Source organism: Triticum urartu, chromosome 7A, assembly GCF_056163025.1.
Source record: "Triticum urartu cultivar PI428250 chromosome 7A, HENAU_Tu73, whole genome shotgun sequence".
Lineage (NCBI taxonomy): Eukaryota > Viridiplantae > Streptophyta > Magnoliopsida > Poales > Poaceae > Triticum > Triticum urartu.
Window position 1 is genome coordinate 400603268 of NC_141879.1, and position 144179 is coordinate 400747446.

The 144179-nt window shown below is 46.0% G+C and overlaps 2 protein-coding genes and 1 pseudogene across 2 annotated transcripts; 2 read left to right on the forward strand and 1 right to left on the reverse strand.

Annotated features, from left to right (window-relative positions):
• Window positions 1–53773: 53773 nt before the first annotated feature.
• Window positions 53774–72722, reverse strand: LOC125523310 (RNA-binding NOB1-like protein). The gene is given in 8 exon segments (XM_087536334.1): window positions 53774–54005; window positions 54313–54472; window positions 54591–54800; window positions 67054–67103; window positions 67609–67698; window positions 71798–71896; window positions 72037–72330; window positions 72333–72722. Coding segments are annotated over 3 exon segments (366 nt in total). The 5' UTR covers window positions 72391–72722; the 3' UTR covers window positions 53774–54005; window positions 54313–54472; window positions 54591–54800; window positions 67054–67103; window positions 67609–67698; window positions 71798–71882.
• On the forward strand, window positions 67705–71258 carry LOC147959746 (uncharacterized; annotated as a pseudogene).
• A 388-nt stretch (window positions 72723–73110) lies between the features above and the next one.
• On the forward strand, window positions 73111–75926 carry LOC125523372 (U-box domain-containing protein 15-like). The gene is made up of 4 exons (XM_048688418.2): window positions 73111–73589; window positions 73685–73801; window positions 73882–74316; window positions 74450–75926. The coding sequence occupies exons 1-4, from the start codon at window positions 73251–73253 to the stop codon at window positions 75491–75493; spliced, it is 1935 nt and encodes a 644-aa protein (XP_048544375.2). The 5' UTR covers window positions 73111–73250; the 3' UTR covers window positions 75494–75926.
• The last annotated feature ends 68253 nt before the right edge of the window (window positions 75927–144179 follow it).

Genomic DNA, 144179 nt, shown 5'->3' on the forward strand with positions numbered 1-144179 from the left:
TTGTACTTGGGTTGACTCTTGGCAATCCCAATCTTCACCTTTTTCACCATAGCATCAAGAAGCTGGGCTTGGCGAATCTGGTCTTCCAAGGTAGGAGAGACTTGAAGGTTGGCGAGGAAACCTTGAGGAACAACTTGCAGATTAAGTTTGCGGAAAGCTTCACAAAGCTCGGGTTGATAAGGCTTGAGAATCAGACTGTTGCAATAAGCTTTCCTGCTTAATGCGTCAGCAATCACATTGGCCTTGCCTGGAGTATACTCGATACTCGGATTATACTCTTGAATCATTTTGACCCATCGAGTTTGCCTGAGGTTGAGATTAGGCTGAGTGAAGATGTACTTGAGACTCTTGTGATTAGTGAAAATGTCCACTTTTCTTCCCAATAAGAGATGTCTCCAAGTCAAAAGAGCATGCACAACTGCCGCCAACTCGAGATCATGAGTGGGGTAGTTCTTCTCATTAGGCTTTAATTGGCGAGAGGTATAAGCAACAACTTTCTTCTCTTGTATCAACACTGCGCCAAGACCTTGGAGAGAGGCATCACAAAAGACCTCGTACGGCTTGGATTCATCAGGCGGAGTCAGAACTGGAGCAGTGATCAATTTCTCTTTCAAAGTGTTGAAAGCAATGTCACACTCCGAAGACCAAACGTACTTGACGTGCTTCCGGAGAAGATTAGAGAGAGGCTTCGCGATCTTAGAAAAGTTTTCAACGAATCTTCGGTAGTAGCTTGCGAGACCGAGGAAGCTACGGAGTTGCTTCACGTTCTGAGGAGGTTCCCAATTCACAATTGCAGACACCTTCTCAGGATTCACGGCAATGCCCTTGGCAGAGATGATATGACCAAGATAAAGAACCTCATCGAGCTCTCAGCTTATCGAGTACCAAACGCAAGTGCTTGGCATGATCTTCCTTGTTCTTCAAGAAAACCAGAATGTCGTCGAGATAGACCAAAACAAAGTCATTGGTGTAGGCGTTGAAGATGAAGTTCATCATGCGAGAGAACGTCAGAGGAGCGTTGACGAGACCAAAAGACATGACAGTGTATTCATATGAACCAAAGCTTGTCCTGAAAGCCGTCTTGGGAATATCTTGCTCACGGATTCGAATCTGATGATAACCCATACGGAGATCAAGCTTGGAGAATACTTGGGCACCTTTGAGTTGTTCGAACAGCTCATTGATGTTGGGAAGTGGGTATTTGTTCTTGATGGTCTTCTTGTTCACTGGATGGTAATCAACACAAAGTCGGTCCGTTCCATCCTTCTTCTTCACAAAAAGAACACCACAACCCCACGGAAAAGAACTAGGCCGGATGAGACCCATTTTCTCTTGAATATCGAGTTGCTTCTTCAACTCCTTCAACTCTTCAGGTCCGAGCTTGTAAGGACGCTTGCACACAGGTTCTGTGCCAGGCTCAAGGTCAATAACGAATTCAACTGGCCGGTGCGGAGGCATTCCTGGAAGCTCTTCTGGAAAGATGTCTTGATATTCGCAAACGACTGGAATCTGAGAGATGGCATCCAATTCACCCTTCTCATTGAGAGAGAACAGACGGATAGTATCATCACGAGCGGCAAAGACAATTACATCCTCAGACGAATGAGTCAATTGAATCTGCTTGGCTGCACAATCAAGATGCGCCTTGTGCTTAGAAAGCCAATCCATCCCGAGAATAAGATCAATACCCGAGTTACCAAGAACCACCGGAGAAGAGAGAAACTTGTAGTCACCCAACGTGATAGAGATATCGGGAGCAACCAAACTAGAAGTCAAAAGCTTGCCGGGAGAAACAACTTGCATGACTTTGGGCATGATCTCAGTATCAACATTGTGCTTCGATGCAAAAGGGCATGACAAAAAGGAATGCGATGCACCAGTGTCAAAAAGAACTTTTGCAGGAACATCATTAACAGGAAGGTTACCCATAATCACATCTGGTGAGTCCTCTGCCTGAGCTGCATTCAGCAAATTGACCTTGGCGTGCTTGGGGTTATGCTTGACCACAGCTGTACTTGCCGATCTGACAGGAGGAGGAGGAGGAAGACGCCTCTGGTTGAAACACTTGTTGGCATAGTGACCCTTCTGTTGGCACCTGTTGCACGTGACCTCTGAAAGCGGACGGTGATACGGAGCACTCAATCTTGGAGCTTGAGACGAAGTCTTGTTCTGAAAGCCAGGGTTGGGTGAGTGGGAAGAACCACTGCCACCTTTGCTCTTCTGCTGATACGGCTGACGGAACGGAGGAGGAGGAAGCCAAAACCTCTGCTGCTTGGCCACTTGAGTAGAGGAAGAAGGAGTAACATCTCTGACTCGCTTCTTGGAAGCATCACACCTCAACTGAGCAGCCTCTTGCTTCAATGCCATGTTGTAAAACTCATCGTACCTCAAGGGCTCGAAGAGAACAAGAGCTAGCTGGATTTCTTCTCTGAGACCACCCCTGAACTGGTATATCATGCTCTTCTCATCAGGTACGTCCTGCTTAGCAAAGCGGGCGAGCTTCTGAAACAACTTTTTGTAGTCATAAACAGATAAAGAGCCTTGCTTCAGGTTGCGGAATTCCTCACGCTTGCTTTCAACCACGCTCTGGGGAATATGATGAGCTCGGAAATCTCAACAGAAATCATCCCAAGTGATAACACGTCCACCTCTGGAATCCTTGTACTGCTGGAACCATTCTGCAGCTTGATCTTTGAGTTGGAAGGAAGCGAACTTGACAAAGTCCTCAGGCCTGACGTTACTGCATTCGAAATGCTTGCAAAGATCCACAAGCCAATCGTCAGCATCGGTTGCCTCAACACAATTGCTGAAAGTCTTTGGCCCGTTAGCAAGGAACTGGTTGAGTGTAGCAAAGTGATTCTGATTGTTTCCTTGATTCCCTTGGTTGTCTTGATTGCGCTCTTGAAGAATTTGCATGATCAACTGTGTGTTTGCATTGGTTGCGGCCATCATAGCTTGCCATGCCTCCGGAGGAGGGGGAGGTGGTGGCGGATCAGGATTCAGAGTCGTGCGCGTTGGAGGAGCCATCCTGAAGAGGTTGACATCCATTAGCATGTTGATAGACACATATTGAAGTTGAATCCAATGGGATGAAAATTGCAACATATAGTCTTCACATCCGAACAGAATGAACGAATGCATTCCTCTTGAAATGGTCACATATCCATAAGTTGAGAAGCCACTTAGAATTAAGGTAGAGAAATAAATCAACAAGGTACGGATCAAGAACGAATAATCGGTAAGAAATCCCAATCTCAAACCAATATCCGTGGAAGAAGAATTAGAGCTACTAGAATTCCCACCTATGAAACTCCCGAACCTTTCTGGTTATGCAATCAGGTGTTGGGGATACAGGGGAAGCATAATATCTCACCCAAACTAGCAAATCCTACATCCAGCTGTATCCATCCTTCAACACATAACCAAGAAACCTTCGGAAACCATCTACCTCAACCTTCGAAAAGCATCTGTTATACAAGTTATGGCGATACTCCCGAACTCCCGCCCCAGTACTGGGTGGCATCGAGGTTATCTCACCAACGAACTGCATAAAAGAGATTTTCGATGTCGGCGTACTAAACTCAGGTATTCCAGAACTACAACGATAAAATTATGATGACAACACCTCAGAGCTCAACTCCCCGGGACACTTCCACTAAACCCCTGACAGGAGGCACCAAGACAATGTTCTCATCATAAAACCATCGGAACGATTCCAAGATACTCGCGTGATCCTAAAAAAAATTAGTGAAATTTGAGAAGAGAAGAGTCAAAACTCTACGTCAGGATGCCTTACCAGAGCGATGAGGAGACTGGGAAGTAAAAAGAATTCCTAAACTCTCCGATATATAATTCCTAAATGACTCAAAACATTTTTCTAGACACAACTCGGCTGCTAAAAATGATCAAGCAATGGGGATCCTAAGGTCGGGGAAGGCTCTGATTACCAACTTGTAACACCCTCATTGCGACTATATCTCCCACGTGTCGAGGCACGACTTAGAGGCATAATCGCATTGAAGGCATATGTCGCAAGTTAGGCAATCTTCACAACATCCCATGTAATATGAATAATAAAGGGGAGATAACATAGTTGGCTTACACTCGCCACGTCAATCAAGTACATAAATAACATTACATCATCCAAACACTCATGGCCCGACTACGGCGCCAAAATAAAAGAGAACCCAACATGCGACACGGTCCCGATCACCCCCAACTGGGCACCACTACTGATCATCAGGAAAAGAAACATAGTATCGTTGAGAGTCTTCGTCGAACTCCCACTTGAGCTCAAGCGCGTCTCCTGGAGCGGAATCATCAGGCCCTGCATCTGGTGTAATAGTAATCTGTGAGCCACAGGGACTCAGCAATCTCGCACCCTCGCGATCAAGACTATTTAAGCTTAAAGGTAAGGCAAGGTAAATATGTGGAGCTGGAGCAAGCGACTAGCAAATATGGTGGCTAACTTATTCGCAAACGAGAGCGAGAAGAGGAGGCAAAGCGCGAGCGAAAAACTAGAGAACAACCTGCGCAAACATTACTCCAACACCGTGTCCACTTCCCGGACTCCGCCGAGAAGAGGCCATCACGGTAACACACTCAGTTGATTCATTTTAATTAAGTTAAGGTTCAAGTTATCTACAACCGGACATTAACAAATTCCCATCTGCCCATAACCGTGGGCACGGCTTTCGAAAGTTCAAATCCCTGCAGGGGAGTCCCAACTTAGCCCATGACAAGCTCTCACGGTAAACGAAGGAATAGACCTCCTCCCAAGACGTTCCAATCAGACTCGGTATCTCGGTTCTTCAATACACTTCGACAGGTTAAAACAAGACCAGCAAACCGCCTGAATGTGCCGACAAATCCCGATAGGAGCTGCACATATCTCGTTCTCAGGGCACACTCAGATGAGACATCCTACAAGTAAAACCAACCCTCAAGTTGCCCCGAGGTGGCCCCGCAGTCTACTCGGTCGGACCAACACTCAGAGGAGCACTGGCCCGGGGGGTTAAAATAAGATTACCATTGGGCTCCGGAAACCCAAGGGAAAAGAGGCTAGGTGACAAATGGTAAAACCAAGGTTGGGCATTGCTGGAAAAGCTTTAATCAAGGCGAACTATCAAGGGGTTCCATTATAACCCAACCGCGTAAGGAACGCAAAAACCGGGAACATAACACCGATATGACGGAAACTAGGGCGGCAAGAGTGGAACAAAACACTAGGAGAGAGGCCGAGCCTTCCACCCTTTACCAAGTATATAGATGCATTAAGATAACATAGCAATATAATGATATCCCAACAAGTAAATAATGTTCCAACAAGGAACGGCCTTCAATCTTCACCTGCAACTAGCAACACTATAAGAGGGGCTGAGCAAAGCGGTAACATAGCCAATCAACGGTTTGCTAGGACATGGTGGGTTAGAGGTTTGACATGGCAATTTGGGAGGCTTGAAAGCAAGTGGTAGGCATCGTAGCATTGGCAAAGCAAAAGAGCGAGCAAACTAGCATAGCAAAGATAGTAGTGATTTCGAGGGTATGATCATCTTGCCTGCACAGTTGTCAGAGTTGACTGGATCCTCGAAAGCAAACTCAACGGGCTCTTCTTTAGCGAAATCATCTCCCGGCTCTACCCAAACAAGACAAACAAGCAACAAGGACACAATCAACCACGTGCAAGGATCAAACAATATGATGCAATGATGACATGCTATGCGGGATGCGATGCGGGATGCATATGCAAGATATGACAGGCAATGCAAGAACCTGGCCTCAACTAGGGAATCCATGTGTGCCACTGGAAAGATGAGATGAAATCGCTTGAAAACGATATAAAGAACGTCGGAATCGGAGCTACGGTTTGGAAATGGCAAGCGATTCAAATATGACACCGGTCTGCGATTTACAGCAAGTAGCCATCTAAATGCAATGAGAAGAACAAGCTACAGCACCCAAACATGACAACAAAAATACATGGCAGGGATGCATTCAAGATGCTTAACAAAAGTCTAGCACTGAGCTAGGGCCAATTCATCCATTAACAGGTTCAAACAAGCATGGCAAAAATGCATATGGCAAACAGATCTCAGACTTAGTGAAAACTGGCACATGCTGAAACATAACTCAAGTAGGCATGTTTACGAGCTTGATGCACTCACCACAGGGCGAGTCATGACAAACTAAGCATACACCCATCAAGAAGGCACAAAATGCAAGCTATACATGGCAAGAACAATAGCATAGCATGCACGGATCAACTACAACAACATCGGCAAAATTGCAAACAAGTTGACAATCTTCCCAGATTCGCAAAGTAGCAAAAGTAGAGCTCGATTGGCTCAAGCTAGGGTGCTCCATAATTGCAAACAAAGACATGGATGGATAGAGCACTACAATATTAACAAAACATCCTTACTGATCATCCTCAAAAGAGGCACGGATCACTAGGAAACAACATGAACATATGGCCATATGAGATAAACAGCTCAAGGACTTAGTGGAAATGATAAGTCCCTGAAAACAGAATTAACAAGTGCCCTACTTTGCAAGCTTGTGCTAGTCACCACACACATCACAAAAATACATGGGATGCACCTCTGGAAAGATGACAAAACCCTTAACAAAACATATGTAGAGCATCAGGGCATATCATGCACACATTAATCATGGCAAAAATGACAAAAACCTAAATGGAGCAGCAGATCTGACAATTATCTCAAGTAGCCTCCTTCTAACAGCATTTCGGGCATCAAGATGAACTCAAATGAAAATTATGCAATGGAAGGAAATGATGTACTCTCTGAGATGAACATTTTGATATGCTATATGCATGAATCGGAGCTACAGACGCAAAGTTACGGTAGGTCAAAGATGGCAAAATAATTAGGGTTTTTGAGGGAAAAGTCAACCCGAGGAGATATTTTCAGATCTGGATCGCATGCGGATCGAGGATCGCCGGAGATGCACTGTTCGCCGGAGTGGGAGGGGGTCGCCGGACTTGGAGATCCCGCCGGATCCGGGAGGAGGACGGTGCGGCCCCGGGCGTCGCCGGCGAGAGGCGGCGCGGTGGTGGAGGCGCGGTGGCGCGGCGAGGAGCTTCGGCCGGGGAGCAGCTCCGGCTAGCGAGCTGCGTGGCGCGGCGATGGCTTGGGGCGGCGCGGCGACCGGCGCGAGGGAGAGGCGGCGCGAGGAGGCGGGCGATGCGGCCGGGTCGGGCGGCGATGCGGGCCGGGGGGGCCCGGCCTGGGCTGCGCGGGCCTCGGGCGGTGGCGGCGGCTTGCCACATGGCAGGCGGCTAGAGGCCGCGGGCGGCGGCGGACATTTCCGGTGCACGCGAGGTGGATTTTTTAGGGTTTCGGGGGAGAAGGAGATCCGAATTTCGGGGGAGGGGGTCTATTTATAGGCATAGAGGGAGCTAGGAGAGTCCAAATGAGGTGCAGTTTTCGGCCACGCGATCGTGATCGAACGCTCTAGATGATGGAGAAGGCTTAGGTGGGTTTTGGGCCAAATTGGAGGGGTGTTGGGCTGCAACGCACACGAGGCCTTTTCGGTCCCTCGGTTAACCGTTGGAGTATCAAACGAAGTCCAAATGATACGAAACTTGGCAGGCGGTCTATCGGTAGTAAACCAAGGCCGCTTGGCAAGTCTCGGTCCAATCCGGAAATGTTTAATCCCCACACACAAAAGGAAGGTAGAAATGACCACCGGAGGAGAAGAAGTGCCGGAATTCAAAACGGACAACGGGGAAAAGCTCGAATGCGTGAGATGAACACGTATGCAAATGTAATGCACATGATGACATGATATGAAATGCATGACAACGACAACAACACACGAAGGCAAAAACCCGAACCCAAGAAAATAAAATAACTTAACGCCGGAAACGGCAAGAGTTGGAGTACCAATTGGGAAAGTTACATCTGGGGTGTTACAGCCGGCCTCCCTTGCCCTAAACCAATTCGGTTTGGGCCTTGGGGCGGCACGCCCCACACTCTCCTTGCTTCCCTCTATTTCCACTAAGGCCCATGTAGGCCAATTAAGCCCCCCGGGGGTTCCGGTAACCCCCCGGTACTCCGGTATATGTCTGAAACCTTCCGGAACATTTCCGGTGTCCAAACATAGTCGTACAATATATCGATCTTTACGTCTCGACCAGTTCGAGACTCCTCGTCAAGTCCGTGATCATATCCAGGACTTGAACTACCTTCGGTACATCAAAACACAAAAACTCATAATACCGATCGTCACCGAACTTTAAGCGTGCAGACCCTACGGGTTCGAGAACTATGTAGACATCACCGAGACACGTCTCCGGTCAATAACCAATAGCGGAACCTGGATGCTCATATTGGCTCCCACATATTCTACGAAGACCTTTATTAGTCAAACCGCATAACAACATACGTTGTTCCCTTTGTCATCGGTATGTTACTTGCCCGAGATTCGATCGTCGGTATCTCAATACCTAGTTCAATCTCGTTACCGGCAAGTCTCTTTACTCGTTCCGTAATACATCATCCCGCAACTAACTCATTAGTTACAATGCTTGCAAGGCTTATAGTGATGTGCATTACCGAGTGGGCCCAGAGATACCTCTCCGACAATCGGAGTGACAAATCCTAATCTCGAAATATGCCAACTCAACAAGTACCTTTGGAGACACCTGTAGAGCACCTTTATAATGACCTAGTTACGTTGTGACGTTTGGTAGCACACAAAGTGTTCCTCCGGTAATCGGGAGTTGCATAATCTCATAGTCATAGGAACATGTATAGGTCAGGAAGAAAGCAATAGCAGTAAACTAAAATGATCAAGTGCTAAGCTAACGGAATGGGTCAAGTCAATCACATCATTCTCCTAATGATGTGATCCCATTTATCAAATGACAACTCATGTCTATAGTTAAGAAACACAACCATCTTTGATTAACGAGCTAGTCAAGTAGAGGCATACTAGTGACACTCTCTTTGTCTATGTATTCACACATGTATTATGTTTCCGGTTAATACAATTCTAGCATGAATAATAAACATTTATCATGATATAAGGAAATAAATAATAACTTTATTATTGCCTCTAGGGCATATTTCCTTCAGTCTCCCACTTGCACTAGAGTCAATAATCTAGTTCACATCTTTATGTGATTAGTTCACATCTCCATGTGACTAATACCCAAAGGGTTTACTAGAGTCAATAATCTAGTTCACATCGCTATGTGATTTACACCCAAAGAGTGATCATGTTTTGCTTTTGAGAGAACTTTAGTCTATGAGTTTGCAACATTCAGATCCATATGTATTTCGCAAATTTCTATGTCTACAATGCTCTGCACGGAGCTACTCTAGCTAATTGCTCCCACTTTCAATATGTATCCAGATCGAGACTTAGAGTCCTCTAGATTGATGTAAAAGCTTTCATCGACGTAACTCTTTACGACGAACTCTTTTATCACCTCCATAACCGAGAAATATTTCCTTAGTCCTCTAAGGATAATTTTGACCGCTGTCAAGTGATCTACTCTTAGATCACTATTGTACCCCCTTGCCAAAATGATGCTAAGGTATACAATAGGACTGGTAAACAGCATAGCATACTTTATAGAACCTATGTCTGAGGCATAGGGAATGACTTTTCATCCTCTTTCTATTTTCTGTTGTGGTCGGGTTTTGAGTCTTTACTCAACTTCACACCTTGCAACACAGGCAAGAACTCCTTCTTTCACTGTTCCATTTTGAACTACTTCAAAATCTTGTCAAGGTATGTACTCATTGAAAAAACTTATCAAGCGTCTTGATCTATCTCTATAGATCTTGATGCTCAATGTGTAAGCAGCTTCATCGAGGTCTTTCTTTGGAAAACTCTTTTCAAACACTCCTTTATGCTTTCCAAAAAATTCTATATTATTTCTGATCAAGAATATGTCATTCACATATACTTATCAGAAATGTTGTAGTGCTCCCACTCACTTTCTTGTAAATACAGGCTTCACCGCAAGTCTGTATAAAACCATATGCTTTGATCACTTTATCAAAGCATATATTCCAACTCCAAGATCCTTGCACCAGTCCATAGATGGATCACTGGAGCTTGCTCACTTTGTTAGCACCTTTTAGGATCGACAAAACCTTCTGGTTGCATCATATACAATTCTTCTTTAAGAAATCCATGAAGGAATACAGTTTTGACATCCATTTTCCAGATTTCATAAAATGCGACAACTGCTAACATGATTTGGACAGACTTTTAAGCATCGATACGAGTGAGAAGATCTCATCGTAGTCAACACTTTGAACTTGTCGAAAACATTTTGCAACAATTCGAGCTTTGTAGATAGTAACACTACTATCAGCGTCCGTCTTCCTCTTGAAGTTCCATTTATTCTTGATGACTCACCGATCATCGGGCAAGTCAATCAAAGTCCATACTTTGTTCTCATATATGGATCCCATCTCAGATTTCATGGATTCAAGCCATTTCGCGGAATCTGGACTCATCATCGCTTTCTCATAGTTCGTAGGTTCGTCAGGGTCATGTAACATGACATTCAGAACAGGATTACCGTACCACTCTGGTGCGGATCTCATTCTGGTTTACCTATGAGGTTCGGTAGTAACTTGATCATCATCATTAGCTTCCTCACTAATTGGTGTAGGAGTCACAGGAACAAATTTCTGTGATGAACTACTTTCCAATAAGGGAGCAGGTACAGTTACCTCATCAAGTTCTACTTTCCTCCCACTCACTTCTTTTGAGAGAAACTCCTTCCCTAGAAAGGATCCATTCTTAGCAACGAATGTCTTGCCTTCGGATCTGTGATAGAAGGTGTACCCAACTGTCTCCTTTGGGTATCCTATGAAGGCACATTTCTTCGATCTGGGTTCGAGCTTATCAGGATGAAACCTTTTCACATAAGCATCGCAACCCCAAACTTTAAGAAACGACAACTTTGGTTTCTTGCCAAACCATAGTTCATATGGCGTCGTCTCAACGGATTTAGATGGTGCCCTATTTAACGTGAATGCAGCTGTCTCTAATGCATAACCCCAAAATGATAGTGGTAAATCGGTAAGAGACATCATAGATTGCACCATATCTAATATAGTACGGTTATGATGTTCGGACACACCATTACGCTGTGGTGTTCCAGGTGGCGTGAGTTGCGAAAGTATTCCGCATTGTTTCAAATGAAGACCAAACTCATAACTCAAATATTCTCCTCCACGATCAGATCGTAGAAACTTTATTTTCTTGTTACGATGATTTTCCACTTCACTCTGAAATTATTTGAACTTTTCAAATGTTTCAGATTTATGTTTCATCAAGAAGATATACCCATATCTTACTCAAATCGTCTGTGAAGGTCAGAAAATAATGATACCTACCGCGAGCCTCAACACTCATCGGACTGCATACATTAGTATGTATTATTTCCAACAAGTCTATTGCTCACTCGATTGTTCCGGAGAACGGAGTCTTAGTCATCTTGCCCATGAGGCATGGTTCGCAAGCATCAACCGATTCATAATCAAGTGATTCCAAAGCCCATCAGCATGGATTTTCTTCATGCGCTTTACACCAATATGACCTAAACGGAAGTGCCACAAATAAGTTGCACTATCATTATTAAGTTTGCATATTTTGGCTTCAATATTATGAATATGTGTATCACTACAATCGGGATTCAATAAACCATTCACCTTGGGTGTATGACCATTGAAGGTTTTATTCATGCAGACAGAACAACAATTATTCTCTGACTTAAATGAATAACCATATTGCAATAAACATGATCAAATCATATTCATGCTTAACACAAACACCAAATAACATTTATTTAAGTTCAACACTAATCCCGAAAGTATAGGGAGTGTGCGATGATGAACATATCAATCTTGGAACCACTTCCAACACACATCGTCACTTCACCCTTAACTAGTCTCTGTTCATTCTGCAACTCCCGTTTCGAGTTACTGATCTCAGCAATTGAACTAGTATCAAATACTGAGGGGTTGCTATAAACACTAGTAAAGTACACATCAATAACATGTATATCAAATATACCTTTATTCACTTTGCCATCCTTCTTATCCACCAAATATTTGTTGCAGTTCCGCTTCCAGTGACCAGTCCCTTTGCAATAGAAGCACTTAGTCTCAGGCTTAGCTCTAGACTTGGGCTTCTTCACTTGAGCAGCAACTTGCTTGCCGTTCTTCTTGAAGTTTCCCTTCTTCCCTTTGCCCTTTTATTGAAACAAGTGGTCTTATCAACCATCAACACTTGATGCTTTTCTTGATTTCTACCTTCATCGATTTCTGCATCACGAAGAGCTTGGGAATCATTTTCGTTATCCCTTGCATATTATAGTTCATCACGAAGTTCTAGTAACTTGGTGATAGTGACTAGAGAACTCTGTCAATCACTATCTTATCTAGAAGATTAACTCCCACTTGATTCAAATGATTGTAGTACCTAGACAATCTCAGCACATGCTCACTGGTTGAGCTATTCTCCTCCATCTTGTAGGCAAAGTACTGTCAAAGGTCTCCTACCTCTCGACATGGGCATGAGTATGAAATACTAATTTCAACTCTTGGAACATCTTATATGCTCCATGGCGTTCAAAACATTTTTGAAGTCCCGGTTCTAAGCCGTAAAGCATGGTGCACTAAACTATCAAGTAGTCATCATACCAAGCTTTGCCAAACGTTCATAACGCCTGCATATGCTCGTGCAATAGGTCTGTCACCTAGCGGTGCATCAAGGACATAATTCTTCTATGCAGCAATGAGGATAATCCTCAGATCACGGATCCAATCCGCATCATTGCTACTAACGTCTTTCAATTTCTCTAGGAATATATCAAAAATAAACGGGGAAGCTATGTGCGAGCTATTGATCTACAACATAGATATGCAAATACTATCAGGACTAAGTTCATGATAAATTTAAGTTCAATTAATCATATTACTTAAGAACTCCCACTTAGATAGACATCTGTAACGCCCCGGATACAACATTCCATATTTGTAACTCTGACTCTTGCTTTTTCCGGAGATGCGATATGTTATTCCCTTCGTGGTTGGGGTTTTATCTTTCGTATTGCATTTTTGTTCATGTCATGCATTTCATATCATGGCATCATGTGCATCTCATTTGCATTCGTGTTTGTCTCATGCCTCCAAGCATTTTCCCTGTTGTTCGTTTTGCAATCCGGCACTCCCTCATGCACCCGGCGCACCCCTCTTATCTCTTTTCATGAGCGGGTGTTAACCATTCTCAGAATGGACCAAGATTTGCCAAGTGGCCTTGGTACACCACCGGTAGACCGCCTATCAAATTTCGTCCCATTTGGAGGCCGTTTGATGCTCCAACAGTTAACCGGGTAACCGCGAAAGCCTCTTTTGTGTTGCAGCCCAACACCCCTCCAAAACAGCCCAATAACCCATCTAAACCACCTCCATGTCATCCGTCGTTGGATCACGATCGTGTGCGCGAAAACCGCACCTCATTTGGGCATTCCTAACTCCCTCTACCTATATAAACACCTCCCCCTCCAAAATTTCAGGTCCAAACCCTAGCATCTTCCTCCTTCGCGCGCCGGACATGTCCATCCCGTCACCGGACATGTCCAGCCGCCGCCTCGAGCCAATAGCGTCGCGCCATGTCACCTCGCCGCCGTCTCCATCGCGCCTCCACCGCGCCGGCCCTCTGGCCCAGATCGGGGCCGGACGAGCCCGCGAGCAGTCGTCCGCCCGATGCCGCGAGTCCCGTGCCCGAGCTCCTCCCGCCGCCTCGCCTTTGTTGCTCCTCACCCCGGCAGTTGCGCCATCGAGCGCCACCACATCCGGCGAGTCACCGGACCTCCAGGTCGCCCTGCTCCTCCCTACTCCCTCTCCTTCCTCTCCCCCAGTGCTCATCTCCCTCTCTCTCTCTCTCGTGATGCAGAAGGCCGCCATGGATGGCCACCCCAAGCTCCAAGACCAGCCAGCGCCGCCCCGAGCTCCGTCCACCGCTGCCCTTGCCCGGATCCGTCCGCCCACGACCGGATCTACCCATTCCCGGCCTCCCCGACGCCTACCGGAGTCCCAGGCCGCCCCACCATCGTCGTTGACCTCCGTCGGAGCCGTCCAGTAGGAGGAATGGAGCTGGCCTGATCCAGATCCCGTTTTCGTGCTGGTAGTTTTCCACTAAGTCCCAGAAATATCATCTCATGTGTGAATTTTCATCGTGCCGTAACTTCTTGCTTGTAGCTCCGTTTTGCATGTATAATATATGGAAATGTTCATTGTGAGATGATCTTCATTTCATTCCATTGTTGCATGCTTGTTTGAGTTCATATTGATGCCATTTTCATTGATGCAAGAGTACGATAAAATGTTAGGAGCTGGTACTTATCAGATCATGGTGATTTGTCTTTTTTGTTGCATTTGATGTGTGCATCACATGAGCATGAGCTCTACATGTGTTTTGAACTAAATCATGCCATCTTTACAGTGGTGCTTGTCTTGTATTTTTGTGATCTATGTGGTGACTAGCACAAGCATGCAAACTAGGCTCCGTGATGTTGCTGTTTTCTGGGACAAGATTTTGCTAAGTCCTTTTCCTGCTGTTATTTTAATGCCATGTAAACTTGATGGTACAGTGATATCCATGCTTATTTTGGTATACTTCAATAAGGATGTTTTTAACATGTGGTTATTCTCTATCAATCCATGCCCCTGTTTGGAATTATGGAGTGCTCTAGCATGTATTCATCTTGATCTACTTTTGCTATAAAATGTTCCTGGCAGAATGTTAACATGTTAATCAATATTGCCATGGTTGTTGCTATTGATCCATGCATCCTATGAACTTGCTGTTGTGATGTTTAGCTTCGTGAACATGTCATCTTGCTATTGGTATGCTTATATTGTCATGCAATGCCCTGTGGTGAATGGCATGAGCTCGCAAAGTTGCCTTCATAAATCTGTTTATGCCATGCTCTGTTTTCTGCCAAGTCTGAAACTGTTTATAAAACTTGATATGTTTACATGGGTGCCATCATTTCTTCTATGCCGTTTTGGCTCATGTTCAGTAAGGGACTTTTGTTCTATGCATTTATTAGATTCATGCGATGCCTTGTATTGCTATGATATGTTCCTTTAGCATGTTGTTTGCTAGCTCTAAACATTGCTTCCTGATGTTGTTTATGCCATGTTAGTATTTTCACTAACTCTGGGAAGCTGATATCTTTTACACTTTTGCCGTGCTTGATTGAACCTGCTCTTGTGCAATAGCCGTATCTCAGTGTTCATGTTTTGTCAAGCATCTTGTGTACATCACTGCCATATGCTTTGATGTTATGTTGCGGTGCAGTAGCTTAGCTTATTGTTGCATTCTATATGGCATCGTGTTGTTAATCACAGAATTGTGTCATTCTTATTTTGCTTGCCATTTGCAAACCGTACATCCGTTTCCAGTGATCTTTATATCGATTTCAACCGAAATCATCTCATCTACACAGAGGCATACTTGGTTTGCCAAGTTGATGTCTTGTTCATGCTTTCCCTTCCGGAGCACGCATATGCATTGCATATCACATCTCGCATATCATGCCATGTTTTGCATCATGTTGCTTGTGCATTGCACCATGATTGATTGTTGGTCCTTTGCTTGTGTTCTTGCTTTGGGTAGAGCCGGGAGACGAGTTCGTGACCGAGGAACCTGTTGAGTACACTTAGGAGGATCAAGCTTTTGGCAACTCTGAGAACTTTGCAGGCAAGATGATCATACCCTCGAAATTACTTCTATCTTTGCTTGCTAGTTGTTCACTCTATTGCTATGTTGTGCTACCTACCACTTTCTATATCATGCCTCCCATATTGCCATGTCAAGCCTCTGACCCACCTTTCCTAGCAAACCATTGTTTGGCTATGTTACCACTTTGCTCAGTCCCTCTTATAGCGTTGCTAGTTGCAGGTGAAGATGAAGTTTGTTCCTTGTTGGAACATGGATATTGTTGGGATATCATTTTTATCTCTTATTTACTTTAATGCACCTATATACTTGGTAAAGGGTGGAAGGCTCGGCCTTATGCCTAGTGTTTTGTTCCACTCTTGCCGCCCTAGTTTCCGTCATACCGGTGCTATGTTCCTTGATTTTGCGTTCCTTACGCGATTGGGTGTTATGGGAACCCCTTGACAGTTCGCTTTGAATAAAACTCCTCCAGCAAGGCCCAACCTTGGTTTTAACATTTGCCACCTAAGCCTTTTTCCCTTGGGTTCTGCAGACTCAAGGGTCATCTTTATTTTAAACCCCCGGGCCAGTGCTCCTCTAAGTGTTGGTCCAACCTGTCAGCCGCCGGTGGCCACCAGGGGCAACTCTAGGCTGGCCTACCGGAAGTTTGAACAATCTGGTGTGCCGAGAGAACGATATATGTGCAGCTCCTATCGGGATTTGTCGGCACATTCGGGCGGCTTTGCTGGTCTTGTTTTACCATTGTCGAAATGTCTTGTAACCGGGATTCCGAGTCTGATCGGGTCTTCCTGGGAGAAGGAATATCCTTCGTTGACCGTGAGATCTTGTGATGGGCTAAGTTGGGACACCCCTATAGGGTATAAACTTCCGAAAGCCGTGCCCGCGGTTATGTGGTAGCTGGGAATTTGTTAATATCCGATTGTAGAGAACTTGACACTTGACTTAACTAAAATGAATCAACCACGTGTGTAGCCGTGATGGTCTCTTTTCGGTGTAGTCCGGGAAGAGAAGACGGCCTTGTGTTATGCTTGAACGTAAGTAGCTTTAGGATCACTTCTTGATCGCTTCTAGCTTCTCGACCGTTGCGTTGCTTCTCTTCTCGCTCTCATTTGTGTATGTTAGCCACCATATATGCTAGTTCTTGCTGCAGCTCCACCTCACTATCCTTTTCCTACCCATAAGCTTAAATAGTCTTGATATCGCGGGTGTGAGATTGTTGAGTCCCCGAGACTCATGGATACTTCCAAATAGTTGCAGGTGCCGACGATTCCAGTGCAGGCGATGCTACCGAACTCAAGTGGGAATTCGATGAAGACTTGGGTCGCTATTATGTTTCTTTTCCTGATGATTAGTAGTGGAGCCCAGTTGGGACGATCGGGGATCTAGCATTTGGGTTATCTTCTTTTATTTTGGTTCTGTAGTCGGACCTTTGTTTGTACTTTGGATGATGTATGAATATTTTATGTATTGTGTGAAGTGGCGATTGTAAGCCGACTCTTTATCCCTTTCTTATTCAGTACATGGGATGTGTGAAGATTACCCCTCTTGCGACAAGCCTACCATGCGACTATGCCTCTAAGTCATGCCCCGACACATGGGAGATATAGCCGCATTGTGGGTGTTACAACATCCCTCTAGTCATCTAAATGATCACGTGATCCAAATCAACTAAACCATGTCCGATCATCACGTGAGATGGAGTAGTTTTCAATGGTGAACATCATCATGTTGATCTTATCTACTATATGATTCACGCTCGACCTTTCGGTCTCCAGTGTTCCGAGGCCATATCTGCATATGCTAGGCTCGTCAAGTTTAACCCGAGTATTTGTGCGTGTGCAAAACTATCTTACACCCGTTGTAGATGAACGTTGAGCTTATCACACCCGATCATCACGTGGTGTCTCGACACGACGAACTTTGGCAATGGTGCATACTCAGGGAGAACACTTTTACCTTGAAATTTAGTGAGAGATCATCTTATTATGCTACCATCAAACAAAGCAGAATAAGATGCATAAAGGATAAACATCACATGCAACCAATATAAGTGACATGATATGGCCATCATCATCTTGTTCCTTTGATCTCCATATCCAAAGCACCGTCATGATCACCATCGTCACCGGCGCGACACCTTGATCTCTATCGTAGCATCGTTGTCATCTCGCCAACTATTGCTTATACGACTATCGCTACCATGTAGTGATAAAGTAAAGCAATTACAGGGTGATTGCATTGCATACAATAAAGCGACAACCATATGGCTCCTGCCAGTTGCCGATAACTCTGTTACAAAACATGATCATCTCATACAATAAATATAGCATCATGTCTTGACCATATCACATCACAACATGCCCTGCAAAAACAAGTTAGACGTCCTATACTTTGTTGTTGCAAGTTTTACGTGGCTGCTACAGGCTGAGCAAGAACCATTCTTACCTACGCATCAAAACAACAACGATAGTTTGTCAAGTTAGTGTTGTTTTAACCTTCGCAAGGACCGGGTGTAGCCACACTTGGTTCAACTAAAGTTGGAGAAACTGACACCCACAAGCCACCTGTGTGCAAAGCATGTCGGTAGAACCAGTCTCGCGTAAGCGTACGCGTACGGTCCGGGCCGTTTCATCCAACAATACCCGCCGAACCAAAGTATGACATGCTCGTAAGCAGTATGACTTGTATCGCCCACAAATCACTTGTGTTATACTCGTGCATATAACGTATACGCATAAACCTGGCTCGGATGCCACTGTTGGGGAACATAGTAATTTCAAAATTTTCCTACGCACACGCAAGATCATGGTGATGCATAGCAACGAGAGGGAAGAGTGTGTTCACGTACCCTCATAGACCGAATGCGGAAGCGTTAGCACAACGCGGTTGATGTAGTCGTACGTCTTCACGATCCGACCAATCCAATTACCGAACGCACGGCACCTCCGAGTTCTGCACACGTTCAACTCGATGACGTCCCGCAAGCTCCAATCTAGCAAAGCTTCACAGGAGAGTTTCGTCAGCACGACGGCGTGGTGACGGTGATAATGATGCTACTGACGCAGGGCTTCGCCTAAGCACCGCTACGATATGATCGAGGTGGATTATGGTGGAGGGGGGCACCGCACACGGCTAAGAGATCAATGATCAATTGTTGTGTCTATGGGGTGCCCCCTGCCCCCGTATATAAAGGAGCAAGGGGAGGAGGCGGCCGATCAGGCAGAGGCGCGCCAAGAGGGGGAGTCCTACTCCCACTAGAAGTAGGACTCCTCCCTTTCCTAGTAGGAGTAGGAGAGGGGGAAGGGAAGGGAGAGGAGGAGAAGGAAAGAGGGGGTCGGCCTCCCTTGCCCTAAACTAATTCGGTTTGGGCCTTGGGGGGGCGTGCCCCACACTCTCCTTGCTTCCATCTATTTCCACTAAGGCCCATGTAGGCCCATTAAGCCCCCGGGGGGTTCCGGTAACTCCCCGGTACTCCGGTATATGTCCATAACCTTCCGGAACCTTTTCGTTGTCCGAACATAGTCGTCCAATATATCGATCTTTACGTCTTGACCATGTCGAGACTCCTCGTCATGTACGTGATCATATCCGAGACTCTGAAGTACCTTCAGTACATCAAAACACAAAAACTCATAATACCGATCATCACCAAACTTTAAGTGTGCGGACCCTACGGCTTCGAGAACTATGTAGACATGACCGAGACACGTCTCCGGTCAGTAACCAATAGCGGAACCTGGATGCTCATATTGGCTCCCACATATTCTACGAATATCTTTATCGGTCAAACCGCATAACAACATACGTTGTTCCCTTTGTCATCGGTATGTTACTTTCCCGAGATTCGATCATCGGTATCTCAATACCTAGTTCAATCTCGTTACCGGCGAGTCTCTTTACTCGTTCCGTAATACATCATCCCGCAACTAACTCATTAGTTACAATGCTTGCAAGGCTTATAGTGATGTGCATTACTGAGTGGGCCCAGAGATACCTCTCCAACAATCGGAGTGACAAAACCTAATCTCAAAATACGCCAACTCAACAAGTACCTTCGGAGACACCTGTAGAGCACCTTTATAATGACCTAGTTACGTTGTGACGTTTGGTAGCACACAAAGTGTTCCTCCGGTAATCGGGAGTTGCATAATCTCATAGTCATAGGAACATGTATAAGTCATGAAGAAAGCAAAACTAAAATGATCAAGTGCTAAGCTAACAGAATGGGTCAAGTCAATCACATCATTCTCCTAATGATGTGATCCCATTTATCAAATGACAACTCATGTCTATGGTTAAGAAACACAACCATCTTTGATTAACGAGCTAGTCAAGTAGAGGCATACTAGTGACACTCTCTTTGTCTATGTATTCACACATGTATTATGTTTCCGGTTAATACAATTCTAGCATGAATAATAAACATTTATCATGGTATAAGGAAATAAATAATAACTTTATTATTGCCTCTAGGGCATATTTCCTTCAATTCTTTCACATTAAGATTTTGTGCATCCAACCATAAAAGCACATGGCAACCTCTGCTTCCCTCTGCGAAGGGCCTATCTTTTATTCTTGTCTTATACTTCATGAAAAGATTCACGGTGATCTTCACCTTTCTTTTCTACATTTTATCCTTTTGCAAGCACAATGTGTTGGAAAGATCCTGATATATATAGCTAATTGGATGTGAGTTTTCATGAACTATTATTGTTGACATTACCCTTGAGGTAAAAGGTTGGGATGCAAAACTATAAGCCCCTATATTTCTCTGTGTTCGATTAAAACTTCATAACCATAAATATCGCGTGAGTGTTAGCAATTGTGAAAGACTAAATGATGGTTGAGTATATGGACTTGCTGAGAAGCACCTATATTGACTCTTTCCTATGTTATGATAAATTGCAATTGCTTCAATGACTGAGACTTTAGTTTGTTGGTTTTCAATGAAGTTTCTGATTCATACTTGAGTATGTGATTGAATTGTTACTTTAGCATAAGAGATCATATGACAATATATATTTATGTTGTTGTTCTAAGAATGATCATGATGCCCTCATGTCCGTATTTTATTTTTATCGACACCTCTATCTCTAAACATGTGGACATATTTTTCGATTTTGGCTTTCGCTTGAGGACAAGCGAGGTCTAAGCTTGGGGGAGTTGATGCGTCCATTTTGCATCATGCTTTTATATCAAAATTTATTGCATTATGGGCTGTTATTACACATTGTGTCACAGTACTTATGCCTATTCTCTCTTATTTTACAAGGTTTACATGAAGAGGGGGAATGCCGACAGCTGGAATTCTGGGCTGGAAAAGGATCAAATATTAGAGACCTATTCTGCACATCTCCAAAAGTCCTGAAACTCCACGGGAATTATTTTCAAAATATATATAAAATATTGAGCAAAAGAAGTACCAGAGGGGGGCCACCCACCGTCCACGAGGGTGGGGGCGCGCCCCCTGCCTCATGGCCCCCTGGTGGCCCTCTGATGCCCATCTTTGGCTATATGGAGTCTTTCGTCCAGGAAAAAATCATAAGCAAGCTCACGGGACGAAACTCTGCCGCCACGAGGCGAAACCTTGGCGGAACCAATCTAGGGCTCCGGCGGAGCTGTTCTGCCGAGTAGACCTCCCTCCGGGAGGGGGAAATCATCACCATCGTCATCACCAACGATCCTCTCATTGGGAGGGGGTCAATCTCCATCAACATCTTCACCAGCACCATCTCATCTCAAACCCTAGTTCATCTCAAACCTCAGATTGGTACAGGTGGGTTGCTAGTAGTGTTGATTACTCCTTGTAGTTGATGCTAGTTGGTTTACTTGGTGGAAGATCATATGTTCAGATCCATTGTGCATATTAATACCCCTCTGATTATGAACATGAATATGCTTTGTGAGTAGTTACGTTTGTTCCTGGGGACATGGGAGAAGTCTTGCTATAAGTAGTCATGTGAATTTGGTATTCGTTCGATATTTTGATGAGATGTATGTTGTCATCCCTCTAGTGGTGTCATGTGAACGTCGACTACATGACACTTCACCATTGTTTGGGCCTAGAGGGAGGCATTGGGAAGTAATAAGTAGATGATGGGTTGCTAGAGTGACAGAAGCTTAAACCCTAGTTTACGTGTTGTGTCGTAATGGGCTGATTTGGATCCATATGTTTCATGCTATGGTTAGGTTTACCTTAATACTTTTATTGGAGTTGCGGATGCTTGCAATAGGGGTTAATCATAAGTGGGATGCTTGTCCAAGCAAGGACAGTACCCAAGCACCGGTCCACCCACATATCAAATTATCAAAGTACCGAACGTGAATCATATGAACGTGATGAAAACTAGCTTGACGATAATTCCCATGTGTCCTCGGGAGCGCTTTCCTTTATAAAAGAGTTCGCCCGGGCTTGTCCCTTGATACTAAAAGGATTGGGCCATCTTGCTGCACCTTATTTACTTGCATTACTTGTTACCCGTTACAAATTACCTTATCACAAAACTATCTGTTACCGATAATTTCAGTGCTTGCAAAAAATACCTTGCTGAAAACCGCTTATCATTTCCTTCTACTCCTCGTTGGGTTCGACACTCTTACTTATCGAAAAGGCTATGATAGATCCCCTACACTTGTGGGTCATCACTCACACCGGCGATGGATAGGCCGGCGCGGCGGCGGATTTGTTAAAATTATGCGTACTTAGGCTTTCTTTTTAATGCTGGTCTTTTGTTAGAGCAATGTTTAGGTCAACTAGCTATGTTTAATTACTAAAATTGCTCGATTCAGTAAGTGTGATTTGTTTGCTGTATGCTCTTTTATGTGCCCAAATTAGCAAGTGATGTTAAATTATGCAATGACGTACCTGGGGAAATTTCCACCAAAATTTGAATTATCAAACTCATCCCATGCGCGTAAAGCAGAAGAATTATTTGTGATGCACACAGTCGTTAAAAGTGAACGGTCACTACACCACAACACCGAATTGGGGGCAATTAACTGTCGTGAGAAATACAAGAATGAGGGCAAACCATCTGCCGGGGATCTTGTTATTGCAGGTAGAAGTGCATAACGGCGGAGAAACTGCCTGTAGAAATTAATTAGCAAGGGCATGCGCGCTGCCAATAATAATGTCCACATGTCAGGTCATAAAAACTGCCGGGAGAACTGAACTACGACCCACTATCTATCGGGCCTGCCTGTGCCGCGAGCCCGAAATAATATTTGGCCCAAACGCGCGCTGGCGTGGGAGAGCGTGCGACATTTCCACTCAAAAGAATGACAGCCACCGCTCATAAAAAAGAAGAAGAATTACAACCAGCACACAACCTGTTCTCCCCCAAATCGAACCCTCCCTAGACCTCCTGCTCGACCGCCGCTGCCGCCCCCTCTGTCGTTGACCACGCCCTCCACCACCACCCCCTTTGGTTGACTTGTGCGACCCCATCGGGATCTATGGTGGCAGTGCTTGGATCTCGGTGTCGCCTCCCTCGATACGCCTCTGATGTGCGACATCGTCGTCGCCTCGCTCCCTTTGAGACCACCACCAGAACTGGTCGACGATGTCGGTCGCCTCCATCTCTTCTTTACGGTCCATCACACCGACAAGCATAGGTGGACTCCCCACCACGGCTCCCCCCCCCCCCGCCAACGGCGAGCGTGGTGTCCCATATCTACTATGCTGGTACAATACTTTCCTTAGATCCATCTTGGTGGAAACCCGATGCAGGTGAGATCTTCCTCACCAAGGTTCTTAATCTTTTCTTCTCTGCTCTATGAGAACTCATGGTGTGAGTTGTCCAGTTGTCCGTATGAAGGCAGATTTCCCCTTCCACCGAGTTACTACTGAGCGTGTTCCTTGTTGTTTTTTTTCCTTTTCCTACCAAATTGATGCAGGAGCTATTAGTGAAAGGATTGGAGACTGGTTCTAGCGGTGGTTGGTTTGTGAGGAATTCCTGGTGCTCGTGCTTTGTAAAGGGTTTCAACCATGTTAGTGTATATTTCATTTTGTTATCTTAATATGAAAGTATATGTGCCTATTTCATTTGCTTGTATCCGTCCTTTTTAGTACATGGATCGGTCATTATTTATTCAGGTTCAGACATTGCACACCTCTAGACTATGTATACTAGTCGAAGGCACGAGCTATGCACGTGTTCTTCACTCACTCATCCGTTTATTTGAGCAACATTTATTTCTAGATGGGAGTAGTATGTATGTCGTTGAGTGTTAAATCCCGTCCAAAGGATTGGCAAGTTGCTGCTTCAAAACTTGGTAGATACAAACAATTGGTGCTCTATACAAGCTAGTTGTTTAAGGAGTAGAAGGAAGGTTACTCTAGTCATCGTTGTTTCCCGATCATAGCACAAAAGATCTTGAATAGCATAGTTTCACCAGTGGGCCCATTTGGAGGCGCCGGGATTCCAGAAAGGTCCTGGCACTACAAAAAAAGACACATCCGTGACATTTTGGGCTTAACGAAAAAAAATTCTGTCATACTTATGACACTTCAATAACGATAATTGTGACAAAACCCGGTATCATCATAGATGTGGTGGGGTCCTACTTCTATGACAAAAAATCATGACAGAAAAATGGGCTTTTCGTCCTGGGCGGGCTAGAGACGCAGCTACATGACATTCTTTGGGCCGTCCATGACAGAAAAAACCATGGTAGAAGCTAGGGCGCAGAAAATATCGGGGAGTCCCCGGTTACAGTGGGTGGTCGGGGGCCGAGCGATGCGCGTTTCTCTCGTACGTACGTACGTGCGTGTGTGCGAGGCGTTGGGCTCTAACTGAACCCAAGCGAGGCGTTGGGCTCTAACTGAACCTGAGCGGTTGCACTGCACGCTACGCGTTACTAAACCCGAGCGATCGATCGATGGCTGTTAACTGAACCCGATCGAACGATTCCTTCGCTACTGCTGCTAACTGAAGCCGATCGATGCTGCCTCTTGATGAATAGTGAGTGTTGCGGGGGGTGGATGAACAGTTCCCGATGGGGGTGGATGAACAGTACCCCGATCGATCGAGCCGGTTGGGGCTGGATGAATAGGACCCCATGGAGGGCAGGATGAACAGGACCACCCCGTGGAGGGCAGGATGAACAGTAGACGGTGGAGGGCAGGATGAACAGTAGCCCGTGGAGGGGTGGTTGAAGAGGAGCTCGTGGAGAGGGCTGGTTGAACAGTAGCCAGTGGAGTAGCGCGCAGTGGAGGCTGGATGAACAGGAGCCCGTGGATGAACAGTCGCAGGTGGAGGCTGGAGGAGGTCGACGATGGATGAACAGTAGCCCGTGGAGGCTGGAGGGGTTCGACGGTGGAGATGAACAGTATCCCGTGGAGTCTCGTTTTGCGCTACGCCACACCCCTCCCGATGAACATGACCCCCGTTTCGACCGTAGCGCTCCAACACAAGTCCGTTTCCTCCGTTTTGTGGTACGCCACACCCCTCCCGATCAACATGACCCCTGTTTCGACCTTAGGAGGTCTGTTTCCTCCGTTTTGTGGTACGCCACACCCCTCCCGATCAACTTGACCCCTGTTTCGACCTTAGGAGGTCTGTTTCCTCCGTTTTGCGGTACGTCGGACCCCTCCCGATGAACAGGATCCCGTTTCGAACATGGCCGGTCGAACACACGGTCGTTTCCTCCATTCTGCGGTATGCAAGGCCTCGTTTCCATCGGTTGTTCCGTCCCAGCCCTTCCGATGAACACGACGATGCATTTTGTTCCGACCCAGCCGGTTGGCTCCCCATGAACATGATGACGACGTTGTTTCTCCGTTCCGACCCAGCCATGTACACGAGCCCTGGCCGTACGTATGCGCGAGTAGGCGTTCGAGACCCCGCCCGTATGTACGTACGTGGTCGTATTTACTTTCTTGCACCCTAGTCGTTGTACATACGTGTACATGCTACGTGTGCGCCTCTACATCGACCAGTATGTACGTACTCGTTCACGACCAGAATGACAATGCTACGTACGCTTCGACCAGGTGGGTCCCGACTGTCGGGCACTTCCTTGCGTGCGAAGATGTAGCTGGTGGGTCCCAGCAGTCAGGGGGGCGAATCATTTTTTTGCCCGGACGCACTTCCTTGCGTGCGAAGTTGTAGCTGGTGGGTCCCAGCAGTCAGGGGGGCGAATCGTGTTTTTTGCCCGGACGCACTTCCTTGCGTGCGAAGATGCAGCCGGTGGGTCCCAGCAGTCAGGGGAAACGTTTTTTTTTTTGTGAAATACGGTGGCCCGTCCGGTGGGTCCCCGCTGTCAGGTGGAGGAATAATTATTTTGCGCGTAATAAGGAGGCACTTCCTTGCTGCGGCCGTGGACCCAGCTGTCGGCCTCTCCATGTACAGTACTCTTCCGATGGAAGTCGTTCCTTGACCACGTTGACCATGCCGCGCCGAGAGCACCAGTGTGGTGGACGACAGCGAGGCCTAGGAAGGGGACAACACGGAGCCGGGGAAGACGCGGCAGTGGAATCCCGCGCGGAGAGGAGTACGAGGGTTCACTGGTTCGGCTGCGGTGTGAGGCTGCCGTCGCCGCAGGGCTTGGCCAGCGGTGGGAATAGTAGGGGGCGGTGAGGTCTCCGCGGCAGCACAGCCGGCCATGGGAGGCAGGAGCATGCGGCACGACCGGCGCTGCTTTGGGCAGCTGGAGCAAGAAGACTAGAGGTTGAAGAAGCACTACAGCCGTTGGATGGACATCGTACGGTCACTAGAGCTAGAATCGTTCATATTGACTAAGTTGACAAAGCACTCCGTGTAACGCCCCGTGACTGATGTGCCAGGTGTCGTCCAGTTATTCGTTGTTGTTGCGTTGTCATTGCTTGCGTGTCATGCATTGCATATCATGTCATCATGTGCATTTCATTTGCATACGTATTCGTCTCATGCATTCGAGCATTTTCCCCGTTGTCCGTTTTGCATTCCGGCGCTTCATTCTCCTCCGGTGGTCATTTCTACCTTTCTTTCATGTGTGGGGATTAAACATTTCCGGATTGGACCGAGACTTGCCAAGCGGCCTTGGTTTACTACCGGTAGACCGCCTGTCAAGTTTCGTACCATTTGGACTTCGTTTGATACTCCAACGGTTAACCGAGGGACCGAAAAGGCCTCGTGTGTGCTGCAGCCCAACACCCTTCCAAAGTGGCCCAAAACCCACCTAAACCTGCCCCATCATCTCGGCCGTTCGATCACGATCGCGTGGCCGAAAACCGCACCTCATTTGGACTCTCCTAGCTCCTCCTATGCCTATATATAGACCCCTCCCCCGAATCCCGGATCAAACCCTAAAAATCGTCCTCTCGCCGCCGCCGGACACGTCCGTCCCGGGCGGACGAATTCCCGCTGCCGCCCGCACCAGTGGCAGGCTGCCACGTGGCGCCCCGTCACCTGTCCCGCCGCCGGCCCGGGCGAGCCCGAGCCGGGCCCCCGCGCGGCCCGCGCGCCCCACGCGCCCCCGCCGCCGCGCCTCCCGCACCGACGCCGCCGCCCCGCCGGCCCTCCTCGCCGACCGGCCACGGCCCCGCCGCCGACGACCTCGCCTCTCCTCGCCTCGCCTCGCCTCCGCCGCCCTTGCCACGGATCCGGTCGGGCCGGACCGGATCCGGCCGTCCCCGACCTCCCCGGCCCTCCTCCGGTGCCGCCCCGCCGCCACATCGCCGGCGAAGCCACCGGCGTCGCCGTTGACCCTGGCAAACCCTAGATCTGGGAGGTGGATTTTCTTCTAAGTCCTAAAAACCTCAGATCCATATGCCCTTACTCATCGTGTCGTATCTCCACATCCGTAACTCCGTTTTTGGCATATAACATATCAAAATGTTCATCTCAGAGAGTACATCATTTCATTTCATTGCATCATTTTCATTTGAGTTCATCTTGATGCCCGAAATGCTGTTAGAAGAGGGCTACTTGAGATTATTGCCAGATCTGCTACTCCATTTAGATATTTGTCATTTTTGCCATGATTAATGTGTGCATGATATGCCCATGAGCTCTACATGTGTTTTGTTAAGGGTTTTGCCATCTTTCCAGAGGTGCAACCCATGTATTTTTGTGATGAGTTTGGTGACTAGCACAAGGTTGCCAAGTGGTGCACTTGGTAATTCTGATTTTAGGGACTTAGCTTTTCCACTAAGTCCTTGATCTGTTTATCTCATATGGCCATATGTTCATGTTGTTTCCTAGCGATCCGTGCCTCTTTTGAGGATGTTCAGTAAGGATGTTTTGTTAATATTTTAGTGCTCTATCCATCCATGTCTTTGTTTGCAATTATGGAGCACCCTAGCTTGAGTCAATCGAGCTCTACTTTTGCTACTTTGTGAATCTGGGCAGATTGTCTACCTGTTAGCGATTTTGCCGATGATGTTGTAGTTGATCCATGCATGCTATGTTATTGTTCTTGCCATGTCTAGCTTGTATTTTGTGTATTCTTGATGGGTGTATACTTAGTTGGTCATGACTTGCTCTGTACTGAGTGCATCGAGCTCGTAAACATGCCTACTTGATATCTGTTTCAGCATGCTCCAGTTTTCACTAAGTCTGTGATCTGATTATGTTTTTGCCTTGTTCACATGCTTTCAATTGTATTTTCTGATCCCTTTTGGCTCAAGGTCACTAAGGGACTTTTGTTAAGCTCTTTGAATATCTCCATGCCATGCTTTACTTTGCCATGTTCAGGTCCTGTAACATATAGTTTTCATGCTCCGAAGAGTGCTATCTGATCTGAAATTCCAGACAAGTGTTAATCTCACTAAGTCTGAAATCTGGTTATCATATGCATTTTTGCCATGCTTGTTTGAACCTGTTAAGGGATGATTTGGCCGTAGCTCAGTGCTAGACTTTTGTTAAGCATCATGAATGGATTCCTGCCATGTATTTTGATGCCATGTTTGGGTGCTGTAGCATGTTCTTCTCATTGCATTTAGATGGCTACTTGCGGTAAATCGCAGATCGGTGTCATATTTGAATTGCTTGCCATTTCCAAACCGTAACTCCGATTCTGGTGATATTTATATTGTTTTCAAGCAATTTCATCTCATCTTTCCAGTGGCACACTTGGATTTCCATGTTGAGGCCAGGTTCATGCATTCCTTGTCCAATCATGCATATGCATCGCATACCGCATCCCGCATATCATACCATGTTCATGTGTTGGTTGTTTACTATGTTGTGTGCTTCCTTTCCGGTGTTTGCTCCTTCGGGTTGGTTCCGATAACGTCGCGTTTGTGAGGACCCGTTCGTCTATGTTCCGTTTGTCTTCTTCATGGACTCGTTCTTCTTCCTTGCAGGATTTCAGGCAAGATGATCATACCCTCGAAATCACTTCTATCTTTGCTTGCTTAGTTGCTCGCTCTTTTTCTATGCCTATGCTGCGATACCTACCACTTGCTTATCATGCCTCCTATATTGTTAAACCAAGCCTCTAACCCACCTTGTCCTAGCAAACCGTTGTTTGGCTATGTTACCGCTTTGCTCAGCCCCTCTTATAGCGTTGTTAGTTGCAGGTGAAGATTGAAGTCTGTTCCTTGTTGGAACATGGAGATGTTGTTCCTTGTTGGAACATGTTTACTTGTTGAGATATCACAATATATCTTATTTAATTAATGCATCTATATACTTGGTAAAGGGTGGAAGGCTCGGCCTCTCACCTAGTGTTTTGTTCCACTTTTGCCGCCCTAGTTTCCGTCATATCGGTGTTATGTTCCCGGATTTTGCGTTCCTTACGCGGTTGGGTTATAATGGGAACCCATTGATAGTTCGCCTTGATTAAAGCTTTTCCAGCAATGCCCAACCTTGGTATTACCATTTGCCACCTAGCCCCTTTTCCCTTAGGTTTCCGGAGCCCGAGGGTCATCTTATTTTAGCCCCCCCGGGCCAGTGCTCCTCTGAGTGTTGGTCCCACCGAGCGATGTCCGGGGCTACCAGGGGCAACTCTGGGCTGGCCTACCCGACGTCTGGCTCATCTGAGTGTGCCCTAAGAACGAGATATGTGCAGCTCCTATCGGGATTTTTCGGCACATTCGGGCGGTGTTGCTGGTCTTGTTTTAACCTGTCGAAGTGTCTTGAAGAACCGAGATACCGAGTCTGATCGGAACGTCTTGGGAGGAGGTCTATTCCTTCGTTGACCGTGAGAGCTTGTCATGGGCTAAGTTGGGACTCCCCTACAGGGATTTGAACTTTCGAAAGCCGTGCCCGCGGTTATGGGCAGATGGGAATTTGTTAACGTCCGGTTGTAGAAAACCTGAAGTTAACCTTAATTAAAATGAATCAACAGCGTGTGTTACCGTGATGGTCTCTTTCCGGCGGAGTCCGGGAAGTGAACACGGTGTTGGAGTTATGCTTGGCGTAGGTTGTTTAGGATCACTTCTTGATCTTACTTTCTCGATCGTGCTTTGCCTTCTCTTCTTGCTCTCATTTGCGTATGCTAGCCACCATATATGCTAGTCGCTTGCTGCAACTCCACCTCATACCTTTTACCTTACCCATAAGCTTAAATAGACTTGATCGCGAGGGTGCGAGATTGCTGAGTCCCCGTGACTCACAGATACTTCCAAAACCAGCTTGCAGGTGCCGATGAGTCCGTGCAGATGACGCAACCAAGCTCAAGGAGGAGCTCGTTGAAGGTCTTGTCCTTTGTGTTGTTTTGTTCTGGTTGATCAGTAGTGGAGCCCAGTTGGGGTCGATCGGGGACCGTGTCGCATTTGGGGTTCTTCTTTTATTTTGGTTCCATAGTCGGACCTTGTTTGTATTTGGATGATGTAATGCTTTATTCATGTATTGTGTGAAGTGGTGATTGTAAGCCAACTATGTATCTTTTTCCCTTATGTATTAAATGGGTTGTGTGAAGATTACCTCTCTTGCGACATTGCTTTCAATGCGGTTATGCCTCTAAGTCGTGCTTCGACACGTGGGAGATATAGCCGCATCGAGGGCGTTACAAGTTGGTATCAGAGCCTTCCCCGACCTTAGGAGCCCCATTGCTTGATCGTTTTTAGCAGCCGAGTTATGTCTAGAAAAAAATGTTTTGAGTCATTTAGGAATTATATATCGGAGAGTTTAGGAATTCTTTTTACTTCCCAGTCTCCTCATCGCTCTAGTAAGCCATCCTGACGTAGAGTTTTGACTCTTCTCTTCTCTAATTTCACTAAAAAAAATTAGGATCACGCGGGTATCTTGGAATCGTTTCGATGGTTTTATGATGAGAACATTGTCTTGGTGCCTCCTGTCAGGGGTTTTGTGGAAGTGTCCCGGGGAGTTGAGCTCCGAGGTGTTGTCGTCATAATTTTATCGTTGCAGTTCTAGAATACCTGAGTTTAGTACGCCGACATCGAAAATCTCTTTTATGCAGTTCGTTGGTGAGATAACCTCGACGCCACCCAGTACTGGGGCGGGAGTTCGGGAGTATCGCCATAACTTGTATAACGGATGTTTTTTGAAGGTTGAGGTAGATGATTTCCGAAGGTTTCTTGGTTATGTGTTGAAGGATGGATACAGCTGGATGTAGGATTTGCTAGATTTGGGTGAGATATTATGCTTCCCCTGTATCCCCAACACCTGATTGCATAACCCGAAAGGTTCGGGAGTTTCATAGGTGGGATTCAAGTAGCTCTTAGGATATCTTTCCGACAGATGTATGATATGAAATTGGGGTTCGACGTCTAGTGGTCTGCCTATTCACGGTCGGTTTTACAGTGGTCTCGTTGTCTCTTAAAGAGTCCTTGGCTATGCCGACTCGGGGACGCTTCGTATGTCATGTGCACTGCCTTGTACATGATGGTGCTGTACGATCGAGCCCCAGTAGGCCCCACCACGAAAACTTCGGACAAAATCTCTATCATATGTTTGTTCTGGCTTATTCTGCAAGCCAATCCTTGTTTTGTTTTTGAGTTGTGGTATTCGAGTTGCTTCAAAGTCAAGTGTTGATTCCATACCTTTCCTAAACGGTGCTCTCATACTCCGATATGAATACAAATCCTTCATGATAATCGAGAGTGTCATGTCAATCCCTTCCAACCGGCGTGTTTCTCTTCAAGTGGATCCGATCATTTCAATTTCCGCAAGATCAATTATCACTTCTTCTCAATGGTGTTTGTTTCATCCGTCTCCAAGTTGCCTTTGTTTTTCCCGCCCACCCACCCTTTTTCCTCAAGGACTCAGATGTCTTAATCAAGTATCCTTTTATTCTTGTGAAGTCTCTTCTTTCTTTCCTTTCAATGTTCTTACCCGGTGTTTCTCATGAAGATTCTAACGGAGCTTCAAGTTCGTCATTCCTCTTTTTTTTTCTCCGGTGGTTTCAAGTCAAGCTTTGTTGATCATATCCTTTCCTCATTTCAATGCCTTCTCATGCTGGTGCACCTTATATTCAGTCATTTCATGCTCGTTATTCTATTGTTCCGGAGTGCTCAAGATATCTCAGAAGGATCGTCTTGTCATTCAAGATCCGTTAGTCCTATTTTGAGGATGTTTATCTCATTCAAGCTATTTAACTCAACCGGTGCAATCTCTCCTTCTAATCATTTCAACGGTGTTTTCTTTTGAGTGGGCCCTAACCCACAGGTCTTTTCCCAGGATCTTACCTGACTCTTCTAATTTTCCCAGAGCTATCCTCAAATTTCATTTTGAAGTTTTGACGTAAGAATGATTTATCATCAGTCATATGTATTTCTCCAAGATCTTTCAAATTCTTTTCATCGTTGGTTCAACCTTTCCATTTTTTTTCATCCCGGAGTATCTCAACAATTTAGTGGTGTTTCTCATCATGTGAAGAACGAAGAAGATTTTCTCTCTCAATCTTGTTCCGTTCTTGTGATGATTCGTGGTTCTAGTTAGAGGCCATCCTCTCATAATTGTTTTTCGATTGTCAAAATTCTTTTATCCATCCGGAGCAATTCAAGAGGCTTCTCAGTTTGTTATCCGGAGTCCATCATTTCAGGTTTATTCATTCTCAGCTGTCAGTTATCATTCTCCTATTTTACCGGTGCTTCGTTCAAGTGATCTCTATTCAGTTCGTGATCCCCTCGTTCTCATGTATCAAGATTCTCTCAAGCATCTTCGTTCATTTTATATTTCTTCCCGGTGTTTCTTTATGTTTTATTCATTCTTATTCAATTCTTACGGTGGTTTGTTCAAGATTTTTCTTCCTTCGTGTATCATATCCCTTCATGTATCATATCTATGCATTCGTGCTTTTCAAATTCTACCGGTGGTTCCTTGAAGACCTTCTCAAGTTTGCGCTATATCTCTCTTAATCTTTTTACGAGGATAAGTAGTATGCCAAATCCGTTGCTTGTCAGCAATTAAATTGTTGAAGGATACGCATAACATAATTCTTATTCCTGTTCCATCCAAGTGATTAATTCCTTTTTTTTCCGGAGTGGTTCATCATATCATATTCTCAGTTCGAGATGCCTTGTCTTTTCTTTCCCGGAGTTCCAAGCTCTAATTATCACGGATATCCATCTAAATCATTGCAAGGATTCACCTTGTGTTTTCAATTTCTCTTTCTTTTTATCCTTTTGTTTACCGGAGTTCTTCATGAAGACTCTACATGATGGTTCATCAAGGTTTTATACTCCTTCTCGAAGTGTTCATCGAGATTCTTTTCTAAGGAACTGAAGCATTCTTCATCTTGCTATCCGGAGTGCAATTCTTTCTACCGTATCATTGGAGGTGGTTTTACATCATTCTTGATAATTTGAGTTCATGTTTTCATGATTCACATGTTATTAAGAATGAGGTATTTTAAATCCATCAATATCGTCATTGGAATTATCTTGGGTATATTTCACCTAAAGCCTTCCCTATGGTTTGTTGCTATCTATGGTGTTTATAAAGGACCCGAGTTCTTCTTTTATCCTCCCGGTGAAATAAGTTTCTCGTCTCCTCGTTCATATCAATCCAATTCCTTTTCCCGTGAGTGGCAGGTTGTCACCTCATAAGGTTGAGATGTGTTCCATAAGACCATATCAAGATTATTCTTTTCGTTGTTGGGTTTCCAACAATTCCGTTCTAGCATGTGTTGTAAGCATGCTCTCGTTTTTTTCCCTTCGTTCATTCCATTCTTACTTTTGTTCCGGAGGCATTGTGTTGCTGCTCTCTTCAAACCCATCTTCTTGTTTTGTCGGGATCGTGTTCTTTTCTTGACTTATCCATTTAACCGGAGTGTTGTGTTCCTTTTGCTCAAGTTCTTTTCATCTTATCAAGTCTTGCATCTAGTCCCAACCGGAGCGCTATACGAATTTGTTCTTCTTTGTTCCTCCTTTCTATCGGTGTGTTTTCAATTTTGTTCAGCTCCATTGTATTCTTTTCTCGTATTTGCCTAACCTCTTCAAGGTTCGTGGTTTCACTCGTTTGTCAAAGAAGAAATTTGTTTTACCTCTTCTTTTATCTCTTCCGTTGTCCCTCCGGTGCCATTCTAGATCTCGGGACGAGATCCTTTCGTAGTGGTGGAGTGTTGTAACACCCCGTGACCGATGTGCCAGGTGTCGTCTAGTTATTCGCTGTTGTTGTGTTGTCATTGCTTGCGTGTCATGCATTGAATATCATGTCATCATGTGCATTTCATTTGCATACGTGTTCGTCTCATGCATTCGAGCATTTTCCCCGTTGTCCGTTTTGCATTTCGGCGCTTCGTTCTCCTCCGGTGGTCATTTCTACCTTTCTTTCATGTGTGGGGATTAAACATTTCCGGATTGGACCGAGACTTGCCAAGCGGCCTTGGTTTACTACCGGTAGACCGCCTCTCAAGTTTCGTACCATTTGGACTTCGTTTGATACTCCAACGGTTAACCGACGGACCGAAAAGGCCTCGTGTGTGTTGCAGCCCAACACCCTTCCAAAGTGGCCCAAAACCCACCTAAACCCGCCCCATCATCTCGGTCGTTCGATCACGATCGCGTGGCCGAAAACCGCACCTCATTTGGACTCTCCTAGCTCCTGCTATGCCTATATATAGACCCCTCCCCCGAATCCCGGATCAAACCCTAAAAATCCTCCTCTCGCCGCCGCCGGACACGTCCGTCTCGGGCGGACGAATTCCCGCTGCCGCCCACACCAGTGGCAGGCTGCCACGTGGCGCCCCGTCACCTGTCCCGCCGCCGGCCCGGGCGAGCCCGAACCGGGCCCCCGCGCGGCCCGCGCGCCCCGCGCGCCGACGCCGCCGCCCCGTCGGCCCTCCTCGCCGACCGGCCACAGCCTCGCCGACGACGACCTCGCCTCGCCTCGCCGCCGCCGCCCTTGCCGCGGATCCGGCCGTCCCCGACCTCCCCGGCCCTCCTCCGGTGCCGCCCCGCCGCCACATCGCCGGCGAAGCCACCGGCGTCGCCGTTGACCCTGGCAAACCCTAGATCTGGGAGGTGGATTTTCTTCTAAGTCCTAAAAACCTCAGATCCATATGCCCTTACTCATCGTGTCGTATCTCCACATCCGTAACTCCGTTTTTGGCATATAACATATCAAAATGTTCATCTCAGAGAGTACATCATTTCATTTCATTGCATCATTTTCATTTGAGTTCATCTTGATGCCCGAAATGCTGTTAGAAGAGGGCTACTTGAGATTATTGCCAGATCTGCTACTCCATTTAGATATTTGTCATTTTTGCCATGATTAATGTGTGCATGATATGCCCATGAGCTCTACATGTGTTTTGTTAAGGGTTTTGCCATCTTTCCAGAGGTGCAACCCATGTATTTTTGTGATGAGTTTGGTGACTAGCACAAGGTTGCCAAGTGGTGCACTTGGTAATTCTGATTTTAGGGACTTAGCTTTTCCACTAAGTCCTTGATCTGTTTATCTCATATGGCCATATGTTCATGTTGTTTCCTAGCGATCCGTGCCTCTTTTGAGGATGTTCAGTAAGGATGTTTTGTTAATATTTTAGTGCTCTATCCATCCATGTCTTTGTTTGCAATTATGGAGCACCCTAGCTTGAGTCAATCGAGCTCTACTTTTGCTACTTTGTGAATCTGGGCAGATTGTCTACCTGTTAGCGATTTTGCCGATGATGTTGTAGTTGATCCATGCATGCTATGTTATTGTTCTTGCCATGTCTAGCTTGTATTTTGTGTATTCTTGATGGGTGTATACTTAGTTGGTCATGACTTGCTCTGTACTGAGTGCATCGAGCTCGTAAACATGCCTACTTGATATCTGTTTCAGCATGCTCCAGTTTTCACTAAGTCTGTGATCTGATTATGTTTTTGCCTTGTTCACATGCTTTCAATTGTATTTTCTGATCCCTTTTGGCTCAAGGTCACTAAGGGACTTTTGTTAAGCTCTTTGAATATCTCCATGCCATGCTTTACTTTGCCATGTTCAGGTCCTGTAACATATAGTTTTCATGCTCCGAAGAGTGCTATCTGATCTGAAATTCCAGACAAGTGTTAATCTCACTAAGTCTGAAATCTGGTTATCATATGCATTTTTGCCATGCTTGTTTGAACCTGTTAAGGGATGATTTGGCCGTAGCTCAGTGCTAGACTTTTGTTAAGCATCATGAATGGATTCCTGCCATGTATTTTGATGCCATGTTTGGGTGCTGTAGCATGTTCTTCTCATTGCATTTAGATGGCTACTTGCGGTAAATCGCAGATCGGTGTCATATTTGAATTGCTTGCCATTTCCAAACCGTAACTCCGATTCTGGTGATATTTATATTGTTTTCAAGCAATTTCATCTCATCTTTCCAGTGGCACACTTGGATTTCCATGTTGAGGCCAGGTTCATGCATTCCTTGTCCAATCATGCATATGCATCGCATACCGCATCCCGCATATCATACCATGTTCATGTGTTGGTTGTTTACTATGTTGTGTGCTTCCTTTCCGGTGTTTGCTCCTTCGGGTTGGTTCCGATAACGTCGCGTTTGTGAGGACCCGTTCGTCTATGTTCCGTTTGTCTTCTTCATGGACTCGTTCTTCTTCCTTGCAGGATTTCAGGCAAGATGATCATACCCTCGAAATCACTTCTATCTTTGCTTGCTTAGTTGCTCGCTCTTTTTCTATGCCTATGCTGCGATACCTACCACTTGCTTATCATGCCTCCTATATTGTTAAACCAAGCCTCTAACCCACCTTGTCCTAGCAAACCGTTGTTTGGCTATGTTACCGCTTTGCTCAGCCCCTCTTATAGCGTTGTTAGTTGCAGGTGAAGATTGAAGTCTGTTCCTTGTTGGAACATGGAGATGTTGTTCCTTGTTGGAACATGTTTACTTGTTGAGATATCACAATATATCTTATTTAATTAATGCATCTATATACTTGGTAAAGGGTGGAAGGCTCGGCCTCTCACCTAGTGTTTTGTTCCACTTTTGCCGCCCTAGTTTCCGTCATATCGGTGTTATGTTCCCGGATTTTGCGTTCCTTACGCGGTTGGGTTATAATGGGAACCCATTGATAGTTCGCCTTGATTAAAGCTTTTCCAGCAATGCCCAACCTTGGTATTACCATTTGCCACCTAGCCCCTTTTCCCTTGGGTTTCCGGAGCCCAAGGGTCATCTTATTTTAGCCCCCCGGGCCAGTGCTCCTCTGAGTGTTGGTCCCACCGAGCGATGTCCGGGGCTACCAGGGGCAACTCTGGGCTGGCCTGCCTGACGTCTGGCTCATCTGAGTGTGCCCTGAGAACGAGATATGTGCAGCTCCTATCGGGATTTGACGGCACATTCGGGCGGTGTTGCCAGTCTTGTTTTAACCTGTCGAAGTGTCTTGAAGAACCGAGATACCGAGTCTGATCGGAACGTCTTGGGAGAAGGTCTATTCCTTCGTTGACCGTGAGAGCTTGTCATGGGCTAAGTTGGGACTCCCCTGCAGGGATTTGAACTTTCGAAAGCCGTGCCCGCGGTTATGGGCAGATGGGAATTTGTTAACGTCCGGTTGTAGAAAACCTAAAGTTAACCTTAATTAAAATGAATCAACAGCGTGTGTTACCGTGATGGTCTCTTTCCGGCGGAGTCCGGGAAGTGAACACGGTGTTGGAGTTATGCTTGGCGTAGGTTGTTTAGGATCACTTCTTGATCTTACTTTCTCGATCGTGCTTTGCCTTCTCTTCTCGCTCTCATTTGCGTATGCTAGCCACCATATATGCTAGTCGCTTGCTGCAACTCCACCTCATACCTTTTACCTTACCCATAAGCTTAAATAGACTTGATCGCGAGGGTGCGAGATTGCTGAGTCCCCGTGACTCACAGATACTTCCAAAACCAGCTTGCAGATGCCGATGAGTCCATGCAGATGATGCAACCAAGCTCAAGGAGGATCTCGTTGAAGGTCTTGTCCTTTGTGTTGCTTCGTTCTGGTTTATCAGTAGTGGAGCCCAGTTGGGGTCGATCGGGGACCGTGTCGCATTTGGGGTTCTTCTTTTATTTTGGTTCCATAGTCGGACCTTGTTTGTACTTGGATGATGTAATGCTTTATTCATGTATTGTGTGAAGTGGCGACTGTAAGCCAACTATGTATCTTTTTCCCTTATGTATTAAATGGGTTGTGTGAAGATTACCTCTCTTGCGACATTGCTTTCAATGCGGTTATGCCTCTAAGTCGTGCTTCGACACGTGGGAGATATAGCCGCATCGAGGGCGTTACACTCCGTCCCCGTCAACTTAGTAGGCCCACAAGTCAGCCACCCACCAAGGTGGGTCCCAACTAGCAGGGGGAGTATTCATTTTTTTGTGCGTAATATGGAGGCACTTCCTGTGGGTCCGAGCTGACAGCGGGGGGAACTTTTTTTTGCGAAATACGGTGACCCGTCCAGTGGGTCCCAGCAGTCAGGGGGATACATTTTTTTCGCAAAATACGGTGGCCCGTCCGGTGGGTCCCTGCTGTTAGGTGGAGGAATCATTATTTTCCGCGTAACAAGGAGGCACTTCCTTGCTGCAGCTGTGGACCCAGCTGTCAACCTCTACACGTACAGTACACTTCCGATGGAAGTCGTTCCTTGACCACGCCGCGTTCCGTTGCATGCATGCGTCCATGGGCATGGTGCGTCCCCACTGTCAACCTCTCACGTATAGTCATGTTCCGATGACTCTCGGTTGTTGACCACGTTGACCACACCATGCCGAGCGCACCAAAGGCCAGCGGACGACGGCGAGGCCCCAGACTGGAACGACCCGGAGATGGGGAAGACGGGGCAGTGGAGCCGCAGATGGAAAGGAGTGGGAAACTTGCCTGGTTCGGGTGCGCGGCAGCATAGCCGCGGTGCCGCCCATGGGACACAGGAGCAAGAACAGAGGTTGAAGAAGGAGCACGACTGTTGGATTAACATCCAACGGTCCAGTTGCTAGAATCATTTGTTGATTAAGTTGACAAAGCCCTGCGTACACATCCGCTTAGTAGGCCCACAAGTCAGCCACCAAATCTGACGGGTCCCAGCTGTCAACAGGAGGAATAATTTTTTCGCATAACAAGGAGGCACTTCCTTCCGTGCGAAGATACAGCCGGTGGGTCCCAGTTGTCAGGTGGAGGAAACATTTTTTCAGCTTAATAAGGAAAAACTTTCCTTGCGTGCGACCATGGACCTCGTGGGTCCCAGCCGTCAGGCTCTCCATGTACAGTCCTCTTTCAATGACTCTCGTTTGTTGACCACACCGCACCGAGCGCAGCGAGGTGGTGGACGACGGCGAGGCCCCGGACAGGAACGACTAGGAGATGGGAAGACGCGGCAGTGGAGTCGCAGATTAAGTGGAGGAGAAGGGTTATAACTGGTTCTAGTGCGGCGTGGGGCTGCAGTCGGTGGAGAATAACAGGAGGTGTGGAGGGGTGGAGGGATGGCCTGGCCGGCGGTGGGGTAGCGCTTCGCATCGATGCGTGCTAAGTGGAGCCGCTAGCCGCCGGAGGCCGGACCAGGTAGTCCCGGCGATGCTGGAGGAAGAAGACGAGAGATTGAAGGTGCATGCCGACTGTCGGTGTCAAAACCGGCGGATCTCGGGTAGGGGGTCCCGAACTATGCGTCTAAGGCGGATGGTAACAGGAGGCGGGGGACACAATGTTTACCCAGGTTCGGGCCCTCTCGATGGAGGTAATACCCTACGTCCTGCTTGATTGATCTTGATGATATGAGTATTACAAGGGTTGATCTACCACGAGATCGTAGAGGCTAAACCCTAGAAGCTAGCCTATGATTATGATTGTTGTTGTCCTACGGACTAAACCCTCCGGTTTATATAGACACCGGAGGGGGCTAGGGTTACACAGAGTTGGTTACAAGAGAGGAGATCTACATATCCGAATTGCCAAGCTTGCCTTCCACGCAAAGGAGAGTCCAACCCGGACACGGGATGAAGTCTTCAATATTGTATCTTCATTGTCCAACAGTCCGGCCAAAGTATATAGTCCGGCTGTCCGAGGACCCCCTAATCCAGGACTCCCTCAGTAGCCCCCGAATCAGGCTTCAATGACGATGAGTCCGGCGCCCAGATTGTCTTCGGCATTGCAAGGCGGGTTCTTCTCCAAATTCCGAATACCTGTCGAGTAGTGTTCGGCTTCCCATAAATGTTGCACTCCTCGGCTTCTGCGCCTCAATAATGGCTATCTTCCACGTGTCGAGCGAATGTGAGAAGTCGGAGCATTTTTACATTCGCCACCCTAACCCTGTGAGTAAATCACCTATTTAAAGAGACGGGGATCCTCAGATCCAGATCACACCATCCTCCCACAACAAGTATCCATAGGAGCGCGCTCGGAAAAAGCCCATCCCATCATGGCCGGCCATCGCAGCTCCTCCTCTCGCTCCCGTAGCGCTAAGCCAGGCAATTGGGAGAAGTGTTCCGTCCCTCACAGCAAATTAGTAGAGTTACAGACCCAGGGGTTTCTCCCTCCTGTGTATATGGTCCCCGTCCGAGCCGGACTAGCTACTTATAACGGCGGGGAGAAAGCGAAGAGCTTCCCCAACCCGTCCATGGGAGAACGGGTATGCCTTGTCCCTTACTTATTAAGGGGACTCAGATTTCCAATCCATCCGTTCCTCCGCGGGCTCCTGGAGTTCTACGGCCTCCACCTGCATAACTTTACTCCTGCCTCTTACACATCGCCGGCTACGTCGCATTTTGCGAGCTGTTTCTGGGCTGCGAAGCTCATTTCGAGCTATGGAAAAGGCTATTCTGCCTCGTACCCCGTACACAGAAGGAGTCAATATATCAAGTGGGCGGAGCCAAAATATGGCGCATCGCCGGGACCGGATACCTGTCCGGTACCCTGAAGAAGACATCCGAAGACTGGCCCTCGGGGTGGTTTTATATAGAGGACGTCCCCCTTCCGGACCCTATTCGGATGGGCCTTCCTGAGTTCAATAATGCCCCTTTGAAGAAATGCCGCAGCTGGCGTCCTCGGAACCCCCAGTAGGAAGATAGCAGAGAGGTCCTTTACCTGATGGGCATGATAGAAACACTGGCCAAATCAGGAGTGACAATAATCAAGGTTATGTCAATATGTATAATGCGGGGGGTGCAGCCACTTTAGTATCGGGGGAAACCCATGTGGCACTTCAATGGAGAAGACGATGCCACCTGCTGCGGCCGTAAAGGTCCGGACTCCGTCGCCGCTCTAGCGAAAGTACTGTCTGATTTATACAAAGGAGAGGAAGAGGAGTTCATCCGTATTAAGCCATAGGATGGATTCTCCATGTACAACCCCCCAAACTAGGTGAGCTCCTACCTTTTACTCCAGATCTTCCCGCATTCTTCATTATAAGTATTTACCTGGCTATTTCATAGCAGGAACTGCGAAAAGCTGTGAGTGAAGTCCATAGCCCGTCTCCACAGCCCGAGGACCCTGACCGGGCCCTTGACCCCGGACTCGAAGAAGATCTAGACATATTCATGGAACTCATTGACAGGACGTTCTATCAGTTGAGCTGTGATGGTGCCTTGGTGGCTATCATAGCCGATTATCCGGGCCTGCTCCCTGCATCGCATATAAGTAAAACCTGAGTCCCAACTTCCGAGAAGGATCCTTTTTTTGCACTTCACCCATCACACACATATGGTGTCCTACAGGGAAGGCCCTCGGGACGCCACGCCGAACCCGCTGTGACTCACCAGCAAGGGGCACCGAAATCGGATAGGCTTAAAAGGAAGGCGGTCAGGACTGAGACGCCGTCGCAGAGGTATGAAAAAAACCCCTCTCGTTGTTTGTCGTCTTTAAAATATAATAACTTCAATGGTTTCTGGCAGGAAAAACGCTCGCCGGACTGTGCTTGGAGAGCCTGCCGGCCATGCCTGCACCAGCCGGACTCCAGAGCCGGACTTAGGGGCAGATGCTAATGTGGGGACAACACCGGACGTTCCTCCTACAGAGGATGTGGATATGTTGTCCACTACAAATTCTGAAGTGGAGAGTGCCATGAATCACAGGCGCCGCCGGGCTGTACTCCGCGACCCTTGTTTCTCCGAAGAGGCATTCGATGCCTTCAAGTCAGGAGACACGTAGATCCGAGCTGCGCAAAATGGTCTTGCCAGAGCCACAGACCAGTATGTAAAGGATATACGGGTAAGAAAATCTGATAATTATATATACCAGTAGCCCCTGAGACTTGAAACAGTTGACACAACTGATTTAAGGATCATTATTTGTGTAGGCTCTTATGGAGAAGAATACCAAGTTGTCTCAAGAGCTAGAGGAGTGCAAAGCCCAGCTGCGGGCCGCAGTTGCCTCAATGAAGGAGTCCGCGAAAGCCCCATCTGGTAACACTTGCTTCAATCGAAAAGAAGGATATGTACCGGTTAGTATTTGGCATGTATGCAAATCTAACAATAGATTCCGCAGATGACACCAGAGTGAATCCGGAGGTCGTGAGAGGGGATGAGCAACATGCTCAACGACAGCTAGAGGCTGGCGAGCGTGTGCTGACGCGGGTTAGGCAGGAGAAAAATGATCTCCAAGATGCCAATACCCAGCTAGGCGTTGAACTAAAAGACATTCGGGCCCAGCTAGCTAACTCTGTAAAGGAGAATAAGAGGCTTCGACGCGGCATTTTTAGTAAGTGCTTGAACGAACTTTTTGTAGAGTTCGGTGAAGAAATCGACTAACAGAGTTATGTCTGTAGGTATGCTGACGGGTCGTCCTGATGAGGAGATGCCCGGATCTGCGGCCGATCTTCTGCCAGAGCTCTCACAGTTGCACGAACAAGTTTGGCAGGTGATGCAGGGCATTGCCCAAGCCTTGTAGCCATCCGCCTCCCTGCCAGGAGGCATGGGGGTGCTTGTAGAGATGCTCAAGGGAGCGCGGCGGCGCTTCCGATTATGGAAGATATCAGCCTGCCGACAAGGTGCAAGGGAAGCCTGGGCCATGGTGAAGACGCGATATACCAAGGCTGATCCGAACCACATGGCCGAGGTCAGACCCGTGGGGTCTGATGGGAAAGAGATCCCCATCAGTTTAGTGTATTACCAGGTGAAACTAGCCGCAAAGTATTCCCAACAGGATTGTAGGCTAGACAGCCTGTTGGGTGGTATAGAAGAAGAATTTAGTTAGTCTAAGTGACTGTGTACTTCAAGTGACATATATTGCCCCTAGCCGGATTGTAAATCATTTGTCATGGCGGACCTTTTCGCTTCAACCTTCGGACCTGACAGTCCGGAGTGTATCCGAATACCTGCTCAGTTATAAAAATCGGGGTACGCGTGGAAACCAGGCGTAGGGGTCATTAGTGCTTGAACAGACAAGTACCCAACTAGCTATGTTATATTACATGGATAGTAAGAAACATCTTCCAGGGAGAATAGTTCCATTAAGGGTTCCTTTCCCTGGGTGCGCGTGCATTAATGTGCATGTTCGAACTGCGAGAAGAGACGCAGGATATAAACAACTGGGGGCATGTATTTCAATAATTTAAAGTCATCTTTTGTTCAGCGACCGAATATTCCCTTAAGAATGCTAGCTTTCGACTTCACCCAGTCTGAGGTACATATCCGGCTGACCCGGCAGTAACAATCGCAGAGGTGCTCCCCTTATGCCCTAGCCGAATTAATGGGATCGTAGGGCATAAACACAAGAGCCAGGCAACCCAGCTTGGCCAAAATTTAAGTCATATCGATGCATATAATGGTGAAGAAAAAGTAAATGTGGAAAATTAACACGTGTGCGGGGGGCATAGAGCCCGAAACATAGTTATATTAAGCTTCTGTATAAGAAGCCCCCAGGTATAATGAGCACGCCTAGCGTGTCAAGATTGTGTAGTCAAGACACAGTTTAACCTTTTAAGGCCATGGATAAAAAGGGAAGAAAGAAAGAAAAGACAGATAACGGATATATAAAAAATTGACGGAGTTAAGGAGACGAACACAGAGTCCGGCACTAGGCGTACAACCTTCGGAGTCTGGCTGCGTTCCATGGGTTTGGCTCGAGTCGATTGTCCGATGCATCCCGCAGACGGTACGCTCCACTGGTCAGAACTTTGTCAATAACGAAGGGACCTTCCCATTTGGGCTTGAGCTTGTCCTTTTTCTTCTCCGGTAGGCCCAGAACGAGTTCGCCAACGTTATAAGTTTTGGTCCGTACTTCTCTGCTTTGATACCGCCGAGCATGTTGCTGATAGAATGTGGAGCAGGCTTTTGCCACGTCATGCTCCTCCTCCAGGGCATCCAAACTATCCTGCCGATCAAGCTCGACTTCTTTCTCTTCGTACATGCGCACTCGAGGTGAGTCATGAATGATGTCGCAGGGCAGTACCGCCTCTGCACCGTACACCATAAAGAACGGTGTGTATGCGGTAGTGCGATTCGGCGTGGTCCGCAGCCCCCATGGTACGGAGTCAAGCTCCTCCACCGAGTGCGTATCTGATTCCTTCAAGGATCGCACTAATCTGGGTTTAATGCCGCTCATGATAAGACCATTTGCTTGCTTGACTTGACCGTTAGTTTGCGGGTTATAGATAGAGGCATAATCGAGCTTAATGCCCATTTTGCTGAACCAAGTTTTTACATTGTCGGCTATAAAGTTCGAGCCGTTATCCGTGATGATGCTGTGGGGGACGCCATAACGGTGTACAACCCCGGATATGAAGTCTATCACTGGTCCGGACTCGGCCGTTTTAACTGGTTTGGCTTCTATCCATTTGGTGAAGTTATCCACCATGACCAATAGGTATTTTTTCTTGTGGCTTCCCCTTTAAGGGGTCCGACCATGTCAGACCCCCAGACCGCGAAGGGCCAAGTAATGGGGATTGTTTGGAGATCGGTGGGTGGCATATGGCTTTGGTTTGCAAAAAGATGGCAACCGACGCAACGTTGAACGAGGTCTTGTGCGTATGCTCGGGCCGTCGGCCAGTAAAAACCTGTATGGAAGGCCTTGCTTACAAGGGCCCGAGCTGCGGCGTGGTGGCCGCCAAGTCCAGCATGAATTTCTGCCAAAAGTTGTCGTCCTTCCTCTTCGGAGATGCACCTTTGAAGTACTCCGATAACGCTTTTCTTATAAAGCTCTCCCTCGTGGACCTTGTAGGCTTTAGACCGGCGCACAATGAAACGTGCCTCGTTTGGGTCATCGGGGAGTTCTTGCCTAATTAGGTAAGCCAAGAAGGGTTCTGTCCACGGGGCGATGACAGCCATAATCACGTGGGCCGAAGGCGTTATTTCGGTGGCAGAGCCTTCGATTACGTCAGGGTGTTCGGTATCTGGCGTTGTGGTCGGGTACGGACTGTTGTTGCCGGTCTCTCCTTCCCATAGCATGGATGTCTTAAACAGCCTTTCTAAGAAGATGTTAGGTGGGACAGGGTCGCGCTTAGCGCTGATGCGGGCGAGGATATCCGCCGCTTGATTGTTTTCCCGGACCACATGGTGGAATTCAAGCCCCTCTAACCGAGCTGACATTTTGAGGACGGCGTTGCGGTAAGCCGCCATTTTTGGGCCTTGGCATCAAAGTCTCCATTTATTTCAGATATTGCGAGGTTCGAATCCCCACGCACATCTAGGTGTTGAATGCCCATCGAGACTGCCATCCGGAGACCATGCAACAGGGCCTCATATTCTGCTGCATTGTTGGAGTTTGTGTATAATATTTAGAGTACCTATTGGACTGTGTCTCCGATGGGGGATGTCAAGACGACGCCTGCCCCCAGACCAGCCAGCATCTTAGAGCCGTCGAAGTGCATGATCCAATTGGAGTACGCGTCGTACTCTTTAGGGAGTTCGGCTTCCGTCCATTCGGCGACGAAATCAGCCATTACTTGCGACTTAATGGCTCGCCGTGGTTTGTATGTTATGTCGAACGGGAGGAGCTCGATAGCCCATTTAGCAATCCGGCCCGTGGCATCGCAGTTATTTATTATGTCATTGAGTGGTACTTCGGAGGCCACCGTAATTGAACACTCTTGAAAGTAGTGTCGTAGTTTCCGGGATGCCATGAAGACTGCGTATGCTATCTTTTGATAATGTGGGTACCGTGATTTGCATGGAGTGAGGATAGTGGATACGTAGTATACCGGCTTTTGAAGCGGGAACTTATGTCCGTCCGTCTCTCGTTCAACTACGAGCACTGCGCTTACAACTTGGTGTGTTGCCTCTATATATAACAGCATTGGTTCGCCGACATTTGGTGCGGCCGGGATTGGGTTGGTGGCCAATATGGCTTTTATTTCTTCCAATCCGGCCGTGGCCGCATCCGTCCACTCGAAGTGTTCGGTGCATCGAAGAAGGCAATAAAGAGGTAGTGCCCTTTCTCCTAATCGGGAGATAAAGCGGCTTAAGGCAGCCACGCATCCAGTTAACTTCTGGATTTGCTTGAGGTCTGTTGGGATAGACAAATGTGACAAAGCTCGGATTTTAGCCGGATTTGCTTCAATTCCTCTATTGGAAAGGATGAAGCCCAAGAGCATTCCAGCGGGCACGCCGAAAACACATTTTTTCGGATTGAGCTTGATGTCATATGTTCCGAGGTTGTCGAACGTGAGCCTCAAGTCATCTATTAAGGATTCGACGTGTCTTGTTTTAATGACCACATCGTCTACGTATGCCTCCACTTTTTGCCGACTTGTGTTTCCAGGCATGTCTGAATCATGCGTTGATAGGTTGCACCGGCGTTTTTGAGCCCGAAAGGCATGGTGTTAAAACAGAAGGGCCGTATGGAGTGATGAATGCCGTTGCGGCTTGATCGGGCTCCGCCATCTTAATTTGATGGTATCCGGAGTATGCGTCGAGGAAGCACAATGAGTCGTGTCCTGCGGTAGTGTCGATAATTTGATCGATGCGGGGGAGTGGGAAGGGGTCCTTGGGGAAAGCCTTGTTAAGGTCCTTGAAATCGACACATAGGCGCCAGGATTTGTCCTTCTTTGGTACCATAACCAGGTTTGCTAGCTAGTCCGGATGTTTTATTTCTCTAATGAATCCGGCCTCGAGTAATTTGGCAAGCTCTTCTCCCATGGCTTGCCACTTGGGCTTAGAGAAATGCCGAAGAGTCTGCTTGACCGGCTTGAACCATTTTAGAATGTTAAGGCTATGCTCGGCCAGCCTGTGTGGGATTCCTGGCATGTCTGAAGGATGCCAGGCGAAGATGTCCCAATTCTCGCGCAAGAACTCCCGAAGTGGGCGTCTGTTGTGGGGTTCAGCTCTGCCCCGATGGATGTTGTTTTTGTAGGGTCCGTTGGGTGGACCTGGAATTTAACTATTTCGTCCGCTAGTTTAAAAGAGGTGGACTTGGGTCTTTTGTCGAGTATCACGTCATCCCTGTCCACTGTGGAGCGCAGCGCAGTTAGTTCTTCGGCCGCCAGGGCTTCGGATAACGCCTCGAGGGCTAGTGCGGCGATTTTATTTTCGGCGCGGAGTGTTATGTCCGGATCACTAGCCAGAGTGATTATTCCATTGGGCCCAGGCATTTTGAGCTTCATGTACCCGTAATGGGGTATAGCTTGGAAGATCGCGAATGCCTCCCGCCCTAAAAGTGTGTGGTATCCGCTACTAAACGGAGCCACTTGGAATGTGATTTCTTCGGATCTATAGTTCTCAGGCGTGCCGAATACCACATCTAGTGTGATTTTTCCCGCACATCGTGCCTCCCGACTAGGGATGATTCCTCTGAAGGTCGTGCTGCTTTGCTCAATGCGGCTCTTGTCTATTTCCATCTTGCTAAGAGTTTCCTCGTAGATGAGGTTTAATCCGCTGCCACCGTCCATGAGCACTTTAGTAAGCCGGAAGCCGTCCACAATTGGACTAAGGACCAAAGCGGCTGGTGCTCGGGATGTTCGGAATTGAGGTTCATCACTGGCATTGAAGGTTATGGCCATGTCATTCCATGGATTTATTGCTGCAACGTGGCAGACTTCGGCAAGGCTGTGGAGTGTTCGCTTGCGCCTATTATTTGAGGCGAAGGTCTCGAAGACTGTCAATATTGTATTGTTATTTTCCACAGGATGGTGCTTTGTTGTATTGTTGGTGAGGATATCTTCGCCGCTCTTGGCCACCTGCCGGAGTATCCAACATGCTCTAAGGCTATGTGTTAGCATGGTATCTACTGTACTGTGAATTTTGCATGGCCCATTGAGCCATCCCTCCAATACAGTTCCACACCCTGTAGTGGGCTTTGGTTTATTTGTAGTTGGATCGGGTGACTTACGAGAGTACACAAATTTAGTTCGGACATGGGGTTTAGTGAGAGCCGGAAGGTCCCATAATTTTGTTTGGGTTTTCCAGGCGCTTTCCATCGCACAGTACTTCCGTACTATGGCCGTCAAGTCAGCAAAGTGTGCTATGTCACAGCGACTTATGGCGTTGAGGATTCCCTTGTCCGTGCAATTTTTGCAAAAGAATGAAATTGCGTCTTCCTCGCGACAGTCCCTGACCTTGTTCATTACAAGGAGGAATCTGGCCCAATAGTGATGTACTGTCTCTTGGGGCTCTTGTTTAATGTGGGAAAGATCGCTTGAGTCTGGGTGGTTGGGTAGATTTTGGTCCAAAACCTGACTCGATCTGAGGCCCAGGGGCGGAGGAGTTTCCGAGCTTGGCAGTTCGGACTCCGGGATGTTGCCCAATAGTTCTGGCCCGCTGTCTGATTCTAAGTTCGGAGCATGGGCCATGTCCTTCCGTGGACGGGTGTCCGGCTCGGAGAGCACGGGAATCCGGACATAGTTTGTCCTAAAAATAAAGGAAGAATTCCTACATTGCTCCTCCACCACCGCTATCTGATGGGTGACCGGGGGAGAGTTAATCTCCCTTTGGTCGGGTTTAAGCTTGGTCCGATCATCGTCCGTTGCGACTCCCAGGGCGGCGATGCGATCCAAGAGCTCTATTGGATCCATCTGCTCGGCAAATCCCAAGCCAACATGGAGGCTGTTTTTGATGACCCGAGAAGTCATCGTCGGCGCGACGGCCAAACGGGCGGTCATGACGAAGCCGCCTAGTGGAGGGTTTGGCCTACAGCCAGGGCTCCCCCCGAGGTGATGTTGTCCTTGACAACCAAATGAGCCATCCAGCCTTATCGTGACGGCACAGTGGAACTCTCAATGAAAGCACCAATGTCGGTGTCAAAACCGGCGGATCTCGGGTAGGGGGTCCCGAACTGTGTGTCTAAGGCGGATGGTAACAGGAGGCGGGGGACACAATGTTTACCCAGGTTCGGGCCCTCTCGATGGAGGTAATACCCTACGTCCTGCTTGATTGATCTTGATGATATGAGTATTACAAGAGTTGATCTACCACAAGATTGTAGAGGCTAAACCCTAGAAGCTAGCCTATGATTATGATTGTTGTTGTCCTACGGACTAAACCCTCCGGTTTATATAGACACCGGAGGGGGCTAGGGTTACACAGAGTCGGTTACAAGGGAGGAGATCCACATATCTGAATTGCCAAGCTTTCCTTCCACGCAAAGAAGAGTCCTAACCGGACACGGGACGAAGTCTTCAATCTTGTATCTTCATAGTCCAACAGTCCGGCCAAAGTATATAGTCCAGCTGTCCGAGGACCCCCTAATCCAGGACCCCCTCACCGACCAAGTTAACAACGCCCTGCGTAGGCTTCGACCTATTGGCCCACATGTCAGCCTGCAAAAATGTGGCATATATTTAACCCATGTTTTCTAGAATGTACAGTCCATTTGTTGGGCTGGGTGAACAAATAATTTCGCGTCAATGCGGCCCATTTATATTATCTAAGAAATCCCAGCCCATTTGCACTTCCTTCAAATACACAAATTAGCTGGGCTCGTTATATATATAATGTTATGTTAGAAGGAGCAATTAATATAAAAAATAAACCAGAGAGGCACATTTTTATATACATAATTATAAAATTAGCGAGTTATTGCTCAAAATAAAAATGAGCGTGTTATTATTGGTCCTTAAAATCTTCGCAAGCTTTTGTACGCAATCACAAAGATTTTGCTTGCCTGTGAGTCAAAAACAACCAGGATTTTCCTTGCCAACTTCTGTTAAACATTTACTTTTGTAAGTTAATAACATGTGGGATGTTTTCATAATGTATATATAAGTCTCTATAAAATATACGATAATAGTAATAATATAAATATATATAATGTGGTTAAAAAAATACATTGGGTTGCCGATCTTTAAGAAAAAGCCCATAGGCCGGTATGGACCTTAAAAAATAAGTTAAAACCACAGTCACCCGTATGTCGTGGGCTACGCATGTTAAAATATAAAACCTAGGCCTAGCTGATACTTGTTCGCCCTCTGGAAAAAAATGATACCAGATCCCCGAGCGAACTGGATTATAGAGGGGCCGGCGGCACGACTGAAGAAGCACATCAGGAAAGATTTTTTTCTTCAGTGGATGGCTCTCGATGGCTTTTTTACTTGCCTCTACACCATACAACTTGTATTTTTAGCCTCCCAGTCCATGGTGGACCAGTAGCCCATTTGCTGGGCGGGCCAACCTACAAAAACCAGCACTCGATTTTTCATCAAGCCCCAAAAACAACGCAGTACTATGTTTGTTTTGAGGCCGAAAACATTACGGCAGGGGTTGAGCGGGGGAGGGGCAAGACATAGCAAAAAGATTAAAAAGAGCTGATGCGCCGTTGCTACCCTAACAAAGCAGGTGCAATTCTTCTAGGAAAGAAGGTGTGCCGTTGACACCCACACGTCACATACCCCACAGTAGGCATACTAACAAGTTCACACAAGCACAACAGAAAAGGTAAACATTCGTATCAAACCCAGGTTCACAGGACACGTTCACATTCATAGCCAACATTCACTATCAACAACTCAAAAGATTCATATATACACAAGTTCAGCATGTCTATGGATCCAAATGATTGATAGATCACACAACAATATTCATAGATAATTCACAAAAAGATTCAGATATACACATGTTTAGTATGTTTATGCATCCAAATGATTGAGATCACAGCCAATATGATCCATGGACGAACTTTAATTACCTAGGGTACAGACTGGTAAATGGTGTTCAGTCGGAGGTACTTCTTACTAAAATTAATGCTTGTACAAGTAAAATTTCGAGTACATAAGAGGCAGCACAGACAATCTGAACTTTGCTTGTAGGTTTATCCTCAAATAGTGGCCTCGTGCCGAGGGAGGTTTGAGCAACTTGACCACTACTTTCATCCAACTAGTTTACTGGCTCATCTTGGTCCTGTAGCTCGCCAAAATTCTACATTGCAGACTGGTAAATGATGTTCAGTCGGAGGTACTTCTTGCTAAAATTAATGCTTCTACGAGTAAACTTTCGAGTACATAAGAGGCAGCACAGACAATCTGAACTTTGCTTGTAGGTTTATCCTCAAATAGTGCCCTCGTGCCGAGGGAGGTTTGAGCAACTTGGCCACTACTTTCATTCAACTAGTTTACTGGCTCATCTTGGTCTTGTATCTCGCCAAAATTCTACATTGCAGACGAGAAAGGAGGCGGTTGAGAAAATGAACCACCCAAATTTTTTGTGCAGTTCAACTGAAATCGAGCATCCCTGGCGTGCAGACCGATTAAGTGCCAGATTAATATATGCGTCAACCAACTTGTCTGGAATCTTTAGACTCCATGCCAAATAGTTCGCTACCATATGTGCAGATAACCAAAAGGCACAAGTTGGGACCAAAGACTGGACTACGTTTTTCTGGGCTATGCGCCAAGCAATATTTTTGGCGTTCACTCTCCTAACACTTGGTGTTTGACAATTGGTTGACGCCGGTTGATACTCGAATGAATATAGGCACTTCTTCTTATCAACATCGATGCTTGTTTAAGTGAACTTTGGTGTACATAGCAGCAGCATAAGTACCTGTCCATCTGTCTTTTTGTGCAGTCCTACTGAAATCACCCGATGTAATGATTTGCCTGCGAGTTCAGGCTCCAAGTTACTCCTTTATGAAATCGGCAAACAGTAGCACAATACCAAATTACCAATACATATGACAAGCACAATAATCAGGATAAAGACCAGTACCAACCTGTGTGAGGTAGCATATCAATTACTATTTCCTTTGACTGGAAGCCAAGATAAGCCAAGCGACTGGCAGCAAAGGAAGAATGCAAGACGAGATTAGCGACTAATGTTGGGGAACGTAGTAATTTCAAAAAAAATTCCTACGCACACGCAAGATCATGGTGATGCATAGCAACGAGAGGGGAGAGTGATGTCTACGTACCCTCGTAGACCGAAAGCGGAAGCGTTAGCACAACGTGGTTGATGTAGTCATACGTCTTCACGATCCGACCGATCCAAGTACCGAACGCACGGCACCTCCAAGTTCAACACACGTTCAGCAGCCCGATGACGTCCCTCGAACTCCGATCCAGCCGAGTGTTAAGGGAGAGTTTCGTCAGCATGACGGCGTGGTGACGATGTTGATGTTCTACCGACGCAGGGCTTCGCCTAAGCACCGCTACAGTATTATCGAGGTGGACTATGATGGAGGGAGGCACCGCACACGGCTAAGAGACGATCAACTTGATCAACTTGTGTGTCTATGGGGTGCCCCCTGCCCCCGTATATAAAGGAGCAAGAGGGGGAGGTGGCCGGCCTAGGAGGAGGGCGCGCCAAGGGGGGAGTCCTACTCCCACCGGGAGTAGGACTCCTCCTTCCCTTGTTGGAGTAGGAGAGAAGGAAAGAGGAGGAGAGGAACAAGGAAAAGTGGGCAGCACCCCTTGTCCAATTCGGACCAGAGGGGGGGGCGCCTCCTTCCTTTTGGCCTCTCTCCTCTATTCCCGTATGGCCCAATAAGGCCCATATACTCCCCGGCGAATTCCCGTAACTCTCCGGTACTCCGAAAAAAACCCGAATCACTCAGAACCTTTCCGATGTCCGAATATAGTTGTCCAATATATCGATCTTTACGTCTCGACCATTTCGAGACTCCTCGTCGTGTCCCCGATCTCATCCGGGACTCCGAACTCCTTCGGTACATCAAAACTCATAAACTCATAATATAACTGTCATTGAAACCTTAAGCGTGCGGACCCTACGGGTTCGAGAACAATGTAGACATGACCGAGACACGTCTCCGGTCAATAACCAATAGCGGAACCTGGATGCTCATATTGGCTCCCACATATACTATGAAAATCTTTATCGGTCAGACCGCATAACAACATACGTTGTTCCTTTTTGTCATCGGTATGTTACTTGCCCGAGATTCGATCGTCGGTATCTCAATACCTAGTTCAATCTCGTTACCGGCAAGTCTCTTTACTCGTTCCGTAATACATCATTCCGCAACTAACTCATTAGTTGCAATGCTTGCAAGGCTTAAGTGATGTGCATTACCGAGAGGGCCCAGAGATACCTCTCCGACAATCGGAGTGACAAATCCTAATCTCGAAATATGCCAACCCAACAAGTACCTTCGGAGACACCTGTAGAGCACCTTTATAATCACCCAGTTACATTGTGACGTTTGGTAGCACACAAAGTGTTCCTCTGGTAAATGGGAGTTGCATAATCTCATAGTCATAGGAACATGTATAAGTCATGAAGAAAGCAATAGCTACAAACTAAACGATCAAGTGCTATGCTAACGGAATGGGTCAAGTCAATCACATCATTCTCCTAATGATGTGATCCCGTTAATCAAATGACATCTCATGTCTATGGTTAGGAAACATAACCATCTTTGATCAACGAGCTAGTCAAGTAGAGGCATACTAGTGACACTCTGTTTGTCTATGTATTCACACATGTATTATGCTTCCGGTTAATACAATTCTAGCATGAATAATAAACATTTATCATGATATAAGGAAATAAATAATAACTTTATTATTGCCTCTAGGGCATATTTCCTTCAACTAACAGGAAAGGAAGGAAGCTGTCGAGGCAATGAAGGACCCAAAGTTTTTGTGCAGTTCCACCAAAATCGAGCATCCCTGTTGGCACATATATTGAGAGAGTGAGATTACTGTAATAGTGGGACTAGTTGATGAAACATACACTAACAAATAGAAGCACCGTCATTATCTTAACGGGTAAAGTTAGCATTCCCTCCCTGCTCCACCACATGATTCACCTCATAGACAAACATACACACGTACATGATTCAGCATAGGGTGCTACTAAAGATTTGTTTAACTCCGACAGGAAAATTAGGCAGCAATAAATTAGTGGTACTTAAGTACTCCTAATTAATTAAGTGAGACATCAGAAGTGGAAGGGCTCCTTGGAGGATCATCTCACATGTAAGGTAGTCATTGCCGGAGCCCTTGAATGGCCTCAACTGAGGCCTCTGGCTTCAGCAAGATCGCCTTGCCACTGTTTATTCTTCTTCTTCTTCCTCTTCATGCTCTATTTCTCAATCTCCTCACTAGTTGGTGAAACCAAGTACATGATTGGGCTTCTATTTGAGAATTGGTTTTGTCAGTGAGGGAGTACAAGTGTACTAGTAAAAAATAGCATTATTTTCTCATGGCAGTCGCAAAATAGAGATGAACACATGCATTAAATATCATTCTTACCTAAAGGAAGGTTATCGTGCCAATATGGATGATGAGGATTGGAACACAGATCTCCCTTTGTGCAGTTCCACCGAAATGAACCAACTGTTCCATTGTAACATTCCAGTTAAACAGCACAAAAGTCACTTCTTTTAAGAAGAGTTTTGTGTAGTGCACCAAAAGGTCACAACAGCAACCAGGTGAAATGGATATCCCTGTTTGCACAAAAAGCTAGAGGGAACAGTCAGCGTTTCAAACAATTACAGGCAAAAACATTTGGCTAAACTTGTCATGGCTTATAACAGTGGCATGGCTTCATTTTTACTAGGGGCATTAGATTAAGAACAGCTAAATATTTGGTATATGGGCATGGGACAGTGGGTGCACCAGCAGTCCAACACCATGTACCTAAACAGGGGCATAAAGTGGTTATTCATAGTTTGTTGCACCGAGAAACAAACATCCAAGAAACATATCTGGGTTGGTCCCATTTTTGTTCATTCTAGCCACCTACTGTTATGTGTGGATAGCAAATCTAGTCCTGGTCATACCACTGTGTACAGCGTTACCCCTATATTTCCCTTTTCGACCAAGAGACCGGTTGGATGACCAGCCTGTACTACTTTCACCCCCTTTCCTTCCTGTTTTACCAAGTCCGATGTACTACATACTAAATTCCCCCACCCCCACTTTATTTCTTGTTTGAACCAAGTGCAAGATTCGACTCCATGAAGTAGCTTTACCTCTAACAATAGAAGAAGAAAATAGGTGACGTTGGACCATCCGATCGAGAGGGGCAACGAGGTAGAAAATGATGCACATGCAGCGACGTAGCGAGCTGCGGAAGTAGAGCTAAGGCGGTTTCGAAGGAAGATGTACCTGAAGGTCGTCGGGATGTGGATATGTGGGCGGCGGGAGGCCGGATCCGCCCACACTAGGGCAACAACGAAGGGATCGGAGGACCTCTCGCGCCGGCGCTCGGCCAGAGATAACGGTGCGGCCGGCAGTGGGTCTCCTCCCTCGTTGTCGACGACGGCCTAAACGCTGCTCGTCCTCCCCTTCACTAGCGGAGGGGGATACGTCCGGATCTGTAACCAGCGGTGAGGATAGAAACACAGTGTTTTTTGAAGGGAGAAAGACAGTGTTACCACCCCTATCTTGTTTAGATCTAGAGAGGATGAGAGTGTGTGAATAGAGCAACCCTAGCAAGCAAGCGCGGAGGCTCCGGCCTATATATACGTAGTGGGGTAGTTTTCCTTTTTCACTCCATCAAAACAATCGTTTAAATTGTGTACTACGTGCCAAGTCACCATTTTTTTAGTTGTTGATTGTTTTTTGAGATAGCTACCCGCTTGTTCCAAGTGGTGTTACGGTGTGCCAGGTCGCACTTTGTATCGTTCAAGTTTGGTACAAGTCCCTCCATTAAATGAACAACCACCCCCTCGTAAAAATTGTGAACAAGCCCATGGCTAAAATTATCGGAAACGTGGGTTGCCCAACATGAATTATTATTTATATTTTCTACTCCCTCCGTTCCTAAATATAAGTCTTTTTAATTAGCCACACCTAAGACAAGAATTTGTTTTATTAGCAATGAACCCCACATGTCATATACACAAAAAGTGTGGCAAGATTCCCTTAGGCAAGCCAAAGTGTGTCTAACAATTTGAGCAACTCAAGTTAGGCAAGTGTGGCAAGTGTGGGAAAAATAATGTGGCAACATAAGACAAACATAGTCACAATTCAAACAGCCCTAATTTTTTGTGACATGCATGAAAATTTGGTTAGTTAAATGTCAAAATTTGGCAAGGTGCATCAAATCAACACATGCAAGTATCAAAAGGGAAGTCACGGATGCATGCATGCGTTGTACTCGCTCGTTTCCAAATATAAGTCTTTTTAGAGATTGCAACAAGTGACTACATACGAAGCAAAATATGTCTACATACATCCGTATGTAGTAGTCCATTTGAAATGTGTAAAAAGACTTATACGAAGCAAAATTCTTGGTCGGCGGCGTGCTCGACATCAGCGCGCCTATCGCCGTGTCGGTCGTCTGCATCAGAGCGGGGGCGTCCCCACTGCTGCACTACGTGGCCAAGCTGTGGGCGAACGGCCCGCCGGGGGAGCCCAAAGGCAGGACCGACGCCGTCAAGGTGTAAATGGAGGTGACAAGCAGCAGGGATCCCGGTGACGTCGCCATGCAGGAGCTGACCTTCTTCACAGTTCCGCCCAAGCTGCTGGCCGGCGCTAAGCTGGTGTCCCTCCACATTCAGATTGACAAGCTCACGTCCTAAATGATTCTACGGTGCCTTTTGTTTATCTTAGTAATATGCTAATATAGGGGTTAGCTCGGTCTACTTTAGCTTAAGAGATGGTGGGTTTTGGTGGCGATGCAGCAATTACCTCGACATTAGATTAGCAGTGAAAGTAATTTCGAATAGTCGAATGGATATTTTGTGTCTGTTGGATATAAAGATCCTTTGGGTAAGAAGTAGCAGCTTATATGCTTTTTTCGAAACGGAACAGAATTTTTGTTAACATGCACTAATATTTTTGGAATGGACGTCGGGCTGTAGCTAGAAGGGCGGTTGGGACGCGGCATCGGCCCATACCGCGGTGACCCCCGATTGGGACGCACCGATTGTGGATTTTCTCCCTCGCCGATGTCGACCGCGTCTACGCAGAACATTGTTCCCTTCCCCCAGCTACGGGATCAGGCCGGATATGTGACCAGCAGTGTGGCCACTGTCGTTCTATGGTTGTGAAGAGAGCAACCCAAGCAAGCAGGCTTGTAGCTTAGGCTCCTGCTAGTGTATATATAGTAGTTTTCTTTTTCTCTCCATATCAACCATTTTATATTGCGTACGTGTCATTGAAGAGTGAAGTGATGGTTGCTTCTTCTGACTAACTTACCGTGTGATTTGACTGCTCCTTTAGTGGCCCCTACACATACTCCCCCTACGTGTATGCAACACAACAGTGTAAACATGGACGCAAAAACGCGTGCGACGCCCTAATGCATGCATGTCCAAGCACACGACGGAACACACACGGTCACGCTCAAGTGCTCAACTACACGTGCATGCACACACATACTCAGCCAGGGTGAGCTAGTGGCCGTATAAACACCGGAAAATGTATATATTGAGCGCAATGAGCGTATTATGAAGTCCACTAACCGTATTTTTACAAATATATAGTGACAGACAGCGTATTTATCTCGTTTAAAATTAAGCCATATTAACCGGAGAGGAGGCAGTATGGACTAGCATTACTTTGCTGTGTCCCGTCAACTTGCCAAACGAGGAGAAGCTTGCAGGACGGGAGAAGCTTGCACGCGGTGGATCGCAAGACAAGGAGAAACTTTTGACTAATGCAAGTTGTCCTTCGCTCAGGCGGTGGACGTGCAACAGTTAATTCGGTGTCAGATTGCCAGAAGCATACACTATACTAGTAGTACTATTATTGTTGCACTTCCCGAAAAGGCGAACAGCCAAGCGCAAAGTTTACTAGTACTAGTACTACTACTATAGTCTATAGAGGTAGTACTAGGAACCGGATGAAGGAGCGTCTACACTCTTATTATATTTTAAAATGTGATAAAGCAATCTTCAATACATTTGGTTCTCTTCGAGGGTTCTCGCATGTGATAATGGAAGTTGATTTCATGGAACACTCGCCACAATTCTCGCCATATCCTATTACAAATAGGAGCGCTCGGTAATATTTCCTCTTTTTTTGTTATTCAGCATGTAAACAGGTCAGCAAACCTTGCGGCGCATCTTTGTGCGAACCGTGCTTGCTGCATTTTGAATGTGGTCGAGAGCTGGCTTGATGAAACACCTCGCTTCCTACTTCTTTTTTTGCGGGGTACCTCGCTTCCTAGTGACCAGTGTCTTGGCTGATCGTCCTAAGAATGCTTATATATATGAATAAAGCTCTCTCATTTACCCGCAAAAAAGATTAAGCCATATTAACCGAAAAGGAGAGAGTATGGACTAGCAGTACTTGTTGGTGTGTCCCGTCAACTCGCAGAACGAGGAGAAGTTTGCAGGACAAGGTGAAACTCACTTATGCCTTTTGACTAATGCAACGTACCCTCGCCCAGGTGGTGGACGTGCATCAGTTCATTCGGTGTCAGATTGCCAGAGGCATACACTATAGTACCGAACATGCGGAGTACCATCATTGTTCGACTTCACGAAGAGGCGAAGAGCCAAGCGCAAGGTTTAGTAGTATGAGTAGTACTAGTACTAGAACCGCATGGTGGAGCCTCTGTACTCTTATTTTTTTAATCTCTGATAAAGTACACATTTATTCCGGAGAAGGGCGGAAAACGCCAGCCCAACATGTAATGATGATATCGATCAACCATGCTTGAATATATCTTGGCCTCCGTGCGAGCCCGTCTGTGTGTTCTCGCTCCTCGTCTCTCTCAAGGAATGGCGGGTTGGCCATTTTGCCGTCAATTGAGATCGGTTTGCTCACACTCCAGTCCCACATGTCAGTGATATGCCAAGAGGAGGTGCGTTGATCGACTGGCCATACGAGTACTTGGTTTTGCACCTTCATACTACTCCTCCCTCCATCACAGTTTATAGGGCGTGCTTCATTATGATGCATTTCTCTCAATGCATTCCCACCATCAGAGAGACTTTAGATGCGTTTGGTTTAATGCTCAATTAATTAGGGCGTGGTAACCGCAATTTTCTCTCGATGTAGTACTACGGAGTGGAGTACGTGCATGCATGTGTGTACCCGGGGTGGAAGCACTGCATGCATGTGTGTACGCATTATTTCCTCTAATAATAGACGTCGTGCTATAACAACCAATGCTATTTTTCAGGCCGATCGCTAGTTGCCTTAGTCCTAGAGATTTTCTCTTTTTCTGAAGTGCGCTCTATAAACAATGATGGATGGAGTAGTATGAGCGGATTCAAAGAAGAGCGTATTGATGGTTGCTTCTTCCGAGCAACTTACAGTGGGAAAGGTGGGGCTTATGATTTGATTGCTCATTACTCACTATTAATGCGGCGCAACGACCGGTCTGAGTCTCCCATGCGGCTGTGCACTACCTCCTCGGTTCTTAAATATACTCCGGAGTATTTGTCTTTCTAGAGATTTCAACGAGTGACTACTCAAATATTTGTCTTTTTAGAGATTCAAATGGACTATTACATACGGATGTATATAGACATATTTTAGAGTGTAGATTCACTCATTTTGCTCCGTATGTAGTCACTTGTTGAAATCTCTAGAAAGACAAATATTTAGGAACGGAGGGAGTACACATACGAAGCAAAATGAGTGAATCCACACTCTAAAATATGCCCATTTGAAATTTGTAAAAAGACAAATATTGTTGATGACAGTTGCGACGACAAAAAGAAGCATATTCCTTATCCTAAGGGAAGATAACAACACGGTTGTGTTTGTCTAAAACGGTGTGAGGACGAGATTGCAATACGAAAAGTATGCCGGACGAGCTACGTTTTGTGCAAAGAACTATGGAAGATCCACATCAGCGACGTGGGAAGACGGGCAGTGGAGCAAGGCCGGAGGGGATATCTGGAGGTCGTCGGGGTGTAACTAGGTGAGCGGCGGCGGGCGGAATCTGCCCATACTTCGACATCGAGCAGGTGGCGTAGGCCCTACCGTGCCGGAGCTTGGTCAGAGAGAACGGCGTGTACCGCAGATCGAGACGTGCTGCCTCGGTGCTGTCGAATGGAGAAACGATGCACGTCCTCCCTTTCCAACGGCGGACGGGATGCAGCCGGATCAGTGACCAACGGTAAGAGAGAGAGAGGCCACCGCAGCCTTGTGTGAGATACTTTGAAGAGAGACAAACCAGGCAGGGAAGCTCCATTGTATATAGTGGAGCGGACTACCTTTTTCTCCATAAAAATCGTATCATATTCTGTGTGCGTGACATTGAGCGATATAACTTTATTTAAAAATAACGCACCAACGCATCAAGTCAAACTTTGTTTCGTGCACGCGTGGTACACGACCTTCGTAGGTAAACAACCTACACGCGTTCAAATTAGCACGTGGGCTACCATTTCGTACAGAAATGAGCTTCACCATGTACCCGCGCGGGTGTGGCTGGGCACAAAGCGTGAGTACGTGTGCACGGTGCACCTATTCTCTTCTTCTATACGTACACCACCTACGTAGGGTTGTGTGAGAGAGATACAAACATAGAGAGATATAATGTGTGGGTTCATGAGAGTTTTTTTAGGGGAGGGGGGTCAATCAAAAAATGTAACATATGCAATGTGTGTGAAATAGAGTCCTGGATATATCATATATAGAGAGAGGGGGCGATCCACGAGAAGAGCGTGGAGGTATCATCGACTTGAGGTGTCCATAGAATCGAAGAGACTGATGATGTGTGTGTGTGCGCGCACGCAGTCGTAAAGAGTGACATCGAATTTGTGTGTGCCCACGTCAAAAGTATAGAGTGGCTGGCCTACTAGAACAAGAGAGGGGACAGGTGCGGTTTGTCACTGTGGCATGGATACCTACCTACAACGCTCGACTATCGGTTTGTGGTGGGGGGAGGGAGGCCTAATTAACTATAGAGGTACAATGGCTGGTATATGTGTGGAGGAGGAGAGAGGCCTACCTCATGTATTAAGGGAGATCGATCTACCTCGTGTATTAAGGAAGATCGATCGGCATCCATGCATATGTGTAGGAGAGGAATAAGGTTGGGAGAGAGACGGAGCTAGAGTGTGATGATTATTTATCGTCGTTGTAAAGGAAGAGGACATTTTGCGAAAGAATGTCAATCTCAGCGTGTGATGATTGCTACTAAGGATGGTGGGTATGAGTCCGCTAATGACTATGATGAGAAGACTTTGGCTCTTATTACACATGAAGAACACGGTGGAGACGATTCTGATCATGAGACGTAATACATGGCTGCTGAAGATGCTGACAGGTATAAATGTTTAGTTGCTCAACGTGTTTTGAGTGTGCAGTTCACACAAGCTGAGCAAAATCAGAGGCATAATTTGTTTCATACAAAGAGAGTTGTGAAGGAACGTTCTGTTCGCGTCATCATAGATGGAGGGACCTGCAATAACTTGGCTAGCATGGAGATGGTGGAGAAGCTATCTCTCACCACAAGACCACATCCACATCCTTACTACATCCAATGGTTCAACAACAGCGGCAAGGTTAAGGTAACACGTACTATTCGTGTGCATTTTAGTATTTCTACATATGCTGATTATGTTGATTGTGATGTGGTGCCCATGCAAGCATGTTCCTTATTACTTGGTAGACCATGGCAATTTGATAAAAATTATGTACATCATGGTAGAAACAATCAGTATATTCTTGTTCATAAGGATAAAAATATTACTTTGCTTCCTATGACTCCTGATTCCATTTTGAAAGATGATATTAATAAAGCTAATAAAGCTAAACAAGAGCAAAGTAAGAGTGAAAATCAGATTGTGGTAAAAGAATTTGAGCAACAAATGAAGCCTAATAATAAACCATCTAGTGTTGCTTCTGAAATTAAATTGAAAAACTTGCCACCAAATCTGATATTGATGATATAGATGTTAGCAAATCTGTTTGCTACGCTATTGTGTGCAAAGAGGCATTATTTTTCATTCGAGGACATGCCTTCCTCTTTGCCTCCTGCTGTCACTAACATTTTGCAGGAGTTCGCTGATGTCTTTCCACGAGACGTGCCACCGTGATTACCACCTATTCGAGGGATTGAGCATCAAATTGACTTAATTCCCGGTGCATCATTACCCAACTGTGCACCATACCGTACAATCCAGCGGAGACGAAGGAGATTATGCGTCAAGTACAAGAACTGCTCGACAAAGGTTATATACACGAATCCCTTAGTCCTTGTGCTGTTCCTATCATTTTAGTGCCGAAAAAGAAGGTACGTCACGTATGTGCGTTGATTGTAGAGGCATTAATAATATTACTATTCGTTATCGTCATCATATTCCTAGGCTAGATGATATGCTTGATGAATTGAGTGGCTCTACAATATTCTCCAAAGTTGATTTGCGTAGTGGATACCATCAAATTCGTATGAAATTGGGAGATGAATGGAAAACAGCATTTAAAACTAAGTTTGGATTATATGAGTGGTTAGTCATGCCTTTTGGGTTAACTAATGCACCTAGTACTTTCATGAGATTAATGAACGAAGTTTTACGTGCTTTCATTGGACGATTTATGATAATTACTTTGATGACATATTGATTTATAGCAAATCTTTGGAGGAACATTTGGAACATTTACATGCTATTTTTATTGCTCTACGTGATGCACGTTTGTTTGGTAACCTTGAAAAGTGCACCTTTTGCACCGACCGAGTATCTTTTTTTGGCTATGTTGTTACTCCACAGGGAATTGAAGTTGATAAAGCCAAGATTGAAGCTATTGAGAGTTGGCCGCAGCCCAAAACGGTCACACAAGTCAGGAGTTTCCTTGGCCTCGCTGGTTTCTATAGGCGTTTTGTGAGAGATTTCAGCATCATTGCTGCACCTCTCAACGAGCTTACAAAGAAGGATGTGCCTTTTGTTTGGGGTACCGCACAGGAAGAAGCCTTCACGGTATTGAAAGATAAGTTGACACATGCTCCTTACTCCAACTTTCTGATTTTAATAAGACTTTTGAGCTTGAATGTGATGCTAGTGGAATTGGATTAGGAGATGTGTTATTACAAGATGGCAAACCTGTTGCATACTTTTTTGAAAAATTGAGTGGGCCTAGTCTGAACTATTCTACTTATGACAAAGAATTATATGCTCTTGTTTGGACCTTAGAAACATGGCAACATTATTTATGGCCCAAGAAATTTGTTATACATTCTGATCATGAATCTTTGAAACGCATTAAAAGTCAAGCAAAACTGAACCATAGACATGCTAAATGGGTTGAATTCATTGAGACTTTTCCTTATGTCATTAAACACAAGAAGGGTAAAAAAATGTTATTGCTGATGCATTGTCTCGTCGTTATACTATGCTTTCACAACTTGACTTTAAAATATTTGGTTTAGAGACCATCAAAGATCAATATGCATGATGCTGAATTTAAAGATGTATTGCAGAATTGTAAGGAATGGAGAACTTGGAACAAGTTCGTTCTTAACGATGAATTTGTGTTTTGTGCTAACAAACTATGCATTCCAACTAGCTCTGTTCGTCTTTTGTTGTTGCAGGAGGCGCATGGAGGAGGATTAATGGGACACTTTGGCGTCAGAAGACGGAGGATATACTTGCTACACATTCTTTTGGCCAAAGATGAGACGGGATGTTGAGCGTTTTGTTGCTCGCTACACTACATGTCAAAAAGCTAAGTCACGACTCAATCCTCATGGTTTATATATGCCTTTGCCTGTACCTAGTGTTCTTTAGGAGGATATATCGATGGACTTTGTTTTCGGTTTACCTCGAACAAAGAAGAGGAGGGATAGCATATTTGTTGTCGTGGATAGGTTCTCGAAAATGGCACACTTTATACCATGTCATAAAAGCGATGATGTTGTTAATGTTGTTGATTTGTTCTTTCATGAAATTATTCGCTTACATGGTGTGCCAAATACTATTGTTTCAAATCGTGATACTAAATTTTTTAGCCACTTTTGAAAATGTTTATGGGTTAAGTTGGGGACTAAACTGCTTTTTAGTACTATTTGTCATCCCCAAACTGATGAACAAATTGAAGTAGTCAATAGAACATTGTCTACTATGCTTAAGGCTGTTTTAAAAAGTAACAAGAAAATGTGAGAAGAATGCTTGCCTCATATTGAATTTGCTTATAATCGTTCATTGTATTCTACTACTAAGATGTGCCCTTTTGAAATTGTGTATGGTTTCCTACCTCGTGCACCTATTGATTTGTTGCCTCTTCCATCTTCGGAGAAGGTTAATTTTGATGCTAAAGAACGTGCTAAATTGATTTTAAAAATGCATGAGTTAACTAAGGAAAACATTGAGCGTATGAATGCTAAATATAAACTTGCTGGAGATAAGGGTAGAAAACATGTTGTGTTTGCACCTGGAAATCTTGTTTGGTTACATTTGCGTAAGGATAGATTTCCTAATTTGTGCAAATCAAAGCTAATGCCACGTGCTGATGATCCTTTTAAGATGTTAGAGAAAATAAATGATAATGCATATAAACTTAAGCTGCCTGCAGATTTTGGGATTAGTCCCATTTTTAACATTGCAGATTTGAAGCCTTATTTGGGTGAGGACGATGAATTTTCGTCGAGGACGACTTCATTTCAAGAAGGGGAGGATGATGAGGACATCAATACCATTGTTACACCCACAGCCCCTACTGCTGTACATACTGGACCAATTACTAGAGCTTGCGCACGCCAATTGAATTATCAGGTACTTTCGTTTCTTGGTAACGATTCTAATGTTCATGTGAATATGATGCTGCCTATGTTGGATACATTTGTTTTGCTTACAAATGAAGGACCTAACTTGGACAAGAAAGATAAACCTTGGAGCAAGTTCAAGCATGGAGATGATGGCATGCGCAAGGGAACAAGAACGGAGTTACTATGTAATCTAGATTATTGACTCTAGTGCAAGTGGGAGACTGAAGGAAATATGTCCTAGAAGCAATAATAAAGTTGTTGTTTATATTTTCTTATATCATGATAAATGTTTATTATTCATGCTAGAATTGTATTAACCGAAAACTTAATACATATGTGAATACATAGACAAACAGAGTGTCCCTAGTATGCCTCTACTTGATTAGCTCGTTAATCAAAGATGGTTAAGTTTCCTGACCATGGATATGTGTTGTCATTTGATGAATGGGATCACATCATTAGAGAATGATGTGATGGACAAGACCCATCCGTTACCTTAGCATAATGATCGCTTAGTTTTTCTGCTATTGCTTTCTTCATGACTTATACATGTTTCTCGGACTATGAGATTATGCAACTTCCGAATACTAGAGGAACACCTTATGTGCTATAAAATGACACAACGTAACTGGGTGATTATAAAGATGCTCTATAGGTGTCTTCGAAGGTGTTTGTTGAGTTGGCATAAATCGAGAATAGGATTTGTCACTCCGTGTATCAAAAATGTATCTCTGGGCCCTCTCGGTAATACACATCACTATGAGCCTTGCAAGCAATGTGGCTAATGAGTTAGTCATGGGATGATACATTACGAAACGAGTAAATAGACTTACAGGTGAAGAGATTGAACTAGGTATGATGATACTGACGATCAAACTCGGGCAAGTAACATACCGATGACAAAGGGAACAACGTATGTTGTTATGCGGTTTTGACTGATAAAGATCTTCGTAGAATATGTAGGAACCAATATGAGCATCCAGGTTTCGCTATTGGTTATTGACCGGAGATGTGTCTAGGTCATGTCTACATAGTTCTCGAACCCATAGGGTCCGCACGGTCCGCACGCTTAACGTTCAATGACAATTTGTATTATGAGTTATGTGATTTGATGTACCGAAGTTTGTTCGGAGTCCCGGATGAGATCACAGACATGACAAGGAGTCTTCAAATGATCGAGACATAAAAATTGATATATTGGAAGGTTATGTTTGGACACCGAAATGGTTTCGGATAGGTAGGCATTTTCTGGAGTACCGGAGGGTTAGCGGAACCACCCCAGGGGGGTTAATGGGCCTTCATGAGCCCTAGTGGAAGAGAGGAGGCGGCGGCCAGGTGGAGGCACGCCCCCTTCCCCCAAGCCCAATCCAAATTGGACTAGGGTTGGGGGGCGGGCGGCCCCATTTCCTTCTTCTCCTCCCTCTCTTTCCCCCTTCTCCTTCTTGGAATATGAAAGGGGGGGCGAATCCTACTTGGACCAAGAGTCCAAGTAGGACTCCCCCCTTGGCGCACCACATCTTGGCCGGCCTCGGCCTCATCCTCCCACCTCATTTATATACCTGGGAGGGGAGCACCCCAAAGGCACACCAAAGTTTCTCTTAGCCGTGTGCGGTGCCCCCCTCCACAGTTACACATCTCAGTCATATCGTCGTAGTGCTTAGGCGAAGCCCTGTGCCGGTAAACTTCATCATCACTGTCGCCACGTCGTCGTGCTGACGGAACTCTCCCTCGGCCTCAATTAGATCAAGAGTTCGAGGGACATCACTGAACTGAACGTGTGCTGAACGAGGAGGTGCCGTACATTCGGTACTTGGATCGGTTGGATCGCGAAGACGTTCGACTACATCAACTACGTGACTGAACACTTCCGCTTTCGGTCTACGAGGGTACGTGGACACACTCTCCCATCTCGTTGCTATGCATCTCCTCGATAGATCTTGCGTGACCGTATGAATTTTTTTGAAATACTGCGTTCCCCAACACATAGTTCTATAACTACTGCCATGGTCTACATAGACGCAGTCATGATGTCCAAGATTCATGCATGATGTTTATATTAATAATAAAAGAAAAAAGAACAAGTTTGTGAGGATGATATACCTACTGCTTGCTTTACTTCAATGTTTTAAACTTTTGTTAGCTAGCAGCTCCTGAAAAGAAGAAGGAACAGGTCTTTATTTGAATTTATTTGAGTTTATTTGGAATTCTTCTTCTAGTCTTACTACTACTGTCAACATTCAGTTTTGACTGTAAGGTTCGAATTTTTATTCTGAACATGATGCAAGACCGCAAGGTTCTAAGCATTATTAAGACTAGTAGATCATCATTTTATTTTGAGTAATGACACAAGTTGTTACCTTCTTCGAGTAATTAAGGTGCGGGACTTATCAGTGTAGTAGTTTACACGTGATGATCCAGCCTTATGGTTGGAACAACAACAGCAGGAAGATACAGATCAACTACAGTAGTTTACCACAACAACACTAGAGTTGTAGAAGTTTACTTGTTTGTTAGGACAAAAACATCTAAATTGAGCATCTACAAATTCAAGTTGGGGAGGTTGATGCCCTAGGTCTCCTCCATAGATTAGACAAGCAAGATGAACCACTATCCTAGTAACTAACAAAAGATAATTTCAATATTCAGAATGTGTACCTGTACTAGTTGTCAACAAGAAATACAGTGAAAGTTGAGATGTACTCCTGGCCCCTGCTTTTGTTTGCTTTTTAATTCCTGGCCTAGTCCCTGCAAAAAAAAGAGAGATGTAGTAGGACCTGTAGTTGCTGAAAACAAAAAAAAATATGTATGTAGTAGAAAAGGATGCTAGCTTCAGAAAATTAAGTTAGCAGTATATAGGATCATTCAATTAGATCATTGGCAGAAATTTGTGCAAATCCTAGAACAATCTATATAAAACAGTTGACAGCTTCAGAACATTCAGTTAGCTTATGAACAATGAGTACTTTTAATATCTACTTTTCCCTTTCTTGGTTTCTTTGCTTTTTGTCTAGGATTCTTCATGGCTTTCTTGTTATAATTATATGCTAACCATTCATCTCTTGTATACGCTTGTTATGAGATCAGCAGGAGCACACAACTATGGATTTGAACTTGATCCCAGAAGAGATGGATGAAGCTCAACAAGAAGAACAAGCTCATCAAGGTGACACTATTGATTTGAACTTGATCCTGGAACAGGAGGATGAAGCTCAACAAGAAGAACAAGCTCATCAAGGTAACACTATTGATTTGAACTTGATCCTGGAAGAGGAGGATATAGACATTGAATTGAATTGGTTTCCTGAAGAGGAAGAAGCTCAAGAGGCACAAGAAGATGCAGAATTGGAAGAAGCTCAAGAGGCACAAGAAGATGCAGAATTGGAAGAAGCTCAAGAAGCTGATGCACATGGCAATCCAAGAGGGAAGGACCTGTCAGACAAGGAGAGATATAGTGTTTATTTTGCTCTACGAGTAATCGAGCTTAGAGATGGACAGGTTCACCTGTATGACAGGGTGCTCATTGCGAATATGCGGAATGTTCACGTGCGAACAGTTACAAGAATATGGAATCGAGCGAAAGAACAACTTGCAACAGGCCAAGAAGTTGATGTTTCAACTAAAAAGAAGAACAGTGGTAGAAAGAGAAAAGAGCTAGATCCGGCGAGAACAACGACAATCCCCCTGAATAGAAGAACTATTCGGTCTCTTGCAAGGTGTTTAGGGGTTCCCCGGTCGACCCTACACAACAGGTTTGAATTGCAAGAGCTGAAACGCATCACGAACAAAGTCAAGCCCTTGCTGAAGCCACACAACAAGATAGCGAGACTCAAGTTCTGCATATCCATGATGGATGAAAAATGGATATCAACCCCTTGGCCCAGTTTCAAGTCAATGAACAATATGGTCCACATAGATGAAAAATGGTACGATATGACCAGAGTCACGAATACTACTATGTACTGCCTGAAGAACCAGAACCAGAGTGTACCGCCCAATACACACAGCATTGGCAAGGTAATGTTCTTAACCGATGTTGCCAAGCCTCGCTACACCAACGATGGGAAACTAACATTTGATGGAAAAATTGGCACCTGAGCATTCGTGGTAGAGATTGAGGCGCAAAGAACCAGCCAAAACAGAGATCGAGAATGATAGAGATGAAATCAGTGAAAGTAACCATGCCCGTCTGTAGAGATTACCTGATCAATAATGTTATCCCTGCAATACAAGACAAGTGGCCCAACGAAGACGTGGGCACAACAATTTTCATCCAACAAGATAATGCGAGACCACATGTCCTACCTAATGATGCAGGTTTTCTAGAAGCTGCGCAACAAACGGATGTAGACATTCGACTATTACAGCAACCGCCTAACAGCCCCGAGCTTAATGTTTTGTACCTTTGTTTTCAATGCTCCCTCCAATCCCTAACCGACTGCAGAGCACCTATGAATATCTAGGAGTTGGTACATGGTGTAGAGGAGGAGTTTGAGAATTATGATGCACATAAGTTGTTCAAAAGCTTTATCACACTACAAGCAGTAATGGTTGAAGTCATGAAAGATCAAGGAGGAAATACCTACAAGCAGCTGCATCTATACAAGGACCGTCTACAAAATGGTGGAGAGGAAATAACCGATGTATATTGCAGTGCAGAGCTAATTACTGACACGATGGCCATTATAGAACAAGGGGAATAGAGCTCAGGAAAAGGAAAGGGAAATGAAAAGAAATGATAGGAGTATGTCATGTGTCATGTGTATGTCTTGTGTATGTCATGTGTCATGTGTTGTGTCATGTGTATGTCTTTGTGTCAGGTGTTCAATGAGAAAAGATTGGAGTGTGTCATGTGAATTATTTGATTTTCTTTGAATTTACTTGATTTAATTCAATTTATTTGAATTATTTGGATTTATTTGTAAGAAGAAGAAGAGATCCTTCTTCTATGCTAGGAGCTCTTCTTCTTATTCTTCTCCTTCTCCTTCTCCTTCTTCTCCTTCTCCTTCTCTTCCTTATTCTTATGATTAACAGGAACATGGTGTAGTCTGAGAATTCATATCCATTTTGCACTCTTGATAGCAGTGATTTTGTTAGGTGTACTCCAGTAACAGGGAGCAGGTTGGTATTTGCACAGTAATGGCAAGATGCAAAATGGTGCTAGTAAATTCAGTTCTGCAAAAAACAAGACTGAAACATGGCAGTGTTGAACATATCCTAGCACTATGTCGCTGGCTTGTCGCAGCTGACGACACTACTGACTTACTTGCTCCGTTCCATAATATAGTGTAAGAAATACTCTTATGGAACGGAGGGAGTAAAAGAGATGAAAATGTCCTCTTACTAATTACCAGCACTCGGAATCTGCGATCGTGTATAGAGAGGCAAAGCTAAAATAGTTTTTTTAACGAGGCAAAAGACTTATTTGAATTAATTAGGAATTATTGGAATTAGCTAGAATTATTTGAATTAGCTATAATTATTTGAATTCGCTAGATTTATTTGAATTAATTTGGGATTATTTGAATCAGCTAGATTTATCTGAATGTATTGGGAATTATTTGAAAGCCTAAAAAGCAAGCAGAGAGCAGAGCACTGCAACCTCCTCTGAAAGAAAATATAATGTCACTGGAAAGCCTAAAAAGCAAGCAGGGAGCAGAGGAGTACAAGAGTTGATTGATGTTTCTTTTGTTGAAGTTACCATGTTTCTATAAGGAATGGCCATCATGTTCCTCTAGTTAACAAAATGAACAAGGAGACTTTTAATCTCTCAGAAGTCACTGAAGCATCTTTTAATAATCTGTAAGGAACAGACTTTTTGAAGGGAAGAAGATTGGTTTCATATAAAAGGTTTTCTTGAATAGACTTTTAAGCTCAGGCAGTAGCTCTAGGCAACACTATAATACATAATTTGGCAGGCCTCAAGTAAGAACTGCAGAATTATTTTGTCACCCAACTTAAATAAAATTTGGTTCCATATAAAATTTAAATAAAAGAGCACTTTGGCTCCATATGATAGGAGTATGTAGCTCCATATGATAGAAGTATGTAGTCGAAATAATCATCTTCTTAGTTGAAAGCCTTTAATTCACATAGTCATAAAATTTCTACACAAAGATTGGACAGGCAATATTCCTAAGATTTCTGCAATTACAATATATCTGATCAATGCAAATTAAGCACTCATGGAACAAGTCTATTTGGTCAATGCAACTATGTGGTGCTAGTGCATTTGTCTTTGTGGTTGGGCACAATTTCGCACAATCTGGTCATCTGACCAAAACAAAAGGTGGCCAGATGTCTTGAGATGCTGTACCGTATTCTGAATTTCTTTGAATTTCTTGAGATGCTGCAGATGGTACATGCTCTTTTAATTACTCATGTATTTGAGGATCCAAACAGCTTTGCCTACGGTTTAGAACAAGTCAAATGGTCAAAAAATTCAGTTTGCCGTTCCATATAAATATTCAGAGTAATTCACAATCTTGTCTAACATGATATTTTCCGAATATTCAGAGTAATTCAGTTTGTTGTTTGGTTCACACTGGCATATGCACCTTGTTGGAAGAAAATATTTGCAAATTTGGTGAAAATTCAAAGTCAAGACTGAACATTCAGTGTTGAGTGTTAACACAACACTCGCATATGCACCTTGTTAGAAGACATGATCAGTTTTTAGGAAAGACAAGATTTACTAATTTAGTTTTTAGGGAAGACAAGACTGAACATTTAAACTCTGGAAGCTGGCATTTAGCAAAGACTTAATATACAAATTCAGTTTTTAGGAAAGACAAGATTTACTAATTCGGTGAACATTCAGTCTGAACATTTCTGAATCTACACACACCTTGCTCAAAATTGATTTGCAGGGCATCCTGTTGGCTGCCTCCCTTCATCAACATTGGGCCGGTCTTCTTCCTGGTGCAAACGGTTCAAGCTGGCCCTACTGAATACAACAATGCAAAGAGCATCAAGCAGTAATAGAGAGCAGAGAATGGAAACCCATGAAAGTGCAGAGTTTAAGCTCTATTCAGCAAATGAAAGCAGCAGTGCGAGGCGCTAGGCTGGCTTAAGTAAACATTCGACCTCTCTTGACGAACTCAGGGGCTGGCTCGACGGTCTCGACGGGGGTGGGCAGGAACGCGAGCCTCCGGCGCGCGGCGTCGCACACCTCCTCGAGCACCGTGACCAGCCGGCCCGCAGTTGAGGAGAGCGTGGCGCCGCCCGAGATGACAGCGTTGGCGTCGACGACGGCCACGGCCAGGCCGCTCGAGTTGGCGCAGCTGGACACGATTCGTCTCACCGCCTGCGCAGACGATTTGTTGGCCACCGTCCCCCGCTGCGTCGTCGCGGCCGCGCCCCACGCCATGGGGGCCGGGGCGGGGGTGGGAAGGTCGCGTCGCCGGCCGTCGGGCCGAGGGCCAGCCATGCTTCTTCCATCAACGCTAGGAGGGAGGGGGTGGCCGCCAGCAGGAGACGCGGCGGGAGGAAGAAGAAACAATTTTTTGGGTGAAAGAGGGAAGATTCGCGAGGCAGGCAAGGGAGTCAGGGGAGCTGCGCGAGGCAGAAGGGAGCGGCGGAGGAGGCAGCTGCGGCGGCGGCGGAGGACGCGCGGGAGAGCAGGGGAGTAGCACGGTGCAGGGGATCTCCGGCGTCCATGCGTCTGTGTCTGAGCGGCGGACTGTCGACCGGAGAAGACGAGGACTGCAGGTTGCGACGGGAATTAGGTGGGGGTGTTTTAGTAAAATGGCCACGGAGACAATTTTTCCGGGATGAAGGGAGTATGTTATAATGATATTCACCTTGCTATGTGCTCGAAATGTGATTCTGCCCCAATCATGAAATCTTTACGTGATTGGGATAGAATTACATCTTAAACGCTGCAGACAGTTTAGGTCTTCGAGTTGCTTGATCCAACGGCCCAAATCGCATCAAACAAATGAAATGGATAGTTAGATCTTCCAAATTGCTAAGAAAGATTGGGGCTCCTGTGGTTCTTGTTTCTAGATGGAATCAGTGTGTTCCGGTTGAAAAAGAAAAAAAATATGGATGTCTAATTTTGTAGGGAGTACACATCTTATGCAAACTGCATGAACTTTGTAGTATTTTTCATTTTTAAGGCTTGTCTGGACGAGAGAAGAAGCGCTTCCCAGCGATTTAGCGCGCAAAAAGCATTCTCCATCGACCGAGTCTCCTCATCCCTTGTTATTTCTGGCTTTGCCTTTCATGCTCTCGCCTCCGTTTCTCTCACGCGCGCCTCTCGTTTCTCCGTACGCAGCTCGCCAACCGCTTGATGCCGCATGCCCCAACCGGCGCTGCCACCGTCGGCGGCGGCCACCGCTGACCCCGAGCCATCCGGGACCCGGGCAAGGGAGATGGACGACGAGGACCTCGTGGAGGAGCTCCTCGCCACCGTCAATTCGGCCCGCGCTTACTCGAAATTCCGCCGCACGCAGCGAAAGGAATGCCACAACCTTCTTCGCTGGCTGCAGCTCATCCTTCCGCTGCTCGAGGAGCTCCGCGACTCCGCGCCCCGGCTCACCGATGATGCCTACCGCCGCCTCACCCTCCTCGGTCGGGCCTTGTCCGCCGCGCGCCGCCTCCTCCGATCCTGCAACGACGGCAGCAAAATCTTTCTGGTCCGATCAGATGGCCATGCCCAGATGTCTTTCTCCTAGCCCCTTCTTGCCATGCGTGGCCTTGACCAATTGATTTGAGGCCAATCGATTTTCAGGCGCTGGAGAGCGAGGCTGTGCTGGGGAGGTTCCGCGCTGTGTACGAGAAGATGAACTCTGCGCTGGATGGAATGCCCTACGCGGAGCTCGCCATTTCCGATGAAGTCACCGAGCAGGTAAGTGCATCATCAATAATGCTCCTGCAAAGCCATTTACGTACGGATCACACAATCACACATATGATCCTGTTGATTAGGTGGAGCTGATGAACGCTCAGCTGATGAGATGCAAGAAGAGAACGGACACGCAAGACATAGAGTTGTCAATGGATCTCATGGTGATACTCCAGAACGACAAGGACGAGGAGAGGAATGCGGACAGGGCAATACTGGATAGGCTGGCCAGCAAGCTGGAGCTGCAGATGCTGCCGGATCTGAGGGCGGAGACGGTGGCCATAAAGAAGCTGATCAACGAGCGGAACGGGCAGCATGCGGACAGCACAAAGCAGATCATCGAGCTCCTCCACAAGTTCAAGGCGATCGCTGGCATTGACGAGAAAAATGTCCTCGGTAGCGAGGTCTTCGTGACCAAGTCCCTCGACAAGTGCCCCTCGTTGATGATCCCGGATGACTTCCTCTGCCCTATCACGTTGGAGATCATGACGGATCCTGTCATTGTCGCCAGTGGACAGGCACGCGCATTGCCGAATCTTGATTCCACTTGCTTTAGTCGTAGTACAACAGATGAACCATGTTCAAAAGGAAATTATTGTTTTCCTTTAAATATTTTTTGGTTTAGATAAGAAGTTGGTTTGAAATATGCAGACGTACGAGAGGAGAAGCATCCAGAAGTGGCTGGACAGCGGGGAGAGGACATGCCCGAAGATGCAGCAGCCATTGGCGCACCTTTCGCTGGCGCCCAACTACGCGCTCAAGAACCTGATCCTGCAGTGGTGCGACAAGCACAAGGTGGAGCTGCAGAGGAGGGAGCCGGAGCCCGTGGCCGAGCAGGATGGGCACCCGAGAGAGGACATCCCGTCGCTGGTGGAAGCGCTGTCGTCGATCCACCCTGACGTGCAGCGAAAAGCGGCCAAGAAGGTCCGGATGCTCTCCAAGGAGTCCCCGGAGAACAGGGCTCTCATTGTTGGCAATGGCGGCATCCCCGCCCTGATCGGCCTGCTGGCCTACCCGGACAAGAAGGTGCAGGAGAACACGGTGACCTCGCTGCTGAACCTGTCCATTGACCATGGCAACAAGCTTCTCATTACCAAGGGGGGCGCCATCCCGCTCATCATCGAGATCCTCCGGAACGGCAGCGCGGAGGGGCAGGAGAACTCGGCGGCGACGCTCTTCAGCCTGTCCATGCTCGACGAGAACAAGGCCACGATCGGGACCCTTGGCGGCATCGCGCCGCTGGTGGAGCTCCTGACCAACGGCACCGTCCGGGGCAAGAAGGACGCCGCCACGGCTATCTTCAACCTCATCCTCAACCAGCAGAACAAGGTCAGGGCCACCCAGGCCGGCATCGTCCCAGCGCTAATGAAGGTCATCGACGACAGGAGCCTTGGAATGGTCGACGAGGCGCTCTCCATCTTTCTGCTGCTGTCATCGCATCCAACCTGTCTTGGAGAGATCGGGACAACGCCACTCGTGGAGAAGCTCGTGCAGCTTATCAAGGAAGGCACGCCCAAGAACAAGGAGTGCGCTCTGTCCGTCCTGCTGGAGCTGGGATCCAAGAAGCAGACGCTCCTGGTGCACGCGCTCAGGTTCGGCCTCCACGAGCACCTCTCACAGGTCGCTAAGACTGGCACCAGTAGAGCGCAGAGGAAGGCCAACTCTCTCATTCAGATAGCAAAAAAGTGCTACTGAATGTGAGAACCATTTGTACCTGTCTGTAATTCATCTCGTTTTTGATAGAAAATTTGTTGAAAATCCATGATCAACCCTAGGGAGTCTGTCGCGTGGTGGATTCACTACCCACACCTCTTGAGGACTTTCACGCCCCTGGGATATCACATTCTCACCACAGGCAACTCAACTCTATTATTCACAACTATAAACTTGGTAGTACACATTTTTTTTAGGGTGGTAGTACAATTTTTTTGGTGACCACTCCCGCTGCATTTCTACCTCTTTGCTGCTTGGTAGGCTCGCGAGAGAGATCCAATTTAAGGGAGAAAAATCTTATACGACTTGGGTCGTACGCCCCGTCATGAGACCCGCTTCCCTTGCTGACAGTTGGCCAAGATGAATCTCGAAGCGTTTTGTAATATTTGGGAAGAGGAATGGAAGTTTAGAGTAGGGAGTTGTATTGAGATTAGATATGGGATGATACGATCTTTTGTTTGGCACATAATAGGAATTATATGTGAGATTTGAAGAGAATCTGTATTTCCTTGTTTGGTTCATGGTAATCAGCGAGGAACTAGACATGGGAAGTTAACGTATGTTATCACAATACAAAGGCAAACTGAACCACATGTTTTGTGCTTGCTAGTGATGGCTCCACTTCCCCTCCTCCCTCACGTTTCCTCCCCCCTCTCCCCCCTCCCATGCGCCCTCGTCGGCAGATGACGCGTCCCCGCTCCCCTCCCTGATCTGCTCTGTCCCCGTCGTCTCCTCCTCCCCGCTTCCGGAGTTGGACTGCCCCCTCCCCCCCGCCGGTTGTGGCCTGCCTCGGGCAAATAGGTTCTAGGCCTTGGGCGACTACGCATCTGACACCGAAGTGGATGACCCGCCTCCCCGTTGCTGGCCTTTCCTCCCCTCGTCGTGGCGCTGCGTCCAAGGCTCGTAAGTTTGCTCCGGGTGGGCGCGGCCGCGTGCCTTCGCCGGCGGTGGCGGAGGCCTGGTGGTGTGTGGCTCGCCGCCGGGGTTGTAGATCTGGTAAGCGCTTGCGATCTGTGGTTCCCCTCTCTCCCCCGCGTCTCTGTGTTGACCCTGGCTCGGTCCCTTGCTCGCCGTCGGCGGGTTCCCCGCCCCCTCCCTTCCCTGGACAGTCGTTGGGGCGGCGGCCAAGGCCCTCTTCGCCGCGATGCGGGGGCGGCTCATCGGCGGCGGCGTCGCGGCGTCGGGGGGAAACCCTAGGCCAGGGTCTCCCGCTGGTGTGGATCCTGTCGGTGGGCCGTGGCCAGGATGTTGGGCTGTCTGGTTCGCGGGGCCTGGTGGCCCCTGTGCTTTCTGACTTGGATCTTTTTCCTCCCTTGCCCTCGGGTGGGCCGAGTGGGTCGGTGGCCCGCTGGCTTGCATGGCCCCAGAGGGGCGGCCCAGTGCCCCTCGCCTTTCTGGGTATACTAGCACATATGCACGTGCGTTGCAACGGGAGAAGTAATTGACATGTCCATAAAAACCTATATCAATGGACACAACAACATCCGGATGGTGCCACCTCATGACAGCAGGAATACGCATGCCGAGGTTGAAATCTACTTCCTCCTTTGTTGTGGTTATGTCATGAAAGTCTTAAAAATAATTATTAACGCATGATTGATGGACTCCGGAAGGATTAAGTTCAAAAGCTTAGAAAACAAAATAATAATAATGAGGCAAATTTGACCTACACTACCACAAATTCAACATGAGTCAAATGAACCACATATTGTAAAAAATTAGGCTAGCTATGCAACTACACTGGAGAAACAACCATCGTAAAACCAGAGATTCGTCCATGAAGCATGATAAATGTGCTCTCTGTTTGCAGAAGTTGTACTAAATTATGAGGCAGGACTTTCAACACCTGGGTGCCCCTACACCCTCAACAAACAGTAAATTCAAAATAAATTGAAAAAAAACCTAAAACTTTGAGAGATCAAACATTCTATGTTTTTTGCAAAGTTTCGGCTACAAAAAACAGACGAGGAGCTCTCGGCTAAAAAAAATCACAGTTCAAAGTTTATGTGCCAGAAAAAGTGTGCCAACCAGCTCTTGCAAGATGAAGACCGGCTCTATTCCTGCATAACAATTTTGGTGATTTTTGCTTACTGCTTCTTTCCCTAATAGTCATCCATCATTATAATGGATAGTTTCCCTGTTTTTAATGTAAAGACAGTAAAAAAGAATAATTCTACGTGCACACCCAAGGTGCATATTTTATACCTTTTTTCCATTGCGATCAATCTTATATGTTTGCATTATTGATATCAAAATTATATCTTCCTTGCACCACGAAGTCATTAGTTTAAAATGCAAAACTGATGGATAGAACTGGACGTACAATGGCGTACCTTGGATGGAGCACGTACATACGGTGTTTCGGAAACTCGGCGGAACAGCGAGATTGGAAAGTTCAGGCGCGGATGCAACCGATACCTCACAGCGAACTTGTCGGAGTTGATTGCGGTCATCTATTATCCCATGCCTCGATCTTCTTGAATCATCATAGCTACGTATTCTCCCATTACATGCAAATCACGGGAGAAAACAATCAATGATTTAATTAGCATGGCACAGAGAGAGTCAGATCGACCCAATCTATTGCCGCATGCATGTGTCGGCAAAGATAAATCCAGCAAGGGTACTTACTGCTGGTCGCTGCTGGCCGCATACATGTGTCACGATCAATGATATAACTCGGCCGCAGCGGAATCCATCTGCCCAAAAGCATAGTTGTCGCTGCTGGTCGTCCCATGCTCGTCCCGTGCAAGCTCGTCCCGTGCACTCCGCCGGTCGCCCCTCCCGGCCTCTAGGATCACAACTCTATAAGAAATCGGCCAAAATAAATTTCAACGCGTGCTTGAAGCCACACATTGGCCCTGACGCTGCCATCGATGGGGTGGTCTAGCTCCACGTTGATCTCGCTCAACATGTACAGATACTCGTGCTCGCGACGAAGAGCTCGCAGCGACCAGGGCGTCAATTCCAACACACGCAACGCCAGCTAGAGCGCCCTGCGCTACCGGCGAGAGCAAACGCCGTCCGATTCTAGAACGCGTGCAAAGAAATATAGAGAGAAGAAACGTTGGTCGTAGCTGAGCTGATGCGATTATTTCCAGAGGGCTCTCAGTTTGTCCATCGCTCTTGTACGAGGAGACGATAGATACCGGCATAGACCCACACCGTTCGCCAAGAGAGAATACGGAAGATCACAGAGCCATGGATGTCGATGGGAGGCGGCAAGTCGGACGCACGACTCAAACGATGAGGAGAACTGTAGGCCGACAATCTGCCGTCGCAGCTCCGCGATACGATCTGATTTGGGGTTTCCATCGAGGGACTCGACTCCTTTCAATAGGTGCCTTCGGCTTGTGGAACAGGTAATGAGTGCACGTCGGGAACCACAGGCTCTTGCTTGATCAGGGTTCTTGTCGGAGTAAGAGTTCCTCGGGATGGTAGGAAGGACGGGATCAAAGCCCGCGTAGGTATTTCTTTTCCATCGTCTGGGACTAAATTTTCTTAGCGGACGAACGACGGATAGAAATTCCAAGTAAATAGTACCACCTTGGATATAACAAAAATAATATAGGTAAAAAAAACTGAAAGCGTAAACTGACAGAAAGAAGTGTATTGTGACGATGAACCCGACAAAGTCAATCCGTGCTTTATTATTAATTAGGGATAGATATGGATCAGAAAGAGTTGCCTTGACCCCGATCCAGGGTTTCATACTTCTTGTCTTGATGTGTGTCGCTTCCCCTCTCGCATTCGTCGTCTTCTCATATCCAAACCTCCTCCTCCCCTGTTGGCGTCCTTCGTCGCGGTTCTCTGGATGGACAATCCCGTGCCTCCTCTTCTAAGGCCCTCTCTGGTAGCAAGCGTGGTCGTGAAGGCTCGTCGGAGGCGGGCCTGTAAAGCCCTCGATGCGGCTATATCTCCCACGTGTCGAAGCACGACTTAGAGGCATAACCGCATTAAAAACAATATCGCAAGTGAGGTAATCTTCACACAACCCATGTAATACATAAGGGAAAGAGATACATAGTTGGCTTACAATCACCACTTCACACAATACATGAATAAAGCATTACATCAACCAGATACAATCAAGGTCCGACTACGGAACCAAAATAAAAGAAGACTACTCCAAATGCTACACAGATCCCCGATCGTCCCAACTGGGCTCCACTACTGATCAACTGAAACGATACAACACAATGAACGATATCTTCATCGAGCTCCTCCTTGAGCTCAGTTGCGTCACCTGCACGGTTTCATCGGCACCTGCAAAATGGTTTTGGAAGTATCTGTGAGTCACGGGGATTCAGCAATCTCACACCCTCGCGATCAAGACTATTTAAGCTTATAGGAAAGGTAAAAGGTATAAGGTGGAGCTGCAGTAAGCGACTAGCATATTTGGTGGCTAACATACGCAAATGAGAGCGAGAAGAGAAAGCAAAGCACGGTCGAGAATCTATGATCAAGAAGTGATCCTGGACTACTTACGTTCAAGCATAACTCCAACACCGTGTTCACTTTCTGGACTCCGCCGAGAAGAGACCATCACGGCTACACACGCGGTTGATGCATTTTAATTAAGTTAAGGTTTCAGGTTTTCTACAAGCGGACATTAACAAATTCCCATCTGCCCATAACCGCGGGCACGGCTTTTGTAAGATCAAATCCCTGCAGGAGTGTCCCAACTTAGCCCATCACAAGTTCTCACGGTCAACGAAGGATATTCCTTCTCCCAAGACAATCCGATCAGACTCGGCATCCCGGTTACAAGACATCTCGACAATGGTAAAACAAGTCCAGCAAGACCGCCCGATGCGCCGACATCCCGATAGGAGCTGCACATATCACGTTCTCAGGGCACACCGGATAAGCAATCCGTACAACTAAAACCAGCCCTCGAGTTTCCCCGATGTGGCGCTGCAAGGGGCTCTAGTTTGGACCAACACTTAGACAAGCACTGGCCCGGGGGGGTTTAATAAAGATGACCCTCAGGATGCGCGACTCCCAAGGGAAAAAGGCTAGGTGGAGAATGGTAAAACCAAGGTTGGGCCTTGTTGGAGGAGTTTTATTCAAGGCGAACTGTCAAGGGGTTCCCATTATAACCCAACCGTGTAAGGAACGCAAATCCGGGAACATAACACCGATATGACGGAAACTAGGGCGGCAAGAGTGGAACAAAACACCAGGCGTAAGGCCGAGCCTTCCACCCTTTACCAAGTATATAGATGCATTAATATAAATAAGAGATATTGTGATATCCCCACAAAATATCCATGTTTCAACACGGAACAAACTTCAATCTTCACCTACAACTAGCAACGCTATAAGAGGGGCTGAGCAAAGCGGTAACATAGCCAAACAACGGTTTGCTAGGACAAGGTGGGTTAGAGGCTTGGCTTAACAATATGGGAGGCATGATAAGTAAGTGGTAGGTATCGCGGCATAGGCATAGCAAAAGAGCGAGCAACTAGCAAGCAAAGATAGAAGTGATTTCCAGGGTATGGTCATCTTGCCTGAGATCCTGCAAGAAAGAAGAGCGAGTCCATGAAGAAGACAAACGGACGAAGTCGAACGAATCCTCACAACACGACGTTATCGGAACCAACCTGAAGAAGCAACACCGGGAAGAAGCAAACAATCATAGTAAACAACCATCACATAATCATGGCATGATGCACAATCAAGTATGATGCATGTCCGGTTTAATGAAGCATGGCATGGCAAAGTGCACTAGCAACCCTACAAATTAAGTGGAGCTCAATATGAAACTCCGTTGCATATTGACGAAACACCACGTGACTTATTTAGTTCGATCTTGTTTATGTACCCAACAATATTAAATGTTGTTAAACATGGCAAGAGGGTGAAGCATAAGAAAACTACCTATCTAGGCAAATTTAAATGAGGCCGGAACAACAAACAACAAGTCCGGAAAAATCCCCATGTGCAATTTAAGGATTTGGTACTGTTCTTCCCTAAACCAAATTTTAGAGCTATTAAACATGCAAAGTAAAGCCATCATGTTAAACTAGGCATTTTTCTACCCCATTTACATATAAAGATTATTTAAAACCGAGCTACGGTTATTAAGTTATGAATTAAATCATTTTAGCATGGCATAGGAGAAAATTTAATCAAACAGCATTTTAAACATTTTAAACATGGATGAAAATGACATACTATGAAACTAGATGAAAAACTAAGCATATTTCATATATAAATTGTTTTAATCCGATGCACGGTTAATTAGTTATTAAATGCATGAAGTTAGAGGGTTTTTCTATAAAACTATAATTCCCCGGTTAATTAGCAAAAACACAGAGGCCAGAAAAAAATGGAATGGGCCAAAACTGGCAGGCCCAGAGGTGCACAGGGGAGGCTGGGGCTGCTCACCCAGCTGGGCCAGATTCAGTTGGTTGGTGGAGAGGCCCAGATAGGCCGGTCAATGGGCGCAGGGATGACTGGATCGGGATATCCCGATCCACTGCGGCGGCGTGCGACGAACGAGTCACCGGCGAACAGGGGAGAGCGACGGGGACGCGCGGGAGCTGCGGATCCGGCAAGGGGAACGCAGTAGAGGCGGCAGACGACGCAAAGAGGCCTTGTTGGGTCAAGGAGCTCGCCGGGGCTCCATTCCCGGTGATGGCGAGGGGTCCCGTGACAAGCTCGTCGGAGCTCCGTGTCAGCGGCGGCGCTGTCCATGGCCAGAGAGAGAGAGAGAGTCGTAAGAGAAGGAGGAAGGGAAATGGAGGAAGGAAGGAGAGGGGCGGCCGGGGACGCAACCTGGGGGTCGAGGTCACCGACGGATGGTGCGGCATGCTCCGGCGAACGAGGTAGACGAGGCGGCGGCGCACAGGCGCTCGGGCTCCTGCCCGCGGGACGAAGACGGGGCGTTGGGGGCGGAGGCGCTCGGCCCAGATCCAGCCCAGGGCGGGCCGGTTGCGGGCTCGGGCAGGCCGCGCGGGGTGGAGGAGGCTAAGGGGCGACGTGGCGGCCTCCTAGTGGATGCGGGCGGTGGCGCTGGTGATGTGGCGCGCCCGGATTGGTCAGGGGCGTGGGGACGGCAGCGCCAAGTCGCGGGGTGCGGCTGGGCGGCGCCGGAAAACGATGTGGAGGCGGTGGCTGATGATTAGGGGCGCGCAACTATAGGAGGAGGGGTAGGTAGCTGCCTAGAATGGAAGGGGAGGTGGTTTATATAGGGTAGGGGGTTAGGATTAGGGTTTGGAGGGGTTTTAGGAGCGATTCGGAGCCTCCGATCACGATCTGACAGTCCGGAACGGAGGGGGGGTTTAGGTGGGCTGCAGGTGGGTTGTAAAAAAGAGGTTGGGCTGAGATGAGAGGAGATGAGTGCAGCCCGGCAACTGTTTCCGGAGACCGAAAACGTTCGACGTTTTGACCGACTATAATGTCGCTATAGTTATCCGTTGGGGCATCAAACGAACTCCGAATGCGATGAAACTTGGCAGGCGGCCTACCTACAACATAACAACACCGCATGCCAACTTTCAATCCATTCCGAGAATATTTTCCGGCCACTTATAAAATAATATTTCGGATGTGCCGCGGGCGCGTGCAAGTGTGTCTGGACTCAGAACGGACAACGGAAGGAACGGGGAGACCTGGACAGATGCAAGTTTTGAAAACATGATGATGCAATGCACATGATGACATGATAGGATGCAACACGCAAGAAAATTACATGGCAACGACAACGAATAACTGGAAGACACCTGGCACATCGGTCTCGGGGCGTTACAGGGCCGCTCCGCAGATCTAGAGTATGAGGTCGTGTTGCGGTCCAAGTTGGAGGTGGAGCGGTCTGCTCGTGAGCAGGTCATGGCAGAGCGCGAGGCTTGGGTTGCGGGCCCTGCTTGGCTGCAGCGCGACGAGCAGGCGCATGCGGAGGCGGCGGCGGATCCCTGGGAGGCTGCGGCTACGGGGTCGTCGGTGGCCCCTCCGGGCTCCCAACCCTCTCTGCCGCAGGGCTCGGGCGGTTCGGCTCCGGTGGTTGGCCGCGGGGGCGCTCCAGCATCGGTCCTGGCACTGGGGGTCACGCAGGCAGCGGCGGGGGCTAGGGTAGTGGTCGGGCGTCGGGCGACGCTGGTTCCGGTCCGTATGACTTCCCTTCCAAGGCCAGGCGTACCTCTCCCATGGAGATGGGCTCATCCTTGGCAGCGGTGGGCGATGGGATCCTCCCCCTCCCCTCTCCTTCCTCAGGGCTATGTTCCCTCTCGCGGCGCAGCTCCGGCCGTCGAGGGCGGTGCATCCTCGGGCTCGGCTACTCTCATGTGCTTTGCTTGCCACATATCTAGGTACTACCAATCCCGCTGCAAGTTCCCCCCTTTCAGCTTGATTTGTAGGGAGGAGGGCCACTTCATTGTCAATTGTTTGAACCGGTCCAGTTTCCCCTCCTTCAAGCAGTTCGGGCTGGGCTTGCCTGGATGCTCCTTCTTCGCCTTGGATGAGGAGCTGGGTATGCCTATCATTGCCCCTATCGCCTCCAACGCTGCTGTCATTTCAGTCACCTCCGACCCGGTTTCGACCCAAGTCATTTCTGATGAGCTGAAAGAGTGGGGGTGGATGGATGGGATTGGAAGATCCACCAACTATCTGAGTCTGAATTTGCGGTCACCTTCCTCACCAAAGAGAGCCTCAAGATGACGGCGTCCTGTTCGAGCTTCACCCTGTCACTGAACCAAGTTGTCGTCTCAGTCAAAGTTGCCAATGATGGTGCTCATGCTGTTGCCTCCTGATGGCAGCTGGAACTATGTCGGTATTTCCCCGGAGAGGGAGGGATGACGCAGCACAGCGGCGGTAGGTATTTCCCTCAGTTATAAAACCAAGGTTATCGAACCAGTAGGAGAACCAAGCAACACAACGTAAACAGCCCTTGCACACAAATAACAACACCTCGCAACCCGACATGTTAAAGGGGTTGTCAATCCCTTTCGGGTAACGGCGCCAGAAATTGGTGCTTGACGGTAAAAAGGTTGTAATAGATAGGATAAATAGATCGCAAATAAAATAAAGTGCAGCAAAGTATTTTTGGTTTAATAGATCTGAAAATAAAAGCAAGGAAAAAGTAGATCGCAAAGGCAAATATATGAGAAATAAGACCCAGGGGCCGTAGGTTTCACTAGTGGCTTCTCTCAAGAAAAATAGCAAGCGATGGGTAAACAAATTACTGTTGGGCAATTGATGGAACTTCAAATAATTATGACGATATCCAGGTAATGATCATTACATAGGAATCACGTCCAAGATTAATAGACCGACTGCTGCCTGCATCTACTACTATTTCTCCACACATCGACCGCTATCCAGCATGCATCTAGTGTATTAAGTTCGGGGAAAACAAAAATCTTGGATCAGCATCTCCTGTCCGCCACGATCTGCCGCTTTAGTCAATGATTTCAACTGCTGCAAGAGTATAGACATTTTAAACAGAACATCAAGATGTTTGTTAGGGAAGACACCCTCGATAGTAAACTTGTTACGAGTAGTCCAAAGAGCCCAGCAAAGAGCGCCCATCCCAGTCTAGAAAAGCCTTTTGGCCCGGCCATTCAGGCCAGCCATCATAGAACGAACATCAGCAAAGAAACCTGGGTTCCAAGAGGTCAAATACCACGATCGGACATAACCCCAAATCAGCAATGCTAAATCGCACTTAAAGAAAATGTGATTAGTGTCTTCGAGAGAAGAACAGAAAGCACACAGAGCGGAACCTGGCCCGTTCCTTTTCTGAATCTGGTCAGCCAAGGGAAGCCGGCCCCTGAAGACCTGCCAAAGGAAAATTTTGATCTTAGGGGGAACCCCAGCCATCCAGATGTGTTTGAACCTCGAGGTAGAAGGGCCAGAGATAACACGACTATACAAAGACTTGACCAAAAACTTCCCGCATGCGGTATGGGGCCAGGAGACAGAGTCCGCCTCCTCCGAGAGCGCGGGAAACAAAGCACCGAGGCGATTCCAGTCACCCAACTCTTCTGGAGAAAGAGACCTCCGGAATCCAAAGTCCCACCCATTGTGTGAGAGCTCAAAGATTGAAATCTCAGGATTGGGGCAATACGAGAACAAAACTGGAAAGGAGGACACCAGGGTGGCATCCCCAGTCCACCAGTCCAACCAAAAGTGGGTCGAAGCCCTGTTGGTGACCACAAACTTGACATGAGCACGAAACACGTCCCTAACCTTGACGATGTCGGACCAAAACTGGGAGGCCCCATTCGCAATCGCAAACATAGGGCTTCCGCTAGGGAAATACATGTCTTTTAGAATCTGGAACCATAGAGCCTCAGGATTAGCGGTCATGATCCTCCACCACCATTTAACAATGAGACATGTGTTCATCACCTGAGTGTAAAGAATTCTAAGCCCCCATGGCTTTTAGGTTTGCAAATGATGTCCATTTGATTAACCTGTATTTTCGTTTGTTCTCAGCAGAGTTCCAAAAGAAAGCCCCTCTATGCTTGTCAAAACCCGCATGAGTCCCTTTAGAAAGCCCGAAGAAGCCCATGGTGAACATAGGTAGGGAAGAGAGACATGAATTGATGAGGGCCACTTTACCAGCAACAATGTTGTATCTACCACATCACGGTAAAACTCTGTTCCCCACCTTAGCCACCAGAGGCTTAAATTCCTTAGAGTAGAGCCGAGATAGAGAAATAGGCAGACCCAAGTATTTGAAAGGGAAGACACCCAAGGAGCAATTAAGCGAGTGAGAGATACGCAAAGCTTCAACCTTGTCCACACCCATAACTATGGCCTCACTTTTGGAGAGATTAATTTGAGCCCCGACAAGGCTTCAAAACATAGGAGAATGAATTTGAGATTATCAATACAAGAATCATTCGCCTCCACAAGAATGATAGTGTCATCCGCATATTGGAGATGGGTGAGGCCCATAGGGAGGAGGTGGGAAATCACAGGGGAGATGTGGCCAGCCGAAGCCGCCCTGTCCAGCATGCAAGACAACGCATCAGCAACGAAGTTGAACAGAATTGGAGATACCAGATCACCTTGCCGAAGCCCACGACCATTGGTGAAGTACTTACTAACATTACCATTCACATATATCACAGTATGTCCACCCAACACCAACTGCATCAGACGATGCACCACACCTGGGTCAAAGCCCTTAGCATGTAGAACCTGACGAAGAATGTCCCAGTTAACCGAATCTTATGCTTTCTCAAAGTCGAGTTTAAGAATTAAGGCTTTGGAGCCCCTCTTCTTAAGGTCATGCACTACCTCATGCAGGCACAAAATGTCGTCTAGAATGAATCTCCCTTTGATAAAAGTGGATTGGGTCGGGCTAATGATTCGATGTGCCACGGGAGTTAGCCTCGTCGCCATACTTTTCGTAGGGAGCGAAGTTGTTAATCAGCGCAATGGGACGGAATTGTGAGATGAAGTCAGCCCCCTTGACTTTGGGGATGAGAGTAAGGATAGCATAGTTTAAGCGAGAGATGTCAACTGTACCAAGCCAAAAGCCTTGGATGATCTTGCACACAAGCGAGCGAAGAGAGGGCTAGAATCGTTTAAAGAAAGGGATCGAGAAGCCATCTGGACACGAAGCAAAATTGATGTTAGCAGAGTTGATGGCCAATTTGATCTCCTCTTCAGAAGGAGGAACCAACAGGTCCGCGTTTTTGATAGCCGAAACCTATTTGTCCTGATTCCAGAGGGAAGGTGCAAGAATAAAGCCCGAGGCCGGCTTGGCAGCCAATAGCGAGGAGAAAAATTCAAAAATATGCTCCATAATCAACTGGGGGTCAGCAACCCTAGTGCTAGCGATGACCACATTGTCAATGGAGCATCTCCGTCGCCAGCCGTTAGCAATGGCAAAGAAATATGGCGTGGGAGCATCGCCCTTCAGCACCCAATTGATCGTGCCATGCTGCTTCCAATAAATCTCGATCTGCTGATGTAAATGCATGAGGAGGCCTTCAAGCTCGTACCTATGACTCCACCCAGCCGTCGAAAGGCCAGAAGAATCTACTTACATATCAAGGGAGGAGATTTTCCCCAACAAATCTTGCTTATTTCTAAGCACTTCAGCCACACGATTACGGCCCAAGCCCTTAAGGAATTTGCGAAGTTGATAAGAGCAATAGTGCTAGTCGTCCATGGGGCTAAAAGACCGCATTCTAGACTCGAGCAAGGACTCAATCTTCATCATGACCATGTCAAAGAAGCTATCGACCATAAGCCAGGAAGCGTCAAATTGGAATCTGGAGGTGGAGATTTGAGAGTCATAACCAAGGTCTAGGACGAGAGGGGAGTGGTCTGAGCCAACGTGGGGGAGCACAGAAAGAGATGCTCTGGGAAACAGAACATCCCAAGAGTGGGAGACGAAAGCACGGTCGAGCACATAACTGGTAGGGTTTTCCTGATGATTGGTCCTTGTAAAACGAGATCCCATCCTAGGCAACTCACGGAGAGTACATTCAGCAATAAACTCATTAAAAGAATCTGCCAAGGACCACAAAAAGTTAGAATTATTTTTGTTAGAGGGGGGCGCAGGAGATTAAAGTCTCCCCGAATGAGCAGAGAATATCGCAAGAATCCACCTTCGCAACTAATTCATCGAGGAAAAGCGGGGACAGAGAGTTGTCAGCCAGACCGTAAAGAACCATGATCTCCTAGAGAACGTTAATGCTTTTGTGACGCACTACCATACTAGCCCAGAAGACTCAGTGATCGAATGCCACAAAGTCGAAGAGATCTAACCTAGCACCAATCAGAATACCTCTGGAGTGACCCGATGCAAGGAGACAACGCCAACAGAAATGATCCGCCCCAGCGATTAAGGCAAGCTCAGGGAAGGAGAAGGAGGCCTTAAAGGTTTCGACAAACCCAAGAAAGTCAGCATTAGTAGCACGAACTAGGTCGCGACACCCCCTAGAACCGAAACCACGGATATTCCAGAAAACACCCTTCATTTGAAGGATAAGTTTTTTATCCGTAGGTTCGACCGGCTCGGATCCATGACCACTTTATCTTTGTGGCCTTTGCGCCTCTTTACCGTGGTGGGTGGAGGGCCACAACCCTCCCCCACCACCCCAACACAATGGTCGGTGGCCTTGGTCACCACCGAGGCTACTGCCTCCATAGACTTTGCTAGAGCGGACTCCTTAGCTTTCTCCTGGGAAGCTTGAGCCATTTCATTAAGACGGATAACAGAAAGAAGAAATGAGAGGAAGCCCATAGATTGATCAACTTCCACCCCAATGTCAGCCATAATATTGCAGAGGTGGGGATCAGGCATACCAGGAAGAACCAAATGAGCAGGGGATGGGGGAGTCGAAGTACCTGGAGGACAGTGATCCTTGGCGGCCGCCCGCCGCTCCTCACGCTCCTGGATGGGGATCGCCACGTTCTGCCGGCGTAGGCCCTGCCTGGCCGTCGAGATCGGGGAGCGAACCGGACCAGCGACCGAGCAGGCTGCCGGGGAAGAAGCGTCGCCACCCGAAAGACCACCTGCCACCGCACCCAGGTCCACATCTAGTCTGCGGAATAGCCCAGCACCGCCCTGCTTGGAGCCCGAGGAGGCCCGACTCTCGGACGAAAACTTGCGAACAGACATATTCTTCTTCTTAGATGGCTTGCCGCAGGGACTGGGAGGGATCGCCGCACTCGCTGGATGCACCTCCACAGTCCCAGAGAGGGAAGGGGAGGTCGGCCGGATCGGGAGGACATGGCAAGCCCCCGCCGAGGGGTTGTGAAAGTGCGTTAAGTCGACTAGAGGGGGGTGAATATGCGATGTTTATAAATTCTTCACTGAGGAATTTCAGGGTGAGGAAATTCCTAAGCGAAGAGCTACTTGCAACGGAATAAGTACTCAGATGCATACATGACATAACATAAACATGGATATATGATGAAATGAAAAACAGACACAGAGTACAGAAAGCGTAAACACAGGATAAAACAGGATGAAGACAAACAGACTAAAGAAATTGAACTGAGGAAATTGAGGAAGTCTTAAGTCAAAGTCTTCAAAGATATATGGACAAGCACACAACACACAAATGAGGAAATGGAAGGGTTGAGGAAATAGAACCAGTAGGCTTGGTGAAGACAATGATTTGGTAGACCAGTTCCAACTGTTGTGACAGTTGTACGTCTGGTTAGGGCGGCTAGGTATTCAAACTCGAGGACACACAGTCCCGGACACCCAGTCCTTAACACGCAGCTCAGGGCACTTAGTCCTCACCGTATTCCCCTTGAGATAAGGTCACACAGACCTCGCCCAATCACTCGTGGTAAGTCTTCAGGTGACTTCCAAACCTTCACAGACTCGGTCACTCGGCGATCCACAATTTCCTCTTGGATGCTCTAGACCATGATGCCTAACCGTTTGGAAGATGCACAGTCCTCAAAGGTAAAAAGCGTCGGATCCACGCAGGATCAATCTCTTTAGTGATGTTCAATCACTTTGGGTTTATAGGTGTTTGGGTTTGGTTTTTCCTCACTTGATGATTTTCGCTCAAAGTCCTCGGAGGATGGAATGCTCTCAAATGACAAGTGTCAGTTTCTCTCGAAGCAGCCAACCAGCTAGTGGTTGTAGGGGGCGGCTATTTATAGCCTAGGGAGCAGCCCGACATGATAAGGCATAAATGCCCTTAAATGACATGACCGTTTGGTGGGAAGATATTTTGGGACAGCTGGCGCGTAGCACAACAACGGTCGGAAATTTGACTATCAAATTCCTTAGGGCTATCATGTTCCTCACTTGTAGGCAATCCGCACTGGCGAACTCCTAACTCCTCAGTCATAGCAAATTCCTTAGAGACCAGAAGAGCTTCATCTCTGTCATTGAAGAAATTGACTAAACTGCATGAGATTTCCAATGGCTTCACTCAAAGGGATTGGTAGGTGTACGATTTTGAGTTGAGCATCACTTGGGAACTTTTCCATAGTATTTTCTCGCCCCCTTTAACAGTACGGTGTTTCCTGTGACTCAAGAAAGAGAAAAAGAAACTACGAAAACAAAATTCTTCACGGTTCATGTTCCTCGAATGAATACCAAGTCTTCATGGTCACACCAATTTCTTCACTTTCAAAGTCTTCAGAAATCCAACGTCTTCAGTTGAAGAACTTCATTTTTAGGGGTCGACTTTCTCTGTAAATATCAAACTCCTCATAGACTTATAGACCTGTGTACAGTCACAAACGCATCAGTCCCTTAACCTATAAGTCTTCAATACACCAAAATCACTAAGGGGCACTTGATGCACTTACAATCTCCCCTTTTTTGGTGATTGATGACAATATAGGTTAAGTTTTCAACGGGGATAAACACATGGAGTGTAAATACTGATATTGAGGAATTTCATTGCAAGATATAGAAGAACTCCCCCCTGAAGATGTGCATGGTGAGGAATTTGCTTTTGAAGCAATGCACACTTGAATAGTAGAATCATGGAGATCCCCCTATATCTTGTAATTCATACACGCATTTAACATATAATATGAAGAATTTGAAATGCATGATGAAATATGGTGACTGATGTAATTCAGCATGCGTGCATTAACATATATGAGGAATAAGCATGCAGAAGAACATAGCAAAAGTATTAGACCACCATCGGGTTTTAAGTTTACAACTCGATCCAGCAAAGTCTTCAAAAGAACGAGAGTTGTAACTTAGAAAAAAAAGCCCATATAAGTAGACCCGCTAGAAGACTAACTCAAATTTCTCCCCCTTTGTCATCGAATTACCAAAATGGACGAAAAATGAGGACTAACGCCCCTGAAGAATATCATCACGGAGTCGATGAAGGAGCGCCATCATTGTTGGGGTCGGTTGTTCAGGTAGGGCCTGCCGCAGTGTCATCCAAGTCTTCATGTTCATCAGTCGCGCGTGATGAAGAATATGAGCTGGCTACCATGGAAGGAACTTTGGTCTTCTTGAATTTCTTCGCCGGTGGCTGAGACCAGTCAAAGTCTTGCTTGAAACCCATTTGCTTCAGATCATCTTTAACATACAGATGTGACAAAACAGCCCAGGTGCGACCGAAGACTTCTTGGAGGTAGTACTCGTTTTTCTTCACTGCATTGTGTGTAGCAGTCATGTTGTTAAGAATAGAGCCAAACTAACGCTTAACCCATTTGTGGTTGCGATCGACCTTCTGGTGAAGACTGAGGAGAAGCTCACGATCAGTCATCACCCTTGGAGATGTTCCTTGAGGATTTTGCTTTGAAGCATTTGCGGCAGAGTCATGAGTGGCAGAGTCATCATTGGTTGAGTAGGATGCAGCTTTGCGGAATAGACCATCCAATGGATGAATGCCTTCATCAATGATTGCAGTAGCCTTGCCCTTTTTTCAGATGAGGAAAATGTCCGCTTGAGGACTTCTATTGGGTGCAGGTAACTGACGCGATTTTTAAAATCAGCCTTGTAGTTGAGTGAAGACCTTGTTCTGAGGAATCTCATAATCCAAGGAGCATAAGGCTTCAACTCAAATGGAGAGAGTGCAACATTTGCCAGAGTCCTCATGAAGAAATCATGCTAGTTGATAGGAATGCCATGTATGATATTTAATAGCAGATTCATCATGTTGCCAACAACTTCTTCGTCATTCGAATCATGACCTTTAATAGGACTCAATGTCTTCGTCAGAATGCGATAGACAGTTCTAGGCACAAACAACAATTCCTTCACGAGGAATTTGGTCCTTGGGGCTTGACCGGGCTTTAGCGGCTTCATCAATACTTGCATGTAGTGAGCGATAAGTTCAGGTTCATGGTATATGCAACGAGCGCTTCAAGGGGAGGACTGACAGGCAGGGCATGAAGCAATTCAGAGGCCGATGCTTTGAAATGTGTGTTCTCTATCATCCAGTCCAATACCCAAGAGTTCACATCTTCATCTTCTCCGGTGATGTGCAGCGTGGCATAGAACTGAAGAATTAGCTCTTCATTCCAATCAACAATGTCAGTGCAAAAGTTGAGCAGTCCAGCGTCATGAAGAACACTGAGGACTGGCGCGAAGCAAGGCAATGATTCCATGTCCACGTGAGGAATATGCTCGTGGTCGAAGACTTTGTCTTTGTTGAACAGCAGCAAAGAATAGAAGTTTGGTTGGCTGGCAGTCTAGAAACGCTTCCTTCTAAGACTAGCAAAGTCATAGGAGTTGTAGTCAGTGAAGAATACATGCTAGTGGAAGAAGTCAGCAGCCTCGAATTTCTGCTTCTTTGAGAAAGGATCCTTTGGCTTGGGCTGAGGAGTGTCAGTCAGTTGCATCGCAACCTCAGGAATCGCAACCTCAGGATCCGCAGGCTGAGGAATTTCAGTTTCTTCTTCAGTGGCAGCCTGGGTCTTCAATTCTTCAGCAGCAATTTCATCAACACTAGTGGCTGGAATCTCTTCATGAATAGACGGAGTGGGGTGTGGTTCTTCAGATCCCATTTGAACTTCAGTATTCACCGGGAGCTGAGGAATTTATTGTAGAGGAGTGAACAAAGGAGAGTTGGGGTGCTGACTTTCCCAAAAGTCATCATTCATCACTGGCGTTGTGCACCCAATGTCCACATCCTCATCTTCTCCATTCATTTCTTCAACGTCGGCCTCTTCAGCAGTAAGCCGAGGCATGGGCTATGAGACAACCAGGGTTGAAGGGATTGCATCCACTTCAATTTCTTCATCCAACTACTCTAAAGAAGCAGCAGAAGGAATATCTACATCGGATCCGCTTGGGATCACGTATTCTTCATCAAAAGAAACGAGCTCCTTTGATGGCATGCAGGAGACTGTAACAACATCAATCAGATTTTCAAACGAGCTGGTTAATTTCATCATCTTCTTCAGAGCTGAAGATTTTGATGAAGTTGATGCTTTCCATTTCTTCACAGCCGCATGCTCCACAGCCTTGGTCTTCTTCGCTTCTGATGCAGAAGGAAGAATTGGACTTGGTGTAGCTGTAGGAGGAGCAGAGGAAATTGGTTCCGTTTCTTCAGGCACAACTGATGCAGTTGCCCTGGCATGATCAGTTTCTTCAAGCACAGCGGTTGAAGCTTCAGCTATCCTGACAGTTTCTTCAGGCGCAACACTAGTGGTTGCCCTGACAGTTTCATCAGCGGCTGGAATGCAGTCATCAGCCCTGGTAGTAGCATTTTCTTCAGCAGCCTGATTGTCATCGGCGGTGCTGGCATTTTCTTCAGTAGGCTGAGTAGATGCTTCAATCTTAGGAATTTCTTGTTGTGTGGGAGCAGCAACATTGGTAGTGAAGTTTTCAGCCAACTTCACAAATCTGACCTTGGCTCCAAGCCAGTCTATGCAGTAGACGTTGAATTCATCACTGAGTCCTTTGATCTTAGTTTGAATAGATAGAAGTTCATCAGATGTCATATTGACAACATTTTCTTCAGGTAGCGCTCTTTCTTGTATTGTGCCTTCTTCAGCTACCTAGACTTTTCAAACTTCCATTTCTTTTCATCAATGAAGGCAGTCAACACATGACTTTGACCATGAGTGAGGTTCATCTCAGGCAGAGGTGTGTTGGGGTCCTTGTGCCACAAGTCGATGAAGTCGACGATCAACTTTGGATCCAGTATCAATGGCACATTACTACCTTTGGCTCTAGCGGCCCTGTGCTGTCTGTCTTTGATGATTTTTTCAAGTTCTTCATCATCAGCTTCGTCACCAGAGGACGGGACCTGAAAGGCGACCTGCTTCTTTTGAGGACTTGGTCAAGTGCCTCGTCCAGCAGTGGCCTTGGTCTTCAGCAAAGTGGGGCCAGTTGAAGAATGCAGAGGAGCTGATGAACTTGGAGAGGCTCCTGAGGCAATAGAGATGCCTGTTGTCCTTTGGCATGAGGCGAGATGCGCAGGTGCTAAGGACTTTGACGGAGGAGCTGAGGATTTTGCAACATGAGGAACTGGGGCGGCTTGAGGAATTGGTCGTGAGGGCTTAGCAGAAGGTGGTCGTGAGGGCATTGCAGAGGAGCTTGGCCATGAGGGCATTGAAGAAGAAGGGGCATTGTGCTTGTGTGCAGGCTTCTTAGGCATGGCCTACTTCGGCTTGCTAGCAGAGGCCTCTGCAGTGGCAGCAACAGCAGCAGAGTCTTCATTGAATTTCCTCACTGCCTCTTTTGCTACTCTGGCCAACTTAGCTTGACGCTTTGCCCATTCATCAGGATAGTCCTCACCGCGCTTGAGGCTAGTGGGATCAGCTTCTTGGCCAGGTGCCAACGGAGGTCTTGGGCAAGGAGGGTAAAGAACAAATTTCTTCATATATTTTGGAGTGACATATCTATATTCTCTCCATTCTCGTGCCCATCTCCTCTCTATCCTTTGTATGCGCACCTTGCGCTGATTTTTTCCTCCTTTCCATGTGTGGCCTCATCACGAGTGCAATAATCCTTATAAATGTCATCAAGGATCTCAAAAGCTGTGTTGACTTCCAATTTCTTTCCTCCCTTCCGAGGTTTCTTTCCGTCAGCCATTTTCTTCAGCTCGGGATTTTGAACAGTTGAGTTCTCTGAAGAGGTATGCAGTTTTTCTCAAGAAACGCTGCAAATGAGTTAAGTTGATGAGAACCTAGAGATTCAGCAGCAGACATTGTACCTGTGAACATAGTATAGGTGCAAAGAATTTGGAGAGGTCATATGTGTTCTCAGAAGTTTTTGCAAAAAGAACAAGTTTGAGGAATTTGACCGGATGAGTCTTGAGGAATTTCACTAAGCGTTCTTTGACTTAGGTTCCAAAGTTGAACAGATTTGAAAATCCACACAATTGAGGAATCTTGAAGAGAAATGTTGCTTAGAGAAACAGATCAAGAACAGATGATATGTGAGGTGTTTAGTGTGTGAAGAGTTGAGGAATAAACACCTTTTGAAGATTTGAACAAAATATCAGAATCAACAAGGGCAGTAAAAGTAACTTTTAATTACCCTTGACGAAGAACACGACAAATTGTGAAGAGTAGATTTAGAAGCTCGTCAGTTCGGATCTTCCACGCCCTAACATGGCTGAGGAAGACAGCTACGGCGGCGGCAGAGTGAAGAAATCTGCAGCCGGCGCGAGTACGAGGGCGACGAGGTCGAGGCAGTGAAGCTCTTCCTCACCAGCGACGATGGAAGTAGCGGTGCCGCTAGGGTTTGAGAGCTCGAGCGAGGGAGTGAGGTCGAGCAGAGTAAGAAACGAAGTGAGGAAGGGAGGGGGTTATTTATAGCTGAAGTGAAAAATTGCTCACCCGAGGAAATTGGGCGAACATGCCCCTGACCCTTCTCATTCGCGTGACATGTGTCACCCACGTATAGAGAGGTGACGATCGTGTGCGATCGTGGGTGAATAGAATAATATATCACAAAAGGTGTAACGGTTTAAGTGGCAAAAGGCGAAAATTCAGATAAGATAAGTTTAAGATTCCGTTCGCACATTCTTCAGCTGAAAAGGACATGGTAAAGATTTTGAACGAGTTTCAAATAGAACGCACATGAAGAATTTGTGAATAGACTGGGTTGAGTTTAGCATAGAGGGGGAAGGGTCCGATCACATTCACTTAGCAGAACAAGCAAGTTGAAGAAATAGCAATAAGTGAATGTTGTAGAGGACATAAACTCATATATATCTATATTGCCAATGAAGAATAACAACAGAAAGGGTGAAGACATTGGAAAGTTGAAGAAAATGAACAACTGAGGAATTTCAAAAACTCAAATTGAAGATTTTCAACTTTTGGTGGTGGCGTGACCCACCGTATAAGAATGATGATTTCAGACACCACGTACAATTGTCGTAGGGTTCTGAGAATCAAATTCTTCGTTAATTTCTTCACACTTAGAGGGTTTGTCTTCATTGATTGAAGGAAAACATTACTTCGTGTGTTGCACATCTAAGTCATCTATTTTGCATAAGTGTTAGGATGTGTGTCCTTTTCAAAGGACATTCAAAGATTCTAAGATATTTAGCTCACACCTCAACTTGCTAAATCTCTTCTCATCCAATGGCTTTGTGAAGATATTGGCTAGCTGTTCCTCAGTCTTCACATGCTCAATAGCGATGTCGCCCTTCAACACATGACCACAAAGAAAATGATGACGAATTTGAATGTGCTTTGTCTTCGAGTGCTGAATTGGGTTATGAGCAATCTTGATGGCACTCTCATTGTCATAGTAGAGAGGCACATTCTTCATACTGATGTCGTAGTCCTTGAGGGTTTGCTTCATCCACAACAATTGAGCACAGCAAGAACCAGCAGCAATGTACTCAGCTTCAGAAGTAGACAGTGATACGCAGTTTTGTTTCTTCGAGGACCGGCAGACCAAGGATCGTCCGAGGAAATGGCATGTGCCTGATGTTGACTTGCGGTCCACACGATCACTAGCATAGTCAGAATCTGAATATCCAATGAGATCAAAAGCTAAGCCCTTGGGATACCATAATCCAAGTGTTGGTGTGTGAGCTAGATATCAAAGAATGCCTTATGGTGTGATTCCTTCGGTGTAGATTGAAATCGGGCACACATGCAAACACTAAGCATAATATCTGGCCTAGATGCACATAAATACAATAAAGAACCAATCATGGAGCAGTATACCTTTTGATCGAAGTCAATACCATTTTCATCAGTGCATAGATGGCCATTTGTGGGCATAGGGATTTTTACTCCTTTGCAATCTTGCATGCCGAATTTCCTCAGTACATCCTTGTGGTATTTCTCCTGAGATATGAATATGCCATTGCACTGTTGACGAATCTGAAGACCTAAGAAGAATTTCAATTCTCCCATCATAGACATTTGATATTCTTCATTCATCATATAGGCAAATTCATCACTGTAACATTTGTCAATACAGCCGAAAATGATATCATCAACATATATTTGGCACACAAACAATTCACCGTTATAAGATTTAGTGAAACGAGTTGGGTCAAGTGAACCTGGTTTGAAGCCTTTCTTCATGAGGAATTCCTTCAAAGTATCATACCACGCGCCGAGGGGCCTGCTTGAGGCCATAGAGGGCCTTATTGAGTTTTAAGACTTTGTCAGGATGCTTTGGATCTTCAAAACCTGGGGGTTGAGCAACATATACTTCTTCCTCAAGCTTGCCATTGAGGAATGCACTTTTCACATCCATTTTATGTAAGATGATATCATGATGGTTAGCATAAGCAAGTAATATGCGAATAGCCTCAAGTCTAGCAATAGGTGCAAAAGTTTCATCGAAATCAATTCCTTCAACCTATGTGTAGCCTTGAGCTACAAGTCATGCTTTATTCCTCACCACATGGCCATTTTCATCTTGCTTGTTGCGGTAGATCCACTTTGTGCCAATGATATTGTGCTTGCGAGGATTTGGACGTTTGACCAATTCCCAGACGTTGTTGAGCTCAAATTGATGTAATTCCTCTTGCATAGCTTGAATCCACTCAGGCTCTAGAAATGCTTCATCTACCTTAGTGGGATCTATGATAGAGACGAAGGCAAAGTGCCCACAATATTTAGATAAATGTGAAGCTCTTGAGCGTGTGAGAGGACCTGGAATGTTGATGTCGCTGATGATTTTCTCAATCTGCACTTCATTTGCAATGCGGGGATGTGCTGGTTGTCGTTGAGGAATTTGATCAGCATTTTCCTCAGCACCATTTTCTCCAGGTGCATCAACATGTCGTTCTTCACGTTCTGGAACAACTTCTTCAGCAGATTCTTTGGTAGGAATGACATCCTCAGTAGCTTTGAACTTAATAGATTCCTTAGGAGGTATTTCATCTGTCACGGGAGGTAGGTGCTCTCTTTGCGAGCCATTAGTTTCATCGAACCGCACATCTACAGTTTCAACAACCTTGTGGTGATAGGTGTTGAAGACTCTGTAGGTGTGCGAGTCCTTACCATAACCAAGCATAAAACCTTCATGTGCTTTCGGTGCAAATTTAGAACTATGATGAGGATCTCTAATCCAGCATTTAGCACCGAAGACTTTGAAATAACTCACATTGGGTTTCTTGTCAGTGAGGAGTTCATATAAAGTCTTCTTGAAGAATTTGTGAAGATATACCATGTTGATGATGGGGCAAGCAGTATCAATTGCCTCAGGACAGAAGCGAGTAGGCGTCTTGTACTCATCAAGCATAGTGCGAGCCATCTCAACAAGAGTCATGTGCTTGCGCTCCACGACGCCATTCTGCCGAGGATTGTATGGAGCAGATAACTCATGAGTGATACCAAGTTCATCAAGATAGTCATCAAGACCAGTGTTTTTGAACTCAGTTCCATTGTCACTTCTGATGTGCTTGATCTTCACACCAAAGTTGGTTGAAGCCCTCTAGGAAAATCGTTTGAAGACTTCCTGCACTTCAGTTTTGTAAGTGATGATATGCACCCATGTATATCGAGAATAATCATCAACAATGATAAAGCCATATAAAGATGCAATATTACTAAATGTGGCATAGTGAGTAGGGCCAAAGAGATCCATGTGAAGCAATTCAAATGGACGAGTGGTAGTCATGATGGTCTTTCAGGGATGCTTCGCCTTGGTCATCTTTCCGGCTTCACAAGCTCCACACAAATGGTCCTTGAGGAATTTGACACTCTCTATGCCAATGACATGCTTCTTCTTCGCGAGCGTGTGCAAGTTCCTTATCCCAGCATGACCAAGTCATCGATGCCATAGCTAGCCTTCTGAAGCTTTTGCAAGTAGACATGTAGCAGGTTGTGGTCCTGTAGAGAAATCAACAATATACAAATCTCCTCTCCTAAAGCCTTCAAAGACTTTGGAATTGTCAGCTTCCATGATCACGACACAATGATACTTGCCAAAGACAACAACCATATTAAGATCACAAAGCATTGAGAAAGACATGCGGTTGAACCCTAAGGACTCGACAAGTATAACTTTGTCCATGTGTCAATCCTTTGAGATTGCAACCTTACTTAGACCCAATACCTTGCTTTTGCCTTTGTCAGCGTAGGTGATATGCTTCAGATGCGATGGAGATAAGGGAGAGTCCATAAATAGATTCTTGTCACGAGTCATGTGATTTGTACATCCACTATCGAGGACCCACTTAGTGGCTTTGGGTAGATAATCCCGCAGTTGAATTAGTGCAGCTTACGAACTCATATACTTCATCAGTGAAGATATGATATCAATTTCATCAGATCAATTTCATCAAGCAATAGAACAGATAAAGCAGTATGAGGATGCGAGAAATGAGAATTCATTTCTTCATGATTAGCTTGCGTCCTTTCAAGCATATTCAGGTCTCTAGCAAAATCCTCAGACGTTTAAGTTCGTCTGGAGACCTGACCCTGCATAAGAGATTAGTTATTTTTCTTCACCACCCACATCTGAAGGGGTGGCAAAGAGTTCATCATTTTGTGAGCTCCATAAGAGAAAGGTGGCATAGATGCCAATCCACTTCGTTTCACATAAGAGGGGTTAGGGTAAGCGTAAGAGTAACCAGAGAAATTCTTCGAAGACTTATGAACATAATGATTTGAAGAATAATGCACATATCCATAATCCTTAGATCTTCTCTATGAAACAGAAGGGTTAGCACGATGATGTTGATATAAGGACTTTGATCCTTTTGAGGAATTTGATCCACGTGAGGAATTTGGTCCGTATGAGGACTTGGATCCATATGAAGAATTTGGTCCATATGAAGAATTTGTTCTAGGGTTCCTATTCTTCATAGGTGGTGTCATGATGACATTCACCTGAAGATTTTCAAGGCACTTTTTGGGAACCCAGATTTTCTTCATAGGAGAATCATTCCTGCAGTTAGTGCCAACATATCTAGCAAATACTTCACCATTCTGATTTTTGAACAGTTTGTAGTTGGAGTCAAATGACTCATTAGAAGAATATGAAGATTCATATGTAAAGCCAGATAAAGTAGATGGATCCACTGAAGGTCCCTTTGCAGCAAGCCATGAGGTTTTGGGATACTGCTCATGTTTTCAGTAGGTCCCATCAACATTGAGTTTCCTTTCAAAGGCAATACCCTCTTTCCTGGGGTTCCTGTTGAGGATCTGCTTTTTAAGCACATCACAAAGAGCATGATGCCCTTTGAGGCTTTTGTACATGCCTGTCATATACAATTCCTTCAACTCTGCATCATCACTGATACTAGCAATGTCCTCAGATGAGGAATTAGTGATTGCAGAGATAGTTGAAGAATTTGCAGTAAAGGAAGCATTTGAGCATTCAGGTGAAGAATTAGCAGATTCACATTTAATGCACTTCAAACATGGAGGAATAAATTCTTCCTGAGTAGCGCTGATTTGTTGAGCAAGTAATGAATCACGCTCCTTCTGAAGATCTTCATAACTCACTCTTAACTGCTCAAGATCTTGCTTTCTTTGAAGAAATTCATAAGAAAGCTTCTCATGATCAGACAAGAGAGTGTTATGATGACCTTGAAGATTGTCAAACTTGGACTGAAGTCTCTGAAGATTTTTAGTCAAAATTTTAGTGCGCTCCATTTCCTCGCCCAACATATCATCGCTTTTATCTAGCATGTTTTAAACTTTTTTAGAGCCTTTTGCAGTTTCACAGCAATCTCAGCAAGTTTAGAATAGCTGGGTTTGAGGTTTTCATCAGATTCATCCTCACTTGATTCAGAGGAGGGATATTTGAGTACCTTTGAGCTTCTTGCCATGAAGCAATAGGTGGGAGCGTAGTCATCATCACCATCATCTATTGTAACGCCCCGAGACCGATGTGCCAGGTGTCGTCCAGTTATTCGCTGTTGTTGCCTTGTCATTGCTTGCGTGTCATGCATTGCATATCATGTCATCATGTGCATTTCATTTGCATACATGTTTGTCTCATGCATTCGAGCATTTTCCCCGTTGTCCGTTTTGCATTCCGGCGCTCCGTTCTCCTCCGGTGGTCATTTCTACCTTCTTCTAGTGTGTGGGGATTAAACATTTCCGGATTAGACTGAGACTTTCCAAGCGGCCTTGGTTTACTACCGGTAGACCGCCTGTCAAGTTTCGTACCATTTGGACTTCGTTTGATGCTCCAACGGTTAACCGAGGGACCGAAAAGGCCTCGTGTGTGTTGCAGCCCAACACCCCTCCATTTTGGCCCAAAACCCACCTAAACCTCCTCCATCATCTCGGTCGTTCGATCACGATCGCGTGGCCGAAAACCGCACCTCATTTGGACTCTCCTAGCTCCCTCTACCTATATATATGTGATCCCCTCCGAAATATTTGCGGTATAAACCCTAGCTTCTTCCCCTCGCGCTGCCGGACGAAAACCCCCACCGCGCCGGACAATGTCCGCCGCCGCCGCCACCTCACCCGGACCTATCCGGAGCTGCCACGTCGCCCCGCCGCCGCTCCCCGCCACTCCGCGCGCGCCACCTGTCGCCCCAGTTCGCCCCGAGCCCGCCGGCCCGCGGAGCCCGATCCGGGCCCCCGCGGCCCATCCCGCCGCCGCCGCACGGGCGCCGCCCGCCCACGGTCGCCCGCCTCAAAGTTGCCGGGTCCTCGCCGCCGCCTTCATCTCGCGCCGGCCGGCGACCTCGCCGGGCCGCCCGCCGTCCCGTGGCTCCGGCGCCGCCCCGACACGCCGCATCCGTCGCGGGTTGCCGATCCCGCCGTACTCCGGTGCCCCGACCTCACCGGACCTCTCCTTCCCCGGCCTCCCTCGACCTCCTCCCCGTCTTCGGCCGCTCTCCGGCGAGTCTCTCCGGCGAGATCCGTGCTGCATCGAAATCCGTGCCAAGAACCTTAGATCTGGAGGTCCAATTTCTACTAAGCCCCCGAGTTTCCCATGTTTCATATGCCCATGTTCATCGCATCGTAACTTTGCATCCGTTGATCCGTTTCAGGCATATAGCATATCAAAATGTTCGTCCCAGAGAGCACATCATTTCATCTCATTGCATCATTTTCATTTGAGCTCATCTTGATGCCCGAAATGCTGTTGGGAGAGTGCTATTTGAGATAATTGTCAGATCTGCTGCTCCAATTAGCAATTTGTCATTTTTGCCATGATTATTGTGGGCATGATATGTTCCTGAGCTCTACATGTGTTTTGTTATATGCTTTGCCATCTTTCCAGAGGTGCAACCCATGTATTTTTGTGATGTGTGCGGTGACTAGCACAAGCTTGCAAAGTGGTGCATTCGTTAATGATGATTTCAGGGACTTAGCATTTCCACCAAGTCCTTGGACTGTTTATCTCATTATGCCATATGTTCATGTTGTTTCCTAGTGATCCGTGCCTCTTTTGAGGATGATCAGTAAGGATGTTTTGTTAATCTTGTAGTGCTCTATCCATCCATGTATTTGTTTGCATTTATGGAGCACCCTAGATTAAGTCAATCGAGCTCTACTTTTGCTATTTCGTGAATCTGGGAAGATTGTCTACTTGTTAGCGATTTTGCCAAGGATGTTGTAGTTGACCCGTGCATGCTATGTTATTGTTCTTGCCATGTCTAGCTTGTATTTTGTGTGTTCTTGATGGGTGTATGCTTAGTTTGTCATGCCTTACTCTGTAGTGAGTGCATCGAGCTCGTAAACATGCCTACTTGGCATCTGTTTTGCATGCTCCAGTTTTTCACTAAGTCTGTGATCTGATTATGTTTTTGCCATGTTCACATGCTTGCAATTGTATTTTCTGATCCCTTTTGGCTCAAGGTCACTAAGGGACTTTTGTTAAGCTCTTTGAGTAGCTCCATGCGATCCTTTACTTTGCCATGTTCACGTCCTGTAGTATATAGTTTTCATGCTCCAAAGTGTGCTACCTGATCTGAGATTCCAGACAAGTGTTAATTTCACCAAGTCTGAAATCTGTTTACCAAATGCACTTTTGCCATGCTTGTTTGAACCTGTTAATGGATGAATTGGCCGGAGCTCAGTGTTCCTCTTTTGTTAAGCATCATGAATGGATCCCTGCCATGTATTTTGTTGCCATGTTTGAGTGCTGTAGCATGTTTGTCTTGTTGCATTTAGTTGGCTACTTGCTGTAAATCGCAGAACGTGGTCATATTTGATTTGCTCGCCATTTCCAAACCATAACTCCGATTCCGGTGATCTTTATATCGTTTTCAAGCGATTTCATCTCACCTTTACAGTGGCACACTTGGATTTCTATGTTGAGGCCAGGTTCAATCATTCCTTGTCAAATCATGCATATGCATCGCATACCGCATCTCGCATATCATACCATGTTCTTGTGTTGGTTGTTTACTATGTTGTGTGCTTCTTTCCGGTGTTTGCTTCTTCGGGTTGGTTCCGGTAACGTCGCGTTTGTGAGGATCCGTTCAACTACGCCCGTTTGTCTTCTTCATGGACTCGTTCTTCTTCCTTGCGGGATTTCAGGCAAGATGATCATACCCTCGAAATCACTTCTATCTTTGCTTGCTAGTTGCTCGCTCTTTTGCTATGCCTATGCTGCGATACCTACCACTTGCTTATCCTGCCTCCCATATTGTTGAACCAAGCCTCTAACCCACCTTGTCCTAGCAAACCATTGTTTGGCTATGTTACCGCTTTGCTCAGCCCCTCTTATAGCGTTGTTAGTTACAGGTGAAGATTGAAGTTTGTTCCTTGTTGGAACATGTTTATTTGTTGGGATATCACAATATCTCTTATTTAATTAATGCATCTATATACTTGGTAAAGGGTGGAAGGCTCGGCCTTATGCCTGGTATTTTGTTCCACTCTTGCCGCCCTAGTTTCCGTCATATCGGTGTTATGTTCCCGGATTTTGCGTTCCTTACGCGGTTGGGTATAATGGGAACCCCTTGACAGTTTTCTTTGAATAAAACTCTTCCAGCAAGGCCCAATGTTGGTTTTACCATTCGCCACCTAGCCTTTTCTTTCCCTTGGGTAGGCCTGCCCAAGGGTCATCTTTATTAAACCCCCGGGCCAGTGCTCCTCTGAGTGTTGGTCCAAACTGAGCGATGTCCGGAGCTACCAGGGGCAACTCTGGGCTGGCCCACCCGATGTCTTGCTCATCCGGTGTGCCCTGAGAACGAGATATGTGCAGCTCCTATCGGGATTTGTCGGCACATCTGGGTGGCTTTGCTGGTCTTGTTTTACCATTGTCGAAATGTCTTGTAACCGGGATTCCGAGTCTGATCGGGTCTTCTCGCTAGAAGGAATATCCTTCGTTGACCGTGAGAGCTTGTGATGGGCTAAGTTGGGACACCCCTGCAGGGATTTGAACTTTCGAAAGCCGTGCCCGCGGTTATGGGCAGATGGGAATTTGTTAATGTCCGCTTGTAGATAACTTGAACCTTAACTCAATTAAAAAGCATCAACCGCGTGTGTAACCGTGATGGTCTCTTTCCGGCAGAGTCCGGGAAGCACGGTGTTGGAGTTATGCTTGACGTAGGTTGTTTTAGGATCACTTCTTGATCATACTTTCTCCAACGTGCTTTGCCTTCTCTTCTCGCTCTCATTTACGTATGTTAGCCACCATATATGCTAGTCGCTTGCTGCAGCTCCATCTCATACCTGTTACCCTTCCTATAATCTTAAATAGTCTTGATCGCGAGGGTGTGAGATTGCTGAGTCCTCGTGACTCACAGATACTTCCAAAACCAGTTTGCAGGTGCCGATGTTACCGAGCAGGTGACGCAACCAAGCTCAAGGAGGAGCTCGATGAAGATCTTGTCCTTCGTGTTGTTTCGTTCTCCATTTGATCAGTAGCGGAGCCCAGTCGGGACGATCGGGGATCTGTGTAGTTTTGGGGTAGTCTTCTTTTATTTTGGCTCCATAGTCGGGCCTTGATTGTAGCTGGTTGATGTAATGCTTTATTCATGTAATTGTGTGAAGTGGCGATTGTAAGCCAACTATGTATCTCTTTCCCTTATGTATTACATGGGTTGTGTGAAGATTACCTCACTTGCGACATTGCTTTCAATGCGGTTATGCCTCTAAGTCGTGCTTCGACACGTGGGGGACATAGCCGCATCGAGGGCGTTACAAGTTGGTATCAGAGCCTTCCCCGACCTTAGGAGCCCCCATTGCTTAATCGTTTTTAGCAGCCGAGTTGTGTCTAGAAAAATGTTTTGAGTCAATTAGGAATTATATATCGGAGAGTTTAGGAATTCTTTTTACTCCCCAGTCTCCTCATCGCTCTGGTAAGGCATCCTGACGTAGAGTTTTGACTCTTCTTTTCTCAAATTTCACTAATTTTTTTTAGGATCACGCGGGTATCTTGGAATCGTTTTGATGGTTTTGTGACGAGAACATTGTTCTAGGTGCCTCCTGTCATTTAGGGGTTGTGGCAGTGTCCCGGGGAGTTGAGCTCTAAGGTGTTGTCATCACAATTTTATCGTTGCATTTCTCGAATACCTGAGATTAGTTTCGCCGACATCGAAAATCTCTTTTATGCAGTTGTTGGTGAGATAACCTCGACGCCACCCAGTACTGGGGCGGGAGTTCAGGAGTATTGCCATAACTCGAATAACGGATGCTTTTCGAAGGTTGAGGTAGACGATTTCCGAAGGTTTCTTGGTTATGTGTTGAAGGATGGATACAGCTGGATGTAGGATTTGCTAGTTCGGGTGAGATATTATGCTTCCCCTGTATCCCTAACACCTGATTGCATAACCGGAAAGTTTTGGGAGTTTATAAGTGGGAATTCAAGTAGCTCTTAGGATATCTTTCCGACGGATATATGATATGAAATTGGGGTTCGACGTCTAGTGGTCCGCCTATTCACGGTTGGTTTTACAGTGGTCTCGTTGTGTCTTAAGGAGTCCTTGGCTATGCCGACTCGGGGACGCTTCGTATGTCATGTGCATTGCCTTGTACATGACGGTGCTGTACGATCGAGCCCGTGTAGGCCCCACCACGAAAACTTCGGATGAAATCTCTATCATATGTTTGTTCTGGCTTATTTTGCAAGCCAATCCTTTGTTTTTGTTTTGAGTTGTGGTATTCGAGTTGCTTCGAAGTCAAATGTTGATTCCATACCTTTCCTAAGCGGTGTTCTCATGTGAATACTAATCCTTCATGATAATCGAGTTTGTCATGTCAATCCTTTTCAACCGGCGTGTTTCTCTTAAAGTGGATCCGATCATTTCAACAACCGCAAGATCAAGTATCAGTTCTTCTCAACGGTGTTCGTTTCATCCATTCCAAATTGTCTTTGTTTTTCCCACCCTCCCTCCCTTTGTTTTTCTCCAAGGATTCAGATCTCTTAATCGAGTATCCATCTTATTGATGTGAAGTCTCTCCATTCTTTTCTATCATTATTCTTACCCAGTGGTTCCCTTGAAGGTGTTCTTCTAGTTCACCATTATTCGTTCTTGTCTTCTCCGGTGGTTTCAAGTCAAGCTTTGTGGATCATATCCTTTTTCCTCGTTTCAAATACCTTTTCTTACCGGTGCACCTCTTTATCATTCACCTCTCGCTATTCATTTGTTCCGGAGTGCTAAAGATATCTCAGAAGATTTGTGTTTCCACTCTTAATCCGTTCAAGCTATTTTGAGGATGTTATCTCATTCAAGCCTTTTAATTCAATCGGTGCAATCTCTCCTTTAATCATTTCAACGGTGTATCTTTTGAGTGGGCCCTAACCCACAGGTCTTCTCCCAGGATCTTACCTGACTCTTCTTATTTTCCCGGAGCTATCCTAAATTCAATTCAAATTTGACGTAAGAATGATTCATCATCTTCCATATGTTTTTCTCCAAGTTCTTTCAAATTCTTTTCATCGTTGGCTCAACCTCTTCGTTTTGATTCTTCCGGAGTGCCTAAATAAGTCATGATGGTATTTCTCGTCGTCATTCTCAGTTTGGATGACCGAAGAAGATTCTTCTTTCAACCTTGCTCCATTCTCTTCAAGATTCGTGATTCTAGCTTGTTGCCATCCTCTCGTAATTGTTTTGATCATGAGAATTCTTTTCACCTACCCGGAGCAATTCAAGATTCTGTTCAGTTTAATTATCCGGAGCCCATCATCTAAGATTTATTCATTCCAGCTTTCAGCTTTCATACTCTAAATCATACTGGTGTCTAAATCAAGGATTCTCTAATCAGCTCGTAATCTCTTCGTTCTCATGGATCTAAATTCTCTCAAGCATCTTCGTTTAATTGCTAATTCTTCCCGGTGTTTCTTCATGTTGTAATCATTCTTTTTCAATTCTTACGGTGGTTCGTTCAAGAGTTTTTCTTCCTTCGTGTATCATATCTATGCATTCGTGCTTTTCAAATTCTACCGGTGGATCATTGAAGACTTTCTCAAGTTTGCGCCATATGTCTCTAAATCCTTCCAACGGGAATAAGTAGTATGCCAATTCCATGGCTTGTCATCAATTTTAAATTGGTGAAGGATACGCACAATGTAATTCTTATTCTTGTTTCATCGAGTTTATTCAATTCCTGTTTTCCGGAGTGGTTCATCATACTTATTCTTGGTTTCAAGTGCTCATCTTTCTTTTCCGGAGTTCCAAGCTCTCGCAATTATGTAATCACGGAGACCTATCAAAAATCTTTACAAGGTTTCACCTTGTGTTTTCGACTTCTCTCTCTTTTCGTTATCTTTTGTTTACCGGAGTTCTTCATGAAGGTTCTACATGATGGTTCATCAAGGATTTAATTTCTTCTCGAAGTGTTCATCAAGATTCTGTTCAGAGGAACTCAAGCTTTCTTCATATTGTAATCCGGAGTGCATTTCTATCTACCGTATCATTGGAGGTGGTATTATGTCATTCTTGATAATTTGAGTTCATGATTCACATGTTGTCAAGATTGGGATATTTGAAGTCCATCAATCTCGTCATTGGAGCTATCTTTGGTTATATTTCACCTAAAACTTTCCCTAAGGATTGTTGCTATTTATGGTGCTTATAAATGATCCAAGTTCTTCACTTATCCTCCCGGTGAAATATTTTCTCGTCTCCTTGTTCATCCCAATCCAATTCTTTTTTCCATGAGGGGCAGGCTGTCACCTCACAATTTGAGATGTATTCCATAAGACCATATCAAATTTATTCTTTTCGTTGTTGGTTTTCCAACAACTCCGTTCGACCCTTCTCCTAAAGATGCCTTTTCAAACTCTTTGTGACAGAAGTTGGCATTTTCTTCTCCATTCTTTATTTTAATCATCTATCTTCTATTACTCTCTCCCGGAGGAATTGTGTTGCTTCTCTCTTCAAACCTTCTTCTTGTCCTTATCATGCCTATCCTCTTAACCAGAGTGTTGTGACCCTTTGTTCAAGCTCTTTCATTTTATCAAGTCTTTCATCTCTTTTCATCCGAAGTGCTGTCCGAATTTGTAATTCCTTATTCCGCTTCCCTACCGGAGTGCTTTCAACTACATTTATCTCCCTTGTATTCTTTTCTCGATATGGCTTAACCTCTTCATTAGTTTTTACCTCTCCTTTTTCTCTTCTGCTGTTCCTCCGGTGCCACTCTAGATCTCGGGACGAGATCCTCTCGTAGTGGTGGAGTGTTGTAACGCCCCGAGACCGATGTGCCAGGTGTCGTCCAGTTATTCGTTGTTGTTGCCTTGTCATTGCTTGCGTGTCATGCATTGCATATCATGTCATCATGTGCATTTCATTTGCTTACATGTTCGTCTCATGCATTTGAGCATTTTCCCCGTTGTCCGTTTTGCATTCCGGCGCTCCGTTCTCCTCCGGTGGTCATTTCTACCTTCTTCATGTGTGTGGGGATTAAACATTTCCGGATTGGACCGAGACTTGCCAAGCGGCCTTGGTTTACTACCGGTAGACCGCCTGTCAAGTTTCGTACCATTTGGACTTCGTTTGATGCTCCAACGGTTAACCGAGGGACCGAAAAGGCCTCGTGTGTGTTGCAGCCCGACACCCCTCCATTTTGGCCCAAAACCCACCTAAACCTCCTCCATCATCTCGGTCGTTCGATCACGATCGCGTGGCCGAAAACCGCACCTCATTTGGACTCTCCTAGCTCCCTCTACCTATATATATGTGATCCCCTCCGAAATATTTGCGGTATAAACCCTAGCTTCTTCCCCTCGCGCTGCCGGACGAAAACCCCCACCGCGCCGGACAATGTCCGCCGCCGCCGCCACCTCACCCGGACCTATCCGGAGCTGCCACGTCGCCCCACCGCCGCTCCCCGCCACTCCGCGCGCGCCACCTGTCGCCCCAGTTCGCCCCGAGCCCGCCGGCCCGCGGAGCCCGATCCGGGCCCCCGCGGCCCATCCCGCCGCCGCCGCACGGGCGCCGCCCGCCCACGGTCGCCCGCCTCAAAGTTGCCGGGTCCTCGCCGCCGCCTTCATCTCGCGCCGGCCGGCGACCTCGCCGGGCCGCCCGCCGTCCCGTGGCTCCGGCGCCGCCCCGACACGCCGCATCCGTCGTGGGTTGCCGATCCCGCCGGACTCCGGTGCCCCGAACTCACCGGACCTCTCCTTCCCCGGCCTCCCTCGACCTCCTCCCCGTCTTCGGCCGCTCTCCGGCGAGTCTCTCCGGCGAGATCCGTGCTGCATCGAAATCCGTGCCAAGAACCTTAGATCTGGAGGTCCAATTTCTACTAAGCCCCCGAGTTTCCCATGTTTCATATGCCCATGTTCATCGCATCGTAACTTTGCATCCGTTGATCCGTTTCAGGCATATAGCATATCAAAATGTTCGTCCCAGAGAGCACATCATTTCATCTCATTGCATCATTTTCATTTGAGCTCATCTTGATGCCCGAAATGCTGTTGGGAGAGTGCTATTTGAGATAATTGTCAGATCTGCTGCTCCAATTAGCAATTTGTCATTTTTGCCATGATTATTGTGGGCATGATATGTTCCTGAGCTCTACATGTGTTTTGTTATATGCTTTGCCATCTTTCCAGAGGTGCAACCCATGTATTTTTGTGATGTGTGCGGTGACTAGCACAAGCTTGCAAAGTGGTGCATTCGTTAATGATGATTTCAGGGACTTAGCATTTCCACCAAGTCCTTGGACTGTTTATCTCATTATGCCATATGTTCATGTTGTTTCCTAGTGATCCGTGCCTCTTTTGAGGATGATCAGTAAGGATGTTTTGTTAATCTTGTAGTGCTCTATCCATCCATGTATTTGTTTGCATTTATGGAGCACCCTAGATTAAGTCAATCGAGCTCTACTTTTGCTATTTCGTGAATCTGGGAAGATTGTCTACTTGTTAGCGATTTTGCCAAGGATGTTGTAGTTGACCCGTGCATGCTATGTTATTGTTCTTGCCATGTCTAGCTTGTATTTTGTGTGTTCTTGATGGGTGTATGCTTAGTTTGTCATGCCTTACTCTGTAGTGAGTGCATCGAGCTCGTAAACATGCCTACTTGGCATCTGTTTTGCATGCTCCAGTTTTTCACTAAGTCTGTGATCTGATTATGTTTTTGCCATGTTCACATGCTTGCAATTGTATTTTCTGATCCCTTTTGGCTCAAGGTCACTAAGGGACTTTTGTTAAGCTCTTTGAGTAGCTCCATGCGATCCTTTACTTTGCCATGTTCACGTCCTGTAGTATATAGTTTTCATGCTCCAAAGTGTGCTACCTGATCTGAGATTCCAGACAAGTGTTAATTTCACCAAGTCTGAAATCTGTTTACCAAATGCACTTTTGCCATGCTTGTTTGAACCTGTTAATGGATGAATTGGCCGGAGCTCAGTGTTCCTCTTTTGTTAAGCATCATGAATGGATCCCTGCCATGTATTTTGTTGCCATGTTTGAGTGCTGTAGCATGTTTGTCTTGTTGCATTTAGTTGGCTACTTGCTGTAAATCGCAGAACGTGGTCATATTTGATTTGCTCGCCATTTCCAAACCATAACTCCGATTCCGGTGATCTTTATATCGTTTTCAAGCGATTTCATCTCACCTTTACAGTGGCACACTTGGATTTCTATGTTGAGGCCAGGTTCAATCATTCCTTGTCAAATCATGCATATGCATCGCATACCGCATCTCGCATATCATACCATGTTCTTGTGTTGGTTGTTTACTATGTTGTGTGCTTCTTTCCGGTGTTTGCTTCTTCGGGTTGGTTCCGGTAACGTCGCGTTTGTGAGGATCCGTTCAACTACGCCCGTTTGTCTTCTTCATGGACTCGTTCTTCTTCCTTGCGGGATTTCAGGCAAGATGATCATACCCTCGAAATCACTTCTATCTTTGCTTGCTAGTTGCTCGCTCTTTTGCTATGCCTATGCTGCGATACCTACCACTTGCTTATCCTGCCTCCCATATTGTTGAACCAAGCCTCTAACCCACCTTGTCCTAGCAAACCATTGTTTGGCTATGTTACCGCTTTGCTCAGCCCCTCTTATAGCGTTGTTAGTTACAAGTGAAGATTGAAGTTTGTTCCTTGTTGGAACATGTTTATTTGTTGGGATATCACAATATCTCTTATTTAATTAATGCATCTATATACTTGGTAAAGGGTGGAAGGCTCGGCCTTATGCCTGGTATTTTGTTCCACTCTTGCCGCCCTAGTTTCCGTCATATCGGTGTTATGTTCCCGGATTTTGCGTTCCTTACGCGGTTGGGTATAATGGGAACCCCTTGACAGTTTTCTTTGAATAAAACTCTTCCAGCAAGGCCCAACGTTGGTTTTACCATTCGCCACCTAGCCTTTTCTTTCCCTTGGGTAGGCCTGCCCAAGGGTCATCTTTATTAAACCCCCGGGCCAGTGCTCCTCTGAGTGTTGGTCCAAACTGAGCGATGTCCGGAGCTACCAGGGGCAACTCTGGGCTGGCCCACCCGATGTCTTGCTCATCCGGTGTGCCCTGAGAACGAGATATGTGCAGCTCCTATCGGGATTTGTCGGCACATCTGGGTGGCTTTGCTGGTCTTGTTTTACCATTGTCGAAATGTCTTGTAACCGGGATTCCGAGTCTGATCGGGTCTTCTCACTAGAAGGAATATCCTTCGTTGACCGTGAGAGCTTGTGATGGGCTAAGTTGGGACACCCCTGCAGGGATTTGAACTTTCGAAAGCCGTGCCCGCGGTTATGGGCAGATGGGAATTTGTTAATGTCCGCTTGTAGATAACTTGAACCTTAACTCAATTAAAAAGCATCAACCGCGTGTGTAACCGTGATGGTCTCTTTCCGGCAGAGTCCGGGAAGCACGGTGTTGGAGTTATGCTTGACGTAGGTTGTTTTAGGATCACTTCTTGATCATACTTTCTCCAACGTGCTTTGCCTTCTCTTCTCGCTCTCATTTACGTATGTTAGCCACCATATATGCTAGTCGCTTGCTGCAGCTCCATCTCATACCTGTTACCCTTCCTATAATCTTAAATAGTCTTGATCGCGAGGGTGTGAGATTGCTGAGTCCTCGTGACTCACAGATACTTCCAAAACCAGTTTGCAGGTGCCGATGTTACCGAGCAGGTGACGCAACCAAGCTCAAGGAGGAGCTCGATGAAGATCTTGTCCTTCGTGTTGTTTCGTTCTCCATTTGATCAGTAGCGGAGCCCAGTCGGGACGATCGGGGATCTGTGTAGTTTTGGGGTAGTCTTCTTTTATTTTGGCTCCATAGTCGGGCCTTGATTGTAGCTGGTTGATGTAATGCTTTATTCATGTAATTGTGTGAAGTGGCGATTGTAAGCCAACTATGTATCTCTTTCCCTTATGTATTACATGGGTTGTGTGAAGATTACCTCACTTGCGACATTGCTTTCAATGCGGTTATGCCTCTAAGTCGTGCTTCGACACGTGGGGGACATAGCCGCATCGAGGGCGTTACAAGTTGGTATCAGAGCCTTCCCCGACCTTAGGAGCCCCCATTGCTTGATCGTTTTTAGCAGCCGAGTTGTGTCTAGAAAAATGTTTTGAGTCAATTAGGAATTATATATCGGAGAGTTTAGGAATTCTTTTTACTCCCCAGTCTCCTCATCGCTCTGGTAAGGCATCCTGACGTAGAGTTTTGACTCTTCTTTTCTCAAATTTCACTAATTTTTTTTAGGATCACGCGGGTATCTTGGAATCGTTTTGATGGTTTTGTGACGAGAACATTGTTCTAGGTGCCTCCTGTCATTTAGGGGTTGTGGCAGTGTCCCGGGGAGTTGAGCTCTGAGGTGTTGTCATCACAATTTTATCGTTGCATTTCTCGAATACCTGAGATTAGTTTCGCCGACATCGAAAATCTCTTTTATGCAGTTGTTGGTGAGATAACCTCGACGCCACCCAGTACTGGGGCGGGAGTTCAGGAGTATTGCCATAACTCGAATAACGGATGCTTTTCGAAGGTTGAGGTAGACGATTTCCGAAGGTTTCTTGGTTATGTGTTGAAGGATGGATACAGCTGGATGTAGGATTTGCTAGTTCGGGTGAGATATTATGCTTCCCCTGTATCCCTAACACCTGATTGCATAACCGGAAAGTTTTGGGAGTTTATAAGTGGGAATTCAAGTAGCTCTTAGGATATCTTTCCGACGGATATATGATATGAAATTGGGGTTCGACGTCTAGTGGTCCGCCTATTCACGGTTGGTTTTACAGTGGTCTCGTTGTGTCTTAAGGAGTCCTTGGCTATGCCGACTCGGGGACGCTTCGTATGTCATGTGCATTGCCTTGTACATGACGGTGCTGTACGATCGAGCCCGTGTAGGCCCCACCACGAAAACTTCGGATGAAATCTCTATCATATGTTTGTTCTGGCTTATTTTGCAAGCCAATCCTTTGTTTTTGTTTTGAGTTGTGGTATTCGAGTTGCTTCGAAGTCAAATGTTGATTCCATACCTTTCCTAAGCGGTGTTCTCATGTGAATACTAATCCTTCATGATAATCGAGTTTGTCATGTCAATCCTTTTCAACCGGCGTGTTTCTCTTAAAGTGGATCCGATCATTTCAACAACCGCAAGATCAAGTATCAGTTCTTCTCAACGGTGTTCGTTTCATCCATTCCAAATTGTCTTTGTTTTTCCCACCCTCCCTCCCTTTGTTTTTCTCCAAGGATTCAGATCTCTTAATCGAGTATCCATCTTATTGATGTGAAGTCTCTCCATTCTTTTCTATCATTATTCTTACCCAGTGGTTCCCTTGAAGGTGTTCTTCTAGTTCACCATTATTCGTTCTTGTCTTCTCCGGTGGTTTCAAGTCAAGCTTTGTGGATCATATCCTTTTTCCTCGTTTCAAATACCTTTTCTTACCGGTGCACCTCTTTATCATTCACCTCTCGCTATTCATTTGTTCCGGAGTGCTAAAGATATCTCAGAAGATTTGTGTTTCCACTCTTAATCCGTTCAAGCTATTTTGAGGATGTTATCTCATTCAAGCCTTTTAATTCAATCGGTGCAATCTCTCCTTTAATCATTTCAACGGTGTATCTTTTGAGTGGGCCCTAACCCACAGGTCTTCTCCCAGGATCTTACCTGACTCTTCTTATTTTCCCGGAGCTATCCTAAATTCAATTCAAATTTGACGTAAGAATGATTCATCATCTTCCATATGTTTTTCTCCAAGTTCTTTCAAATTCTTTTCATCGTTGGCTCAACCTCTTCGTTTTGATTCTTCCGGAGTGCCTAAATAAGTCATGATGGTATTTCTCGTCGTCATTCTCAGTTTGGATGACCGAAGAAGATTCTTCTTTCAACCTTGCTCCATTCTCTTCAAGATTCGTGATTCTAGCTTGTTGCCATCCTCTCGTAATTGTTTTGATCATGAGAATTCTTTTCACCTACCCGGAGCAATTCAAGATTCTGTTCAGTTTAATTATCCGGAGCCCATCATCTAAGATTTATTCATTCCAGCTTTCAGCTTTCATACTCTAAATCATACTGGTGTCTAAATCAAGGATTCTCTAATCAGCTCGTAATCTCTTCGTTCTCATGGATCTAAATTCTCTCAAGCATCTTCGTTTAATTGCTAATTCTTCCCGGTGTTTCTTCATGTTGTAATCATTCTTTTTCAATTCTTACGGTGGTTCGTTCAAGAGTTTTTCTTCCTTCGTGTATCATATCTATGCATTCGTGCTTTTCAAATTCTACCGGTGGATCGTTGAAGACTTTCTCAAGTTTGCGCCATATGTCTCTAAATCCTTCCAACGGGAATAAGTAGTATGCCAATTCCATGGCTTGTCATCAATTTTAAATTGGTGAAGGATACGCACAATGTAATTCTTATTCTTGTTTCATCGAGTTTATTCAATTCCTGTTTTCCGGAGTGGTTCATCATACTTATTCTTGGTTTCAAGTGCTCATCTTTCTTTTCCGGAGTTCCAAGCTCTCGCAATTATGTAATCACGGAGACCTATCAAAAATCTTTACAAGGTTTCACCTTGTGTTTTCGACTTCTCTCTCTTTTCGTTATCTTTTGTTTACCGGAGTTCTTCATGAAGGTTCTACATGATGGTTCATCAAGGATTTAATTTCTTCTCGAAGTGTTCATCAAGATTCTGTTCAGAGGAACTCAAGCTTTCTTCATATTGTAATCCGGAGTGCATTTCTATCTACCGTATCATTGGAGGTGGTATTATGTCATTCTTGATAATTTGAGTTCATGATTCACATGTTGTCAAGATTGGGATATTTGAAGTCCATCAATCTCGTCATTGGAGCTATCTTTGGTTATATTTCACCTAAAACTTTCCCTAAGGATTGTTGCTATTTATGGTGCTTATAAATGATCCAAGTTCTTCACTTATCCTCCCGGTGAAATATTTTCTCGTCTCCTTGTTCATCCCAATCCAATTCTTTTTTCCATGAGGGGCAGGCTGTCACCTCACAATTTGAGATGTATTCCATAAGACCATATCAAATTTATTCTTTTCGTTGTTGGTTTTCCAACAACTCCGTTCGACCCTTCTCCTAAAGATGCCTTTTCAAACTCTTTGTGACAGAAGTTGGCATTTTCTTCTCCATTCTTTATTTTAATCATCTATCTTCTATTACTCTCTCCCGGAGGAATTGTGTTGCTTCTCTCTTCAAACCTTCTTCTTGTCCTTATCATGCCTATCCTCTTAACCAGAGTGTTGTGACCCTTTGTTCAAGCTCTTTCATTTTATCAAGTCTTTCATCTCTTTTCATCCGAAGTGCTGTCCGAATTTGTAATTCCTTATTCCGCTTCCCTACCGGAGTGCTTTCAACTACATTTATCTCCCTTGTATTCTTTTCTCGATATGGCTTAACCTCTTCATTAGTTTTTACCTCTCCTTTTTCTCTTCTGCTGTTCCTCCGGTGCCACTCTAGATCTCGGGACGAGATCCTCTCGTAGTGGTGGAGTGTTGTAACGCCCCGAGACCGATGTGCCAGGTGTCGTCCAGTTATTCGTTGTTGTTGCCTTGTCATTGCTTGCGTGTCATGCATTGCATATCATGTCATCATGTGCATTTCATTTGCTTACATGTTCGTCTCATGCATTTGAGCATTTTCCCCGTTGTCCGTTTTGCATTCCGGCGCTCCGTTCTCCTCCGGTGGTCATTTCTACCTTCTTCATGTGTGTGGGGATTAAACATTTCCGGATTGGACCGAGACTTGCCAAGCGGCCTTGGTTTACTACCGGTAGACCGCCTGTCAAGTTTCGTACCATTTGGACTTCGTTTGATGCTCCAACGGTTAACCGAGGGACCGAAAAGGCCTCGTGTGTGTTGCAGCCCGACACCCCTCCATTTTGGCCCAAAACCCACCTAAACCTCCTCCATCATCTCGGTCGTTCGATCACGATCGCGTGGCCGAAAACCGCACCTCATTTGGACTCTCCTAGCTCCCTCTACCTATATATATGTGATCCCCTCCGAAATATTTGCGGTATAAACCCTAGCTTCTTCCCCTCGCGCTGCCGGACGAAAACCCCCACCGCGCCGGACAATGTCCGCCGCCGCCGCCACCTCACCCGGACCTATCCGGAGCTGCCACGTCGCCCCACCGCCGCTCCCCGCCACTCCGCGCGCGCCACCTGTCGCCCCAGTTCGCCCCGAGCCCGCCGGCCCGCGGAGCCCGATCCGGGCCCCCGCGGCCCATCCCGCCGCCGCCGCACGAGCGCCGCCCGCCCACGGTCGCCCGCCTCAAAGTTGCCGGGTCCTCGCCGCCGCCTTCATCTCGCGCCGGCCGGCGACCTCGCCGGGCCGCCCGCCGTCCCGTGGCTCCGGCGCCGCCCTGACACGCCGCATCCGTCGCGGGTTGCCGATCCCGCCGGACTCCGGTGCCCCGACCTCACCGGACCTCTCCTTCCCCGGCCTCCCTCGACCTCCTCCCCGTCTTCGGCCGCTCTCCGGCGAGTCTCTCCGGCGAGATCCGTGCTGCATCGAAATCCGTGCCAAGAACCTTAGATCTGGAGGTCCAATTTCTACTAAGCCCCCGAGTTTCCCATGTTTCATATGCCCATGTTCATCGCATCGTAACTTTGCATCCGTTGATCCGTTTCAGGCATATAGCATATCAAAATGTTCGTCCCAGAGAGCACATCATTTCATCTCATTGCATCATTTTCATTTGAGCTCATCTTGATGCCCGAAATGCTGTTGGGAGAGTGCTATTTGAGATAATTGTCAGATCTGCTGCTCCAATTAGCAATTTGTCATTTTTGCCATGATTATTGTGGGCATGATATGTTCCTGAGCTCTACATGTGTTTTGTTATATGCTTTGCCATCTTTCCAGAGGTGCAACCCATGTATTTTTGTGATGTGTGCGGTGACTAGCACAAGCTTGCAAAGTGGTGCATTCGTTAATGATGATTTCAGGGACTTAGCATTTCCACCAAGTCCTTGGACTGTTTATCTCATTATGCCATATGTTCATGTTGTTTCCTAGTGATCCGTGCCTCTTTTGAGGATGATCAGTAAGGATGTTTTGTTAATCTTGTAGTGCTCTATCCATCCATGTATTTGTTTGCATTTATGGAGCACCCTAGATTAAGTCAATCGAGCTCTACTTTTGCTATTTCGTGAATCTGGGAAGATTGTCTACTTGTTAGCGATTTTGCCAAGGATGTTGTAGTTGACCCGTGCATGCTATGTTATTGTTCTTGCCATGTCTAGCTTGTATTTTGTGTGTTCTTGATGGGTGTATGCTTAGTTTGTCATGCCTTACTCTGTAGTGAGTGCATCGAGCTCGTAAACATGCCTACTTGGCATCTGTTTTGCATGCTCCAGTTTTTCACTAAGTCTGTGATCTGATTATGTTTTTGCCATGTTCACATGCTTGCAATTGTATTTTCTGATCCCTTTTGGCTCAAGGTCACTAAGGGACTTTTGTTAAGCTCTTTGAGTAGCTCCATGCGATCCTTTACTTTGCCATGTTCACGTCCTGTAGTATATAGTTTTCATGCTCCAAAGTGTGCTACCTGATCTGAGATTCCAGACAAGTGTTAATTTCACCAAGTCTGAAATCTGTTTACCAAATGCACTTTTGCCATGCTTGTTTGAACCTGTTAATGGATGAATTGGCCGGAGCTCAGTGTTCCTCTTTTGTTAAGCATCATGAATGGATCCCTGCCATGTATTTTGTTGCCATGTTTGAGTGCTGTAGCATGTTTGTCTTGTTGCATTTAGTTGGCTACTTGCTGTAAATCGCAGAACGTGGTCATATTTGATTTGCTCGCCATTTCCAAACCATAACTCCGATTCCGGTGATCTTTATATCGTTTTCAAGCGATTTCATCTCACCTTTACAGTGGCACACTTGGATTTCTATGTTGAGGCCAGGTTCAATCATTCCTTGTCAAATCATGCATATGCATCGCATACCGCATCTCGCATATCATACCATGTTCTTGTGTTGGTTGTTTACTATGTTGTGTGCTTCTTTCCGGTGTTTGCTTCTTCGGGTTGGTTCCGGTAACGTCGCGTTTGTGAGGATCCGTTCAACTACGCCCGTTTGTCTTCTTCATGGACTCGTTCTTCTTCCTTGCGGGATTTCAGGCAAGATGATCATACCCTCGAAATCACTTCTATCTTTGCTTGCTAGTTGCTCGCTCTTTTGCTATGCCTATGCTGCGATACCTACCACTTGCTTATCCTGCCTCCCATATTGTTGAACCAAGCCTCTAACCCACCTTGTCCTAGCAAACCATTGTTTGGCTATGTTACCGCTTTGCTCAGCCCCTCTTATAGCGTTGTTAGTTACAGGTGAAGATTGAAGTTTGTTCCTTGTTGGAACATGTTTATTTGTTGGGATATCACAATATCTCTTATTTAATTAATGCATCTATATACTTGGTAAAGGGTGGAAGGCTCGGCCTTATGCCTGGTATTTTGTTCCACTCTTGCCGCCCTAGTTTCCGTCATATCGGTGTTATGTTCCCGGATTTTGCGTTCCTTACGCGGTTGGGTATAATGGGAACCCCTTGACAGTTTTCTTTGAATAAAACTCTTCCAGCAAGGCCCAACGTTGGTTTTACCATTCGCCACCTAGCCTTTTCTTTCCCTTGGGTAGGCCTGCCCAAGGGTCATCTTTATTAAACCCCCGGGCCAGTGCTCCTCTGAGTGTTGGTCCAAACTGAGCGATGTCCGGAGCTACCAGGGGCAACTCTGGGCTGGCCCACCCGATGTCTTGCTCATCCGGTGTGCCCTGAGAACGAGATATGTGCAGCTCCTATCGGGATTTGTCGGCACATCTGGGTGGCTTTGCTGGTCTTGTTTTACCATTGTCGAAATGTCTTGTAACCGGGATTCCGAGTCTGATCGGGTCTTCTCGCTAGAAGGAATATCCTTCGTTGACCGTGAGAGCTTGTGATGGGCTAAGTTGGGACACCCCTGCAGGGATTTGAACTTTCGAAAGCCGTGCCCGCGGTTATGGGCAGATGGGAATTTGTTAATGTCCGCTTGTAGATAACTTGAACCTTAACTCAATTAAAAAGCATCAACCGCGTGTGTAACCGTGATGGTCTCTTTCCGGCAGAGTCCGGGAAGCACGGTGTTGGAGTTATGCTTGACGTAGGTTGTTTTAGGATCACTTCTTGATCATACTTTCTCCAACGTGCTTTGCCTTCTCTTCTCGCTCTCATTTACGTATGTTAGCCACCATATATGCTAGTCGCTTGCTGCAGCTCCATCTCATACCTGTTACCCTTCCTATAATCTTAAATAGTCTTGATCGCGAGGGTGTGAGATTGCTGAGTCCTCGTGACTCACAGATACTTCCAAAACCAGTTTGCAGGTGCCGATGTTACCGAGCAGGTGACGCAACCAAGCTCAAGGAGGAGCTCGATGAAGATCTTGTCCTTCGTGTTGTTTCGTTCTCCATTTGATCAGTAGCGGAGCCCAGTCGGGACGATCGGGGATCTGTGTAGTTTTGGGGTAGTCTTCTTTTATTTTGGCTCCATAGTCGGGCCTTGATTGTAGCTGGTTGATGTAATGCTTTATTCATGTAATTGTGTGAAGTGGCGATTGTAAGCCAACTATGTATCTCTTTCCCTTATGTATTACATGGGTTGTGTGAAGATTACCTCACTTGCGACATTGCTTTCAATGCGGTTATGCCTCTAAGTCGTGCTTCGACACGTGGGGGACATAGCCGCATCGAGGGCGTTACAAGTTGGTATCAGAGCCTTCCCCGACCTTAGGAGCCCCCATTGCTTGATCGTTTTTAGCAGCCGAGTTGTGTCTAGAAAAATGTTTTGAGTCAATTAGGAATTATATATCGGAGAGTTTAGGAATTCTTTTTACTCCCCAGTCTCCTCATCGCTCTGGTAAGGCATCCTGACGTAGAGTTTTGACTCTTCTTTTCTCAAATTTCACTAATTTTTTTTAGGATCACGCGGGTATCTTGGAATCGTTTTGATGGTTTTGTGACGAGAACATTGTTCTAGGTGCCTCCTGTCATTTAGGGGTTGTGGCAGTGTCCCGGGGAGTTGAGCTCTGAGGTGTTGTCATCACAATTTTATCGTTGCATTTCTCGAATACCTGAGATTAGTTTCGCCGACATCGAAAATCTCTTTTATGCAGTTGTTGGTGAGATAACCTCGACGCCACCCAGTACTGGGGCGGGAGTTCAGGAGTATTGCCATAACTCGAATAACGGATGCTTTTCGAAGGTTGAGGTAGACGATTTCCGAAGGTTTCTTGGTTATGTGTTGAAGGATGGATACAGCTGGATGTAGGATTTGCTAGTTCGGGTGAGATATTATGCTTCCCCTGTATCCCTAACACCTGATTGCATAACCGGAAAGTTTTGGGAGTTTATAAGTGGGAATTCAAGTAGCTCTTAGGATATCTTTCCGACGGATATATGATATGAAATTGGGGTTCGACGTCTAGTGGTCCGCCTATTCACGGTTGGTTTTACAGTGGTCTCGTTGTGTCTTAAGGAGTCCTTGGCTATGCCGACTCGGGGACGCTTCGTATGTCATGTGCATTGCCTTGTACATGACGGTGCTGTACGATCGAGCCCGTGTAGGCCCCACCACGAAAACTTCGGATGAAATCTCTATCATATGTTTGTTCTGGCTTATTTTGCAAGCCAATCCTTTGTTTTTGTTTTGAGTTGTGGTATTCGAGTTGCTTCGAAGTCAAATGTTGATTCCATACCTTTCCTAAGCGGTGTTCTCATGTGAATACTAATCCTTCATGATAATCGAGTTTGTCATGTCAATCCTTTTCAACCGGCGTGTTTCTCTTAAAGTGGATCCGATCATTTCAACAACCGCAAGATCAAGTATCAGTTCTTCTCAACGGTGTTCGTTTCATCCATTCCAAATTGTCTTTGTTTTTCCCACCCTCCCTCCCTTTGTTTTTCTCCAAGGATTCAGATCTCTTAATCGAGTATCCATCTTATTGATGTGAAGTCTCTCCATTCTTTTCTATCATTATTCTTACCCAGTGGTTCCCTTGAAGGTGTTCTTCTAGTTCACCATTATTCGTTCTTGTCTTCTCCGGTGGTTTCAAGTCAAGCTTTGTGGATCATATCCTTTTTCCTCGTTTCAAATACCTTTTCTTACCGGTGCACCTCTTTATCATTCACCTCTCGCTATTCATTTGTTCCGGAGTGCTAAAGATATCTCAGAAGATTTGTGTTTCCACTCTTAATCCGTTCAAGCTATTTTGAGGATGTTATCTCATTCAAGCCTTTTAATTCAATCGGTGCAATCTCTCCTTTAATCATTTCAACGGTGTATCTTTTGAGTGGGCCCTAACCCACAGGTCTTCTCCCAGGATCTTACCTGACTCTTCTTATTTTCCCGGAGCTATCCTAAATTCAATTCAAATTTGACGTAAGAATGATTCATCATCTTCCATATGTTTTTCTCCAAGTTCTTTCAAATTCTTTTCATCGTTGGCTCAACCTCTTCGTTTTGATTCTTCCGGAGTGCCTAAATAAGTCATGATGGTATTTCTCGTCGTCATTCTCAGTTTGGATGACCGAAGAAGATTCTTCTTTCAACCTTGCTCCATTCTCTTCAAGATTCGTGATTCTAGCTTGTTGCCATCCTCTCGTAATTGTTTTGATCATGAGAATTCTTTTCACCTACCCGGAGCAATTCAAGATTCTGTTCAGTTTAATTATCCGGAGCCCATCATCTAAGATTTATTCATTCCAGCTTTCAGCTTTCATACTCTAAATCATACTGGTGTCTAAATCAAGGATTCTCTAATCAGCTCGTAATCTCTTCGTTCTCATGGATCTAAATTCTCTCAAGCATCTTCGTTTAATTGCTAATTCTTCCCGGTGTTTCTTCATGTTGTAATCATTCTTTTTCAATTCTTACGGTGGTTCGTTCAAGAGTTTTTCTTCCTTCGTGTATCATATCTATGCATTCGTGCTTTTCAAATTCTACCGGTGGATCGTTGAAGACTTTCTCAAGTTTGCGCCATATGTCTCTAAATCCTTCCAACGGGAATAAGTAGTATGCCAATTCCATGGCTTGTCATCAATTTTAAATTGGTGAAGGATACGCACAATGTAATTCTTATTCTTGTTTCATCGAGTTTATTCAATTCCTGTTTTCCGGAGTGGTTCATCATACTTATTCTTGGTTTCAAGTGCTCATCTTTCTTTTCCGGAGTTCCAAGCTCTCGCAATTATGTAATCACGGAGACCTATCAAAAATCTTTACAAGGTTTCACCTTGTGTTTTCGACTTCTCTCTCTTTTCGTTATCTTTTGTTTACCGGAGTTCTTCATGAAGGTTCTACATGATGGTTCATCAAGGATTTAATTTCTTCTCGAAGTGTTCATCAAGATTCTGTTCAGAGGAACTCAAGCTTTCTTCATATTGTAATCCGGAGTGCATTTCTATCTACCGTATCATTGGAGGTGGTATTATGTCATTCTTGATAATTTGAGTTCATGATTCACATGTTGTCAAGATTGGGATATTTGAAGTCCATCAATCTCGTCATTGGAGCTATCTTTGGTTATATTTCACCTAAAACTTTCCCTAAGGATTGTTGCTATTTATGGTGCTTATAAATGATCCAAGTTCTTCACTTATCCTCCCGGTGAAATATTTTCTCGTCTCCTTGTTCATCCCAATACAATTCTTTTTTCCATGAGGGGCAGGCTGTCACCTCACAATTTGAGATGTATTCCATAAGACCATATCAAATTTATTCTTTTCGTTGTTGGTTTTCCAACAACTCCGTTCGACCCTTCTCCTAAAGATGCCTTTTCAAACTCTTTGTGACAGAAGTTGGCATTTTCTTCTCCATTCTTTATTTTAATCATCTATCTTCTATTACTCTCTCCCGGAGGAATTGTGTTGCTTCTCTCTTCAAACCTTCTTCTTGTCCTTATCATGCCTATCCTCTTAACCAGAGTGTTGTGACCCTTTGTTCAAGCTCTTTCATTTTATCAAGTCTTTCATCTCTTTTCATCCGAAGTGCTGTCCGAATTTGTAATTCCTTATTCCGCTTCCCTACCGGAGTGCTTTCAACTACATTTATCTCCCTTGTATTCTTTTCTCGATATGGCTTAACCTCTTCATTAGTTTTTACCTCTCCTTTTTCTCTTCTGCTGTTCCTCCGGTGCCACTCTAGATCTCGGGACGAGATCCTCTCGTAGTGGTGGAGTGTTGTAACGCCCCGAGACCGATGTGCCAGGTGTCGTCCAGTTATTCGTTGTTGTTGCCTTGTCATTGCTTGCGTGTCATGCATTGCATATCATGTCATCATGTGCATTTCATTTGCTTACATGTTCGTCTCATGCATTTGAGCATTTTCCCCGTTGTCCGTTTTGCATTCCGGCGCTCCGTTCTCCTCCGGTGGTCATTTCTACCTTCTTCATGTGTGTGGGGATTAAACATTTCCGGATTGGACCGAGACTTGCCAAGCGGCCTTGGTTTACTACCGGTAGACCGCCTGTCAAGTTTCGTACCATTTGGACTTCGTTTGATGCTCCAACGGTTAACCGAGGGACCGAAAAGGCCTCGTGTGTGTTGCAGCCCGACACCCCTCCATTTTGGCCCAAAACCCACCTAAACCTCCTCCATCATCTCGGTCGTTCGATCACGATCGCGTGGCCGAAAACCGCACCTCATTTGGACTCTCCTAGCTCCCTCTACCTATATATATGTGATCCCCTCCGAAATATTTGCGGTATAAACCCTAGCTTCTTCCCCTCGCGCTGCCGGACGAAAACCCCCACCGCGCCGGACAATGTCCGCCGCCGCCGCCACCTCACCCGGACCTATCCGGAGCTGCCACGTCGCCCCACCGCCGCTCCCCGCCACTCCGCGCGCGCCACCTGTCGCCCCAGTTCGCCCCGAGCCCGCCGGCCCGCGGAGCCCGATCCGGGCCCCCGCGGCCCATCCCGCCGCCGCCGCACGAGCGCCGCCCGCCCACGGTCGCCCGCCTCAAAGTTGCCGGGTCCTCGCCGCCGCCTTCATCTCGCGCCGGCCGGCGACCTCGCCGGGCCGCCCGCCGTCCCGTGGCTCCGGCGCCGCCCTGACACGCCGCATCCGTCGCGGGTTGCCGATCCCGCCGGACTCCGGTGCCCCGACCTCACCGGACCTCTCCTTCCCCGGCCTCCCTCGACCTCCTCCCCGTCTTCGGCCGCTCTCCGGCGAGTCTCTCCGGCGAGATCCGTGCTGCATCGAAATCCGTGCCAAGAACCTTAGATCTGGAGGTCCAATTTCTACTAAGCCCCCGAGTTTCCCATGTTTCATATGCCCATGTTCATCGCATCGTAACTTTGCATCCGTTGATCCGTTTCAGGCATATAGCATATCAAAATGTTCGTCCCAGAGAGCACATCATTTCATCTCATTGCATCATTTTCATTTGAGCTCATCTTGATGCCCGAAATGCTGTTGGGAGAGTGCTATTTGAGATAATTGTCAGATCTGCTGCTCCAATTAGCAATTTGTCATTTTTGCCATGATTATTGTGGGCATGATATGTTCCTGAGCTCTACATGTGTTTTGTTATATGCTTTGCCATCTTTCCAGAGGTGCAACCCATGTATTTTTGTGATGTGTGCGGTGACTAGCACAAGCTTGCAAAGTGGTGCATTCGTTAATGATGATTTCAGGGACTTAGCATTTCCACCAAGTCCTTGGACTGTTTATCTCATTATGCCATATGTTCATGTTGTTTCCTAGTGATCCGTGCCTCTTTTGAGGATGATCAGTAAGGATGTTTTGTTAATCTTGTAGTGCTCTATCCATCCATGTATTTGTTTGCATTTATGGAGCACCCTAGATTAAGTCAATCGAGCTCTACTTTTGCTATTTCGTGAATCTGGGAAGATTGTCTACTTGTTAGCGATTTTGCCGAGGATGTTGTAGTTGACCCGTGAATGCTATGTTATTGTTCTTGCCATGTCTAGCTTGTATTTTGTGCGTTCTTCATGGGTGTATGCTTAGTTTGTCATGCCTTACTCTGTAGTGAGTGCATCGAGCTCGTAAACATGCCTACTTGGCATTTGTTTTGCATGCTCCAGTTTTTCACTAAGTCTGTGATCTGATTATGTTTTTGCCATGTTCACATGCTTGCAATTGTATTTTCTGATCCCTTTTGGCTCAAGGTCACTAAGGGACTTTTGTTAAGCTCTTTGAGTAGCTCCATGTGATCCTTTACTTTGCCATGTTCACGTCCTGTAGTATATAGTTTTCATGCTCCAAAGTGTGCTACCTGATCTGAGATTCCAGACAAGTGTTAATTTCACCAAGTCTGAAATCTGTTTACCAAATGCACTTTTGCCATGCTTGTTTGAACCTGTTAATGGATGAATTGGCCGGAGCTCAGTGTTCCTCTTTTGTTAAGCATCATGAATGGATCCCTGCCATGTATTTTGTTGCCATGTTTGAGTTCTGTAGCATGTTTGTCTTGTTGCATTTAGTTGGCTACTTGCTGTAAATCGCAGAACGTGGTCATATTTGATTTGCTCGCCATTTCCAAACCATAACTCCGATTCCGGTGATCTTTATATCGTTTTCAAGTGATTTTATATCACCTTTACAGTGGCAAACTTGGATTTCTATGTTGAGGCCAGGTTCAATCATTCCTTGTCAAATCATGCATATGCATCGCATACCGCATCTCGCATATCATACCATGTTCTTGTGTTGGTTGTTTACTATGTTGTGTGCTTCTTTCCGGTGTTTGCTTCTTCGGGTTGGTTCCGGTAACGTCGCGTTTGTGAGGATCCGTTCAACTACGCCCGTTTGTCTTCTTCATGGACTCGTTCTTCTTCCTTGCGGGATTTCAGGCAAGATGATCATACCCTCGAAATCACTTCTATCTTTGCTTGCTAGTTGCTCGCTCTTTTGCTATGCCTATGCTGCGATACCTACCACTTGCTTATCCTGCCTCCCATATTGTTGAACCAAGCCTCTAACCCACCTTGTCCTAGCAAACCATTGTTTGGCTATGTTACCGCTTTGCTCAGCCCCTCTTATAGCGTTGTTAGTTGCACGTGAAGATTGAAGTTTGTTCCTTGTTGGAACATGTTTATTTGTTGGGATATCACAATATCTCTTATTTAATTAATGCATCTATATACTTGGTAAAGGGTGGAAGGCTCGGCCTTATGCCTGGTGTTTTGTTCCACTCTTGCCGCCCTAGTTTCCGTCATATCGGTGTTATGTTCCCGGATTTTGCGTTCCTTACGCGGTTGGGTATAATGGGAACCCCTTGACAGTTCGCTTTGAATAAAACTCTTCCAGCAAGGCCCAACGTTGGTTTTACCATTCGCCACCTAGCCTTTTCTTTCCCTTGGGTAGGCCTGCCCAAGGGTCATCTTTATTAAACCCCCGGGCCAGTGCTCCTCTGAGTGTTGGTCCAAACTGAGCGATGTCCGGAGCTACCAAGGGCAACTCTGGGCTGGCCCACCCGACGTCTGGCTCATCTGGTGTGCCCTGAGAGCGAGATATGTGCAGCTCCTATCGGGATTTGTCGGCACATCTGGGTGGCTTTGCTGGTATTGTTTTACCATTGTCGAAATGTCTTGTAACCGGGATTCCGAGTCTGATCGGGTCTTACTGCTAGAAGGAATATCCTTCGTTGACCGTGAGAGCTTGTGATGGGCTAAGTTGGGACACCCCTGCAGGGATTTGAACTTTCGAAAGCCGTGCCCGGGGTTATGGGCAGATGGGAATTTGTTAATGTCCTCTTGTAGATAACTTGAACCTTAACTCAATTAAAAAGCATCAACCGCGTGTGTAACCGCGATGGTCTCTTTCCGGCAGAGTCCGGGAAGTGAACACGGTGTTGGAGTTATGCTTGACGTAGGTTGTTTTAGGATCACTTCTTGATCATACTTTCTCCAACGTGCTTTGCCTTCTCTTCTCGCTCTCATTTGCGTATGTTAGCCACCATATATGCTAGTCGCTTGCTGCAGCTCCATCTCATACCTGTTACCCTTCCTATAAGCTTAAATAGTCTTGATCGCGAGGGTGTGAGATTGCTGAGTCCTCGTGACTCACAGATACTTCCAAAACCAGTTTGCAGGCGCCGATGTTACCGAGCAGGTGACGCAACCAAGCTAAAAGAGGAGCTCGATGAAGATCTTGTCCTTCGTGTTGTTTCGTTCTCCAGTTGATCAGTACTGGAGCCCAGTCGGGACGATCGGGGATCTGTTTAGCTTTTGGGGTAGTCTTCTTTTATTTTGGCTCCATAGTCGGGCCTTGATTATAGCTGGTTGATGTAATGCTTTATTCATGTAATTGTGTGAAGTGGCGATTGTAAGCCAACTATGTATCTCTTTCCCTTATGTATTACATGGGTTGTGTGAAGATTACCTCACTTGCGACATTGCTTTCAATGCGGTTATGCCTCTAAGTCGTGCTTTGACACGTGGGAGATATAGCCGCATCGAGGGCGTTACAAGTTGGTATCAAAGCCTTCCCCGACCTTAGGAGCCCCCATTGCTTGATCGTTTTTAGCAGCCGAGTTGTGTCTAGAAAAATGTTTTGAGTCAATTAGGAATTATATATCGGAGAGTTTAGGAATTCTTTTTACTCCCCAGTCTCCTCATCGCTCTGGTAAGGCATCCTGACATAGAGTTTTGACTCTTCTTTTCTCAAATTTCACTAATTTTTTTTAGGATCACGCGGGTATCTTGGAATCGTTTTGATGGTTTTGTGACGAGAACATTGTTCTAGGTGCCTCCTGTCATTTAGGGGTTGTGGCTGTGTCCCGGGGAGTTGAGCTCCGAGGTGTTGTCGTCACAATTTTATCGTTGCATTTCTCGAATACCTGAGATTAGTTTCGCCGACATCGAAAATCTCTTTTATGCAGTTGTTGGTGAGATAACCTCGACGCCACCCAGTACTGGGGCGGGAGTTCGGGAGTATTGCCATAACTCGAATAACGGATGCTTTTCGAAGGTTGAGGTAGACGATTTCCGAAGGTTTCTTGGTTATGTGTTGAAGGATGGATACAGCTGGATGTAGGATTTGCTAGTTCGGGTGAGATATTATGCTTCCCCTGTATCCCCAACACCTGATTGCATAACCGGAAAGTTTCGGGAGTTTATAAGTGGGAATTCAAGTAGCTCTTAGGATATCTTTCCGACGGATATATGATATGAAATTGGGGTTCGACGTCTAGTGGTCCGCCTATTCACGGTTGGTTTTACAGTGGTCTCGTTGTGTCTTAAGGAGTCCTTGGCTACGCCGACTCGGGGACGCTTCGTATGTCATGTGCACTGCCTTGTACATGATGGTGCTGTACGATCGAGCCCGTGTAGGCCCCACCACGAAAACTTCGGACGAAATCTCTATCATATGTTTGTTCTGGCTTATTTTGCAAGCCAATCCTTTGTTTTTGTTTTGAGTTGTGGTATTCGAGTTGCTTCGAAGTCAAATGTTGATTCCATACCTTTCCTAAGCGGTGTTCTCATGTGAATACTAATCCTTCATGATAATCGAGTTTGTCATGTCAATCCTTTTCAACCGGCGTGTTTCTCTTCAAGTGGATTCGATCATTTCAACAACCGCAAGATCAAGTATCAGTTCTTCTCAACGGTGTTCGTTTCATCCATTCCAAATTGTCTTTGTTTTTCCCACCCTCCCTCCCTTTGTTTTTCTCCAAGGATTCAGATCTCTTAATCGAGTATCCATCTTATTGATGTGAAGTCTCTCCATTCTTTTCTATCATTATTCTTACCCAGTGGTTCCCTTGAAGGTGTTCTTCTAGTTCACCATTATTCGTTCTTGTCTTCTCCGGTGGTTTCAAGTCAAGCTTTGTGGATCATATCCTTTTTCCTCGTTTCAAATACCTTTTCTTACCGGTGCACCTCTTTATCATTCACCTCTCGCTATTCATTTGTTCCGGAGTGCTAAAGATATCTCAGAAGATTTGTGTTTCCACTCTTAATCCGTTCAAGCTATTTTGAGAATGTTATCTCATTCAAGCCTTTTAATTCAACCGGTGCAATCTCTCCTTTAATCATATCAACGGTGTATCTTTTGAGTGGGCCCTAACCCACAGGTCTTCTCCCAGGATCTTACCTGACTCTTCTTATTTTCCCGGAGCTATCTTAAATTCATTTCAAATTTGACGTAAGAATGATTCATCATCTTCCATATGTTTTTCTCCAAGTTCTTTCAAATTCTTTTCATCGTTGGCTCAACCTCTTCATTTTGATTCTTCCGGAGTGCCTAAATAAGTCATGATGGTATTTCTCGTCATCATTCTCAGTTTGGATGACCGAAGAAGATTCTTCTTTCAACCTTGCTCCATTCTCTTCAAGATTCGTGATTCTAGCTTGTTGCCATCCTCTCGTAATTGTTTTGATCGTGAGAATTCTTTTCACCTACCCGGAGCAATTCAAGATTCTGTTCAGTTTAATTATCCGGAGCCCATCATCTAAGATTTATTCATTCCAGTTTTCAGCTTTCATACTCTAAATCATACTGGTGTCTAAATCAAGGATTCTCTAATCAGCTCGTAATCTCTTCGTTCTCATGGATCTAAATTCTCTCAAGCATCTTCGTTTAATTGCTAATTCTTCCCGATGTTTCTTCATGTTGTAATCATTCTTTTTCAATTCTTACGGTGGTTCGTTCAAGAGTTTTTCTTCCTTCGTGTATCATATCTATGCATTCGTGCTTTTCAAATTCTACCGGTGGATCGTTGAAGACTTTCTCAAGTTTGCGCCATATGTCTCTAAATCCTTCCAACGGGAATAAGTAGTATGCCAATTCCATGGCTTGTCATCAATTTTAAATTGGTGAAGGATACGCATAATGTAATTCTTATTCTTGTTTCATCGAGTTTATTCAATTCCTGTTTTCCGGAGTGGTTCATCATACTTATTCTTGGTTTCAAGTGCTCATCTTTCTTTTCCGGAGTTCCAAGCTCTCGCAATTATGTAATCACGGAGACCTATCAAAAATCTTTACAAGGTTTCACCTTGTGTTTTCGACTTCTCTCTCTTTTCGTTATCTTTTGTTTACCGGAGTTCTTCATGAAGGTTCTACATGATGGTTCATCAAGGATTTAATTTCTTCTCGAAGTGTTCATCAAGATTCTGTTCAGAGGAACTCAAGCTTTCTTCATATTGTAATCCGGAGTGCATTTCTGTCTACCGTATCATTGGAGGTGGTATTATGTCATTCTTGATAATTTGAGTTCATGATTCACATGTTGTCAAGATTGGGATATTTTAAATCCATCAATCTCGTCATTGGAGCTATCTTTGGTTATATTTCACCTAAAACTTTCCCTAAGGATTGTTGCTATTTATGGTGCTTATAAATGATCCAAGTTCTTCACTTATCCTCCCGGTGAAATATTTTCTCGTCTCCTTGTTCATACCAATCCAATTCTTTTTTCCGTGAGGGGCAGGCTGTCACCTCACAATTTGAGATGTATTCCATAAGACCATATCAAATGTATTCTTTTCGTTGTTGGTTTTCCAACAACTCCGTTCGACCCTTCTCCTAAAGATGCCTTTTCAAACTCTTTGTGATAGAAGTTGGCATTTTCTTCTCCATTCTTTATTTTAATCATCTATCTTCTATTACTCTCTCCCGGAGGAATTGTGTTGCTGCTCTCTTCAAACCTTCTTCTTGTCCTTATCATGCCTATCCTCTTAACCAGAGTGTTGTGACCCTTTGCTCAAGCTCTTTCATTTTATCAAGTCTTTCATCTCTTTTCATCCGAAGTGCTGTCCGAATTTGTAATTCCTTATTCCGCTTCCCTACCGGAGTGCTTTCAACTACATTTATCTCCGTTGTATTCTTTTCTCGATATGGCTTAACCTCTTCAATAGTTTTTACCTCTCCTTTTTCTCTTCTGCTATTCCTCCGGTGCCATTCTAGATCTCGGGACGAGATCCTCTCGTAGTGGTGGAGTGTTGTAACCCCCCGAGACCGATGTGCCAGGTGTCGTCCAGTTATTCGCTGTTGTTGCCTTGTCATTGCTTGCGTGTCATGCATTGCATATCATGTCATCATGTGCATTTCATTTGCATACATGTTCGTCTCATGCATTCGAGCATTTTCCCCGTTGTCCGTTTTGCATTCCGGCGCTCCGTTCTCCTCCGGTGGTCATTTCTACCTTCTTCTTGTGTGTGGGGATTAAACATTTCTGGATTGGACTGAGACTTTCCAAGCGGCCTTGGTTTACTACCGGTAGACCGCCTGTCAAGTTTCCTACCATTTGGACTTCATTTGATGCTCCAACGTTTAACCGAGGGACCGAAAAGGCCTCGTGTGTGTTGCAGCCCAACACCCCTCCATTTTGGCCCAAAACCCACCTAAACCTCCTCCATCATCTCGGTCGTTCGATCACGATCGCGTGGCCGAAAACCGCACCTCATTTGGACTCTCCTAGCTCCCTCTACCTATATATATGTGATCCCCTCCGAAATATTCGCGGTACAAACCCTAGCTTCTTCCCCTCGCGCCGCCGGAGGAAAACCCCCACCGCGCCGGACAATGTCCGCCGCCGCCGCCACCTCACCCGGACCTATCCGGAGCTGCAACGTCGCCCCGCCGCCGCTCCCCGCCACTCCGCGCGCGCCACCTGTCACCCCACTCCGCCCCGCGCCCGCCGGCCCGCGGAGCCCGATCCGGGCCCCCGCGGCCCATCCCGCCGCCGCCGCCGCACGGGCGCCGCCCGCCCGCGGTCGCCCGCCTCGAAGTCACCGGGTCCTCGCCGCCGCCTTCATCTCGCGCCGGCCGGCGACCTCGCCGGGCCGCCCGCCGTCCCGTGGCTCCGGCGCCGCCCCGACACGCCGCATCCGTCGCGGGTTGCCGATCCCGCCGGACTCCGGTGCCCCGACCTCACCGGACCTCTCCTTCCCCGGCCTCCCTCGACCTCCTCCCCGTCTCCGGCCGCTCTCCGGCGAGTCTCTCCGGCGAGATCCGTGCTGCATCGAAATCCGTGCCAAGAACCTTAGATCTGGAGGTCCAATTTCTACTAAGCCCCCGAGTTTCCCATGTTTCATATGCCCATGTTCATCGCATCGTAACTTTGCATCCGTTGATCCGTTTCAGGCATATAGCATATCAAAATGTTCGTCCCAGAGAGCACATCATTTCATCTCATTGCATCATTTTCATTTGAGCTCATCTTGATGCCTGAAATGCTGTTGGGAGAGTGCTATTTGAGATAATTGTCAGATCTGCTGCTCCAATTAGCAATTTGTCATTTTTGCCATGATTATTGTGGGCATGATATGTTCCTGAGCTCTACATGTGTTTTGTTATATGCTTTGCCATCTTTCCAGAGGTGCAACCCATGTATTTTTGTGATGTGTGCGGTGACTAGCACAAGCTTGCAAAGTGGTGCATTCGTTAATGATGATTTCAGGGACTTAGCATTTCCACCAAGTCCTTGGACTGTTTATCTCATTATGCCATATGTTCATGTTGTTTCCTAGTGATCCGTGCCTCTTTTGAGGATGATCAGTAAGGATGTTTTGTTAATCTTGTAGTGCTCTATCCATCCATGTATTTGTTTGCATTTACGGAGCACCCTAGATTAAGTCAATCGAGCTCTACTTTTGCTATTTCGTGAATCTGGGAAGATTGTCTACTTGTTAGCGATTTTGCCAAGGATGTTGTAGTTGACCCGTGCATGCTATGTTATTGTTCTTCCCATGTCTAGCTTGTATTTTGTGCGTTCTTGATGGGTGTATGCTTAGTTTGTCATGCCTTACTCTGTAGTGAGTGCATCGAGCTCGTAAACATGCCTACTTGGCATCTGTTTTGCATGCTCCAGTTTTTCACTAAGTCTGTGATCTGATTATGTTTTTGCCATGTTCACATGCTTGCAATTGTATTTTCTGATCCCTTTTGGCTCAAGGTCACTAAGGGACTTTTTTTAAGCTCTTTGAGTAGCTCCATGCGATCCTTTACTTTGCCATGTTCACGTCCTGTAGTATATAGTTTTCATGCTCCAAAGTGTGCTACCTGATCTGAGATTCCAGACAAGTGTTAATTTCACCAAGTCTGAAATCTGTTTACCAAATGCACTTTTGCCATGCTTGTTTGAACCTGTTAATGGATGAATTGGCCGTAGCTCAGTGTTCCTCTTTTGTTAAGCATCATGAATGGATCCCTGCCATGTATTTTGTTGCCATGTTTGAGTGCTGTAGCATGTTTGTCTTGTTGCATTTAGTTGGCTACTTGCTGTAAATCGCAGAACGTGGTCATATTTGATTTGCTCGCCATTTCCAAACCATAACTCCGATTCCGGTGATCTTTATATCGTTTTCAAGTGATTTTATATCACCTTTACAGTGGCACACTTGGATTTCCATGTTGAGGCCAGGTTCAATCATTCCTTGTCAAATCATGCATATGCATCGCATACCGCATCTCGCATATCATACCACGTTCTTGTGTTGGTTGTTTACTATGTTGTGTGCTTCTTTCCGGTGTTTGCTTCTTCGGGTTGGTTCCGGTAACGTCGCGTTTGTGAGGATCCGTTCGACTACGCCCGTTTGTCTTCTTCATGGACTCGTTCTTCTTCCTTGCGGGATTTCAGGCAAGATGATCATACCCTCGAAATCACTTCTATCTTTGCTTGCTAGTTGCTCGCTCTTTTGCTATGCCTATGCTGCGATACCTACCACTTGCTTATCCTGCCTCCCATATTGTTGAACCAAGCCTCTAACCCACCTTGTCCTAGCAAACCGTTGTTTGGCTATGTTACCGCTTTGCTCAGCCCCTCTTATGGCGTTGTTAGTTGCAGGTGAAGATTGAAGTTTGTTCCTTGTTGGAACATGTTTATTTGTTGGGATATCACAATATATCTTATTTAATTAATGCATCTATATACTTGGTAAAGGGTGGAAGGCTCGGCCTTATGCCTGGTGTTTTGTTCCACTCTTGCCGCCCTAGTTTCCGTCATATCGGTGTTATGTTCCCGGATTTTGCGTTCCTTACGCGGTTGGGTATAATGGGAACCCCTTGACAGTTCGCTTTGAATAAAACTCTTCCAGCAAGGCCCAACGTTGGTTTTACCATTCGCCACCTAGCCTTTTCTTTCCCTTGGGTAGGCCTGCCCAAGGGTCATCTTTATTAAACCCCTGGGCCAGTGCTCCTCTGAGTGTTGGTCCAAACTGAGCGATGTCCGGAGCTACCAGGGGCAACTCTGGGCTGGCCCACCCGATGTCTTGCTCATCCGGTGTGCCCTGAGAACGAGATATGTGCAGCTCCTATCGGGATTTGTCGGCACATCTGGGTGGCTTTGCTGGTCTTGTTTTACCATTGTCGAAATGTCTTGTAACCGGGATTCCGAGTCTGATCGGGTCTTCTCGCTAGAAGGAATATCCTTCGTTGACCGTGAGAGCTTGTGATGGGCTAAGTTGGGACACCCCTGCAGGGATTTGAACTTTCGAAAGCCGTGCCCGCGGTTATGGGCAGATGGAATTTGTTAATGTCCGCTTGTAGATAACTTGAACCTTAACTCAATTAAAAAGCATCAACCGCGTGTGTAACCGTGATGGTCTCTTTCCGGCAGAGTCCGGGAAGCACGGTGTTGGAGTTATGCTTGACGTAGGTTGTTTTAGGATCACTTCTTGATCATACTTTCTCCAACGTGCTTTGCCTTCTCTTCTCGCTCTCATTTACGTATGTTAGCCACCATATATGCTAGTCGCTTGCTGCAGCTCCATCTCATACCTGTTACCCTTCCTATAATCTTAAATAGTCTTGATCGCGAGGGTGTGAGATTGCTGAGTCCTCGTGACTCACAGATACTTCCAAAACTAGTTTGCAGGTGCCGATGTTACCGAGCAGGTGACGCAACCAAGCTCAAGGAGGAGCTCGATGAAGATCTTGTCCTTCGTGTTGTTTCGTTCTCCATTTGATCAGTAGCGGAGCCCAGTCGGGACGATCGGGGATCTGTGTAGTTTTGGGGTAGTCTTCTTTTATTTTGGCTCCATAGTCGGGCCTTGATTGTAGCTGGTTGATGTAATGCTTTATTCATGTAATTGTGTGAAGTGGCGATTGTAAGCCAACTATGTATCTCTTTCCCTTATGTATTACATGGGTTGTGTGAAGATTACCTCACTTGCGACATTGCTTTCAATGTGGTTATGCCTCTAAGTCGTGCTTCGACACGTGGGGGAGATAGCCGCATCGAGGGCGTTACAAGTTGGTATCAGAGCCTTCCCCGACCTTAGGAGCCCCCATTGCTTGATCGTTTTTAGCAGCCGAGTTGTGTCTAGAAAAATGTTTTGAGTCAATTAGGAATTATATATCGGAGAGTTTAGGAATTCTTTTTACTCCCCAGTCTCCTCATCGCTCTGGTAAGGCATCCTGACGTAGAGTTTTGACTCTTCTTTTCTCAAATTTCACTGATTTTTTTTAGGATCACGCGGGTATCTTGGAATCGTTTTGATGGTTTTGTGACGAGAACATTGTTCTAGGTGCCTCCTGTCATTTAGGGGTTGTGGCAGTGTCCCGGGGAGTTGAGCTCTGAGGTGTTGTCGTCACAATTTTATCGTTGCATTTCTCGAATACCTGAGATTAGTTTCGCCGACATCGAAAATCTCTTTTATGCAGTTGTTGGTGAGATAACCTCGACGCCACCCAGTACTGGGGCGGGAGTTCGGGAGTATTGCCATAACTCGAATAACGAATGCTTTTCGAAGGTTGAGGTAGACGATTTCCGAAGGTTTCTTGGTTATGTGTTGAAGGATGGATACAGCTGGATGTAGGATTTGCTAGTTCGGGTGAGATATTATGCTTCCCCTGTATCCCCAACACCTGATTGCATAACCGGAAAGTTTTGGGAGTTTATAAGTGGGAATTCAAGTAGCTCTTAGGATATCTTTCCGACGGATATATGATATGAAATTGGGGTTCGACGTCTAGTGGTCCGCCTATTCACGATTGGTTTTACAGTGGTCTCGTTGTGTCTTAAGGAGTCCTTGGCTATGCCGACTCGGGGACGCTTCGTATGTCATGTGCATTGCCTTGTACATGACGGTGCTGTACGATCGAGCCCATGTAGGCCCCACCACGAAAACTTCGGACGAAATCTCTATCATATGTTTGTTCTGGCTTATTTTGCAAGCCAATCCTTTGTTTTTGTTTTGAGTTGTGGTATTCGAGTTACTTCGAAGTCAAATGTTGATTCCATACCTTTCCTAAGCGGTGTTCTCATGTGAATACTAATCCTTCATGATAATCGAGTTTGTCATGTCAATCCTTTTCAACCGGCGTGTTTCTCTTAAAGTGGATCCGATCATTTCAACAACCGCAAGATCAAGTATCAGTTCTTCTCAACTGTGTTCGTTTCATCCATTCCAAATTGTCTTTGTTTTTCCCACCCTCCCTCCCTTTGTTTTTCTCCAAGGATTCAGATCTCTTAATCGAGTATCCATCTTATTGATGTGAAGTCTCTCCATTCTTTTCTATCATTATTCTTACCCAGTGGTTCCCTTGAAGGTGTTCTTCTAGTTCACCATTATTCGTTCTTGTCTTCTCCGGTGGTTTCAAGTCAAGCTTTGTGGATCATATCCTTTTTCCTCGTTTCAAATACCTTTTCTTACCGGTGCACCTCTTTATCATTCACCTCTCGCTATTCATTTGTTCCGGAGTGCTAAAGATATCTCAGAAGATTTGTGTTTCCACTCTTAATCCGTTCAAGCTATTTTGAGGATGTTATCTCATTCAAGCCTTTTAATTCAATCGGTGCAATCTCTCCTTTAATCATTTCAACGGTGGATCTTTTGAGTGGGCCCTAACCCACAGGTCTTCTCCCAGGATCTTACCTGACTCTTCTTATTTTCCCGGAGCTATCCTAAATTCAATTCAAATTTGACGTAAGAATGATTCATCATCTGTCATATGTTTTTCTCCAAGTTCTTTCAAATTCTTTTCATCGTTGGCTCAAGCTCTTCGTTTTGATTCTTCCGGAGTGCCTAAATAAGTCATGATGGTATTTCTCGTCGTCATTCTCAGTTTGGATGACCGAAGAAGATTCTTCTTTCAACCTTGCTCCATTCTCTTCAAGATTCGTGATTCTAGCTTGTTGCCATCCTCTCATAATTGTTTTGATCATGAGAATTCTTTTCACCTACCCGGAGCAATTCAAGATTCTGTTCAGTTTAATTATCCGGAGCCCATCATCTAAGATTTATTCATTCCAGCTTTCAGCTTTCATACTCTAAATCATACTGGTGTCTAAATCAAGGATTCTCTAATCAGCTCGTAATCTCTTCGTTCTCATGGATCTAAATTCTCTCAAGCATCTTCGTTTAATTGCTAATTCTTCCCGGTGTTTCTTCATGTTGTAATCATTCTTTTTCAATTCTTACGGTGGTTCGCTCAAGAGTTTTTCTTCCTTCGTGTATCATATCTATGCATTCGTGCTTTTCAAATTCTACCGGTGGATCGTTGAAGACTTTCTCAAGTTTGCGCCATATGTCTCTAAATCCTTCCAACGGGAATAAGTAGTATGCCAATTCCATGGCTTGTCATCAATTTTAAATTGGTGAAGGATACGCATAATGTAATTCTTATTCTTGTTTCATCGAGTTTATTCAATTCCTGTTTTCCGGAGTGGTTCATCATACTTATTCTTGGTTTCAAGTGCTCATCTTTCTTTTCCGGAGTTCCAAGCTCTCGCAATTATGTAATCACGGAGACCTATCAAAAATCTTTACAAGGTTTCACCTTGTGTTTTCGACTTCTCTCTCTTTTCGTTATCTTTTGTTTACCGGAGTTCTTCATGAAGGTTCTACATGATGGTTCATCAAGGATTTAATTTCTTCTCGAAGTGTTCATCAAGATTCTGTTCAGAGGAACTCAAGCTTTCTTCATATTGTAATCCAGAGTGCATTTCTATCTACCGTATCATTGGAGGTAGTATTATGTCATTCTTGATAATTTGAGTTCATGATTCACATGTTGTCAAGATTGGGATATTTGAAGTCCATCAATCTCGTCATTGGAGCTATCTTGGGTTATATTTCACCTAAAACTTTCCCTAAGGATTGTTGCTATTTATGGTGCTTATAAATGATCCAAGTTCTTCACTTATCCTCCCGGTGAAATATTTTCTCGTCTCCTTGTTCATACCAATCCAATTCTTTTTTCCGTGAGGGGCAGGCTGTCACATCACAATTTGAGATGTATTCCATAAGACCATATCAAATGTATTCTTTTCGTTGTTGGTTTTCCAACAACTCCGTTCGACCCTTCTCCTAAAGATGCCTTTTCAAACTCTTTGTGACAGAAGTTGGCATTTTCTTCTCCATTCTTTATTTTAATCATCTATCTTCTATTACTCTCTCCCGGAGGAATTGTGTTGCTGCTCTCTTCAAACCTTCTTCTTGTCCTTATCATGCCTATCCTCTTAACCAGAGTGTTGTGACCCTTTGCTCAAGCTCTTTCATTTTATCAAGTCTTTCATCTCTTTTCATCCGAAGTGCTGTCCGAATTTGTAATTCCTTATTCCGCTTCCCTACCGGAGTGCTTTCAACTACATTTATCTCCGTTGTATTCTTTTCTCGATATGGCTTAACCTCTTCAATAGTTTTTACCTCTCCTTTTTCTCTTCTGCTGTTCCTCCGGTGCCATTCTAGATCTCGGGACGAGATCCTCTCGTAGTGGTGGAGTGTTGTAACGCCCCGAGACCGATGTGCCAGGTGTCGTCCAGTTATTCGCTGTTGTTGCCTTGTCATTGCTTGCGTGTCATGCATTGCATATCATGTCATCATGTGCATTTCATTTGCATACATGTTTGTCTCATGCATTCGAGCATTTTCCCCGTTGTCCGTTTTGCATTCCGGCGCTCCGTTCTCCTCCGGTGGTCATTTCTACCTTCTTCTAGTGTGTGGGGATTAAACATTTCCGGATTAGACTGAGACTTTCCAAGCGGCCTTGGTTTACTACCGGTAGACCGCCTGTCAAGTTTCATACCATTTGGACTTCGTTTGATGCTCCAACGGTTAACCGAGGGACCGAAAAGGCCTCGTGTGTGTTGCAGCCCAACACCCCTCCATTTTGGCCCAAAACCCACCTAAACCTCCTCCATCATCTCGGTCGTTCGATCACGATCGCGTGGCCGAAAACCGCACCTCATTTGGACTCTCCTAGCTCCCTCTACCTATATATATGTGATCCCCTCCGAAATATTTGCGGTATAAACCCTAGCTTCTTCCCCTCGCGCTGCCGGACGAAAACCCCCACCGCGCCGGACAATGTCCGCCGCCGCCGCCACCTCACCCGGACCTATCCGGAGCTGCCACGTCGCCCCACCGCCGCTCCCCGCCACTCCGCGCGCGCCACCTGTCGCCCCAGTTCGCCCCGAGCCCGCCGGCCCGCGGAGCCCGATCCGGGCCCCCGCGGCCCATCCCGCCGCCGCCGCACGGGCGCCGCCCGCCCACGGTCGCCCGCCTCAAAGTTGCCGGGTCCTCGCCGCCGCCTTCATCTCGCGCCGGCCGGCGACCTCGCCGGGCCGCCCGCCGTCCCGTGGCTCCGGCGCCGCCCCGACACGCCGCATCCGTCGTGGGTTGCCGATCCCGCCGGACTCCGGTGCCCCGAACTCACCGGACCTCTCCTTCCCCGGCCTCCCTCGACCTCCTCCCCGTCTTCGGCCGCTCTCCGGCGAGTCTCTCCGGCGAGATCCGTGCTGCATCGAAATCCGTGCCAAGAACCTTAGATCTGGAGGTCCAATTTCTACTAAGCCCCCGAGTTTCCCATGTTTCATATGCCCATGTTCATCGCATCGTAACTTTGCATCCGTTGATCCGTTTCAGGCATATAGCATATCAAAATGTTCGTCCCAGAGAGCACATCATTTCATCTCATTGCATCATTTTCATTTGAGCTCATCTTGATGCCCGAAATGCTGTTGGGAGAGTGCTATTTGAGATAATTGTCAGATCTGCTGCTCCAATTAGCAATTTGTCATTTTTGCCATGATTATTGTGGGCATGATATGTTCCTGAGCTCTACATGTGTTTTGTTATATGCTTTGCCATCTTTCCAGAGGTGCAACCCATGTATTTTTGTGATGTGTGCGGTGACTAGCACAAGCTTGCAAAGTGGTGCATTCGTTAATGATGATTTCAGGGACTTAGCATTTCCACCAAGTCCTTGGACTGTTTATCTCATTATGCCATATGTTCATGTTGTTTCCTAGTGATCCGTGCCTCTTTTGAGGATGATCAGTAAGGATGTTTTGTTAATCTTGTAGCGCTCTATCCATCCATGTATTTGTTTGCATTTATGGAGCACCCTAGATTAAGTCAATCGAGCTCTACTTTTGCTATTTCGTGAATCTGGGAAGATTGTCTACTTGTTAGCGATTTTGCCGAGGATGTTGTAGTTGACCCGTGAATGCTATGTTATTATTCTTGCCATGTCTAGCTTGTATTTTGTGTGTTCTTCATGGGTGTATGCTTAGTTTGTCATTCCTTACTCTGTAGTGACTGCATCGAGCTCGTAAACATGCCTACTTGGCATCTGTTTTGCATGCTCCAGTTTTTCACTAAGTCTGTGATCTGATTATGTTTTTGCCATGTTCACATGCTTGCAATTGTATTTTCTGATCCCTTTTGGCTCAAGGTCACTAAGGGACTTTTGTTAAGCTCTTTGAGTAGCTCCATGTGATCCTTTACTTTGCCATGTTCACGTCCTGTAGTATATAGTTTTCATGCTCCAAAGTGTGCTACCTGATCTGAGATTCTAGACAAGTGTTAATTTCACCAAGTCTGAAATCTGTTTACCAAATGCACTTTTGCCATGCTTGTTTGAACCTGTTAATGGATGAATTGGCCGTAGCTCAGTGTTCCTCTTTTGTTAAGCATCATGAATGGATCCCTGCCATGTATTTTGTTGCCATGTTTGAGTTCTGTAGCATGTTTGTCTTGTTGCATTTAGTTGGCTACTTGCTGTAAATCGCAGAACGTGGTCATATTTGATTTGCTCGCCATTTCCAAACCATAACTCCGATTCCGGTGATCTTTATATCGTTTTCAAGCGATTTCATCTCACCTTTACAGTGGCACACTTGGATTTCTATGTTGAGGCCAGGTTCAATCATTCCTTGTCAAATCATGCATATGCATCGCATACCGCATCTCGCATATCATACCATGTTCTTGTGTTGGTTGTTTACTATGTTGTGTGCTTCTTTCCGGTGTTTGCTTCTTCGGGTTGGTTCCGGTAACGTCGCGTTTGTGAGGATCCGTTCAACTACGCCCGTTTGTCTTCTTCATGGACTCGTTCTTCTTCCTTGCGGGATTTCAGGCAAGATGATCATACCCTCGAAATCACTTCTATCTTTGCTTGCTAGTTGCTCGCTCTTTTGCTATGCCTATGCTGCGATACCTACCACTTGCTTATCCTGCCTCCCATATTGTTGAACCAAGCCTCTAACCCACCTTGTCCTAGAAAACCATTGTTTGGCTATGTTACCGCTTTGCTCAGCCCCTCTTATAGCGTTGTTAGTTACAGGTGAAGATTGAAGTTTGTTCCTTGTTGGAACATGTTTATTTGTTGGGATATCACAATATCTCTTATTTAATTAATGCATCTATATACTTGGTAAAGGGTGGAAGGCTCGGCCTTATGCCTGGTGTTTTGTTCCACTCTTGCCGCCCTAGTTTCCGTCATATCGGTGTTATGTTCCCGGATTTTGCGTTCCTTACGCGGTTGGGTATAATGGGAACCCCTTGACAGTTCGCTTTGAATAAAACTCTTCCAGCAAGGCCCAACGTTGGTTTTACCATTCGCCACCTAGCCTTTTCTTTCCCTTGGGTAGGCCTGCCCAAGGGTCATCTTTATTAAACCCCCGGGCCAGTGCTCCTCTGAGTGTTGGTCCAAACTGAGCGATGTCCGGAGCTACCAAGGGCAACTCTGGGCTGGCCCACCCGACGTCTGGCTCATCTGGTGTGCCCTGAGAGCGAGATATGTGCAGCTCCTATCGGGATTTGTCGGCACATCTGGGTGGCTTTGCTGGTATTGTTTTACCATTGTCGAAATGTCTTGTAACCGGGATTCCGAGTCTGATCGGGTCTTCCTGCTAGAAGGAATATCCTTCGTTGACCGTGAGAGCTTGTGATGGGCTAAGTTGGGACACCCCTGCAGGGATTTGAACTTTCGAAAGCCGTGCCCGGGGTTATGGGAAGATGGGAATTTGTTAATGTCCTCTTGTAGATAACTTGAACCTTCACTCAATTAAAAAGCATCAACCGCGTGTGTAACCGCGATGGTCTCTTTCCGGCAGAGTCCGGGAAGTGAACACGGTGTTGGAGTTATGCTTGACGTAGGTTGTTTTAGGATCACTTCTTGATCATACTTTCTCCAACGTGCTTTGCCTTCTCTTCTCGCTCTCATTTGTGTATGTTAGCCACCATATATGCTAGTCGCTTGCTGCAGCTCCATCCCATACCTGTTACCCTTCCTATAAGCTTAAATAGTCGTGATCACGAGGGTGTGAGATTGCTGAGTCCTCGTGACTCACAGATACTTCCAAAACCAGTTTGCAGGCGCCGATGTTACCGAGCAGGTGACGCAACCAAGCTCAAAGAGGAGCTCGATGAAGATCTTGTCCTTCGTGTTGTTTCGTTCTATAGTTGATCAGTACTGGAGCCCAGTCGGGACGATCGGGGATCTGTTTAGCTTTTGGGGTAGTCTTCTTTTATTTTGGCTCCATAGTCAGGCCTTGATTATAGCTGGTTGATGTAATGCTTTATTCATGTAATTGTGTGAAGTGGCGATTGTAAGCCAACTATGTATCTCTTTCCCTTATGTATTACATGGGTTGTGTGAAGATTACCTCACTTGCGACATTGCTTTCAATGCGGTTATGCCTCTAAGTCGTGCTTTGACACGTGGGAGATATAGCCGCATCGAGGGCGTTACAAGTTGGTATCAAAGCCTTCCCCGACCTTAGGAGCCCCCATTGCTTGATCGTTTTTAGCAGCCGAGTTGTGTCTAGAAAAATGTTTTGAGTCAATTAGGAATTATATATCGGAGAGTTTAGGAATT

Excerpts from the sequence above, each read along its gene's own strand:
- LOC125523372 (XM_048688418.2), top strand. The coding sequence starts at position 73,251 with ATGCCCCAACCGGCGCTGCCACCGTCGGCGGCGGCCACCGCTGACCCC. Across the intron at positions 73,590-73,684 it reads ACGGCAGCAAAATCTTTCTG|GCGCTGGAGAGCGAGGCTGT; the intron begins GTCCGATCAGAT and ends ATCGATTTTCAG. Across the intron at positions 74,317-74,449 it reads TCATTGTCGCCAGTGGACAG|ACGTACGAGAGGAGAAGCAT; the intron begins GCACGCGCATTG and ends TGAAATATGCAG.